Here is a 130,567-nt window from a genome sequence, read left to right on the forward strand (position 1 = left end):
ATGTTGGTTAGAGTGATGTGAGAGGCATAGGCCTTTCATGCTGGAAATTGGTGCCATGTTTTAACCTTTTTTGTTTTATTTTACCTTCCCTCGCCTCAGTTTCAATTTAGGTTGTGTGACCTTATGGCTTCTCTGCACAGATTAACTTCTGGATGTTTCAAGGGCCCCCATGCAGGTGAGATGAATGTTTTAAGGTAAACTGGCTGAATTAATGTTTGGGACAATGACTGTGCATGTTAGTAAGGGGTGCCTTGGGACTTCTAAACCTCTTCTGATACTCATTCACTTCCCTGAACAAAGAATCTGGTAAAGAACCCCTCACAATAAGTAATGGGAGTGGGTGGTGATAAATTGTAGTGTTGGTTAATCAATGGTGATGCCCCGAGTTATATGACTGATCTCATAGACCTACCAACCAGAAACACAATTAGAACATCACGAACATACCTAAATCTTCACTACTCTAGCTGCAAGGGTCTCAAGTACAAATCAATTTACGGATCCAGCTTCTCCTATATAAGCACGCAACTATGGAACGCATTACCGAAAGCCATAAAGACAACACAGGATCACCTCAATTTCCAGAAATCACTGAAGACCGATCTGTTCGAAAAGGCATACACTACTGATCCAACTTAAGTAACTGACCTCAGCAACACGACGGAGCCATAACCTGCAATGAACAATATATCAATCTTGATTCTCTAATGTTCTGTAACGACATCACTCTGTATTTGTTTAATCACCGGAGGTGGCTAACACCTCACGGTACTATGTACGCCACATTGAGCCTGCAAAGAGGTGGGAAAATGTGGGGTACAAATGCAACAAATAAATAAATAAAAACAGCACATGTGGCATAACACTACATGATAATGGATTTTCTACATAAACAGTACTCATCATGAATGTAACCAGGTGCATTACATTGCTGTGCATTTTACTGTTTTGGCAGATTTAGACCATGGCTGGCTGTGATTTCACCAACACAAAGGAATATAATGCATGGACCTTCAGTGCTAAAATGTCTAGCAATGCAATTGGAGGTTGAAAAGATATATAAATGCTGTTTTCTATTTTGTGTCCAATCACGTGGGATAGGCACTATAGCTCTCACTAAGGGTCAAGAAAGCATATGGAATGTGTCACGATTTGTTTGTCCCCCTTAGAAGCTGTAGCGAGGTCATGTCCCTCTCTTTTATTCCAAGTAACATATGTATGAGGTGTCCTGCTATTGTCCTAGTATTTGGGCCCAAAATCTGAACCACTATCTGACTTAGGAGGGTTAAGGAAGCTAAGCAGCATATTTTATGTGTGCTTTAATTAGCAAAAGATGGTGCCACATAGTCATGTGTGTGTGTGTGTGGGGGGGGGGGGGGGGGGGTGCCATGAAGCTATCCCATGTCCTAACATGGATGATGAGCTAGAGTAGCAGGACTGTGGGAAATGTGTCACTACTGTTGGAATGTAATTGTATTTTACATGCATTGCCTGTCACCTATTATTTCTCTGTGATTACTCTGTGACCTCTGATGTGAATTACTTAGAGAGGTCACACACCTATGCAACTTCCTGTGGGGGTTTAGACACAGCACATGCAGCACATGGAGCACATGGAGCTCATGATCTCTCCTAACCTGAGAGGATCTATGGTGGTGTGAGCATCCATTACCATCTAAGCACATGGAAGGAGCTGATAATACAAATGTATAGTAATATGTATATATAAGCCTGTCTGATTATAATCTAACTACAAACTGTGAGTAAACAGATGTTTTGTTACTTCAACTTTAAAGTGACTCAGCAGTGAATTATTCAGGGGTGAATGAGAGAGAGATGAAGAAAGAAATTAACATTTCTAAAGCTGAAGCTGTGTGTACTAAAATCTGCTAATTATTTACTACAAATAATCCAACAAAAGGGTTACGGGCCCAGGGCCAGGAATTGAAAAAGAAGAGAAATATTACCAGGCAGAAAAAAAGGCCACATTTTTCTCTTAAGTTTTAAAGGAAAGATTCAGTCTGTCTCTCTCTCCCCCCACACAGCAGACAGAAGGCTAAGAAAATGGCTGAGGGAAGAAATTCACCATTGTTCTATTCTCTCAAGGTGCCTAAATTAACTGAGTTTAATTATCAGCAGTGGGAACTAAGATTCATATGTCTCCTTCGAGCAAAAGGATTATATATATGCTTAGATCAAGACAGAACAGCTGAAAATATGGCTGAATGGGACAATGCAAACTATTATGTGAAGTGCATGCTTTTGGAAGCTCTCTCAGAGAAACAAGCCATATTAGTGGAGGGAAAAGATACACCAAAGGACATTTTATATAAACTGAGAACTATGTATGCAACTACATATGCAAAGCAGCAACCAATTTGGTTGGCAGAGTTGAATGAAACCAAATTAAGGGATAAAAGTAAATGTAATGATCACATTATGCATCTTATGTCTTCATTTCAAAAGCTAGAACTTTCTGGAATTCCCATGTGTGATGCATTGAAAAGAGCATTTCTTTTTACCTCACTATCAAAGAAGTTTGATGTTTTTAGGTCTGTAAATGAGGCCATTGAAGGGCAATCTTTTGAACAGACAACATCAAAACTAAGGCAGGAATGCATAATAAATGATTCTGAGGAGATGTGTTCTCAAAGCAAGTCAGAGAGAAATGAAACAAATTTCTTGGCAAAGAACAGAGGAAGGCGGAGCTATGGGAAAACTCCACCCAAGGGCAAGCTGATTTGCTACTCATGTGGAAAGGAGGGACATGTATCTAAATGGTGTAAGGAAACACAAAACACTCCCTCTAGCTCACCTAAGCCAATAGAACTAAAGAATTTTCAAACCAGGAAATGTATGAAGGACAAAGATAAACACAAGGGCTTTCTAATGGCAGAAAAATCTTTGACTATGGTAAATAATAATTCAAATGAAAGTACTTGGATTTTGGATTCAGGGAGCACATGCCATTTAACCAATTGTAAGGATTTCTTTCAGGAAATGTGTCCAGAGGAAGGTATTCTTAAAACTGCAAACGCAGGGACTGCTCAGATCCAAGCAAAAGGAATTGGATTCTTAAAATGCAAAGTGTCTAATGAAGTTAAAGAAATTCCTGTAAGTGATGTCTTGTATATTCCCCAAGCAGTTTGCAATATGCTTAGTGTATCTACATTAGATAAGAAGGGTTTTGTGATTCATTTTGAAAACAGTAAGTGCACAATCTCTAAAAATGATGAAGTGTATGCTGAAGCTTTTATGCATAATGATGTTTATAAGCTGAACATTTCAGGTGAAGCCTCACATATGGCGCAAGTAAGGAAGAATGATGGTAAATGTAGTCTGGAAATCTGGCACCGCCGCCTGGGACATCGTGATTCTAAGGTGATCCAGGATCTTTACAGTAAGCAACTAGCCACCGGCATTCAGATAAGTGCAGATACTAGTAAAATGGAGAAATGCATAGACTGTGTTACTCAAAAAGGTGTGAGACCCTCATTTCCTGCATACACAGGAAATAGGAGTAATAAAGTGCTGGACTTAATACACAGTGACTTATGTGGACCGTTTAATATCCCATCATTGGGAAATAACAGATTTGTGCTAATATTCTTGGATGATTTCTCTAGATATTGTGTGGCCTATTTGCTGAAAGAAAAAAGTCAAGTCACAGACATGCTGAAGAAATACGTAGCCATGGTGAGCAATAAATTTGAAAGAAAACCAAAGGTTCTTCAGACCGACAATGGTGGTGAGTTCACTTCACAAAGCATGCGCACATTTCTAGAACAAGAAGGCATTCAGCATATCACAACAGTAGCTTACACACCAGAGCAAAATTCTGTTGCAGAGAGAAAATTTAGGTCACTTGTGGAAATGACCAGATGTATGCTGTCAGATAGCAATCTCCCTAAAAGACTATGGGGGGAAGCCATTCTCACAGCAGTGTACCTACAAAACAGAATGCCAACTAAAGGCGCTGAGCGCACACCACATGAGACATGGCATGGTAGGAAGCCAAACCTTTCACACATAAGAACATTTGGAAGTACAGCATATGCTCATATACCAAAGCAAAGAAGGCATAAGCTGGATTCCACAACAGAAAGGGGCATTTTAGTTGGCTATACTCCAGGACACAAAGGATATAGAATTTTGAATCTGAAAACTGGCATTGTTGGCATAAGACATGTTACATATTTTGATGAAAACAAAAGGGTTGATAAAGGCTGGATTATCCCAGATGAGCCTTATCATCCAGAATATGAAACTAGAACCATAATAGACATGCCAGTGTATATAAATGCCATACCAAGGCAGATGTCTGAAAGTAACTCATCTGTATCTAACGAGGAACAGGCAGAGGAAGCAGACACAGAAAGGATCATTGAAGAAGACAGTACAGTTGGAGAAGGGGAATCAATTGGAGAAGAACTCTCAGATTTAGAGGATGCGGAAAGGTCGGACCAACCTGTTGTCAGACGCTCATCCAGGGAAAACAAAGGTGTTCCACCCCCAAGACTGTCTTACCTAACAAAGTCAGCAGAAGCTCAAGAGCCCTTAACATGGGATGAGATTGAGAAAATGTCAGCAGAAGAAGCTGCTGAATGGCATAAAGCTGCACAAGAAGAAATTGATGCATTGGATAAAAATAATACTTGGATTCTTACAAAATTACCTCCTGGCAAGAAAGCTATAGGATGCAAATGGGTATTCAAGTTAAAAAGGAATGCACAAGGAAAAGTGGAAAGGTATAAAGCCAGATTAGTCGCAAAGGGATATCTTCAAAAATATGGAGAAGATTTTGATGAAGTGTTTGCACCTGTAGTGAAACACACGACAATCAGAACACTTCTGAGCATTGCAGTCTCAAAAGGCATGCAAGTCAACCACATTGATGTGAAACAGCGTTTCTTCACGGAGATATAACTGAAGACTTGTACATGGAACAACCAACAGGTTTCATAAATACAAAACAAAGACAGCTAGTGTGTAAATTAAACAAAGGTCTTTATGGATTAAAGCAAAGTGCAAATGTTGGAATGATAAATTGCATGAAATATTGACAAATTTAGGATTTAAGCAAGGTGAAGCAGATAAATGCTTGTACACTAGGTGCACAAATGGACAATATGCATACATTTTAGCTTTTGTTGATGATCTGCTCATTGCAAGCAAAAGTGAGCAAGAGTACAAGGACATTGTAAAGTGTTTAAACCTCAATGTTGAGATAAAAGAACTTGGTAATGTGTCATACTATCTTGGTATAGAAATTGAGAAACAAAATGATGGTTCTTATCTTCTAAGCCAGAAGCAGAAAATAAATGAGCTTATTGAAAGTTTAGGTATGCAAGATGCCCAAGTTGTAAGCACTCCCATGATCACTGATTTTCTGAAGGATGAAACAGTAAGAGAACCTTTACCAGATAACATACAATATAGATCAGCCATAGGTAAGCTTTTATATCTAGCTACCACATACAGGGCTGATATAGCAAATGCAGTAGGAATTTTGAGCAGAAAGGTCAGCTCACCTACCAAATCAGATTGGACTGCAGTTAAAAGGATGGTAAGGTATTTAAAGGGTACCATTGATTGTAAATTAAAGATTTCAGCCAATAGTAATCCAAAACTAATATGTTACTGTGATTCAGATTGGGCAGGGGATCATTCTGATTATAAATCCACAAGTGGATATGTGTTTATGTATGGAAATGTACAAATTTCATGGGCCAGTCATAAACAAAGTATTGTGAGTCTGTCTTCTACAGAAGCTGAATACGTGGCCGTATCGGAAGCGTGCAGAGAACTGATGTGGATTGAAAAACTTTTGCTGGATTTCGGAATAGCTGAACAGAGACCAATCCAGATAATGGAAGATAATCAGAGCTGCATCCGACTGTCACAGAATGACAAGGTTCAGTCACGCACCAAGCACATCGCAACGAAATACCACAACGTGCGAGAGTTGGCGAAAGAAGGGGTCATCAGTCTACACTATTGTCACACCAGTGAGATGACAGCTGACATCATGACCAAACCGTTACCCAGAGAACATTTTGTGAATCTGCGTATAAAGCTTGGACTTTGTATGAATAAATAATTGCATGACAGTTATGCATGAGAAGGGGTTTGTTGGAATGTAATTGTATTTTACATGCATTGCCTGTCACCTATTATTTCTCTGTGATTACTCTGTGACCTCTGATGTGAATTACTTAGAGAGGTCACACACCTATGCAACTTCCTGTGGGGGTTTAGACACAGCACATGCAGCACATGGAGCACATGGAGCTCATGATCTCTCCTAACCTGAGAGGATCTATGGTGGTGTGAGCATCCATTACCATCTAAGCACATGGAAGGAGCTGATAATACAAATGTATAGTAATATGTATATATAAGCCTGTCTGATTATAATCTAACTACAAACTGTGAGTAAACAGATGTTTTGTTACTTCAACTTTAAAGTGACTCAGCAGTGAATTATTCAGGGGTGAATGAGAGAGAGATGAAGAAAGAAATTAACATTTCTAAAGCTGAAGCTGTGTGTACTAAAATCTGCTAATTATTTACTACAAATAATCAACAACTACTGATTCCAAACACTATTTCTATGGAATAGGATGCCCCCCCCCCCCCCCCCCCCAATAATGTGTGTGAAAGATGGCTATTCACCTTATAGGTGTGAGTAACTCACTCTTCCTCATCACCTGCTTCTCCTCAGTGTTAGTCATTTACACCATCCCCTACTGGCAAAACATCAGGTACAGGAGTGGCATACAGCTTAATTCTCACATAATACTATTATGGCCTGAGGCCATGTGGTCACCTTTTAGCACTATACTGATAACGGTGTTGCAGACTTCTTTAACTGTGAGGCATTGTTTCAATATAGGGGTACTTCCATTTTGCAGAAATGTAGGTGAGAGGTGTGTATTTGTAACAAATGTCTCACCTATGTACATTTATAGATCTGCTAAGAAGGAAGGTGAGTTGCTTGATGTAGCATCACTACCATCTGCATGCCTCTAGAAAAGATCTGCCATAGGTGGTCTGATCTCACCAGCAGCAGCTGTTAAGTAATTGCCAATGGAACTGTTAATTGGAGTGATTAACATGTGCTAAGAGTTGACATGTGATGTCTTCCACTCCTTATTTAAGGCTCCTAGCAGAGCTGTGTAATAAAGGTTACATTGAACTGTGTGTAACATCCTTGAATTGCCTCCTCGAGCAAGGGCCTTTTTTCACCCCATGTGAGAAATCCTCACTTTGTGCTTTATTAAAGCACCATGGAGTGAATTCTCTATGAGAAAATCAGTGACACATCTACTCTGCTAATGTCTAGAGGGGTGAGTTTGTTCTCTAAGATTCAAGAAGTTGCCTACTAGTGTAGTATCTTTCTAGAGTTTAGTTTTCTAATAAACGTAATGTGAGCTTGGTGTAGGGACTAGCAGACGTGGCCACAGTTCCATCTTAACACCACAGCTGGCATAAGCCCATTGTAATATTAGCTTCCACAGGTGTGTAGATAAGAATCAGGAGCTCTTAATTAAGCTTTCTTGTTCTTTAGGGTTTCTGGCTATGCCTTGTGTTCTCCTCAAGAGCACATTCAGTTTGTTGTAAAGGATTGCACCAGCAGGTCTTATAGGGTAGAGGATGACCCCTATCCCTATATAGTAACATTATCTTGACACCAGAGTGTCTCAAGCCTGTCCTGATGGTCTACCTGGACAGTTAGATCTCCAGGATACACCCTAGGAATCTACGTATCATTATAAATATTTACATGACTTAAATGTTGGGCAGAATATCAGTAAACACCAGATTTTATTTATATAGAAGGGAGCGTCCAATCAGACTCTCATATATATGCTCTACTTCAATCTATTTCTTTTCACCAATATATAGTTTAGCTCTAGAATCCCCTGAATCAGGAAGCCATAATATATTTTTTTAGGATCAGTCAGATCAGCGTACCCTCCCCTAATAAGGCTAAATGAGCCTAGCATATGTCAGCAAAGGGGTGTAACGCAATCCTCATCAATCCTTAAGAATACTTCCTTTAACATTTTCCAATCTCTTTCTTTTTTTCAAATATGTTTAAGCTTAATAGCTTTCCAAGTTATTATACATAACAGTTTCTCACTATATCAAAATACTTAGCTTTTAGCTTCAGCTACAGCTTTACATTTATACATGCAAAATTGGAGACCAGATGTCAACATAGTGGTGGCAGTAAGGTACACAGTGCTCCATCCACCTCATCCCAAACTGACTGGCTCACATGGACAGGATTAGGGCAGAGCCTGTGCTCTGGAGATATTAATAACCTTTCCATATCATCAAGCTGATCAATCCATAGACTGGTGGGTTGTGTCCATCTACCAGCAGGTGGAGATAGAGAGCAAACTTTTGCCTCCATATATGTGGTCATGTGCTGCCGGAAACTCCTCAGTATGTTCTCTATCTCAGCAGGTGGTGGTCACACACAGCAGCAGCTCTGGCTAGGCCTCCAAGCCTAATTTTTAGGTTTTGTTGAGTGCCTGGGGTTGAGGGCTCTTTTGAGCAAGTGCAAACCTGGTGGTGCCAGGTCCCTCCTTTTCTCCCCCCTCCCGCTGGCTCCGTTAAAAAAAAAAAAAAAATTTGAACGTCCTTAAAGGCGTTTATTTCGACGTTTATTTAAGCGTCTATTGCAGCTACTCACTGGGACACCAGGTCGTTACAACTCGGAGCGGACAGCAGGTAATTTTTACCTTTTTATAGCGGGCAGGGGGTTCCCCGATTCTTCTCCTCGTGGCATATGGCGTCGGAGGGCGAGGGCGCAAAGGGTCGCTCCCCGGGTCGCTTGAGCGCTTCTAGAGGGGATGCGGGGGTCTTAAAGCCTGATTCGCCCTTGTTGGGTGACAGTTTCGTGACCGATGAATGTCCCGGTCCTTCCTCCGGCGTGGCGGTTTTTCCCGCCATAAACGCCCATCCCCCGCTCCTCGCCTCCGCCATCTTGGCCGGCTACGCGGCTCGGACGGCTTCTTCTTGGGCCGCCCTTGAGGTTGGAGACATTAATGCCATGAACGCCCTTAATTTGGGCGACGGCACAGAAGCGGCTAAAGTTAAGAGCCGTTCTTCCCGCGCGGCTCCTTCGCGGAGTTTCGCGCCGGACGCCATTTTGGATGCGCAGCATGTCTCTCCCCCGCTATTGCGAGCGCCGGTTGAGGGTGCGTCTAGGGCTGTTGCCCAGGCTGCGGAAGTGCACAGTCTGGGGGGTTTCTCCCCCGAGTTTGGTTTGCTGCTGCATCAGGCCTTCCTCATGCACAACGCTGCCCCTGCTCCCTCGTCTGGTAAAGAGGTTGAGGTTCCCAGAGGTAAACGCCCTCGGGTTGATTCCCAGGCCTTGGAGGAATTTGTCTCCTCCGATGTAGATGAGGGCAGCGTGTCTGAGGTCTCCCAACGGTCCTTTGCGGATTCCTTGGAGGAGACGGATCCCCGCTCGGATGGAGCGGATGACCCCTCTGCAGCGCGGCTTTTTAGCCCAGAGGATTTGCCCAACCTGTTGTTACAGGCCATGGACACTTTGAAGATTTCCTCTCCGGAGGACGTCTCTCCCTCAGCCCCTGTTGGCTCTGCCATTATGCTGGGGACGAAGCGCCCGCCTAGAACCTTCCACGTGCATGATGCCATGCACACCTTAATTTCGGCTCAATGGGATGTCCCAGAAGCGAGCCTTAAAGTGGCTAGGGCTATGTCCCGCCTCTATCCTTTGGCTGTGAGTGAACGTGAGGCCTATCTGTGGCCTACCGTGGATTCTTTAATCACTGCGGTGCCTAAGAAAACGGCGTTGCCGGTGGAAGGTGGCACGGCCCTAAAGGACGCCCAAGACAGAAGATTGGAGGCGGCCTTAAGGTCGTCCTTTGAGGCGGCTGCTTTAAGTTTGCAGGCCTCAGTTTGCGGCTCCTATGTGGCCAGGGCATGCCTGACTATGGTGCAGCGGGCTTCCCCCTCGGATCATTCCTTGAGGGCTGATTGGCCGGCCCTGGAATCGGGCTTAGCCTATTTGGCAGACTTGCTGTATGATGTCTTGAGGGCCTCAGCGAAAGGCATGGCTCAGACAATCTCTGCGCGGCGGTGGCTTTGGCTGAAACATTGGTCTGCTGACCACGCCTCTAAATCCCGCCTGGCTAGGTTGCCTTTTAAAGGCAAGCTGCTCTTTGGGGTCGAGCTGGACAAAATCGTGACCGATCTCGGCACGTCTAAGGGCAAGAAATTACCAGAGGTCAGGGCTCGGGCTAGTACTCGTCCCGGTACCTCCAGAGGACGGTTGCAGGAAGCCCGTCGGTACCGCCCGGGCAAGTCGGGTTCCTCTGCCCCCTCTTCCTTCAAGAGGAATTTCTCCCCCAAGCAGCATTCCTTTCGCAGAGACCGCCGTCCCGGAGGTGCTCCCTCCGGTCCTCCCCCAGGGTCTCGTACCCAATGACGGGGTCTTGGTCCATGCCCCAGTGCAGATTGGAGGACGGCTGTCCTCGTTTCTGGGCGAGTGGACCACAATAACTTCAGACGCGTGGGTGCTGGAAGTCATCAGAGACGGCTACAAACTAGAGTTCTGCCGACCCTTAAAAGACGGGTTTGTACTCTCTCCCTGCAAGTCTCCGGTCAAAGCTGTGGCAGTGCAGCAGACTTTGGACAATCTGATCCGCCTGGGCGCGGTCATTCCGGTGCCAGAAAGTCAGCTTGGCAAGGGACGTTACTCCATTTACTTTGTGGTACCAAAGAAAGGAGGTTCTGTCCGGCCTGTCCTCGACCTCAAAGGGGTCAATCGGGCCTTGAAAGTGCGGCACTTTCGCATGGAGACTCTCCGCTCTGTTATAGCGGCAGTGAAGGCAGGAGAGTTCCTGGCATCCTTGGACATCAAGGAAGCGTACCTGCATATTCCCATCTGGCCTCCTCATCAACGCTTTCTGCGTTTTGCAGTCCTGGGACGACACTTCCAGTTCAGAGCCCTCCCTTTCGGGTTGGCTACTGCTCCGCGGACCTTTTCCAAAGTAATGGTGGTCATCGCGGCCTTCCTACGAAAGGAAGGGGTACAAGTCCATCCTTATCTGGACGACTGGTTGATCCGAGCCCCCTCTTATGCAGAGTGCGGCAAAGCTGTGGACCGGGTAGTTGCTCTTTTGAGCTCCCTGGGATGGATCATCAACTGGGAGAAGAGCCAGCTGCGCCCGACTCAGTCCCTGGAGTACCTGGGAGTTCGATTCGACACCCAAGTGGGCAGAGTGTTCCTGCCAGACAATCGGATTGTCAAACTTCAGGCTCAGGTGGACCAGTTCCTAGTAGCCTCTCCCCTTCGGGCTTGGGACTATGTGCAGCTGTTGGGCTCTATGACGGCCACGATGGAAGTTGTGCCCTGGGCCAGGGCTCATATGAGACCACTTCAACACTCTTTGCTGCAGCGCTGGACTCCGATGTCGGAGGATTATGCTGTGCGCCTTCCCTTGGACCCAGCAGTGCGCAAGGCGCTGAGCTGGTGGATGCAGACAGACAAGTTGTCTGCGGGAATGCCTCTGGTGACCCCAGAGTGGATTGTCGTCACGACGGACGCCTCGTTGTCGGGCTGGGGAGCCCACTGCTTGGGAAGGACAGCGCAGGGGCTCTGGTCTCCTGCAGAGGCAAAGTGGTCTATCAACCTCCTGGAACTCAGAGCCATTCGGTTGGCGCTTTTGGAGTTCATCCCGGTACTGGTGTTGAAGCCTGTACGGGTCCTGTCGGACAATGCCACGGCTGTGGCCTATGTCAACCGCCAGGGAGGTACCAAGAGCGCCCCTCTAGCCAAGGAGGCTATGAATCTTTGCTAGTGGGCGGAAGCGAACCTGGAGCAGCTTTCAGCGGCCCACATTGCCGGAGTCATGAATGTCAAGGCGGACTTTCTCAGTCGCCATACCTTGGAGCCCGGAGAGTGGCAGCTATCTGCTCAGGCGTTCTTGGACATCACGAAGCGCTGGGGCCAGCCGAGCCTAGATCTGATGGCGTCAACGGCCAATTGCCAAGTGCCGCGCTTTTTCAGCAGAGGACGGGACCCTTGATCCCTGGGAGTAGATGCTCTTCTCCAACAGTGGCCGACACAAGAGGTTCTCTATGTGTTCCCGCCCTGGCCCATGTTGGGCAGGGTGCTAGACCGGGTGGCAAAGCATCCCGGCAGGGTAATCCTGGTGGGTCCGGATTGGCCCAGGCGTCCCTGGTATGCGGACTTGATCAGGCTCTCAGTCGACGATCCTCTGCGGCTGCCAGTGGAGCAGGGCCTGTTACATCAGGGTCCCGTGGTGATGGAGGATCCCTCCCCCTTTGGTCTTACGGCCTGGCTATTGAGCGGCAGCGTCTGAGGAAGCAGGGCTTCTCAGACAAGGTCATCGCCACTATGCTGAGAGCGAGGAAGCGCTCTACTTCTACTGCTTATGCCAGGGTTTGGCGTATCTTTGCAGCGTGGTGTGAAGCAGGCTCACTTTCTCCCTTCACTGCTCCAATTTCTTCAGTGTTGGCGTTCCTGCAAGAAGGTCTGGAGAAAGGCCTGTCGCTCAGTTCCCTTAAAGTCCAGGTAGTGGCTCTGGCTTGCTTCAGGGGCCGCCTGAAGGGTGCTTCCCTGGCTTCGCAGCCAGATGTGGTGCACTTTCTCAAGGGAGTTAATCACCTGCGCCCTCCTCTGCACTCAGTGGTGCCTGCGTGGAATCTCAACCTGGTTCTAAGAGCATTGCAGAAGCCGCCTTTTGAACCCTTGTCGAGGGCATCTCTGAAAGACCTGACGTTGAAAGCAGTCTTTTTGGTGGCTATCACTTCAGCCAGAAGAGTTTCCGAGCTCCAGGCGCTCTCATGTCGAGAGCCTTTTCTGCAGTTCACTGAGGCAGGAGTGACTATTCGCACAGTGCCTTCCTTCCTGCCCAAGATTGTTTCTCGCTTCCATGTGAATCAGCAGCTCTGTCTCCCTTCCTTTCGTAGGGAGGACTACCCAGAGGAGTACTCTGCTCTTAAATATCTGGATGTGAGACGAGTCATCATCAGATACTTGGAAGTGACCAATGATTTCCGGAAATCGGATCATCTGTTTGTCCTGTTTGCAGGTCCTCGTAAGGGTCTGCAGGCTGCTAAGCCTACAGTGGCAAGATGGGTCAAGGAAGCCATTGCAGCGGCTTATGTGGCCGCGGGGAAGGTGCCGCCTATCCAGCTGAAGGCTCACTCCACGAGAGCTCAGGCGGCCTCGATGGCAGAGGCCGGATCCGTCTCCTTGGAAGAGATATGCAAGGCGGCAACTTGGGCTTCGGCTCATACATTCTCCAAGCATTACCGTTTGACTGTGGCTGCACGGGCGGAGGCCCGGTTTGGAGCTTCAGTGTTGAGGTCAGGGATTTCAATGTCCCGCCCTGGGTGAGTACTGCTTCGGTACATCCCACCAGTCTATGGATTGATCAGCTTGATGATATGGAAGGTAAAATTATGTATAATCATACCTGATAATTTTCTTTCCATTAATCATAGCTGATCAATCCATAGCCCCTCCCAGATATCTGTACTGTTTTTATTCTGGTTGCATTTCAGGTTCAAGTTTAGTCTTCAGTTACTTCAGAAAGACTTCGTGTTCAAGTTTTTTTTCACTTGGATTCTTCAAGAGTTAAGACGAGTTTGTGTTACAGTGAGCTGCTGCATTCCTCTCCCCTCCGTTTTACGGGGCTGGATTGAGACTTAATATTCTGCCGGCACTCCCTCCCGCTTCGTGCGGCTGTAGGGCAGCTTTGTACCCCTCCCGCTTCGGCGGTGTTAGGGTCAGTCAGCTCCTCCCGCGGTTGCGGTTGCAGGATAAGCCAGATCCCCCCGCATCGGCGGGTGTGGTGTCCCTCCCCCGCTCCGCGGGGATGAGCTGGACGGATTCCCCTCCCCCACTTGTGTGGGGATGAGCTGGGTTATTTCCCCTCCCCCGTTTCGGCGGTGGTGAGCTGGGCAGAGTGTTCCTTCGTGGGTGTAATTCTCTAAGTGCTGAGTCCTGCGGATGGAGCTTTGATATCGACATACTGAGGAGTTTCCGGCAGCACATGACCACATATAGGGAGGCAAAAGTTTGCTCTCTATCTCCACCTGCTGGTAGATGGACACAACCCACCAGTCTATGGATTGATCAGCTATGATTAATGGAAAGAAAATTATCAGGTATGATTATACATAATTTTACCTTCAGCATCATTCAGTAGTGAATAATAAATGTGGATCTCTCTTCCCATGTGCTTGGTATTTGATAGATTGCTAAAGGAATGTCCCTAACTCAGCCACAATGATTGGGGTAGGCTGAAGGTCAAAGGTCAGGACCTACATGCAATGGCCTATGTGGCTTACTGAACAAATGACCATGTTTCCAGTGTTTGGATGCAAAGCCTTGCTCAATGAATGGGGCTGCTTCATGGTGAGGGTGATATATCCTTATGCAGCAAACCATCAAGGTCTCATATGCACACAAATGTCTGGCATTTGAGTCTACACAATATCTGAGCTATGAGATAAAAAAAACAAAATAAAGGCACAACAACCAAAACACTTGCACCCCTCCCTGGTGGGGAGGGAATAGAAAGATACGGATTGACCTCTTGGTGGTCTTGGCAGCTGACTGTAGCTGCTGCTGTGCAACACCTGTATTGTAGAACCACAGCATCACCACTGGTGATGTGTCCTCTACACAATGAAGATCACAGCAACCCTCCAGCTAGCATTACAGTGACTGTGGAGCTAGGTGAGATATGGATGGTTGACCATCAATAAGTCATGGATGATTGTCCTCACTGTCTGCTGTGATCACTGGCAGAGTGGCAATGCCCTGAGCCCCTGCGCAAGGAGTGTCATAGTCACCCCTCCACACTCCCGTTTTTCTCCCTCCATTCCCCTTACAGCAAATGCATGCATCTTGAGTCAGGCTCAGTATCAGTACACAATAGCCACTGTGCACACATGTGAGGACACATAAATAGTGCAATCACCTTTGGTACATGCACATTCCAAGATGATGTCCTGAGGCCAAGCTTCCAAAGTAGCAGCTGCTTGTTGAACATTGTGGAGATTAAAATGCATCTTCAGGAAAACTGTAAGGGAGCTCAGGAGGAGACTGATGCAGTAAATGGGGGAGGGGGGTCCAAAATGCTTCTATTCCACTTTTTCATATCTGCAGAGGTAGCCTTGGGCATTGAACCCACAAAGTTTGGATAATAAAGCAGATGACTTTAACCCCTAGGCTACCAGAAGATATAGCTGTGTGATTGTTTCCCACACCTTACCAGGCCCTCACTAAAACATTACAAAGCTCTACATATGGAGCTGTGGTGCCATTGTGTTGAAAGCTTCAAACATTTGGTTACCATGATAGGGCCAGACAAGCTCATCAGTTCTGACAGCAGAACAGCTTCATGTTGTGGTTCTGGATTACAGACTGCAGAGCTGGATGTCTCACATAGGCACTGTGTTGTTGTGACCATGAAATGGAGTTCAGAAACATTCTGCCTGTGGACTCAGATTATTCCCACATGCCAGTACAATGGAGGTTGATAGAGTGTACACATGCCTGCTGGCCCCACACCTCCAGGAATTATGACAGCAGTCAGGCATTAGCAAACACATAGTATTCCTATAGAACACTTCCACTGGACACCCTGGAAATCATGGTTTGTGGTGAAAGTGCCTCAAATAATACAGAATTTTATGTAACAGCCACAATATGCATGCAGTGCAAAGGAATAGTATGTTGGCTTTTTGGAAACACTTATCTGAAGAGACTCCTTGACTGCAGGCATCCTACTATCTGTCTTAACACATTAGCACTGTCAGTTGAGATAAAAGTGGTAGTATTTGCATTGTTTGAACAGAATAACAGTAAGGAATCCACTCCCCACCTGTTCAAAGATGGCATGACTACTTAAAGGACAGCACAGGCCCTATTGCCATTCCATCCATGTTGACAGCTCACTTCTCTTCACCTTGCCTGGGTGCGGCTAGGATGCCCTCTTCAACTATGCGTGGGTGTTGTACATTGGTTTTCAACTACCCAACCACAGCAGACCCTCTCCATACATTGAGACTTAAGCACACATATGCATAGTTCCTGCCAGGGTGGAGTGGAACATGCATGCTAGCCATGTATGCATTCCCGGAGATCTGTAGGCCATTGCAAGATGTAGTGCATTAACATCCTGGGGTATTATAGGACATGGCATAGGAATTCCAAGAGGCATGTTCCTCAACAGGCATTCACATTGTGCAGCCACACAAAAACTGGTCATTGAGGCCAAGTGGGAAACCATTGTCACATGCTGATCTAAGCACCGCACACCTGTGATTGGAACAGTCACCACATGATGTGAAGGGCAGACTGGTAAAGGTGGCCTGCTAGCCTAATGGTTAATACAGCACATTTTGGTCCAGATAATGTTTGTTTGATTCCCACCTTTACTCCTTGTGGTGTTGGCCAGCTCACATATGGTATATTTTGTATTTGACCACATCATGTAATACTGTCGTCCTGATGTTAGACACGCATTATTGGTTAGCACATGTTTATGACGTATGTGTGAGCGTACATGATGTCACTCTCATGTGGCCACAGATGTGATTGAAGGAGCCACAGTGCTGTGGGTTTTTTTTTTTTGTTGCCTGAATGGGCTAATGTGTGAGTATTGTGGATCTCTTCTGTTGTGTTGCCTCAAGTATAAAGGTGAAGGTGGGTGCGCTTCACATATATCCTCTTAATTATCTGTTTCATGACTCTCACCTATGTTGTGTTACTACTGTGTTGTTGCCCTTATAAGATGTTAGGTAGATGTTTAGGCTTCTAGTCACTAGTCTGTGACGTGCAAGGGAGTGTGTTGTGTGTGACATTTTGGAGTGTTTGGTTCAATAGATCACACCATGGTGGGTGTCAAGCCTCTTAAGACTTGTTTAACTTTAAAGCCTCAATATCTTGACATATAACCTTGGCACACCAATACACACCTGAAGTCTCTATTATTTTCTGAAGTTTATTTTATTGAATAAATCACAGTTAATTTACTCACAGTCAGATATTCAGAAGTGTTGGCACAGAGACTCCGTAATTATGAGAGCTGTTTCAGTGTTTGGAGGTAGAAATCTGAAGAGAGGCAGCTTTATTGCAGAGGTGAGAAATAGTTGAACAGATAGAAGAGGCTCAGGCTGGGTGACTGGCGAGTGCGATATCTCCTTAGGAAGATGCATTCAAGGTAAAAAAAAAAACAAGTTCATCCCAGGGAGTTTTAGCAGGACAAGTGCTGTCTGAAGCAAGACAGAGAATGCCTCATGGAGACAGAGACAGGGAGGTCAAGAAGGATCACACAAGCCCAGGGAGGAGGGGTAAAGACCAATCGGGACAGAGCCTGCCACCAGGTGGCAAGGGTGGTCCTAGATGACAGCCCTCGATTGAAGGGAAAGGTTGTACCTGGCTGACCTCTCAGGACAGCGATAGTAAGAATGACCAGGAAATGATAGCAGGTAGACAAATGAGCCAAGCTTGGCTGAGAAAGAGAAGAAATCTAGGCAGCAGCACAACCAATGGTAATAGTTCTTATTCAGACAGGCAAGTGTGGCTGCATTGCCTATGAACTCTCCGAGGACAAGCAGGTTGATATTATTACATATAGGGTTGTCGTCCGCGACGGCCCAGGAGACGGAGAACATGCAAAGCAAAAAATCAAAGAGACTTCTAGAACGCAGCGTCGTGCGGGAATAACACACCGCACATGCGTGAGTGACTTCCCGCCCACGATGCGAATATGCTACCTCAGTTTCTTCTTATCCGCGATCGGGGAAAGTTGTTTTTTTTTGTACCTTCCCTTTTTTTCTGCTCAGGGGAACCTCTTCCTTCATACCTCGCTACCCAATATAAAAAAAAAACCCCAAACCTTTCACTTATTTTATTAGTTTTTCTCCCTGTTAAAGTTTCCTTTATTTTTCGACGCGGCCGCCTTAGGCTGCTTGGTCGGGCTCTTTTTTCTTTTTGTTGTGCCCCTTTTTGGCATCATCGAGCCGTTAATTTCACTGCCGCCGTTTTTCCATCCATGTCATCGAGGACACCTAGCAGCTTCAAGCGTTGTACTTGGTGCGACCGGACCATCTCTGGGACTGACCCCCATGCGTGGTGTCTTCAGTGCCTGGGTCCCGACCATCTACCAGCAGCCTGTAAGTTGTGTAATTTGATGAAGAAGCGGACTCAGGTGGCTCGAGAGGCTCAATGTCCGATCGGTCCGGTCCTTCGACGTCGGCATCGACATCGGTACCGAGGTCGGTGGTGTCGACGTTGAGGGAGGCATCGACATCAAGAGTACATCAAGAGTTCAGATAATGGCTGCCGAAAGACCACAACGCGCTGGGAGCAGCGAGGCATCGAGCGGGTCTCCACCTGTCTCGAGGCCTACTGCTATGCAGGCCCACCAACGGGAATCAGGAACAGTGGCACTCTGCGCACAAAACACCAGAGCATGCGCTGTAGGTACATCCTGCATGGTTTTAAAGGCGCTTAGAGTATGTCATGTGCATATCCCTAGCCATTCCACTTCCTTATTCAATCCCAGCAGGGCTGTTTTCCATTCAAAAATTAAGCGTTGTTCTTTAGAAAACATCTTTTGCAGTATCTTACCCCCACAGCTGTTATAAGTATTGATTGAACTGGTCTCTTTGAGAATGAATGATAAGAAGGATATTTCATTATCATAATGATTTGGATGTGACAATTATTATAACCATAAATTACAGCAATGCTCTAAGTGTTAGTACCCTCCTATCACTATCCTTTTCCCCTTTACACATGGAATTTCAATCCACAGTGATTCCAAGAAGTGTTTTGTTTCCTGCAGAATTTTCAATCTATTTGATTCAAAGTTCTCGTTGATATACAATTTATTTATTTATTTGTTACATTTGTATCCCACATTTTACCACCCTTTTGCAAGGCTCTCATTAATATACAATGCTACCCCTCCACCAATTCAATTCACCCTATCACTACAATATAATTTGTACCCCGGTATGACAGTGTCCCACTGGTTATCCTCCTTCCACCAAGTCTCAGAGAGTGGAGGAGTGGCCTAGTGTTTAGGGTGGTGGACTTTGGTCATGGGGGAACTGAGTTCGATTCCCACTTCAGGCACAGGCAGCTCCTGGTGACTCTGGGCAAGTCACTTAACCCTCCATTGCCCCAGGTACAAATAAGTACCTGTATAAAATACGTAAGCCGCATTGAGCCTGCCATGAGTGGGAAAGCGTAGGGTACAAATGTAACAAAAAAAATGCCTATTATATCTAATTTTTAATTTAGTGTAATATATTCTAACTCTCCCATCTTATTTCTTAGGCTCCTGGCATTCGCATATAGACATTTCAAACTATATTTGCTGTTCCTAGTTACATCATGCTTAGTACTTGACAGTATCAATTTAAAATCTTTTGTCTGATTTTTATTTAAGGACACCTGATCTACTACGGTCTCTTTTGCAACCTCACTATCAGGATACCCCATCTTCCCTGCTTTGGAGATATCTTTGAAAGACACCTTATCCCGAACCATGCGCTTTTGAGCGACTGTCGGCCTTCCCTCCGTTTCTAGTTTAAAAGCTACTCTATCTCCTTTTTAAATGCTGATGCCAGCAGCCTGGTCCCACCCTGGTTAAGGTGGAGCCCATCCTTTCGGAATAGGCTCCCCCTTCCCCAGAATGTTGCCCAGTTCCTAACAAATCTAAAGCCCTCCTCCCTGCACCATTGTCTCATCCACGCATTGAGACTCCGGAGCTCTGCCTGTCTCTTGGAACCTGCGCTTGGAACGGGTAGCTACCCTAGAGGATCTGGATTTGAGCTTTCTACCTAAGAGCCTAAATTTGGCTTCCAGAACCTCTCTCCCACATTTTCCTGTGTCATTGGTGCCCACATGTACCAAGACAGCCGGCTCCTCCCCAGCACTATCTAAAATCCTATCTAGGTGACGCGTGAGATCCGCTACCTTCGCACCAGGCAGGCAAGTCACCAGGCAATCCTCACGTCCACCCAGCTATCTACATGCCTAATGATCGAATCACCAACTACAACAGCTGTCCTAGCCTTTCCCTCCCAGGCAGCACTTGGAGCCGTATCCTCAGTCCGAGAGGATAGTACATCCGCTGGTAGGCAGGTCCTGGCTACAGGAGTACTTCCTACTTCATCTGGGTGATGCTCTCCTTCTAGGAGGCCTCCCTCCTCCAAGGTAGCACAGGGGCTACCAGACTGGAGGTGGGACTTCTCTACAACATCCCTGAGGGTCTCCTCGATGTACCTCTCTGTCTCCCTCAGCTCCACCAAGTCTGCTACTCTAGCCTCAAGAGAACGGACACGTTCTCTGAGAGCTAGGAGCTCTTTGCATCGGCCACACACATATGACATCTCACCAACTGGGAGATAATCATACATGACACTCAATGCAAAAGACTGGATAGCACCCCTCTCGCTGCTGGACTGCTGACTCCATCTTAGTGTTTTGCCTTGGCTGAATTCCAGGGACATGATATTAAAGGTAGGATTTGCATATCACTCTCTGAACTGCCCTCATCATGTTGCAGCAACCTGTTTCATGCTTCTTTCCACTACAAAGGCTGAACATACTTGATACACCCTAAGCCAGTGATGGCGAACCTATGGCACTTGTGCCAGAGAGGGCACGCAGAGCCCTCTCCCTTGGCACGCGCGCCATCGCCATCACTGGTCCGCCCACTCTCCCTCCCAGTTCGGCCTTCCTCCTGCCCTCCCTCCAACCGAACGAGCAACAGGCCGCCCGCCCGTCCTCCCTCCCTCCCAGCACCAGGAACCCCCCTCCTCCTAAAATTTAAAAAGCGTACCTCACAGTCGGGGTTAAGGCGGCGTGCGTCCGTAGCGGCAGCGAAGCGCGTGTGCTTCGCTTGACGCGCCTTCGGCCTTCCCTGTCTCTCAAGCTTGAGAGACAGGGAAGGCCGAAGGCGCGTCGAGCGAAGCACACGCGCTTCGCTGCCGCTACGGACGCACGCCGCCTTAACCCCGACTGTGAGCCAAGGAGGTACACTTTTTAAATTTTAGGAGGAGGGGGGGTTCCTTGTGCTGGGAGGGAGGGTGGGAGGGAGGCAGGCCTGGTGTTGGGTGCTGGGTGGGAGGGAGGCCTGATGGTGGGTGCTGGGTGGGAGACCTGATGGTGGGTGCTGGGTGGGAGGGAGGCCTGGTGCTGGGTGCTGCCAGGTGCTGGGAGGGAGGGTGGCTGGACATTTGTGGCTGGAGGGGAGAGGATGGTTGCTGGACATGGATGGAGGGCAAGAAATGGAGAAAAGTAAAGAAATCAATGGAAAGGAAGCCCTGGAAACGGAGTTAAGAGAACAGATAGAGAGCAGCAGAATCAGCGACTAGAACCAATATGGATAGAAAAACAAAATCACCAGACAACAAAGGTAGGAAAAATCATTTTATTTTCATTTTAGTGTTTGGAATATGTCGAATTGGAGAATTTATATCTGCTGTCTTATTTTGCACTGGGTATACTGGAGCTGTAACAGCTTACAGAAATGATTTATAATGGAAGAAAATCATGTTATTTTTTTCTCCTATACTAGTATAATATTTTCAATGATGTCTGTTTATATGCGCCATGGCTGGTGTAAGGGGTGTGGCTATCATAGGGGTGGAGTCATATGTGGTGACCCCGCCCATAATGAGTACCGGCACTTTGCGATAAATAAATCGATTTTGGGTTGCTGTTTGGGCACTCGGTCTCTAAAAGGTTCGCCATCACTGCCCTAAGCAATGACAGACATGACCATCACCTTTTGGCCAAACACCTCCAATGAGAGAGTTTCCCTGTACTCCTCAAATGTACACTCAGATGCAGCTTTCCCTGTGGAGTTTTAGTAACTGCTCTGTTTCTAGGTAGCAACTATGAACAATATAGATATATTTGACATTACCACATTTAGCAGACTCCCTGCCTACAATGGTTTCTCTTTACATGGGGAATACATCACACACATGATGAAAGGTAGCCTTGATCCAGGCTTGCAAACAGCATTTCAGGACACACAAGGGAAACATCACCTCCTACAATACATTGGCCATAGTTTGACACAGAACCATCTTCAGAATCACAAAGGGGATCCACTGCAGGACGCTGGGCTCAGTGGATCCTTGGTCTTTTCCCAGTGTGGCATTACTTATGTACTTATGCAGAGCAGAAAGGGAGGGGTAATGGAGGGAGACAGGTGAGGTCACCATGATAGCAAGGATAACACGGGGGGGGGGGGGGGGGAGAGAGAGAGAGACAAGCCACATACAGACTGAGGGTTGACAAATATCATACCCTAATCCCCTGATAACAGCAGTGACACACATCCTCAGCATCTGCTCTGTGGCTAGAAGCACCATAGTTACCAGGAAACCAGCAATGGACTGACCATTTGGGCAAACGGACAGTGCCTGAGGAGGACCCAGAGGCTCTGCCTAGTTATCCTTTCCTCCTACTGTTGCTGCCGCCACACACTATAGCCACTCTGGTGGTCTAGTGGCTGCCGTTGCACACTACAGCCACCCTGGGCCCCTGGTGGGCAGCAGCACGCTCAGCAGCAGCATGGAAGAAGGTGGGAAAGGGGAGTCAGAGGGACATGCTGGGCATGAGCAGGGTAGAAGGGGAGATTGGGGGACATGCTGGACATGGAGGAAGGTGGTAATGGAGATTAGAGGGACACACTGGGCAAGGAAGAAGGGAATGGGAGACCATGGTGACATTCTGGATACAGAGGAAGGTGGGAGGAGAGATTGGGGAGAAGGAAAGTGGGAATGGAGATGGGGAACAAGCTGGATATGGTGGGCGTTTGAGGGGGCATGCTAGGCATGGAGGGGGTGAAAAGGGAGATCAGGGGGACATGGTGAAAGCGGAGACCATGGGACGTACTGAGCATGGAGGAATGTGGGAGGAGAAAGGGAGATTAGGGTGACATGCTGGGCACAGATGAGTAAAGGTGGAAGAAAAAATAAGTGGGTGGTGCTGGAGAGGAGGGAAGCTGGAAAGAGATCATGGAAATGCTGGATAGGAAGGAAGGTGGAAGGGAAAACCAGGAAGAAATTATTATTATTATTTATTGCACTTGTATCCCACATTTTCCCATCAATTTGCAGGCTCAATGTGGCTTACAAAGACCTGTTCTGGCATCGCCATACCAGGTTAAATAATCCAATTGGTGTTATAAAGAAGTTAATGAAGACAGGATTTGTTCAAGCAGTTGTAGAAAAATAACATTCTGAGTTAAGTTGGATAGGTGTTGTGTTATAGTTAGTTAAGGGTTCTCTTGGTAGGCTTTGTTAAAGAGGTAAGTCTTCAGGGATTTGCGGAAGTTGGTTAATTAGTTGATCGTTCTCAGGTGAGTTGGAAGTGAATTCCATAGCTGCGTACTCATATAAGAAAAGCTGGTCACGTGTGTTAGTTTGTATTTTAGCCCTTTACAGCTGGGGAAGTGAAGGTTAAGAAAGGTGCGGGAAGATCTCTTAGCATTTCTGGGTGGTAGGTCCACGAGGTCCAGCATGTAAGTCGGGGCATCTCCGTAGATGATTTTATGAACAATCATGCAGATCTTGAATGTGATATGTTCTTTAAGTGGGAGCCAGTATAATTTCTTTCTTAGGGGTTTTGCACTTTCATATTTTGTTTTCCCAAATACGAATCTGGCTGCGGGTATTTTGGGCTGTTTGAAGTTTTTTGATTGTCTGTTCTTTACAGCCGGCATAGAGTGCATTGCAATAGTCCAGGTGACTTAGTACCATTGATTGTACCAGGTTTTCAAAAAGTGGCTCTTGAGAAGAAAGGTTTTACTCTTTTGAGTTTCCAAATAGAATGGAACATTTTCTTAGTTGTATTCATCACGTGATTTTCAAGTGTGAGGTTTCGGTCAATGGTGACTCCCAGAATTTTCAAACTGTTTGAAACGGGGAGGGAAAAGTTTGGCGTATTTATGGTGGTAAATTTATTTGTATTGTGTTGTGAGGTTATTATAAGGCATTGTGTTTTTTTTCTGCGTTTTTAGTTGAAATGTGTCCGCCCAGGAGTGCATGATTTGGAAGCTTTGGTTGATTTCGTTGGTGATTTCCTTTAGGTCATGTTTGAATGGGATGTAGATCGTGACATCGTCTGCATATATGCATGGGTTGAGCTTTTGATTATCTAATAGCTTGGCTAGGGGTGTCATCATTAGGTTGAAGAGGGTTGGTGAAAGGGGGGATCCTTGGGGAACACCGCATTCAGGTGTCCATGGGACTGATATCTCTGCGTTAGTTGTTACTTGGTATGATCTTGTTGTTAGGAATCCTCTAAACCAATTAAGAACGTTACCCTCCAACTCCGAAATATTCCAGGATGTGTAATAATATTCCATGGTTGACCATATCGAAGGCACTGGACATGTCAAATTGTAGGAGAAGGATGTTATTGCCGGTTGCGATTGTTTGTTTAAATTTATTCATTAAAGTGACTAGTACTGTTTCTGTACTGTAATTCGATCAAAATCCTGATTGAGATTCATGTAGAATTGAGTGTTTATTTAGGTGGTTGGTGAGTTGTTTCGTCACTACGCCTTCCAGAAATTTGGTTATCAGCGGGATAGATGCTACTGGGCGATAGTTGGTCAAGCATTTGTACTTTTCTTTGCGTCTTTATGTAGATATTGAGTTCTGGCTAACTATTGTTATCATATTTAATGTTTTCTTGAAAGCACATGAGTTCTGCCAATTATGTTTAATGTTTATTGAAAGTACATAATGAAGAAATGATATCATAGCTAATGCTCTCTTGGAAGTACATAATGGACTCTCAGGGCAGGAATTGATAGCATTATCATATTAAATGAAGTAATTTGTACTAAATGGAATGACAACATGCTTAGGGCTAAGGATGATTGAATCTCTGGAAACCTGGCCAGTTCCTGGGGATGCATTAAGAAACTGTCACTCCTTAGCTACACATCAGCCTTATTCAATTGAATTAAGGGTGGCCAAGCGGAGGTTTTCAGAACGGGAGCAGACGTGCTACTCAGGCCCTTTGTGCCCGCTGAGACTTTCTGCCTGGCTGCAATCCAAGCCTCCCCAGCCACTGATGGAGATGTTGTCAACTCAAGCGGTAGCGTATGGTTTACTTACTTGAATAAAGTTTATGTAATAACCTTTGACCGCCTCGGAGTGGAGGAGTAGCCTAGTGGTTAGTGCAGTGGACTTTGATCCTGGGGAACTGAGTTCGATTCCCACTGCAGCTCCTTGTGACTCTGGGCAAGTCACTTAACCCTCCATTGCCCCTGGTAAAAAGTAAGTACCTGAATTATGTAAACTGCTTTGAATGTAGTTGCAAAAACCTCACAAAGGCGGTATATCAAGTCCCATTTCCCTTTCCCTATAGTCTATGTCTGACAGAGATATACTCAAAAGAACCTAAAGCAGAACATTTGGTACCAGAAGTGGGGCATATCATTGTCAGCATATACAGGGTTTCAGTGTATTGTAGGAAAAAGGAACAAGAGAAGTCTTCTAATATGACCTTGCTTGCTCCAATTCAGATTCCGGGATGGGATGCAGTCCCATACTGGATGATAGCAATAGAGTGGTCCTGTTGTGCTGGTTTATGTGAACCTTGGGGTGTAGTATTAAAAGATGCTGAGCCAAAAGAGCTACTAGACTGTTTGCAGAAAGTGCCAGTAGAGAGAGGAAAGGAAGTTAATGCCGTAGGAAGGTGAGGCTGGATCTTGCTGCATGACTACAGAAAAATGCATGAAAAATTGGCAAAACAGGCTCAACAAATAACTGAGTTACAAAGTGGGTTTACATTAGCATAGACACAGCTGAAAGTTATGTATGATAAATTAGAATGCACACAAACTTGTGCAGAAAAAGCTGTTGTGAAAATTGCTCATTATAAGCAAATGAAAATAATGTAGCAAATGCATTTTTTACCAATACAATTTCTGAAGAAAATAAAGATCAGTTCACTTTTAGCTGGATAGGGCGTCAGTGGACGTTCACTAGGTTGCCACAGGGATATATTCATAGCCCTACTATTTGTCATAAAATTGTAGCTGAGCATTTAGATAAAATTGCATGCAGTAATGTTCAAGTTTCACATTATATTGATGACATTTTAATACAGGGCTCATCACAAGAGGAAGTGGGAAATGCCTTAAATCAGATTGTTGAACATCTAAAACAAAAAGGGTGGGAGATTAATGCGGACAAAATACAGCAGCCCGCTGATACTTGTAAATTTGGGGGGATTCAATGGCATAAAGGACATAGAGAAATTTTACTCAAAGCTAAAGAGAAAATGTTGGCACTCCCCACTCCCACCACTAAGCAGGAGACACAATGCTTCATTGGGTTATTTGGATTCTGGAGAAATCATAGACCTCATTTAAGTCAGATTCTAGCACCATTACATGAAATGCCCAGTCAATGTCATTTGTATACTGATTCTTGGTCAGTAGCCAATGGACTAGTGGTACAGATGCCCACTTGGCACAGAAACAATTAGCAAATTCACTCTCAAGATGTTTGAGGCAAAGAAGTGTGGCAGGATGTATTTGTGGACACCCATACCCCTACTGATTCATTAGAGCGTCTGTATAATTCTATTGCAGATGGTATGCTACCATTGATACCCCCACTACGCATGCCTGTGCGATCCCAACCATGGATGATCCCAACTTGGCGGATCTTCAGGGCATGGCTCAGTGGGTGCATCAAAAATGTGGACATATGGGCGAGAAGGCAACCCATTGGTGGGCTCAATTAAAAGGTATTAAAACTGTTATTTTGTGGTCCAATCTATCAGCATTTAAGTAAGCAACATTTACAAGTAAGTACTACTGGACAACTGGTTTGCGTTGTTACCTGGTCAAATTTGGCAAATTGATTGTGAATATATTTGTACTGCGGTGGATACATATTCTGGTTATCTGTTGGCACACCCTTGCAAACGTGCGAACCAATATAGTACTCTTAAAACAATACAATTACTCATTTTGTATTACGATGTTCCTTTACAAATTCAAAGTGATAATGGTTCACATTTTGCTGGTAAATTGGTGCAGGCGTTTGCTGCAGATAATAATGTTGAATGGATATTTCATATACCATATTATTATGGTGTTCCTTTACTATTGTCCCAATAGGGTTGGGTATTACCTTACCACCGGGACATGTTGGTCACATCACTCCTTGCTCATCTTTGGCTTTGTGAGGCTTACAAATTATGGGTGGTATTATTGATGCTGATTATTAAGGGGAAATTAAAGTTTTGTTATTCATTCCAGTTCAATGCTGGTGATTGTGTTGCTCAATTGCTTGTTTCCCATTTGGACAGGAGCCTTTACTACTTTTTCTGATCCCCCCCCACACCCCACACACACACACTGTGCTTACAAGTCGTGGCACAGCCGGGTTTGGTTCCACTGGCTTAGCAGATGGTGCTAAATTGTGGCTTCAACAGCCTACTGGTCCTCCTGTCCCTGCTGATCTTATTGCCAGTGTAACTGATAATGTAGTTGTCGTCATGCAACCAGGACATGAGAAATGGGAATATGTGCCACGAGAGCGATGTTACGCCCGAGAATTAGTCACAGAATGAGTTACCATTTTCAAGAATGAGTAACCCTTTTCTTAGCAAGAAATGACTGCTGGTGTAATAATTGCAGTTATTCTATTTGGTTTGGCTGTCGGAGGTACCCTATTCCGGTGGGACCTTGTTCGTGACGTACGCGCTACTCATCTGTTGGCGCATGGACAAAATGTTTGGGAAGATCTGGCTCGTGATGTGTTTAATACCTCATATTTTTGTCTTGCTAACATGAAAGCTACATCAGACTGATTGCGGACATGTCTGATTGCAGTTCCGATGCCTACATTTCTTTTAAGAACTCTATTTGCTGTCACACATAAGGACTTTGATGTTTAATTTATCTGATCACTCAGAGTATGGCTAAACATATTGATGATTTAAATGAATTAGTACAACATGTACAGGAAAATGTTAATACCTCTTCTTCCCATCATGTATATCTTTAACTGCAGAAAGTGTCTCCAACCTCCTCCCCCCCTCCCCACATCATGTAAAACATCTCAACTTCCTTTGTAACTCCCCCACCCCCACATTAGCTGGCATGTCTGTGCTTGCTCTTTTCTAACATTTTCCAACTTATTCACTCTCTCTCTCTTCCCTTAGACCCTCTCCGTCTCTCTCCCCCTCGGCAGCAGCTTCCCCTCTCCCCATTCCTAACAATCATAACATTTCACTCCCATTCCTGCCACGAGAATTGCTGCATCCTGTAAGCACTAGCAGCCATCAAAACAAAGCACTACTCCAGTCCTGGAGCAAATGGTGATGGGATTCAAACAGGCATGAAATAAACAAAGCAGTTCCCTATATAGCAAAACATAAAAGGGGGAAAGGGGAAACCTGCAGATACAACCCTGGCTTTTCTAGCCAGACTGAATACATTATGCTTTATCTACAATCATTTACTATGTTCTCATTGGATCTGCTCTGGTGCAGGTTTAATTGCCCATCTGCTAAACCCAGCCACAGTATTCCACAGATGTTGAGTAGAGTCTGCTCTACTCAATAACATTTCTTTAGAGTGACTCCCGTTTATTAGCCCACAGTTTATAAACAAGTCCACCTGTTTATAAATAAGCCTCCTATGTGCCACAATATCAAAGGCTTTGCTAAAATCCTACCCAGCATGCTCCCTTGAATTAACTGGTATTTAACATAATTGCCCTCCAGTTAAAAAAAAAAGTGGGGGCAGGGTGGGCTACCATAGGTCTTGTGAGCTACTGGACTCAAGGTACACTATTTTTCCTTTCAATTTTCCCAGCATTTAGATTAACTGGCCTCTTAGCACTTTTCTGAAGGATGCTCTTTGCCCTGTGTCAGTTTTATGCAGCCCTGCCCGTCACCAGAGGTTAAATAAATCCATCATAGATCTACCTCAGACTCCATCAGTAGATATATTGCATCTACTCTCATAGCTCTAGCTACTTAATAGTTTTGTTTACTGCATATAGACTCTTTTTTTTTTTTTTTGTAACTTAGAACAGCATCTACTCCAAGATGCAGGAATTGTTTTCTAGTGTGCCTGTTTACAAAAATGTTTGAGCATCTGGTAGCACTATATCAATAATAATAGATGTATTCCTACCAGTGTTCAGTAGTCCTTCATCCCTTGTTTAATAATATTCATAAATATACATGCCTGCTTTTTCCTTATTTCTATACATTCTTCCTTTTCTCTCACTTTTACAATGACATCTCTAGGTTAAAGATTTTTTTTTTTTTTTTAAAGGTTCGACTAGCATTTTGGAAATAGAAATGTATAGGGTAAACACCCTTCTAAAACAGCTGGAACTGTATTATACAATTAGGAACAGGTTATGCAGCTTAGAAGGTTACTGATGTGAAAAGGTCACCTGGGGAGGAACGGCAGATTTGTCTTTCCTTCTCCACCCTCACAAACCTCTGTGCTCCTCTGCTACAAGCTAGGAATGAAGTGACTCAGCGAATGATACATACCTGTAGCAGGTGTTCTCCAAGGACAGCAGGCTGATTGGTTCTCACGACTGGGTTGACGTCCACGGCAGCCCCCATAAACCGGAACAAAACTTTGCGGGCGGTCCCGCACGCAGGGCACGCACATGCGCGGCCGTCTTCCCGCCCTGTGCGCAACTGTTCCCGCTCAGTTGAATGACAAGCAAAGGAATGAGGAAAAATCAACTCCCAAAGGGGAGGAGGGAGGGTAGGTGAGAACAATCAGCCTGCTGTCCTCGGAGAACACCTGCTACAGGTATGTATCATTCGCTTTCTCCGAGGACAAGCAGGCTGCTTGTTCTCACGACTGGGGTATCCCTAGCTCTCAGGCTCACTCAAAACAAGAACCCCAGGTCAATTTAACCTCGCAACGGCGAGGGCATAACAGAAATTGACCTACGAAGAACAACTAACTGAGAGTGCAGCCTGAACAGAACAAAATCGGGTCCTGGAGGGTGGAGTTGGATTCAAACCCCAAACAGATTCTGCAGCACCGACTGCCCGAACTGACTGTCGCATCGGGTATCCTGCTGGAGGCAGTAATGTGATGTGAATGTGTGGACAGATGACCACGTCGCAGCCTTGCAAATCTCTTCAATAGTGGCTGACTTCAAGTGGGCCACTGACTCTGCCATGGCTCTAACACTATGAGCCGTGACATGACCCTCAAGAGCCAGCCCAGCCTGGGCGTAAGTGAAGGAAATGCAATCTGCTAGCCAATTGGAGATGGTGCGTTTCCCGACAGCGACCCCTTTCCTATTGGGGTCGAAAGAAATAAACAATTGGGCGGACTGTCTGTGGGGCTGTGTCCGCTCCAAATAGAAGGCCAACGCTCGCTTGCAGTCCAATATGTGCAACTGACGTTCAGCAGGGCGGGTATGTGGTCTGGGAAAGAATGTTGGCAAGACAATTGACTGGTTAAGATGGAACTCCGACACCACCTTTGGCAGGAACTTAGGGTGAGTGCGGAGTACTACTCTGTTATGATGAAATTTGGTATAAGGAGCATGAGCTACCAGGGCTTGAAGCTCACTGACTCTACGAGCTGAAGTAACTGCCACCAAGAAAATGACCTTCCAGGTCAAGTACTTCAGCTGGCACGAATTTAGTGGCTCAAAGGAGGTTTCATCAGCTGGGTGAGGACGACGTTGAGATCCCATGACACTGCAGGAGGCTTGACAGGGGGCTTTGACAAAAGCAAGCCTCTCATGAATCGAACGACTAAAGGCTCTCCAGAGATGGCTTTACCCTCTACACGATAATGGTAAGCACTAATTGCACTAAGGTGATTCATTACTGAGTTGGTCTTGAGGCCAGACTCTGATAAGTGCAGAAGGTATTCAAGCAGGTTCTGTGAAGGACAAGAACGAGGTTCTAGGGCCTTGCTCTCACACCAAACGACAAACCTCCTCCACTTGAAAAAGTAACTCTTTTTATTGGAATCCTTTCTAGAGGCAAGCAAGACACGGGAGACACCCTCAGACAAACCCAACGAAGCAAACTCTACGCCCTCAACATCCAGGCCGTGAGAGCCAGAGACTGAAGGTTGGGGTGCAGAAGCGCTCCGTCGTTCTGCGACATGAGAGTCGGAAAACACTCCAATCTCCACGGTTCTTCGGAAGACAACTCCAGAAGTAGAGGGAACCAGATGTGGCGGGGCCAAAAAGGCGCTATCAGAATCATGGTGCCGTGGTCTTGCTTGAGCTTCAGTAAGGTCTTCCCCACCAAAAGTATGGGAGGATAAGCATACAGGAGGCCGGTCCCCCAATGGAGGAGAAAGGCATCCGACGCTAGTCTGCCGTGTGCCTGTAGTCTGGAACAGAACAGAGGCAGTTTGTGGTTGGCCTGAGAGGCGAAAAGGTCTACCGAGGGCGTGCCCCACTCTCGGAAGATCTTGCGTACCACTCTGGAATGGAGCGACCACTCGTGCGGTTGCATGACTCTGCTCAGTCTGTCGGCCAGACTGTTGTTTATGCCTGCCAGATATGTGGCTTTGAGAAGCATGCGGAACTGGCAGGCCCAACGCCACATCCCGACGGCTTCCTGACACAGGGGGGCGAGATCCGGTGCCCCCCTGCTTGTTGGTGTAATACATTGCAACCTGATTGTCTGTCCGAATTTGGATGATTTGGCAGGACAGCCGATCTCTGAAGGCCTTCAGTGTGTTCCAGACCGCTCGGAGCTCCAGGAGGTTGATCTGAAGATCTTGTTCCTGGAGGGACCACAGCCCTGGGTGTGGAGCCCATCGACATGAGCTCCCCACCCCAGGCGAGATGCATCCGTCGTCAGCACCTTCGTGGGCTGCGGAATTTGGAATGGACTCCCAGAGTCAAATTGGTCCGAATGGTCCACCAGTGCAGCGAATTGCGGCAATGGAGAGACAAGCGGATGACATTTCTAGATTCCCGGTAGCTTGACAGCACTGGGAAGCTAGGGTCCATTGAGCAGGTCTCATGTAAAGGCGAGCCATGGGAGTCACATGAACCGTGGAGGCCATATGACCCAGGAGTCTCAACATCTGCAGAGCTGTGACTTGCTGGGACGCTCTGGTCTGGGAAGCCAGGGACAGAAGGTTGTGGGCTCTCGCTTCGGGAAGAAAGGCCTGAGCCGTCTGTGAATTCAGCAGAGCTCCTATGAATTCCAGAGATTGGACTGGCTGGAGATGGGACTTTGGGTAATTTATCACAAACCCCAGCAGCTCCAGGAGGTGAATAGTGCACTGCATGGACCGGAGAGCCCCTGCCTCCGAGGTGTTCTTGACCAGCCAATCGTCAAGATACAGGAACACGTGCACTCCCAGCTTGCGTAGATACGCCGCGACCACCACGAGGCACTTCGTGAACACTCGTGGGGCAGAGGCGAGCCCAAAGGGCAGCACACAATACTGAAAGTGCCGTGTCCCCAGACGGAATCTGAGATACTGTCTGTGAGCTGGCAGTATCGGGATGTGAGTGTAAGCGTCCTTTAAATCCAGGGAATATAGCCAATCGTCTTTCTGAATCATTGGTAGAAGGGTGCCCAAGGAAAGCATCCTGAACTTCTCTTTGACCAGGTATTTGTTCAAGCTTCTCAGGTCTAGGATTGGGCGCATCCCCCCTGTTTTCTTTTCCACAAGGAAGTACCTGGAATAGAATCCCTGCCCTTCCTGCCCGGGTGGTACGGGCTCGACCGCATTGGCGCTGAGAAGGGCGGAGAATTCCTCTGCAAGTACCTGCTTGTGATGGGAGCTGAAGGATTGGGCTCCCGGTGGGCAATTTGATGGAGTGGAGGCCAAATTCAGGGTGTATCCGCACCGCACTATTTGAGAACCCACTGGTCGGAGGTTATCAGAGGCCACCTTTGGTGAAAAACTTTCAACCTCCCCCGACCGGCAGGTCGTCCGGTACGGACACTTTGATGGCGGCTATGTTCCCAGGGATCCGTCAAAAGCCCGTCCCCGGCTTTTGCTGTGGAGGTGCAGGGGGTGCTTGGGCGCACGCTGTTGACGGGAAAGAGCGCGCTGGGACTGTCCCTGTGCCTGAGGAGGACTTCGGGCGGGCTGGGTGTACCTGCGCTTGTTGTAGGCGTAGGGCGCAGCCTGCCTGGCCCGGGAAAAACGTCCACCTGCTGAGGTGGATGCTGAAGGCGCCCGGTGGGAGAGCTTGTCGAGAGCGATTTCCCGCTGGTGTAGTTGGTCCACAAACTGCTCGACCTTCTCGCCAAAGATGTTATCCCCCCCGGCAAGGGACATCCGCCAGTCGTTGCTGGGTGCGGTTGTCCAGGTCAGAGGCACGCAGCCAGGAGAGTCTGCGCATCACTATACCTTGGGCCGCAGCTCGAGATGCCACATCACAGGTGTCATAGATACCCCTGGACAGGAACTTTCTGCACGCCTTCAGCTGCCTGACCACCTCCTGAAAGGGCCTGGACTGCTCCGGAGGGAGCTTGTCGACCAGGTCCGCTAGTTGCTTCACATTGTTCCGCATGTGAATGCTCGTGTAGAGCTGGTATGACTGGATGTGGGTCACGAGCATGGAAGATTGGTAGGCCTTCCTCCCAAACGAGTCCAGAGTGCGAGACTCCCGCCCCAGGGGCGCCGAGGCGGTATCCCTCGAACTCCGTGCTCTCTTGAGAGCAGAGTCCACGACCGCCGAGTCATGAGGCAATTGGGGCCGCATCAACTCTGGGTCAGAGTGGATCCTGTATTGGGACTCCGCTTTCTTGGGGATGGTGGGGTTAGATAAGGGCTTCAGCCAGTTCCGAAGCAGTGTCTCTTTGAGGACATTGTGCAACGGCACCGTGGAAGACTCTCTAGGTGGTGATGGATAGTCGAGGACCTCGAGCATCTCAGCCCTCGGCTCATCCACAGAGACCACGGAGAAGGGAATGCAAATAGACATGTCCCTGATGAAGGAGGCAAAGGAGAGGCTCTCAGGAGGCGAGAGCTTCCTCTCCGGTGAAGGAGTGGGGTCGGAGGGAAGGCCCTCAGACTCCTCTGAGGAGAAATATCTGGGGTCCTCCTCCTCCCCCCACGAGGCCTCTTCCTCAGTGTCGGAGATGAGCTCTTGCAGCTCAGATCTGAACCGGGCCTGTCTCGACTGCGAGGAACCATGTCCTCGATGATGGCGTCCAGCGGTGGACTCCCGCGCCGGCGGGGACGAAGCTCCCTCCATCGACGTCGACGGGGATTCCACCTGCGTGGCGGTCGACACCGGTGCCGCAAGCGGCGTCGGTGTCGGAGGCCTCGGCATCGGGCTAGAGCACACCGGTGCCTCCATCAACGGCGCCGGTGTCGGCAAAACCTGGCGCATCAGCCCTTCCAGAATCCCTGGAAGGATGGCTCGGAAGCACTCGTCAAGGCCCGCTGTCGGGAAAAGCAGGGGGGCCGGTGTGGGTGTTGCTGCCGGAAGCTGCTCGGGTCCAGGAGACGGTACCGAAGCACCCATGGACTGACGCAGCGACACCTCTTCGACCGAGGGGGAACGCTCCTCTCGGCACTGCCGCTTCCTCGGCGTCGAATCATCTCTGGAGGCGCCGGAGCTGGTAGTCCCGTGCGCTGTGGGTGACCGATGGACGGTGCTTTTTGGTTTTCTTTCGGTGCCCGTCATCGGCGCTCGGGCGGTAGAGATGAAGAGGAGGTAGAACCCCCTCGGCCTCGAGGGATCGGGTCTGACAGGTTTCGGTCCCCGATGGCCCTGGTGGAGGGAGTGGCCGGGGCCGATAGCCCTGCGCGGCTGCTCACTCCCACCGTCAGACCGGCGGGCCAACGGTACTGTACTCCTGTGGGTTGGTGCCAGGGTCGGTGCCGATTTTGTCGACATCGGTACCGAAGATCTGGCCATCGACACCGATGCCGTCGACGTTGAGGGGCCGGCGCAAGTTCCAAAAAGACGGTCCCGAAGAACTTGCCTCGCCATCTGTGTCCGCTTCCGCAAGCCGAGACACAAGGTGCACATCTTGGTATTATGCTCTGGCCCAAGGCACTGGAGGCACCAAGCATGGGTATCGGTTTTCCGAGATCTGCTGGCCGCACCGACCACACTTCTGAATCCGCTTGGACCTTCGAGGACATCGACGGAAAAATCGCTTCGGCGAAGTCAAAGTCGTCGATGGTGGCGGTGAAAAGCACACCCGAAAAAAGAAAACAACCGCGCGGCCACAAGGCCGCAACGAGGCAACCCCGCGGCTAAAGACGACAAGGGGACAACTTTTTTTTTTTTTTTTTTTACAGAAGAAAGAAAGAATACGCGAACGCGTTCATAAAGAGAAAAAACTCGCGGCTAGGCCGCAATCCGGTTTCCGGGGCTGACAGAGAGAGAGACGGTAACACGTCTCTCTCCAGCGCGGAATAGAAAAAACTGAGCGGGAACGGTTCGCGCACGGGTGGGAAGACGGCCGCACATGCGTGGTGGGCATGCCCTGCGTGCGGGACCGCCGCGAAGTTTTGTTCCGGTTGGGGGGGGGGCTGCCGTGGACGTCAACCCAGTTGTGAGAACAAGCGCCTGCTTGTCCTCGGAGAATCATACTGTACATAACAGGTCCCATCCAAACATCAGAAACCAGCACCACAAAATCTCAGCTTCTTTTCTGGCAGGAAGGCAAGAATTTCAATTTGCTGGGCTGTATGGCTTCTATTACTATATTTTTTTCTGTACCATTGCTATCTCCTTACAACATTGGTAACTGAAAACTAAACATTTTAAAACAAAACAAAAATAATTCAGTCCAATACATGTGTATCTAAACACTGTGGTTCTTCTCACCTGCTGCCTCAAAAGGTTTATTATCACAGTGAAAATCCAATCATAGAAATAACAAGAAGCTGAAAGACTTCACCATAAATGTCAGGTTCAAAAAAAGAAGTGGGGACAGTGGTTTCTATGATAGGGTATGACCAAGGTCTCTTTACAAATGTTACAGGTTCCACCCTGACGGTGCAAAGCACACACGTGCTCTCACAAACAGACTAGAATCCCTAAGACAGCAGCAAATCATCCTCAAATGGAGCTTTAGGCTTAGCTCCAGTAGGGTAATAGCCGAGATGCTCATTTACATATAAGAAACAAAAGAGAATAGACTGTGTATGCACATTCTCTGCTTTACACCATTACACTCAGGTTGAAAACTGAAGGGTATACAATTATAAAATACAGCATGAAAATCATTTGCCCTCGACACATACTTTCTTCCTTTTGACTAAATAGTTTTGTGCTGGTTAATTTGTTTTCCTCTAGAGCAGTTGTGTTCAAGCTTGATTACAACATAATTTGGTGAACTGTAGAAACCATTTTCCCCACTTTTTTCTTTGAATAATGACAATCCTGAAAGACTGAGAATCATCAAATACAGCACCATAAACTATGTAAGCTTCAGAGGTGTAAAGCATAAAGCTGCAAAGAGCGAGGCAGCAAAGAAGTGGGGGAAACAGTTATTTCATTAGAGCCACAGCAGGTCCCTGTGTGGGAAGGAGAGGAAAATCCAGTGCTATTATCACGCTAGATTAGAGTTGCTGATTGATATTCAATTACAGAAAAGTTGATACAGCAGATCTTATGAAATGGCATTTCTGCTTTGTTCTTCAGTTTATTCAGACAAAATGCAAGCAGTTCTCGACTGCCTTCTACAAGTCAGTGAACATCCTACTGTGAAGGTCTGAAACCCTGAAACTGCCAGGTATGCTCAGTAAGCACAAACTCAGTATGGACCTCAGAAAATGACATTTCTCCTGTAGCATAGTAGGTGACACAGCAAACTATACCTTATATATTTATTTATTTGGGTTTTTTTTTTTTTTGTTTTATTATTTTCTTAAAGTTCACTGATCACCACAAAATCCTGCAAATGCAACTAAGGAGAGAACAGAAGTCAACCAAGAACTTGGAGCTCCAAGACACCATTAGGCAGTTTCAGTCACTGTACAGGAGCGCTCATGTCATGGCATAGCCTCTCCACGGGACACATTCAACCCTCATATTAACCGCTGCACAATCACAGCATTAAGCAGGTTGGCTTCCTTCAGCGTCTGGCTCTCATCTGACAATTCTTTGCTGGGAAAGGTGGTCATGAGAATGAAGCTAGTGGCTGCCATGGCTGGTCGAGCATCCACAATGAAGAGACGAATATCACGAATCCTGCGCAAAGCATGGTAAGAAGCATGGCAAGCGAAGACAATGGAAGGAGAGACAGATGTTATTTTCCTGTGCTGCTGGAGACTTGTCTGATTCTTCTTAAGAAAACATTCATAGTACACCATGCTTCTAAAGGGCAGAAGGCACTAGTAACACACACTGAACCCTGTGGCAGCTCCCTGCTAATGACATGCTTCTTTTAAGTGCCATGCCTCCAGTGTACTCCCTTTCTAATGGGCACTTGGTCCCACAGTGCACTCAATTAAGTAATGCAATCCCCTTCTAATGGACGTGCTGGATGATATGGCCTTGGTACCTGTGAGTGTGGTTGAATCTCTGGACCAGCCTGCTGCCATCAGCAAGACGGATCTGGATATTGGTGACAGGTTCACTCTCTCTGACAGAAACAGAAGAGCTGGCTTTGGCTTCATTCTCTGCCTGCTGTGATGGAGAACTGGTGCCGATCACCTGTGGAGCCGTGCTGAGAAGAAAAACAAGAAAGAGGTCACAAAGAACAGCAATTTAAAGAACCCAAGAACCTCCCACCCCTGCCAGCAACACATTCAAGGGAAGCTGACCTGACAATGAAGCCTAGATCCCGACGCCACCCTCACACATTTTTCCCTCCCCCAAACCACCTCTCTCATGCAAATTCTGCTCCCACACACACCACACCCTCACCTGCCTAGTTTCTGCCCCTCTCCGGTAAAAGCCTTGAAGACACCCTTAGCTTTCATAAACTCTTCATCTCTATGGTCTTCCATGTCCAGACTGACCTGCCCTCCTTGTGCCAATCTGCGCAATTCTGACGGTACCTCACTGCAAAAAAAAAAAAAAAAAAAGATGTCACAGAGTGAGAAACCAACTGTTAGGAGGAAACAAGTTGCCCCTTCCACCATACTACCCCACCACCCAACTGCTCCTATTAGGATCCCCCTCCTTCATACCCTCTGCGGATGGACTCTAGAAACTGAGCGTTGGCTGGGTCCTGATAGCTCTGCAGCTCTCCATTGTCCAAGCTAAATCCATTCTTCCATAGTTTGAGCACCACATGAACCTACAAGAGAAAGGATGCAGAAGAGTCAGTCTAGAAGGCCAACACACTTTGGATAACAAAAAACTGTTCACTCTAGAGTTTAACAGCCACCAAGTTTGCCAACATTCCTGATCGAGCCACCCCCATCGGCACATGAAGTAGCAGACTACTTCGCCAACAAAATAATTCAAATACGTTTTGATATTTTCAAAGTTCCCCTAGCAGGGTCACAGACCTCAAGCTCATACAGATGCCCTGAAACAGACACATGCTTTAAGCATGAAGCCAAAGGAGACCAAAGCTGGTCATCTTTACAACTGCTGTAGCAGAACACAGTAGAATCTCTTCTATGGAAATGCTCAAAGCTCACAATGCATCCTCAACACGTGCCCTAATTCTCTACTCTCGTCAATTCCAACGGAAGTACTTCAACGGCTGAAAGAATAACAACAGGCTTTTAGAGTCAGGTACCCTCCCTCCAGACATGGGCAAAATCATCCTTACTCCCCTGGTTAAAGACCCAGGCCTAGACGCTTCCTTGGCTGCTAACTTCCGCCCAGTGGCCAGCATACCCCTCTTCACAAAAATGTTAGAATGTTAGTAGGCAATTCTCTGCATACTTAGAACAATTCTCCACTTTACATCGATCACAACAAGGGTTCAGAAGTTCACACAGTACAAAATTCCTGTGCTCACCCTAACCACTTTTGTTAAACGCCACCTGTGCAGGGGTAAGCAAGTGGCACTTCTCTAGTTAGATATCTCAACAGCCTTCGACACGGTAGACAATGCTTTGCTGCTCGAGCAGCTGGATCAGATTGGCATCTCAGGGTCTGTCCTCACATGGTTCAGTGCATTCTTAAAAAACAGGAGCATTTGGTAAAACAAAATCAACTACTATCTCATGACTGGTCAACCAGGCTGTGGGGTTCCACAGGGCTCCCCGCTCTCCCCAATTCTATTTAACTTTTTCATGTCCTCCCTAGGTTAGATCTTCCTAAGGTTGAACGAACTCCTGTCTTATGAAGATGACATACTGCAGCTCCCAATCGTCTCACCCATTCATGATTTTACCCAGACAGTAACAGCTGGGGTGGAAGGTATCCAGAAATGGGCCCTAACAAACAAATTAAAGCTGAATATGATGACCAAAATCCTATGGTTCTGCAACCCTGGGGTCAATGTCTCAACTTTAATCACACAGCATGACAACAGAACACTCACAGTAGAACCTGAAGCAAAAGTACTTGGAGTAATTCTGGATTTGTCACTGTCACACTCATCTCACATCAACCTCTTATGGAAGAAAACACTATTTAAAATGAGACAGCTACATCTAATGAGATTGCTCTTTGATGAGAAAGTGTTCACATTGCTGGTCCAAGTGCTGATTTTGCTACATCTTGACTACTGCAACATCTTATTTTTTGGCATTGTCTCAGTACCTAAAGAAACTCCAGATAATAAAAAACAGCGCTGTAAGATTGATCTTCAGACTGAACAGATACAGCAATGAGTCACCATATCTGGCTATTCTACCCTGGGGCTCCCCTTAGTAGAAAGAATCAAATTTAAAGCTGCTTGCTTAATCTACCACATTCCATATATGTCAACTCATCCAGCCTGCTGATTAATATATCATTACGCCTTCTCGATTCAAGCGCCTAAGAAATCAACTGTTCCTCTCATCCCTGTCGTTTCAGAGATGTAGATTTTTAATTCACTTTTCCCGGACTTCCGGTGGAGCCGGGCGGCAAAATGGCAGCGCTGCCGTGAGCTCCGTCGCGCCACGAATGAAGCCCCGACTTTGACGGACCAGACCCTCTCCAACGAACCACCACAGGCTGATGAAAGGCAAGGGCATAAGAAACGTGCGCCGGGACGAGCCCTGAGGTCGAAGGCAGCAGCGAGAAAGCTGTAAAAAACGGCGCGATCCATAGCGCAAAATGGCAGCCTAAGGCGGGAAACGGAAGCGGCGGCGGCGGCGGCAACGGGCAGACTGGTGAGCCGCTTAGCAGGCAATCGGACGGGAAAGGGGGTGAAGCAGAATGAGGAGGAATTGAACCCGGGGGTGCATGAAAGGAGAGAATAGGAGCAATTAAAAGAACATCACGATCCACTCAGAGCCGGTACAGAGGAGACTCCAGGAGTAGCGGCAAACAGCTACCATGCAAATACAGCTCTAAGACACATCAAGGCCACGACTTCCCGGGATAAAAGGCTGCTAAAGCGGATGGCACTTTAAAGAGAGCGGTTTTCCTAAGTGTTAGCAAAGTGGAGAGTGGTGCAGGTAACAAGCGCCCAGAGAACAGCGGAAGCCTCTTTCTGGTACTCCAGGTTTGCTGTAGGCTTTAGCCTATTAGTACAAGGACAGATTTAAGGGAAGCCCTACACAAATAAGAACTGTACCAAGGAATTTATATGGGCTGAGACTTTCCAGATACTTTGATCAATATTCACAATTGCACCCGCAGTCAGGATAAGAAGTGGCGGAGGACGTCCCTAATTTTTGCATGGAGCAGTACCTGAAGCCTATGCCCTCTGGAACCACGCGCAGGGGAATTAAGTTTGATAAGGAAAAAACATCTCCACCTAAATCCAGTCACAAAATGGCGGATCAGAAACAAACAGGTGTAGGAGAATTTACAGAAAAGCAACTCGCCCAGATTACAGCGGCGGTGAGCGCGGCCCTCAGCCCAAGATTTGATCTACTGGCGGGGCAGATGAAAAACATGGAGTCTTCAATTGCAGACACTGAGAAGAGAGTGGATGATGCTGAAAACCGGATCTCAGCAGTAGAGGATTCAGGATCACAGCACTTACAGGAAATAGCGCGTTTACAGGAGCAGCTTAAGTTGCAGCAGGACAAATTAGAAGATATGGAAAACCGGGCACGCAGGTGCAACTTGAGACTTGTTGGACTACCAGAGAAAATACCGGAGAAGTCACTGGGTCCTCTTCTAGAAAAGTGGCTGAAAAAAGAACTGGCTTTATCTGATAGCTATGGAGAGCTGTGCATAGAGAGAGCACACAGGCTTGGACGCTGGCAGCAGGGTATGCAACGCCCCAGAATTGTCATCATTAAAGTACATAATTATTTGCACAAAGAAGAGATCATCCGAGGCTTCAGAATAAAGCGAGATTCCCTTACATATGAGGGGTCCTCGATAAAAATTTTTCAAGACTACTCGGCAGGAGTTCAAGAACAAAGGAGGCGATTCCATCCAATATGCGCAGCGTTAGCCAATAAAAATATGAGATTTATGCTGATATATCCAGCCACTTTGAAGATACAGCATGGGAACCAGTGGCATTCCTTTCAGAAGGTCCAAGATGCGCAACAGTTCGTGGATGCAGAATTGAAAGTCCCAGACCCTTGAGAACGGATGCGGTCTAGAGGAACAAGTGCCAAAGCAGCAAACCTCCCTGAAAGGAGGTTAAGGGACTGGTAAATGCAAATGTAGTAGCAATGTTTAAGATTTAATGTTACTGTTCAGGTTTAAAGTTGCACTGTTTAAGATATTTTTGGTTAGAATGTTAGATTGATTCAATGCTGCATGAGATGTAAGTGTGATCCAGAAATCAGATTTCATCTTGCACAAAGAATGAACGCAAAAAGGGGGGAGGAGTAGGAATAAAATAAAGGGGGGAATGGTCACGTTAGGGGCTTCAAGTAGGTGATAGAAGTCAATAAGTGTTAGGGTCAAGGCGGGAAGGGGGGGGAGGGGGGGAGGGTGTGACGAGACAGCAGAAGGAAAGCAGAGCACAGGGACACCACAGAGGGCAACCAGAGGAGAAGGAAGGACTTTTTCAACTAAGAAACGCATTAGACGTTAGAGACACAAACAAGAACTTACTTAATCCACACTTAGTGAAGCCCGATGCTGGAGCTGGAACGATTATATACTTAATGCGGCGGCTGGGGAAGGGCTGGGACCCAGCCGCCGAACGATATAAAATAACCAGGAGTAGATGCAATATTATTGTATGTACCACATTGTAAATTAATAACTTGGAATGTGGGGGGTATCACAACCCAAGCAAGAGAAAAAAGATTTTAAAACATTTAAAACATTTAAATGCTGATGTTGTGTGTATGCAGGAAACAAAATATCAGATTTGGAACATGAAAAACTCCAACAAAGTTGGGTCGGGCAGGTGCTTTATGCCTCAGCGGAAGGGAGGAAGGGTGGGGTAGCGATATGTTTTCATAAACGTTTAGCCTATTCAGTAAAAAAGGAATTACAAGACCCCGCAGGACGGTATCTTTTGGTTAAATTATGGCTATAAGGGAGGGAATTATATATATTAAACATATATGCCCCTACGCCACCGGAGAGGTCATTCTTTCCTAACTTATTGAGGCAAATGACACCATATCAAGGTAAAGATCTGATTGTAGTGGGAGATATGAACTGTTTGATGGACCCCGGGTTAGACTGCACAGGGGCAAGAGGTCACGCTCACACAGGTCACAAGGTAGGGAAAATGTTGAAGGAATTTGGGCACTCTCTCTCTGTGGTAGATGTCTGGAGGAATTTACACCCAGAGACCAGGGAGTACTCACACAGATCGAGGGCTCATGGAACATGGGGAAGGATAGACTATATATTTATATCAGAGGCCCTGTTTCAGCATGTCATCAACTCCAAAATAGAGGAGATATTAATTTCTGACCATAGTCCAGTCTGGATCGAACTAGATAACCCCTGTAGTTCTGCGACGACCAGACGTTGGAGATTCCCGAGTTACTTAGCTAATGATAAATCATTTCAGAAATTTTTAAAGGCACGATGGGAGGAGTACACACATTTCAATAAAGCCCACCAATCAAACCCCCAATTATTTTGGTGCACAGGAAAGGCCGTTTTGCGGGGAGATTTGATTGCATACGTTGCGGCTAGACGGAAGAGGTCTGCGCGTAGTCTTGTTAGTTTAAACAAACAACTGACGAGGGCAAGGCGCCAACATCTGGCGCAACCAACAGAAGTTAATAAAGACAAATACTTAGCCATACAAGCCTCCATCAATTCAATGTTACACGAGAATTTACTTAGAAATCAGACCTTTCAAAAATATAAGTTTAACAGATTTGGCAACAGGGCAGGGGGTCTCCTAGCAAGGATGGTTAAAAGGAGGGGCGGCAACCGGACGATTCCAGTAATTCGGGATAGTAAGGGGAATATAACTAATAAGTTAGATGAAATACTTAGAACCCTACAAGAGCATTTTACACATTTATATAAGAAGGACCAATCAGGGGGGAGACGGGAAATAACAGAGTTATTACGGAAGGCCTGTATGCCACAATTTGGAGAGGAAGAGATAGCTTTGCTAGATTCCCCGATACAGCCAAAGGAGTTGCAAGCCGCGATTAAGGGGTTAAAGTCCTACTCAGCACCTGGGGTAGATGGATATTCAGGAGAGTTCTATAAAATTATGCAACACTCCCTGATAGGCCCTCTATTTGCATATCATCAAGCGGTTATTCTGGATGGGAAGTTCCCACTGCATGAGAACACTGCGTGTATATCCTTATTGTTAAAACCTGGGAAAGCAGCGGAAGAGCCGGAGTCATACAGACCTATATCATTAATCAATGTGGATATTAAATTATTGGCAAAGATTCTGGCCGAGCGTTTTAAAAAGCACCTCCCCAACATCATTGGGCCAGCGCAGGTAGGGCTTGTACCAGGGAGACAGTCAGTACTGCATGTAAGGAGAGCTCTATTGTCTATGGCCCAGTGTAGATATCAGAAAATCCCTGGGATAGTAGTCAGCTTAGATGCTGCTAAAGCATTCGATAGGGTCAGTTGGGACTTCCTGTTTGAATTACTGAAGTGGATGAAATTGCCCGCAGGGATTATGCGGGCAGTACAGGCCCTCTACACTGATATGAATGCACAGGTAGTGGTTAACGGCGAGACAACGGCAAGATTTTCTGTGGGAAGAGGGACACGTCAGGGTTGTCCCCTCTCACCATTGTTATTCGATCTGACACTGGAACCGCTGCTTAGGCTACTAAACTTGGAAACCGGGATAAGCGGAGTGCGTTTGGGAGATCAGGAGGCGAGAGTCCTAGCATACGCGGATGACATCCTTATGTTGCTTACTGACCCCCAGCGATCATTAAAAACTGCGTTGGAGGTGATTCGGGAATATGGCAATTTGTCAGGGTTCTCCCTGAACTATGATAAATCGGGAGCAATGCCCCTTGACGAAACTGTTAAAGCAAAATGGCAGGGGGAGTTCCCCATCACATGGGTAGGCTCTAAATTGAAGTATTTAGGGGTGATGATTTCCAATAACAATGTTTCACTGTACAGGGATAATGTTGACCCCCTCATGGACATGACTAAATGTAAATTGACCATGTGGCAAGAGTTACCACTTACAATTTGGGGACGAATTGCACTTTTCAACATGATGATAGCTCCCAAATGGCTCTATATATTTCAGCAACTACCCCTCTTTTTAAAATCTAAAGACGACAAAAAACTCATTAAAATAATACAGGGGTACTTGTGGCAAGGGAAAAAACCTAGATTAACATATGAGCAACTCACAACACCACGGGATGTGGGAGGAATGGGTCTTTTGAATATTAAGTTCCTGACGGTTGCCTGCTCTATGAGACATATCAATGACTGGTACCGGGGGACTTCGGATTTCTCTGTGACATTCGTGGAGATTTCCAGGATCCCCGGGATACATTTCAGTTCATTGCTGCATACCGGGGCTGCCTTGCCTGCGGATGTATTTAAAATGCATCCGCTGTTGCGAGCGCTAAGGGAGACCTGGAGATGGATATGTAGGAGACGCCACTTCTCGCCCCGGGTATCCCCTTGGCTGTCGATCCGTAATAATCCGGCTTTTCCACCAGGTCAAGGGAGCGGAATCTTTAGCAAATGGGAAAAACAGGGAATGGTGTACTTAGCACATATTGTGACAGAAGAAGGGAAAATGTACTCCTACCCTGACCTTCAACAAAAGTATAAGATTTCGGGGGGCAATCACTTTGCATACTACCAATTAAAACATTATTTGGCCTCTTTAGAGTGGACAGATCTAACGGAGGATGTGGTGGAGGTCCTGTCAGAGGATTTCACCCTAGGAGCCCAGCTTTCTGTTCCCTTAAAGTTTCATCATCAGCAGCTTAAAGATTCAACGGCAGAGCTAGATTACACAGGACTGGCACAGGGGTGGTCACGGGATTTAGAATGTGAGATTTCTCCCAAAGTTTGTAAAAAGTACCTACAATCCTTATACAGACAAAGGTTGTCAATACCGCAGAGAGAGAGGTTATATAAGTGGCTCCTAAGAACCCACATATCTCCGAGTAGAGCATTTAAGGCTGAATTTGTGGAAAATGGGAATTGTCCGAAATGCAAACATGAAATGGCCTCACTGGGACATATGTTCTGGAGCTGCAAACATGCAGAAAGGTTTTGGCAACGGGTGGGGCGCGAGGTAGATCGGATTTGGCAATGCACCTTTATTAGAGATCCCCAAATACTATTTAATAACTTTCGATACACAGTAGCACCTCCTGAGGGGCTCAAGGCGTTTTTACGCATGGGAGTGTACTATGGCATTAATTCAATTTTGCAGTTTTGGAGAGACAAGGAGGAGCCTCCCCTACAGGTGTGGCGGGCTCAAATGCTTAAGCAAATGCGAGTTGACCGGTGTGGAGTCAGAGAGATAGATAGTATACCAGGCCAACGGTTCAGGGCGCAGTGGGAACCAATGTGGGAGACCTTGACCCCTAGAGGGAGGAGTTATTTACTAAACTTTTAGAACTGCTAACGCATTACAATGAACCTGTGGTTTTTAGGGGAGGAGAGGGCAGAATATGAGATTAATGTGAAACTCCATTTAATATAGACAGTGATAGGTACTTAGCTCCTTAAAGCAGGCTAAAGGATTACCAAAGAGGGGTCGGGAAAGACATATGTGACAAGACGGCCTCCCCATAATTCAAATGATGGGTGGGTTCATTTGGATACACACACACTGGGTTAGAGAACATGAAGGCCTCGGGCTCTGTAGCTTAAACCTGTTTCTCTCGGATATAAGGTGGATAGATTGGGAAAGGTGTCAGACTCTGGGCAAAGAAAAGGGAAGGGGGTGGGAAGGACGAAGGGGAAAAGGGGGGGGGGGATTTGACAAGGAACTCACTGGAGAAGGTAGGAGGATTACACAGGAATACAGCACTTGCCCTATAAAATTTTGTAGTTATAAATGCTTGCGCTAATTGCGGAATGGAGGAGAGCTATCAGAGGTTCAGGCTCTTTGTCTATTCAGACAGTTGATGTCAGCAGAAATGTATGACAGGGTGAGTCTATGCATGCAACAATTTAAATACCTGATCAATTTGGCAAGGGCGGGGGGTGGGGGGGGTGGGAAAGGATGTAAGGAATAATAGACAATATAAATGACAGGATCACTATTAAGGTAGCAGTCAGCTAGTTGGAAGCTGAATGGATGCAATTTATAATTGTTGAATAGTTTCATGTTATGTAACCAAAGGACTGTTGATCCCCAATATGATAGAAGAAGGGAGTAATTTCCTAGAGAGGGAAGGGCAGTGGAGGGCCAGAAGGGGAGAAAAAGGGGGCATATGATGACTACTGTACTAGCCAATCTCTGTTTAGTTTGTTAAATGTTATGCTAATTGATTTATGTACAACGTACTAGTTGCCTGTCTACCTGATTTTGTCATCAATAAAAAAACTATTAAACATAATTCACTTTTCCCAGTTTTAGAGATTTCTCTATGGAACTCACTTCCCATCGCTACTAGAACCGATAGCAAATACCTCAACTTTAGGAAGAAATTAAAAACCTTATTATTCCCTAAGCCTACCACATGACTAGCTGCCATAGCATGACTCACAAAACCACTGGCTTTTGTATATTTTAGGGTGTATTTACCCCTTCTAATATACGAAGAAATAAATCACCCCAAGGCTGTGAATGAGGAAACAGATACTTTTATTTCTAAACCACCAAGTATAATTATAATTAGCCATTGCTCAGTAAGTGCAGTTTACAGAACACCATTTGTGATGAGAAGTACAACTCAATTTTATTTACCAGGTACAAATCAAATCAGTAGTTATTTGAGACTCCAAAGAATATACAAGCAACATGTACAATCAATTGATTATGGGAATATAATACCCCAGCTACACATAGGTGTTTTTCTGGGTCTGAGTCTTTAATACCAAAGCCATTTAGTGGATATAAAAGACTCAAAGCTACGTATGAGAAAGCAATTGGATTACTTGCCAATTCAGTTACAGCTCATTGGTTTCTCATAGGAGAGGGCAGCTTGGCTGTCTCTCTGGCTTGAAATAGGAAGTACACTCATTTTTATAAGTCCATTCAGGATACAGATAATATGACAGTAAGCACACCTGATTGGATCTATGTTAATGTTAATGATAGGCAATTTATTTGTTCTCGTCTATATGCCGTTTTGCATCCTTGCTCTGCCTGAATGCCATGTAAGGTCACAATGATAGGTAAAGTTCATATTCTTATTGATCTAACTATTGACCAGCTCATATTCTAACTGACCTAATTATTACTATATGCCTAATGCACGCTCATGCTGTTCTAATTAGTGCTGCAGCAAAACAGAACTAGCTTGCTCTGCTTGAGGACATTTGCTTTTAATGCCTGATTACAACTGTTTCTAAGTGCATTGCATTATAAACATGAACACTAACAAGCTACTGATAATAATATACCTCATTCCCATAATCTACCAGGCATGGACAACCCCCAACATCAACAACAACCCAACCACAATTCACCAACTCTATGTACAACCTACTAACAACTCACCAGACCAAAAATACAATAACTAACCTAAAGAAACCCCCCCCCACATACGAACACCACCAACAGAAAGAGAAAAAGAAAAACAACAACGACAAATTCAACCGCCAAGGAAACAGACAATTAATAAAAATAAACACATCTAACCTCCCTACAGAACCATACCGCTCAATCCGAATAGGATACATCAACGCTAGATCAGCAGTAAGCAACTCAGTAGACATACTAGACTGAATCACCACAGAGAAGGTAAAATTATGTATCATACCTGATAATTTTCTTTCCATTAATCATAGCTGATCAATCCATAGACTGGTGGGTTGTGTCCATCTACCAGCAGGTGGAGATAGAGAGCAAAGCTTTTGCCTCCCTATATGTGGTCATGTGCTGCCGGAAACTCCTCAGTATGTCGATATCAAAGCTCCATCCGCAGGACTCAGCACTTAGAGAATTACACCCACAAAGGGACACTCTGCCCAGCTCACCACCGCCGAAACGGGGGAGGGGAATTAACCCAGCTCATCCCCACACAAGTGGGGGAGGGGAATCTGTCCAGCTCATCCCCGCGGAGCGGGGGAGGGACACCACCCCGCCGATGCGGGGGGATCTGGCTTATCCTGCAACCGCAACCGCGGGAGGAGCTGACTGACCCTAACACCGCCGAAGCGGGAGGGGTACAAAGCTGCCCTACAGCCACACGAAGCGGGAGGGAGCGCCGGCAGAATTTAGGTCTCAATCCAGCCCTGTAAAACGGAGGGGAGAAGAATGCAGCAGCTCACTGTAACACAAACTCGTCTCAACTCTTGAAGAATCCAATTGAAAAAACTTGAACACGAAGTCCTCCTGAACAGGAACTGAAGACTAAACTTGAACCTGAAATGCAACCAGAATATAACCAGTACAGATATCTGGGAGGGGCTATGGATTGATCAGCTATGATTAATGGAAAGAAATATCAGGTATGATACATAATTTACCTTCCATATCATCATGCTGATCAATCCATAGACTGGTGTGGATGTACCGAAGCATACTCACCCGGGGCGGACATTGAACGCAACACTGAAGCTCCAAAACGGGCCTCCGCCTGAGCAGCCACAGTCAAGCGGTAATGCCTGGAGAAGGTATGGGCCGATGCCCAAGTTGCCGCCTTGCAAATCTCTTCCAAGGAGACGGACCCGGCCTCTGCCATACGAGGCCGCCTGAGCTCTAGTGGAGTGAGCCTTCAGACGGATAGGCGGCACCTTCCCCGCGGCCCACATAAGCCGCTGCAATGGCTTCCTTGACCCATCTTTGCCACTGTAGGCTTAGCAGCCCGCAGACCCTTACGAGGACCTGCAAACAGGACAAACAGTGATCGACTTCCGGAAATCATTGGTCACTTCCAAGTATCTGATGATGACTTGTCTCACATCTAGATATTTGAGAGCAGAGTACTCCTCTGGGTAGTCCTCCCTACGAAAGGATGGGAGACAGAGCTGCTGATTCACATGGAAGCGAGAAACAATCTTGGGCAGGAAGGAAGGCACTGTGCGAATAGACACTCCTGCCTCAGTGAACTGCAGAAAAGGCTCTCAACATGATAGGGCCTGGAGCTCGGAAACTCTTCTGGCTGAAGTGATAGCCACGAAAAAGACTGCTTTCAACGTCAGGTCTTTCAGAGATGCCCTCGACAAGGGTTCAAAAGGCGGCTTCTGCAAGGCTCTTAGCACCAGGTTGAGATTCCACGCAGGCACCACTGAGTGCAGAGGAGGGCGCAGGTGATTAACTCCCTTGAGAAAACATACCACATCTGGCTGCGAAGCCAGGGAAGCACCCTTCGGCGGCTCCTGAAGCAAGCCAGAGCCGCTACCTGGACTTTAAGGGAACTGAGCGACAGGCCTTTCTCCAGACCTTCTTGCATGAACGCCAACACTGAAGAGATTGGAGCAGTGAAGGGAGAAAGTGAGCCGGCTTCACACCACGCTGCAAAGGTACGCCAAACCCTGGCGTAAGCAGTAGAAGTAGCCATCCCATGGCTTTTCCTACCATCTCTATGCTGATGACTCCCAAATCTACCTTTCTACCCCTGATATCTCACCTTGCATCCAAACCAAAGTTTCAGCGTGCTTGTCTGACATTGCTGCCTGGATGTCTCAACGCCACCTGAAATTAAATATGACCAAAACTGAGCTTCTCATTTCCCCCCCCCAAACCCACCTCCCCGCTCCCCCCGTTTCTATTTCTGTTGATGGCTCTCTCATTCTCCCTGTCTCCTCAGCTTCGAAACCTTGGGGTCATCTTGACTCTTCTCCTCTCCTTCTCTGCTCATATCCAGTAGACCGCCAAGACCTGTCGTTTCTTTCTTTACAACATCCGTAAATCCGGCCCCTTTCTTTCCGAGCACTCTACCAAAACCCTCATCCACACCCTTGTCACCTCTCGTCTAGACTACTGCAATCGGCTTCTTGCTGGCCTCCACTTAGTCACCTCTCCCCCTCTCCAGTCGGTTCAAACTCTGCTGCCCGTCTCATCTTCCGCCAGGGGTCGCTTTACTCATACTACCCCTCTCCTCAAGACCCTTCACTGGCTCCCTATCCGTTTTTCCGCATCCTGTTCAAACTTCTTCTACTAACCTATAAATGTACTCACTCTGCTGCTCCCAGTATCTCTTACAAACACTCGTCTTCCCTACACCCCCTTCCCGTGCACTCCGCTCCATGGATAAATCCTTCTTATCTGTTCCCTTCTCCACTACTGCCAACTCCAGACTTCGCGCCTTCTGTCTCGCTGCCACCCTACGCCTGGAATAAACTTCCTGAGCCCCCTACGTCTTGCCCTATCCTTGGCCACCTTTAAATCTAGACTGAAAGCCCACCTCTTTAACATTGCTTTTGACCTCGTAACCACTTGTAACCACTCGCCTCCACCTACCCCTCCTCTCTTCCTTCCCGTTCACATTAATTGATTTGATTTGCTTACTTTATTTATTTTTTGTCTATTAGATTGTAAGCTCTTTGAGCAGGGACTGTCTTCTTCTATGTTTGTGCAGCGCTGCGTATGCCTTGTAGCGCTATAGAAATGCTAAATAGTAGTAGTAGTAGTAGTAGAGTGCTTCCTCGCTCTCAGCATAGTGGCGATGACCTTGTCTGAGAAGCCCTTCTTCCTCAGACACTGCCGCTCAATAGCCAGGCCGTAAGACCAAAGGGGGAGGGATCCTCCATCACCACGGGACCCTGATGCAACAGGCCCTGCTCCACTGGCAGTCGCAGAGGGTCGTCCACTGAGAGCCTGATCAAGTCCGCATACCAGGGACGTCTGGGCCAGTCCGGACCCACCAGGCTTATCCGGCCCGGATGCTTTGCCACCCGGTCTAGCACCCTGCCCAACATGGGCCAGGGCGGGAACACATAGAGAAGCTCCTGTGTTGGCCACTGTTGGAGAAGAGCATCTACTCCCAGAGATCGAGGGTCCCGTCCTCTGCTGAAAAAGCGCGGCACTTGACAATTGGCCGATGACGCCATCAGATCTAGGCTCGGCTGGCCCCAGCGCTTCGTGATGTCCAAGAACGCCTGAGCCAATAACTGCCACTCTCCGGGATCCAAGGTATGGCGACTGAGAAAGTCCACCTTGACATTCATGACTCCGGCAATGTGGGCCGCTGACAGCTGTTCCAGGTTCGCTTCCGCCCACTGGCATAGATTCATGGCCTTCTTGGCTAGAGGGGCGCTCTTGGTACCTCCCTGGTGGTTGACATAGGCCACAGCCGTGGCATTGTCCGACAGGACCTGTACTGGCTTCAACGCCAGTACCGGGAGGAACTCCAAAAGCGCCAACCGAATGGCTCTGAGTTCCAGGAGGTTGATAGACCACTTTGCCTCTGCAGGAGACCAGAGCCCCTGCGCTGTCCTTCCCAAGCAGTGGGCTCCCCAGCTCGTCAAAGAGGCGTCCGTCGTGACGACAATCCACTCCGGGGTCACAAGAGGCATTCCTGCAGGACAACTTGTCTGTCTTCAGCCACCAGCTCAGCGCCTTGTGCACTGCTGGCTCCAAGGGAAGGCGCACAGCATAATCCTCCGACACTGGAGTCCAGCGCTGCAGCAGAGAGTGTTGTAGTGGTCTCATATGAGCCCTGGCCTAGGGCACTACTTCCATCGTGGCCGTCATAGAGCCCAACAGCTGCACATAGTCCCAAGCCCGAAGAGGAGAGGCCTACTAGAACTGGTCCACCTGAGCCTGAAGCTTGACAATCCGATTGTCTGGCAGGAAACTCTGCCCACTTGGGTGTCGAATTGAACTCCTAGATACTCCAAGGACTGAGTCGGGCGCAGCTGGCTTTTCTCCCAGTTGATGATCCACCCCAGGGAGCTCAAAAGAGCAATCACCCGGTCCACAGCTTTGCCGCACTCTGCATAAGAGGGGGCTCGGATCAACCAGTCGTCCAGATAAGGATGGACTTGTACTCCTTCCTTTCGCAGGAAGGTCGCGATGACCACCATTACTTTGGAGAAGGTCCGCGGAGCAGTAGCCAACCCGAATGGGAGGGCTCTGAACTGGAAGTGTCGGCCCAGTACTGCAAAACGCAGAAAGCGTTGATGAGGCCAGATGGGAATATGCAAATACGCTTCCTTGATGTCCAAGGATGCCAGGAACTCCCCTGCCTTCACTGCCACTATAACAGAGCGGAGAGTCTCCATGCGAGTGCCGAACTTTCAAGGCCCGATTGACCCCTTTGAGGTCGAGGATAGGCCGTACAGAACCTCCTTTCTTTGGTACCACAAAGTAAATGGAGTAACGTCCCCTTGCCAAGCTGAATTTCTGGCACCGGAACGACCGACCCAGGCAGATCAGATTGTCCAAAGTCTGCTGCACTGCCACAGGCTTTGACCGGGAGACTTGCAGGGAGAGAGTACAAACCCGTCTCTTAAGGGTCGGCAGAACTCTAGCTTGTAGCCGTCTCTGATGACTTCCAGCACCCAAGCGTCTGAAGTTACCCTGGTCCACTCGCCCAGAAACGAGGACAGGCGTCCTCCAATCTGCACTGGGCCATGGACCAGGGCCCCCGTCATTGGGTACGAGACCCTGGGGAGGACCGGAGGGCGCACCTCCGGGACGGCGGTCTCTGCGAAAGGAATGCTGCTTGGGGAGAAGTTCCTTTTGAAGGAAGAGGGGGCAGAGGAGCCCGACTTGCCCGGGCGGTACCGACGGGCTTCCTGAAACCGTCCTCTGGAGTTACCGGGGCGAGCACTGGCCCGAGCTGACCTCTGGTAACCTCTTGCCCTTAGACGTGCCGAGAACGGTCACAATTTTGTCCAGCTCGACCCCAAAGAGCAGCTTGCCTTTATTTTATTTTATTTTTTTTTCATTTTCACATTTTTACAAGCATTACTACTTGAATAGGTAAACAGTTAAGAAATGGTCACATAATTAGGCAAAGTAAAAGAGGAAAATATTACAAACTTATATTAGACCACCAAATTGGAGGGGCTAAGAGCCGTTATCTTAGGAGAAAGAAATTTAGTAAGTTATATCACAAGATTGAAATAAAGCAATAGCAGATTAAACAAACCCCAAATATATATATAATCTCCCCACATCCTAATCTTAGGGCAAAACATAACGGTTTAGATTCAAAAAGCATTATAATAGTTTTTTCTGTAGAATAAATTGTTTTAAGTGTTCGGGTTCAAAGAAAACATATTTTACCCCTAAATATTTAATGTTGCATTTACAAGGATAGTTCAAGTGGAATGAGGCTCCTAAGACAAAATTTCAACACGAAGTGCTAAAAAGTCTTTTTCTTCTATTTTGAGTTAGTTTAGTGACATCTGGGAATACCCAGATTTTCCCCCCATAAAATGGGGTTTGCAAGTTCTTCAAAGCCATCTTTCTAACGGATTCTAAATCTTGAGGAAATATGAATGAAACCAGCAAGGTTTGCCGGTCGGTTATATCAGTTAACGAAGTTTCTAATAAGTCTGATACATTTAAATTCTGTTGTTCCAACTCTTGTAGTGATTTCTTTGTAGGAAGATAATAAATTTTATTCACCGGAGGTATATTTTCAAAGGTAAATTTCAAATTTTCCATCAGATACCTTTTAAAAATTTCTAATGGGGAATATATAGAAGTCCGTGGGAAATTCAAAAATCGTAAATTTAACCTCCTATTATGATTTTCAAAATGTTCCAACTTTTTATGTATCAGCGTGTTATCTTGTATTAATTTTACTGAAATTTCCTTCAATTTAGAAGTTTCATTAGACAAATTTTGAATCTTTTCAGTTACCTCTTCTTTCATAGAGGAAAATGCAGAAGTTAATTCATTTACTTTACCCAAAAGCGGTTCAATCTTGCTAGTTGATTCCATCACCGTCTGTAGAGTCTCCATTATTGCCTCAAGAGTCACCGCCGGCGAGGAGACAAAAGATTTTCCTGGCCTCTGTGCCATCTGACTCTCAGCCTTTGCTGTAATACAGGCCTCAGCTGTATCTTCGAAGTGGGGACCCGGTAGTAGCTCTCCTCTCTCGTTTCCACGATTAGGGGCTACTCGCCCATCATCGAAGTCAGCTGGTTGCGGTAGTGGTGGGCGCACCGGGGGGGACAATGAAACGTCCTGCCCCTGGAGCTCAGCCTCTCCTCGGGCGTCCAGCTCAGCAGGGCTTCCCGGCGTCGTAACAGGGGTTCTCGCAAGGAATCCTTGGATAGAAAGCTGCGTCGGAGTCGAAGTTCGAACCGGCAGGGTTCCGGTTCTCAAAACCCCTTTCCTCTTGGTATGCGGCATCAGCGAAAAGGAATTAGGTAAAATTTTTAGTAGAAAATTCAACCAGGAGGTATGGGTTTAACACAGCACTATCCAACGGCTCTCTCGTGGAGTGGTGTTACTGCCGCCATCTTGCTCCGCCCTCAGCAGCTTGCCTTTAAAAGGTAACTTAGCCAGGCGGGACTTAGAGGCGTGGTCAGCAGACCAATGCTTCAGCCAAAGCCACCGCCGCGCAGAGACTGTCTGAGCCATACCTTTAGCCGAGGCTCTCAAGACATCATACAGCAAGTCTGCCAAATAAGCCAAGCCCGATTCCAGGGCCGGCCAATCAGCCCTCAAGGAAGGATCCGAGGGGGAAGCCCGCTGCACAATCGTCAGGCACGCCCTGGCCACATAGGAGACGCAAACTGAGGCCTGCAAACTTAAAGCAGCCGCCTCGAAGGACGACCTTAAGGCCGCCTCCAATCTTCTGTCTTGGGCGTCCTTTAGGGCTGTGCCACCTTCCACCGGCAACGCCGTTTCTTAGTCACCGCAGTGATTAAAGAATCCACGGTAGGCCAAAGAAAGGCCTCCCGTTCACTTTCAGGCAGAGGATAGAGGCGGGACATAGCCCTAGCCACTTTGAGGCTCGCTTCCGGGACATCCCATTGAGCCGAAATCAAGGTGTGCATGGCATCATGCACGTGGAAGGTTGTAGGCGGGCGCTTCGTCCCCAGCATAATGGCGGAGCCAACAGGGGCTGAGGGAGAGATGTCCTCCGGAGAGGAAATCTTCAAAATGCTCATGGCCTGCACTAACAGGTTGGGCAAGTCCTCTGAGCGAAAAATCCGCGCTGCAGAGGGGTCATCCGCTCCATCCGAGCGGGAATCCGTCTCCTCCAAGGAATCCCCAAAGAACCGTTGGGAGAACCCAGATACGCTGCCCTCATCTACATCAGAGGAGACAGAGTCCTCTAAGGCCTGGAAATCCACCCGAGGGCGTTTACTTCCGGGGGCCTCACCCCCTTTATTGGACAAGGGAGCCGAGGCAGCGTTTTGCATAAGGAAGGCCTGATGCAGCAGCAAAATGAACTCGGGGGAGAAACCCCCCAGACTGTGCACTTCAGCAGCCTGGGCCACAGCCCTAGACGCACCCTCAACCGGCGCTCACAAGAGCGGGGGAGAAACATGCTGCGCATCCAAAATGGCGTCCGGCGCTTAACTTTGGCCGCTTTTTTGCCGTCGCCCAAATCAAGGGCGGCCATAGAATTAACGTCTCCCACCTCAAGGGCGGCCCAAGAAGAAGCCGTCCGAGCAGAGTGGCCGGCCAAGATGGCGGAGGCGAGCAGCGGGGGATGGGCGTTTATGGCGGGAAAAACCGCCGCACCGGAGGAAGAACCGGGACACTGACCGGTCTCCAAACTGACACCCAACAAGGGCGAATCAGACTTTAAGACCCCCGCATCCCCGCTAGAAGCACACACGCGGTCCGGGGAGCGATTCTTTGCGCCCTCGCCCTCCGACGCCATAGGCCACGTGGAGACCGATCGGGGAACCCCCTGCCCGCTACAAAAAGGTAAAAATTACCTGCTTCTCGCTCCGAGTTGTAACGACCTGGTGTCCCAGTGAGTAGCTGCAATAAACGTTGAAATAAACGTTGAAATAAACGCCCTTAAGGACGTCCAAAAATTTTTTTTTTTTTCAACGGAGCCAGCGGGATGGGGGAGAAAAGGAGGGACCTGGCACCACCAGGTTTGCACTTGCTCAAGAAGAGCCCTCAACCCCAGGTACTCAACAAAACCTAAAAATTAGGCTTGGAGACCTAGCCAGAGCTGCTGCTGTGTGTGACCACCACCTGCTGAGATAGAGAACATACTGGGGAGTTTCCGGCAGCACATGACCACATATAGGGAGGCAAAAGCTTTGCTCTCTATCTCCACCTGCTGGTAGATGGACACAACCCACCAGTCTATGGATTGATCAGCATGATGATATGGAATCTAGACCTTTTATTCATCACGGAAACATGGTTCCACAGCCCTACAGACCCCGCCATCATAGACACATGCCCTCCAGAATACAAAATCACCCACTGGACAAGAAATGGAAAAAGAGGTGGCGGAATAGTCATAATTTACAAATCCGAGTTCACCATCACAACAACTGGTGAATCCACCTCACCACAACTCGAGATCGCCTCAACAAGAATCACTCATCCGAACCTACAAGGACACTTCAGCGCAATCCTATTCTACAGACCACCAGGAAAATGGAAAGACTCCCAAACGCAACTCATGGATTTCATCTCGAACACACGTCTCTGCCTCAAACATCCTCATAATAGGAGATATCAACCTACACCTCGAAGACGACACCTCAACAGGCACACAAGAATGCAAAGAATTCTTAAAACTCTGGGATTTACACGCACCTAATACTCAACCAACACACGTAAAGGGACACACACTAGACATCATTACACACAAATTCGACTCAGACTCAACTCTCCTACTTACAGACACAAGATGGACACCCACACCATGGACAGATCACCATAAAGCATATGTCTCCCTCCACTGGCGAAAAACACACAAAAACGCAGTCAACAAACATGAACAAACAACATACACCACGAGAGGAAAAATAGACCCCATAACATTCTGCCAACAGGTCTACCAAAATGAATGGTCAACAAATACAGACTCCATTCAATTCCTCCAAGAATGGGATGACATATGCAAAACAACATTAGATAAAATTGCCCCAATCCTAACCAGAACATCACGTAGGAAAAAATCAACTCCATGGTTCACCGAAGAGCTGAAAAAACTCAAAACACAAGTCAGAAAGCTAGAACGCGCATGGAACAAAAAAAAAAAAGATGAACACACACTGAATGCCTGGAAATCACTTCGGAGGAAATACAAATATACCATAAAACAGACTAAAAGACTACACTACAAAACAATGATTGGACCAAACTACAAAGACACACACAAACTCTTCTACCTTGTAAATAAATTGCTAGACACCACACCAGTTACAAACAATAGCAGTGATACACCAGGGGTCAACGACCTCGCGAAATACTTCAAGGAAAAAATTATACAATTACGACTTGAAATACCCACCAGCCCTATTGAATATGCCACACTCCTAAACTGTCTAGACCCAGAAGACGGAATATAACCAGCAGACAGGATCTGGACCGAATTCGAATTACTGCCAGAGGACCTCATCTCTAAAACGCTCAAAAGATTTGCCAAATCCCATTGCAAACTAGATATCTGCCCAAACAACCTCATGAAATCAGCTCCTCAACAATTCATAATAGACCTAATGAACCACGTGAATTTCATGCTACAAAACGGACTTTTCCCAAAGGAAAAGTTTTACTCACCCCAATACCCAAAGACACAAAGAAAAAAACAAGCGAAATAACTAACTACAGACCAGTAGCATCTATTCCACTAATAACCAAAATAACCGAAGGGATAGTAACCAAACAACTCACAAATTATCTCAACAAGTTCTCAATACTGAATGATGCCCAATCAGGATTCCGGTCAAATCACAGCACAGAAACAGTACTAATTACCCTAATGACCAAATTCAAACAAATGATTGCTACCGGCACCAACATACTCCTCTTACAATTTGACATGTCAAGTGCCTTTGACATGGTTGACCACGGAATCCTATTACACATACTTGAATATTTTGGCATCAGAGGCAATGTCCTAAACTGGTTCAAGGGGTTCCTAACCTTGCGCTCATATCAAGTCACATCAAATTCAACTACGTCTGCTGCATGGACACCTGAATGTGGAGTACCGCAGGGATCCCCCCTCTCGCCAACTATTTTCAACCTAATGATGATCCCCTTGGCAAAACTTCTATCAAATCATAACCTTAACCCTTACATATATGCAGATGATGTAACGATATATATTCCTTTCAAACAAGACATTAACGAAATCTCCAACGAAATCAACCAAAGTCCACACATCATGAATACCTGGGCAGATGCATTCCGATTGAAACTGAATGCAGAAAAAACTCAATGCCTCATCCTTACCTCCCAATACAACACAAATAAATTTACCGCTATTAACACACCTAAACTAAATCTGCCAATCTCTGAAACTTTAAAAATCCTTGGAGTCACTATCAACCGCCACCTAACACTTGAGACTCACGCGAACAACACAACCAAAAAGATGTTCTACTCCATGTGGAAACTGAAAAGAATAAGACCATTCTTTCCAAGATCTGTCTTCCGCAGCCTAGTACAATCACTCGTACTCAGTCACCTGGACTACTGTAACTCACTATACACAGGCTGCAAAGAACAAATACTGAGGAAACTTCAAACAGCCCAGAATACAGCAGCCAGACTCATCTTCGGAAAACCAAAATACGAAAGTGCAAAACCCTTACGTGAGAAACTACACTGGCTCCCACTCAAGGAACGTATCACCTTTAAAGTATGCACCTTAGTTCAAAAAATTATTCACGGTGAAGCCCCTGCATACATGTCTGATTTAATAGACCTGCCACCCAGAAACGCTAAAAGATCATCCCGAACTTTCCTCAATCTCCACTTCCCTAAGTGCAAAGGCATAAATACAAAGTACTACATGCATCAACCTTCTCTTATATGAGCACACAACTCTGGAATACACTACCACGCAACCTGAAAACGATCTACGAATTAACCGATTTCCACAAACGATTGAAGACTTGTCTCTTTGAGAAAATTTATTGCAAGGATCACATGAAGTCCATACACACCAATAAAAATGCATCAATACACTCTCTTCTGAATTCTCTTACCCCGTATTTTCACCACACTTAAAACTCCACCCACATATAAAATTGATATACCCTAATGTTCTCTTGCTATTGTTCTATCGCCCTATCTTTTCCCCATTGTAACATTCCATTGTTTCTACGCCCCTAACGATGTTTTGACTTGACTTTGTCTTCCCATAACTCCTCACAATGTAACCCATAATCGTACTGTAACACATTGTATTTCCATCATTCAAAATGTATTGTAAGCCACACTGAGCCCGCAAATAGGTAGGAAATGTGGGATACAAATGCAATAAAATAAAAAAATAAATAAGTGTCTAATAAACTTGAAACAAAGCTTGCAGCTGGCTAAGTCTGTGGGAATCAAATTCCCCAGTCAGATATTTGGCTGTCCCACTCTGCTATTATAGCAATGAAAAGAACAAGCTACTAAGAAAGAAATTCCTAAAGGAGGGGGGAGCACAGCAGCTTGTACTCACATCCTGAGCAGAATGCTGCCTCCTTTCTGCCTCTACATATGCAGACTCTTCCTCTGGTGCTGCCCCCAGACGGTATCCGCCACCAGTAAATGGCTGGGAAAGGAACAGACAAAATTACAGTTAAATGGAATGCATGCAGCACACTGCAGGTTCCTAGTCTCAAGATGGCTGTTCACGTGCAGGGATTTCAGTCCTCCTCCTAGACTTCTAGAGCTGTATTTCAACTGGAGGAAACTGGGTTCTCTGCTGAAGCAAGACGAGAATTTTTCAGCACTGCTAATGTATCAACAAGGAAACAAACACATATGCAGCTGTCACACCACTGGGGTTCTGGGCTCAGTCTTACCATGGCTCTACTGCTCTCGCCAGAGCTCTTTGATGTCCGATCCACCGCTACAGCTCCATGTTCTTTGGCCCCTTTAAATAAATCCTCTACCAACTCATTGGGACTTTTCTTTCTAGGGGGCCCAACAATCTGTTGTCCGCTTCTCTCAGAGCCCCCAGCATAAAACCTGCACAGAAAGAACACAGGAATACCACAGCTCTGTCAGTTTTTTTCCTCATAAAACTTAGAAAGATTCCCAAGTCACTGACCAGAGCCACAAAACAGACAAAGATCTCCCCAACACTACAAAATGAAAGCAGAGAGAAGCAGAAGCAACAACGGCATTGATAATGAATAAACCTCACGGTACTATGTAAGCCACATTGAGCCTGCACATAGGTGGGAAAATGTGGGGTACAAATGCAACAAACAAACTAATAAATAAATAAATCATTCATACAAAAATACTCAAAATGGGCAAGGACGTCACCAATGACACAAATCACAGCCAGAAGGCCCAAAGGAAACCCACAGACTTCAAGGGTTACCAGCAGGTGGCTCTTAAAGGCCTAATAAATCTGAAGTCCGATTAGTGTATAATCAAAAAATAGAGCCTGCCATGGGTGGGAGGGCGTGGGGTACAAATGTAACAAAATAATAATCAATTTTTCACTCTTTCAAAAAGTACAAAGACCAGGGGACACTCAATGAAATTACATGGAAATCCTTTTAAAACAAATAGGAGAAATATTTTTTCACTCCAAGAATAGTTAAGCTCTGGAACTCGCTCCTGGAGGATGTGGTAACAGCAGTTAGCGTATCTGAGTTTTAAAAAGGGTTGGACAATTCCTGGATGAAAAGTCTGTAGTCTGTTATTGAGATGAACATGGGGGAAGCCACTGTTTGCCCTGGGATTGGTAGCATGGAATGTTGCTACTAATTGGATTTCTGCCAGGTACTTGCGACCTGGATTGGCCACTGCTGGAAGCAGGATACTGGGCTAGATGGTCCCAAAAAACAACAAGGCAAGCGATCTGCAAAATCCAATATGGAAAAAGAAGCCAGCAGATCAATATAACATCAGAAAGATTTTATTGAAGATACCGCATGTATTGAATTATAATAAATAAAACAACAAATTTAAAATATAAAAACAACATACTTAACATATAAAACTAAACATGAATAAGTATGTGGTATACATAGAAAGGACCACTTAATACAAATAAATAAATCATCCCATCACAAAAAACGCATTATATGTATTTAAAAATTGTATATATATATACAAGTATGTATACGATTCCCAACATATATATAATATATACAATTTTTAAATACATATAATGCGTTTTTTGTGATGGGATGATTTATTTATTTGTATTAAGTGGTCCTTTCTATGTATACCACATACTTATTTATTCATGTTTAGATTTTATATACATGTATGTATAACATTCTATTATCATTTTATAGCTTATACGTTATCTATTTGCTCATGAATATATGAGAAATTATGGTGGTATGTTGTTTTTATATGTTAAGTATGTTGTTTTTATATTTTAAATTTGATGTTTTATTTATTATAATTCAATCTGTTTGTTTATTGTAGCCCCTGACGCAGCCCTTGGTGGGCGAAACACGGCCTGTGTTGGGCAATTTGTTTACATGCGGTATCTTTAATAAAATCTTTCTGATGTTATATTGATCTGCTGGCTTCTTTTTCCATACTGGGCTAGATGGACCATTGGTCTGAACCACTATGGCTATTCTTATGTTCTTACGTCTAAGTGCCCCAATGTCATACACTTAGCACCAATTCTATGACTATCTTGGCACCATGATTACATTATATAATACTACCATTATGTTGGCATTGGCATGGTTGTGTTTAAGTGTCTTATACCATGTCAAATGGCAGGTGTAAGGTGGCAATGCCTGTGTGCCAAACAATATGCATAGATAGTTTATACAATATTATAAACATGTCTATGCACCACCCACATATATGCCCCCCTCGCAGTTATACACTATGAGCCCAATATTCAGCCGGAAGTGGGCAGCACTTTTGCTGTCCATCACTGGCATTAAACCTGAATATCCAATGTTGGACCATTTCCGGTGACCAGCATTGAATATGCAGGTTTTTTTTTAACAGCTAAAAAGTTAACTGGTTAAGCCGATATTCAGCACTATCTGTCTGTCCTACCCTTATCCCTTATTTGTCCTGTCTGTCTGTCCTGATTTAGATTGTAAGCTCTTTTGAGCAGGGACTGTCTTTTCTTCATGTTCAATTTTGAAGCGCTGCGTACGACTGGTAGCGCTATAGAAATGATTTGTAATAGTAGTAGTTCTATTCGTGTATAAAAGCAAGCTATTTAACTGACCTTTGCCCTTCATCCTCATCCTCTTCTTCTTCTTGAGCATGGATCAGGTCTCTGAAGGAAGTTACTCTGTGACCACTGACAGCATAAGCAGAGAGTGAAAAATAAAGCAAGCATTAGAAAGAAATCACTTTAGTCCTTGCAGTACAATAAAAGTATGTATGACAATAGCAATGTGAACCTTGTAGCATTTCAATATTGTACATGTCCTAATTCTTTTCAACATTTTTATTACTAACCGCAGAAAAATCTGCAGGTTTGCTGCTGATACAGATTGCCTTGTAAGAGTCTCACACTTATGTACATTTTTCACATACCACTGTCTAAAAAAATACAATTGCACTGAGAAATTAGTTCTAACTTGGGACTAAAGAAAATTAGCAGGTAAGAAGTAAGAACTAATTTCTCCTTCGTTAGCATCACCAATAGATCAGTCCAGTCTTCTGGGACGTATCAAAGCAGTCCTCAAGTAGGGTGGGAACTAGATAGGTAATTATGACCAAAGCCTATCTTGGATAAAAGCACTATACCGTACTCCCCCAATTTCATTTATGGAAATATTTCATCTCTTCTTAATTTACATAGAGGCACACATCAAGGATGTCTACTTTCTCCCTTATTATTTGTAATAGAAATAGAACCCCTAGCAACAACCATTAGAAATTCAGATATCATCAGTGGTATGCTGGAGCCAGCTTGATAAAGCTGGTTGTTAAATTTTGTAAGATCTTGTGAGACGGTTGTTCTGGCACGGCGAGCCGACTCCAGTAAATGAGGTAAGCATGGCAGGAAGGCGCCACAGGCCATGCTTACCCCGCTTAGCTCACCTCCCACAGCCCTCATTTGCCTGCGCCTGCCCCACGCCACCTGGGGGGGGGGGGGGTGGGTTAAATCTTTACCTCCGTCGCAGCGGCCGCATCATTGAAAGCCCTGCCAGTCTCTAGCTTTCCCTTGGTGAGTTCGTTCCCTCAGAGTCCCGCCCTCACAGAAAGAGGAAACATCAGAAGAAGGCGGGACTCTGAGGGAACGACTCACCAAGGGAAGGCTAGAGACGGGCAGGGCTTTTAATGACGCAGTCGCTTCGATGGAGGTAATAAAAAAAGATTTAAACCATGCAGGGTGGCACTGTGGCAGGAAGAAAAAGGGGGCTGTTGGGGGGAGAAGAGGGTGGGCAGGTGTATATGAATGGGAGGGGAGGATGGAGGCGAATCGCTGGACATGGATGGGAGCGGGAGGGCAGGGAAGAGAGGAGAATTGCTGGGTATGGATGGACGGAGGGGGGAAGGGGAGAGAAGAGAATTGCTGGGTATGAATGGACAGAGGGGGGCAGGGGAGAGAAGAGAATTGCTGGGTATGGATGGACGGAGGGGGGGCAGGGGAGAGAAGAGAATTGCTGGGTATGGATGGACGGAGGGAGGCAGGGGAGAGAAGAGAATTGCTGGGTATGGATGGACGGAGGGGGGCAGGGGAGAGGAGAGAATTGCTGGGTATGGATGGACGGAGGGGGGCAGGGGAGAGGAGAGAATTGCTGGGTATGGATGGACGGAGGGGGGCAGGGGAGAGGAGAGAATTGCTGGGTATGGATGGACGGAGGGGGGCAGGGGAGGAGAGAATTGCTGGGTATGGATGGACGGAGGGGGGCAGGGGAGAGGAGAGAATTGCTGGGTATGGATGGACGGAGGGGGGCAGAGGAGAATTGCTGGGTATGGATGAACGGAGGGGGGCAGGGGAGAGAAGAGAATTGCTGGATATGGAGGGAAGGAGAGTTGCTGGACATGGGTGGATGGAGGGAAGGGCAGGGGAGAGGAGGGTTGCAGGACACGGGTAGATGGAGGGGAGGGTTGCTGGACACGGGTGGATGGAGGGGAGGGCAGGGGAGAGGAGGGTTGCTGGACACGGGTGGATGGAGGGGAGGGCAGGGGAGAGAGGAGCGCGTTGCTGGACACGGGTGGGTGGATGGAGGGGAGGGCAGGGCAGGGGAGAGAGGAGCGCGTTGCTGGACATGGGTGGATGGAGGGGAGGGCAGGGGAGAGAGGAGGGTTGCTGGACACGGGTGGATGGAGGGGAGGGCAGGGGAGAGAGGAGAATTGCTGGACGGATGGAGGGGAGGGCAGGGGAGAGAGGAGAATTGCTGGACATGGATGGAGGAGATGGCAGGGAAGACAGGAAGGAAAATGCACATGGATGGAGGGGAGAGAAGAAATGCTGGGCATGGATGGAGGGGGGGGGGAAGAGACAGGAAGGAGATGAAATGAGGGAAAAGGAAGAGAGGAGAAAAACTGCACATGGATGGAGAAAATAGGCAGAGAAGCTGGATCCACTGGACAGTCAAGTCTGCGGAGGACCCTGAGTTTACTTGTGGATGTAGGGCAAGATATGAAGAAGAAAGGAGGAAAGTAAAAAAATAAATGGAAAGGAAGCCCTGGAAACGGAGTTAAGAGGATAGACAGCAGCAGAATCGGATACTAGGCCAGTCACTAGACAAACAAAGGTAGAAAAAATAATTTTGTTTTCACTTTAGTGTTTGGACTATGTCCACTTTGAGAATCAGGTGCTGAACGTTAAAAGTTTATATTTAGGGGGTCATGTGATGGTTTGAGGAAGGAAGTCGTGTCTTTCTTCTCTCTGGGGCTCCCCTTCCTTCAATCCCCGAGTAACGAGTGAAAATCGAACGAAAACATTCCGAAATTGAATGCTCATCTGCTGCCTCTAAATGGATTCTTTTGTTATAAAAGAGACCCGAGCGTCAGCGCTGAAATCAGGAAAAAAAGCGCCGAGAAACAGCGTGGATTGGGGGAAGCCAAGATGGCGCCTGACCCGAGCTCGGAAACCCCGCCGAGATTTCACCCGCTGCAAGTACAGCAAATTACAGAAGCGGTGAAAGCGGCTTTACAGCCGGAGCTAACAAAGCTATCTGAACAAATAGCGGGTGTGGAATCGCTGCTAGGAGAAACAACTAGACGAACGGGGGAACTTGAAGTACGAGTGTCTGAGCTGGAGGACTCGAGCAGGGACAGGGAAACTTCCTTGCAGGACCTACAGAAAATGCTGCGAACTCAAGCGAAACATCTGGACGACCTGGAAAATAGATCTCGGAGGTCTAACCTCCGTCTGATCGGGATTCCGGAATCAGTGTCAGATCGTGCCTTACCTACTCAGTTGGAGAATTGGTTGAAATCAGAGTTCGCGCTCTCGGACAGCGCTGGCCCGCTATGCCTGGAGAGAGCGCATCGCCTGGGTAGGAAAACCGGAGGAGGCAACAGGCCGAGAGTGGTCATAATTAAGGTACATAATTTCCTGCACAAGGAGGAAATCTTGAGAGGGGCTCGTTCCAAATGGGTCTCATTGTCATTTGATGGAGCAGCTGTAAAAATTTTTCTGGATTATTCTGCGGCCCTGCAAGAACGCAGGAAGGCGTTCGGCCCGGTGTGCCGTCATTTGGCAGTGAAAAATCAAAGATTTATGTTACTATACCCAGCCCAGCTCAAAGTGCTGGAAGAGGGAGGCTGGAAGATGTACTACTCGCCGGAAGAGGCTCAGGGCCTGCTGCGGGAAAATCCCCCCTCTCCCCCTGGACAAAATGGCTGATGGAACTTACAGGAAGAGGATCATGGTGGAGCCTGTTAGTAGGCACAAGTTGCACTTGGGCTGTTGGTAAATGGTACACCCAGTTGATATCTGTTATGTTATACTGTCATCTTAAAACAGCACGTTTGGGGGTTGTTGTATGATATGAGTAAATTGTAACTTAATGTAAGGAAAGAGGAATGGATGACAAAGGAATGAGTGAGGGGGTGGGGGAGGGGGACCCCTGCCATTGACAGACCGGCGCTCTTCTAGTAGATGTTGCGAAAGAAGAGGGCATGGGTAGTATGGGGGGGGGGGGAATTAGGGGAGGGGGAGGGCACGGGAGGGAGGAAGATGGGGGAAGGGGGGGATTAAAGAACATCAGAGGGTTGTGGGTCATGGACACGCCATAGGGTTAATGGTTAAGACAGAGGGAGACTCAGGTGGAGCTGGGCGCCTGGGTTACCCGTACTTTACTATAGTATTGTACTTTTGGAAACCACCCCATTTATGAAGGGGGGGGGCGCCCGGACTAGATTTATAACTTGGAACGTAGGAGGCATAACATCTCCAATTAAGAGGGCAAAGATTTTACAAGCTTTAAAAAGACATCGTGCTGATGTGGCTTGCATTCAAGAGACGAGATTGTCACGGGAGGAACTACAAAAGTTGAAGCGTGCTTGGGTAGGAGAGGTATTTGGGGCACAGGCTGAGGGCAGGCGAAGTGGGGTAGCAATCCTAATTCGAAGGGGTGCGGTAGCTAAAGCAAAATTGGTGGGTAGTGACCCTGAGGGGAGGTATGTGGTGGTGCATCTCTGGCTCCATCATATTGAATATTTGGTTGTGGCGCTATACGGCCCAAACCAGCATGGGAGACCCTTTTATGACCATTTGCTCCAGATGTGTCTTCCGCATAGATCATTGCCACTGCTTCTAATGGGAGACTTTAACTTAGTAGCTGATGCCACAATAGACAGCTCCTCTTCTGGGAGGGCGACCCGGAGGGGCCCAGAATCAAGGATTTTATCTCAATTTATGCAGGCTCTTGAAGTGGTGGATTCTTGGCGTATCTTACATTCAGGGGAACGGGACTATACCCACCTTTCGAGGGCACATGGGACATTCTCCCGATTGGACTATATACTGGTAGATCGACGGGTATTTCCATTTGTGAGTGCAGTGGAGATCGGCCCGGAGGAAAATTCAGATGACTCTATGGTTTGGCTGGATTTAGAAGACCAAGACCCAGGGATTGGGGGAAGAGGGTGGAGATTTCCCTCATATCTTGCTAATGACCCAACGTTTAAACAACATCTGTTAGAGAGTTGGGGGGAATATTTAAGATTCAATGGAAGGCATAAGGATGACCCCATATTGTTCTGGCAGGCAGCGAAAGCAGTCATACGGGGCGCAGTGATTGCATTCACGGTGAAACGTGAACGTAGAATTACAGGGGCGATCTTTAATCTAGAACGCAACTTGGGGAGAGCTAGACGCCGGTTTGCCGCGACCCCAACGAACCATAACCGGGAACAGATGAAAATAGCCCAAATAGCTTTAAACTCACTACTACATGAAAAAGCTTCTAGAGCCTTAGTGACCAGGAAGTTCCGTTTCCAGAGATTCGGGAATAAGTCAGGAGCAATGTTAGCAAGGGTAGTTAAGTCCTGGGGTGGACCAAGAGTGATAGTGGCGGTGAAAGATCGGGCAGGGCACATCCAGAATGGGAGGGAGAGAGTGCAACAGGTGTTTCAGCAATTTTACAGTGATCTGTATAAAAAGCAACCCTCACCATCCCTAGCAACCATAACAGACTATCTGAGAGAAGCTGGGATGCCGGAATTGACGGCATTGGAAGTGGAGGAACTAAATAGCCCCATTACAGGGAAGGAGCTGCAGGGAATCATTAGGTCACTCCCCTCAAACTCAGCTCCAGGCCCAGACGGGTTCACTAGTGAATTTTATAAAATTCTAAGTCCGCATATAGTAGGTCCCCTACATTCATACCTGGAAGAGGTAGTAACTCAGGGACAATTTCCAGCTTATGCTAATGAAGCATTAATAACACTATTGCTTAAGCCAGGGAAACCTGAAAATCAAGCTGGCTCTTACAGACCGATCTCACTAATCAATGTGGATGTAAAAATTTTTGCAAAATTGTTGGCTAATAGATTGCAAGAACACCTACCTAGACTTATTGGTCAAGAACAAGTGGGATTTGTCCGTAACAGACATTCAGGAACCAACGTGAGGCGGTTGTTATTAGCCCTAGCTCAGACCCAGCGTTCAGGCTGTGAAACGATGTTGGTCAGCCTGGACGCTGAAAAAGCATTTGATAAGGTGGGTTGGGATTATATGTTTGAGGTACTACAATTTGTAGGCATGAGAGGCTGGGCATTGAGGGCTATCAGATCGCTATATTCTAACACTAAAGCAGCCGTGCTGATTAACGGAGGCAGAACACAGCAAACAACTATAGCGAGAGGGACCAGGCAGGGATGCCCCCTGTCCCCACTCCTCTTTGTGCTTTCCATTGAGCCACTGATCAGAAATATCCAGCGGGGAGAAGGGGTGGCAGGGGTGTCAGTGGGGGGAGATCGGGTAAAGACATTTGCCTTTGCAGATGACCTGCTGATCATATCCACATCCCCGAGTGTGGCCTTGCCAGCCCTCTTGGAGGAGACAGAACGATTTAGTGTTATATCAGGATTTCAAATCAATCGGGAAAAATTGCAAATGATGAGATTACATGACCATTTAGATGGCCCCGGCCCAAATGATTTTTCGCTGCGGAAGGCGGGGACGGAGATGAAGTATCTAGGTACTTTAATTCCTAGGACATTAAGCTTTCTGTATGAGGTAAATATTAAAAAATTGCTGAGGGACACAGCTAGAAAATTGGAGCAGTGGCAGGGTCTTCCTGTTTCTCTCTTGGGGCGTATCGCGCTTTACAACATGATGGTTATCCCCTGCTGGTCATATGTGTTCCAAACTCTACCTTTACACTTCACTAATAGGGATGAAAGACGACTGAATGGAATGTTAAGGAAATTCCTGTGGCGGGGAAGGAAACCTAGATTCCCTTTGGACAAAATGTATGTACCAAAAGAGTATGGAGGGATGGGCTTACAAAGTGTGCGACACTTGGCGGTTGCAAATGCTATGAGACATGTAACAGACTGGTTTCGTAACTCCACAGACTTCTCAGCCACTGCTATGGAATTGAGCTTATTTGAACCTATTCATTTTATCAGCTGTCTCCATGGGAGTGGGGGGGGGGGGCCTCTCCATATGTTGAGCATCTCTAATATTCTGCCACAGGCGCAGAAGGCATGGAACTGGATCTGCAGATTACACCACTTTTCGACAAAGGTCACCCCAATGCTACCATTGTGTGGGAATCCTGAGTTTCCCCCTGGAATGATATACAATGTCTTCAAACAATGGAGAGAGCGGGGCATAATTTACCTCCAACAGATTTTAACCCGGGAGGGAAAGCTGCAATCGTTTCAGGAATTACAAGAAAGAGGTCTATTTCACCCTAAAGACTATTTTCACTACTGGCAGTTACTGCATTACACGAGGAGTCTACCTTGGGAATCTTTAGCGGAAGATGTGCAAGAGGAATTGCCAGCGGTGTATGCTTTGGGATCGCAGCAAAAAGTTCCATTGAGATTCCATCTCCGCCACATTAAAGATACAATTGCAGAACCGGATTTTGGTAAATATGCGGAGGCTTGGAGCAGAGATTTGCTGGTAGAGATTTCCTCGGGTTTGCTTAAAGAACATGTGTTAGCACTGCATAGAACGTCTCCCCTAGCGGACCTTTGGGAACTACAATATCGCTTTGTTTTTCGGATGCATATGCCACCCCGACGAGCATTCTATGTGGGGGCCTCTCCAGATGGGATGTGCCCCAAGTGCCATGCTGAAGGGGCGACCTTGGGACATATGTATTGGGCCTGCCCAAAAATACAGAGCTTCTGGACTACTCTACTTCTACAAGTTTCTGCTTTGTGGAGAACTAAGTGGTTTAGTTCACCGCTCCTGCTGTTTGGGAAACCCTGCTTACGAGCTCCAAGGCCGAAAGGTCTTATAAACTTTGTACGGCGAGCTACTCTGATTGCAAAAAAGTCCATTTTAGCAGCTTGGCTATCACCAGAAGGCCCATCACTCCAAAGTTGGCGAGTGCAGATGGTACAACTATTGCGAACTGAGCGTATGATGGTAAAAGAAGGTGACATGCGTGAGTTTGATAAATTTCGTTTGAGATGGGGCCCGTTTTTGGACTCTTTGCCCCCAAGAGCGAAAAGCTCCCTTTTGAACATTTGACTGATAAAATAACCCAGGACGTTGTCCCATTGACCAATATCTAGAGCTTTGGAAGGGAAGGGGAGGGTAGAGGGGTGGGGATAGGTGACAATGTGTGGACTTGGGGGGGGGGGGGGGATCTCGGGGTGCCATCAGAACCCAGGCTCCTTGGGATCTGCCCTCCTGGTTGTTGATTAGTGTTATAATTGAAGAGGGGGGAGGTGGGATATAAAATGGAAAACGAATTGATGACAATGGCTCTAGGAACACATGGGGAAAACAATTTTCTGTTTCATGTGATTTACATTTAAATGTTTCTTATTTAATTGTATTGGATCTCTCTGATGGTCATCAATAAAAATTTTTGAAACATAAACGAATTAAAAAAAAAAAAAAAAAAAGTTTATATTTATTTATTTGTGGCATTTTATCCCACGTTAAACATGAATTAGATTGGAACCTGGGAGCATTTAATTTTTTTTCCTAGAGAGAGTAATGCATTGCCCCCCCCCCCCCCCCGGCTCTCTCCCTGGCTATAGCCAGCTCTGCAATTTTGGGGGGAGAGCAGAGGTGGACTGGGGAGAGAGCCTGTTAAACATTTACCAGCACACCACTGGATATCATCCATAGGATAACAGCCAGGTGAAAAACATTCCATAGCACTATATACAGATGACACTAGATTTGATTTTATTTTTTACAAGATTTAAATCAATCCTTACCTTGCCTATTAACATTATTAAGGGAATATGGACAAATGTCTGGTTATACAGTAAATTTTATAAAAATTGAGATAATACCTTGTGGTCTTGACTGATAAAACTAGAGAAATCTTGGAAAAACACCTCATTCCAAACTACTATCTTTCAGACATGGAGTTATAATCTCCTGTAATCTATCCATGTTAGTCTCCTTTATGATAAATTACTGAAAAGTCAAAATGGACCTTAAAAAGTGGCAAGACTCTACAATGTCATGGTTGGGAAGGATAAACACCTTAAAAGGATAATTTTTCCTAAATTCTTATATCTCTACACCAATCTACCTATCTCTGCCAAGATTTATTTTTAAAGACTAACCCCCTGTTTACAAAGCTGTGCAGCAATGCCAACACAGGCCATTCAAAGTTAATGGGCTGTGTCAGCATTAGTGCACTGGCAGTTGCTAGTGCGGCTTTGTAAACAGGGTGGTAAGTACTTACTTGCTTTTCGGAAACATTTGAAATTTTCATTATTTAGGATATACTTGGAATTGAAATGCTAATCTTTTATTTAGTTAGCTTATTTTGCCTCTTCAATATAAGGAGGATAGGCAAATATTCTACTGTTAGGAAACTTCTGAAATCTCTTTTTTTTATTAGAACACAAGCCGTTGAGCCCATTAAAACAGGCAAGAAAGCGGTCGGAGCAACGCCGGGTGCAGCCGAACCCCCGCCCAGGAAAGCCGCTCCGGGGGATGGTGGCAGAGGAAAGCACCCGGGTCACAGCAGCGGCGGCAGCAGCTCATCATACCTGTCAGAGACGGAGTGCGCCTTGGAGCTGCTGTTGGACGATCCCTGCCTGCCCGGTGCTCGCCGGTCAACGTCGGAACTCGGAAGACATTTGTGACGTGCCGCGCATGGGCAGAACAGCTGCACTGTTCTGCGCATGCACGGCACGTTGGTCACTCTTCATTTATATAGTAGGATATTTGGAAATGTCAGTTGTTCATCTCTATTATTTTTACAGAATGACTATATATTCTTGTAATTTAGAAGGGATATTTATTTACTGTTACTTCCCATGCATGGTCAGTCTCTTTTGATGGAATCCACACTGAACTTAATGACATGTTGTGGAATATAACACTACTTGTATTTGTAATTTTTCTAACTTATCTGGCAAGGTAAAAAAGACAGTCAAATACGATACAGGTGCTTTCCCAAAGTCAATGGGTGGTCTAAGAATCCCACATTTAGAATTATATTATTGGTCAGCATAATTTTTGCCCCTCTTATACCAAAGGAAGGGATATTTAATTTAGATACTATATTACTAAATAAGTGTTCAGATCATCCTTTCCTCAATCCTCTATTATGAGCTTTTACCACATATTTTAACCCAAATATCTCAAGATTCCTAACTCCACTTATTCCCATTTCAGCTAAAAAATTAGTCAAAGAAATGGGCCAACATATATTAAAACAACTAAGATCCGGAGAATTGATATTATTCGATATTTTCTAATCAAAACAGTACTGAACCAAAAATATATTGAAAAACGTATTGGTTCTACCCTTTCCTTTTATCAGTATTTTTTAAAATACATTATAAGCATTTAGCCCACATAACTTGGGAAGGAAGTGAAATAAAATTTTATCAGTATTTTCAACTGAGAAATTCTTTCTTGCAAAAAATCAAATAAACACAACATATTAAGATCTGCAACTAACTAGAAAACAACACTTTTTGGGAAGTTACACTAAAAGAAAATGATCTCTCAATTAAATGGAATTTTATATAAACACTGAAACACTATCATAGTGCATAACTATATGTCCACTTGGGAAAAGAGCATACACAAAAATAAGGATGATTCCTTCTGGGGAAATATGTGGCAATTTTCTTTTAAATATTCTATATCACTAAGTAGAACAAATACTCAATATAATAGGAATGGCCATGTCTGCAGCAGTCATAGAGCCATGTATGTACTGTCAATAACATATCTTTGGGGGGTGGGATAGGGTCAGTGGCAGCACATACCTGGCTCTATAACAAGGGGGTCAGTCCTTGATCCCTCCAGTGGTCCTCTAGTCAGTTAGGGCACCTTTTGTGTCTTTTTCATGACTGAACAGATCTAACTAAAAACAACTTGACTTGGACACTTTTTAAAAATTTTTTCATTACGGCTGAAAAACGTTCAAATTCTGGGTCTGCCCTGATCCCAAGGACAAGCAGTGGCTTTCCTCAATATCAGACTATGGACTTTTCCTCCAGGAACTTGTCCAAACCTTTTTTTAACCTCAGATACACTGTCAATACCACATCCTCTGGCAACGAGTTCCACAGCTTAACTATTCGTCAAGTGAAAAAATATTTCCTCCTGTTTGTTTTAAAAGTAGTATCGTGTGTGTGTGTGTGGAGGGGTGTCACATGATGCAGAGCCAGGGAGTAGGTGTTGGTGGAGCGAGCTCCCGTACCTTTCTAGCTAAAACTCCCTTCCGAGAATCTCTACCCACTCTGAATTTGCTCATACAGGTAGGGTACCCATTCCTGATTCCGTTTTACAGAATCCCCCGACAAGATCAGACTCACAGGCCGTTGACAGAAACAAAGATGGCGGATGATGATTCGGTGGGCCCAGCTATGATTAGCTCCGCCTGGGCGACAGAAGTAGCTATGGAGATTCAGGCACTCTTGGAATCCTCTTTTGACCAGAAATTACAGAAGATTGCTGACAAACTAGATTTAGTCAACACCAAGTTATATAGCCAAAAAAGCAGCACTTGGAGCCTTCAAAATTGGGACACAGATCCTTTAATTGCATAACTTGTACATGAATCTTTCCCTCAATGACCCAACACAAGCCGTGTTTCAGCGCAAAGTGCCTGTGTTAAAGGTCAATTGGGTTTTTCTTATACGATTGTAGAAAAAACAGCACAATTGGAGCAAGACGGTCCTTCACACTCTGGATGACTTTTTGAGTTACATCCACAGTGTGAAGGACTGTCTTGCTCCAATTGTGAGGAGTGAGACAGAACGTTCAGCCTGCACTGTGCGGGGACAGATTTCCATTGCTGTGCATCAAACGTTTTAGCTGTTTTTTTTCTACAATTGTTGAAGAAAAATCTAACTGACCCGACGCAGATGCCCCGAAACAGTTGGGTCATTAAGGAAAGATTGGTGTTCAAGTTATATGATTAAAGGATCTGTGTCCCAATTTTGAAGGCTCCTAGTGCTTCTTTTTGGCTATTTGGACTTTGTTCTGTACTTTGGACCCTCTCTATGTGTTGGTTTGTCAACACCAAGTTAGAGTCACTTCAGCACGATCTCCAAACTTAACAGCAGCAGCTGTCAGATGTGGAGGACTCTTTTCACATGCATGAGTCTCAGCAACAGCCCACACAGGCTACAAAAGCCAAGCTAGAGGAGAAGCTAGACAACCTAGAGAACAGGTCACGTCGAGCTAACCTCTGTTTGAAACACAGAAACATGACGACAGATGAGGGCCAAATGGCCTATCCAGTTTACCCATCCTCAGTAACCACCAACTCCTCCTTCTCCTAAGAGATCCCATGTGCCTGTCCCACGCTTTTTACGTTTCAACGATTTTTATTGAAAAAAATACATAAATACTGAATGCATCAGCGCTTCCATGAAAATATAGACCAAACTTGTATTCATTAATGCCTAATTGTAGTAAGCTGTTTTCAAGTTTTGACATTTTATATCCCTTACCCCCCCCCCTTCTGTTTATGTTAAAAAGTTTTCTTCTGTGGGGACTTATAATAATATAAAATATATATTGTCCCAAACAGCTATATATATTTTGCTAATCAATCTGATTAGCAAAATATATATAGCTGTTTGGGACAATATGCATTTGATATCCTAGAAATAAGCAGTGGATTTTCCCCAAGTCCATCTTAATAATGGCTTATGGACTTTTCTTTTTTGGAAGTTATCCAAACCTTTTTTAAACCCCCTAAACTAACTGCTTTTACCACATTCTCTGGCAACGAATTCCAGAGTTTACTTATACCCTGAGTGAAGAAATATTTTCTCCTATTTGTTTTAAATTTACTACTTTGTAGCTTCATTGCATGCCCCCCAAGTCCTAGTATTTTTGGAAAGAGTAAAAAAGCGATTGTCTACCCATTCCATTCCACTCATTATTTTATAGACCTCTATCATATCTCCCCTCAACCGTCTTTTCTCCAAGCTGAAGAGCCTTAGCCGCTTCAGCCTTTACTCATAGGGAAATATTCCCATCCCCTTTATCATTTTTGCTGCCCTTCTCTGTACCTTTTTTAATTCCACTATATCTTTTTTGAGATGCGGCGACCAGAATTGAACACAATATTAGAGGTGTGGTCACACCATGCAGCGACAGAGGCATTATAACATCCTCATTTTTGTTTTCCATTCCTTTTCTAATAATACCTAACATTCTATTTGCTTTCTTAGCTGCCACCGCACAGAGCAGAGGGTTTCAATGTATCATCAACGCCGCCGCCTAGATCCCTTTCCTGATCGGTGACTCCTAACGTGGAACCTTGCATTAAGTAGCTATAATTCAGATTCCTCTTTCCCACATGCATCACTTTGCACTTGCTCACATTAAACATCATCTGCCAGACGCCCAGCCTCCTAGTCTCATAAGGTCCTCTTGTAATTTTTCACAATCCTTTCGCGATTTAACAACTTTGAATAACTTTGTGTCATCAGCAAATTTAATTACTTCACTAGTTACTCCCACCTCTAGATCATTTTTTTTTAATTTCTGTTTATTATTGTCAGCAACACATCAACAGTTACAAATACAAACTCCGACATGAGTGCACGTCAATCCACTTACTGATGTACATGGAATCAACTTAAGTCTAACAAAACTTATATACTGCACAAATACACATCGTTGCGTACATAAACCGGCTGACCTTTTAAAGAAATACCCCCCATTCACCACATTCACCTCTCAAACTTTCACATACTCCATCTTCCCCACTGATCTCCTTGTTCCCCCCATCCCACCCCTCCCCCCCCTCTCTTGAAAATCCTATTCATCTTGAGACACACACTCAGTCAAAAACCTGTGCCAAATATTGGCATATTGTGTGCATTCCACTTTATGGGACCTCCTATACAACATACTTTCATAAGCCCTCCCACCAAGCCGTAGGGGTGAACTTGGACCTCCCACTAATCCCTTCATGCATCAACCTCATCAGTGCCGCCATGTTATACATATGTATATCTGGTAGATTTAGACTCCCCTGCTCCTTGTTTAAAATGAGCACCTGATGTCCTATCCTAGACCCCTTGTGCCTCCAAATGAAAGCCCTTATTACCGATCTGAACACGCGTTCCTCCTTCCGTTTAATCCAGATAGGCATAACCTGCAATTGGTATAATAGTTTAGGAAGAAAAATCATTTTAGCCAGCGCCACCCGGCCTAGCAAGGAGATCGGAAGGTCCATCCACCTTAAGCACACTTGTTTGATTTTATCTATTTGCGCCAGAATATTTCTCCTATACACCTCTTCCTGATTCGTGCTTAGATATATACCCAAGTACCTCATATAACTCTTCACCGGAGGAATAGCCAACCCCCCCAGAGCCAGGTGTAAAAAGATCACCCGACAAGGGAAGGAGTTCTGATTTATCACAATTAACTCGAAATCCTGATATGCCCCCAAAATCTCTTACCAAGGACAAGGCCACTTCCAAATGTTTTGGCGCATCCGCTAAGTACAGCAGTATATCACCTGCAAATAAATTAATGCGAACCTCCCACTCACCCACCTGGAGCCCTTTCAACCACTGATTCTGCCTTATTTTAAGCGCTAACGGCTCTATAGCCAACAAAAATAACAATGGGGACATTGGGCACCCTTGTCTTGTACCTCTTTGCAATTGAAAACTCTCCGTTAAATTATTGTTGACTAATAGCCTGGCTTGTGGCCCGTCGTACAAAGCTTTAATCCACTCAAGGAACCTTCCCTGAACCCCAAACTGTTCCAGAACCCAGAAAAGGTACTGCCACGAAATACTATCAAACGCCTTCTCCATATCCAAACCCACAATAGCCTCTGCTCTCTCTCTCTCCCCCTGTACGTATGTATTGCTGCCAAAGCCTGGATGATATTCATAGAGGCGTATCTACCTGGAACAAAGCCTACTTGGTCCTCATGGATTACACCAGGCAGGAAATTATTCATCCGCCTTGCCAGAATGGCGGCCAAGATCTTAATATCCTGATTGAGCAGGGAAATTGGCCTGTAGGACCCCACCTGTTCCGGATTCTTCCCCTGCTTGGGTAGCAGTATTATATGCGCAAGGTTCTGATGAAGGTGACCCCCTCCCCCTGTCAGGCTATTGTACATATCTGCCAGCGGCTTCGCTACCTCCTCCATCAAGATTTTATAGTACTCAGGACCATAACCCATCTGGGCCTGGCGTCTTTGTCAACTTTAATGCTTTTATGCCCAAGCAAACTTCATCAGGAGATATTATATTACTCATACTTTGAACCTGGGCCATCGTAAACTTTGGCAGCTGCAAATCCTGAAAAAAATGCCTCTCTCTTTTCTAGATCCAACTCCCGCTGCTTATATAGGGATTGATAGTAGGCAACAAACTGGGATTATATTTGCTGCTCCTCAGTGTATCTGGGGGGCAGACTCAAGAAAAATGTCAGGAAGTATTTTTTCACGGAGAGAGTAGTGGATGCTTGGAATGCCCTCCCGCGGGAGGTGGTGGAAATGAAAACGGTAACGGAATTCAAACATGCGTGGGATAAGCATAAAGGAATCCTGTGCCGAAGGAATGGATCCTCAGGAGCTTAGTCAAGATCAGGAGGCGGGGCTGGTGGTTGGGAGGCGGGGATAGGGCTAGGCTGACTTATACGGTCTGTGCCAGAGCCGGTGGTGGGAAGCGGGACTGGTGGTTGGGAGGCGGGGATAGTGCTGGACAGACTTGTACGGTCTGTGCCAGAGCCGGTGGTTGGGAGGCAGGGCTGGTGGTTGGGAGGTGAAGATAGTGCTGGGCAGACTTATACGGTCTGTGCCTGTGCCAGAGCCGGTGGTTGGGAGGTGGGGCTGGTGGTTGGGAGGCGGGGATAGTGCTGGGCAGACTTATACGGTCTGTGCCCTGAAGAGCACAGGTACAAATCAAAGTAGGGTATACACAAAAAGCAGCAAATATGAGTTATCTTGTTGGGCAGACTGGATGGACCGTGCAGGTCTTTTTCTGCCGTCATCTACTATGTTACTATGTTTCCCAGACTCATCCTTAATGTGAGTAATTACTTGCCTTTTCCTATGAGGGCGCACTAAATTTGCCCGCTTTACTCCCCCATTTAATCTCTGATAGTATATATCCCTTTCAGCCCTGCTTGTCAGCAGCTGATCTAGCCTCTGCCTCAGCACCATCATAGCATCCTTAGAGGACTTATCCAACCTATATATATGCTGCCTACGCAAAGATTGGTACTCTGTGGAAAGATATACTACTACTACTATTTAACATTTCTAAAGCGCTAATAGGGTTACGCAGCGCTGTACAATTTAACATAGGACAGTCCCTGCTCAAAGAGCTTACAATCTAAAGGACAAATGTACAGTCAGTCAAGTAGGGGCAGTCAAATTGGGCCAGTCTAGATTTCCTGAAAGGTATAAAGGTTAGATGCCGAAAGCAACATTGAAGAGGTGGGCTTTGAGTAAGGATTTGAAGATGGGTAGGGAGGGGGCTTGGCGTAAGGGCTCAGGAAGTTTATTCCAAGCATAGGGTGAGGCGAGGCAGAATGGGCGGAGCCTGGAGTTGGCAGTGGTGGAGAAGGGTACTGAGAGGAGGGATTTATCCTGTGAGCGGAGGTTTCGGGCGAGAACGTAAGGGGAAATGAGGGTAGAGAGGTAATGAGGGGCAGCAGACTGAGTGCATTTGTAAGTAAGAAGGAGAAGCTTGAACTGTATGCGGTATTTGATCGGAAGCCAGTGAAGTGACCTGAGGAGAGGGGTGATATGAGTATATCGGTTCAGGTGGAATATAAGACGTGCAGCAGAGTTCTGAAAGGAAAAAGGGGGGATAGATGGTTAAGTGGGAGGCCAGTGAGTAGGTTGCAGTAGTCAAGGCGAGAGGTAATGAGAGCGTGGATGAGAGTTCGGGTGGTGTGCTCAGAGAGGAAGGGGTGAATTTTGCTGATGTTAAAGAGGAAGAAGCGGGGGACTTCCGGTGGAGGCATGGAGCGGTGAAGACGTGAGACAGAACTGCTCCGGGGCGCATATCTAAATCTGCGCTCGTAGAATCGTGCACCCACCCAAAAATCGAAATATAAACAAGCGAAGGCATATTGCACATAAATTGGCTGTTGGTGGCGGCTGAAGCGACGCGGATGGCTGCGAAAACAGCCCGCAAAGAACTAAAAGAAAAAGCCCGAGCCACGGAGAACAAAGTGGCGGACAGGGCCGCGCCAGCATCACCATCGCCCGGTACATCGTGGGCTGCAGAAATCACGGAAGAGGTGAGGGCAGCAGTGGAGCAAGCGGTGGGCAATAAGCTGCAATTTATATTGCACAAACTAGAAGGGCTGACTGAGAGGCACACGCAATTGTTTACTGAACTTCAGGAGGTGCAGCGTAGAGTTGGGCAGGTGGAGGAGGATATACAAAAGGTCTCAGAGGAACAACTGAGAATGCAGGCGCGACTTGCGGAGGTGGAGGCAAAGCTCGACGATCTTGAAAATCGTTCGTGACGGAACAATCTGCGCCTTGTGGGGCTGCCTGAAACCCTGCCTGAGCGGAATCTCTGCGTATTCCTGGAAAAATGGCTACCGGAGGCGCTTAGCAACGAGGAACTGGCGACAGCATTACGGGTGGAAAGAGCGCACAGACTCGGCCAGAGGAGGGAGGATACAGGAAGACCCTGAGTGGTGATCTTTAGGATCTTGAACTATGCCCACAAAATGCTTATCTTACAAGAACTGCGTGCAGGCAAGCAATTGGAATATAAAAGCAAAAAAATCCTCTGTTTTCAAGATTATTCCACTGCAGTGTGTGCTGCGCGAAAAGGCTTTGCACCGCTGTTCCCCCAACGTTTTGGGCTCAAGTACAGATTCAGTCTCCTCTACCCAGCTAAGCTCAAACTGCTGGAAAATGGCCAAGCAGTCTACTTTGAGAAAGTGGAAGAAGCAACTAAGTATGTAGACCGAATGCTGGCCAAAGAGCGTGAGGGCTGAGAACAAGAGGGAGCTCTATCAAGGAGAGAAGAGACTACACTGAGTATCGCTTACAAGTTAACAGCCTCAGTGGAGATGGACTGGTCCATACAAGTGCAAGTTACTGACATGTTCGGGTTACAGGAGTATCGTTATGCAAGTTATAATTGAGTTTGACTGGCTCATATCAGGAAATACCGCGAGATGAGCCGCTGCCCACTCCTGTTGTTTGTGTTTTGAGAGTTTACAGTTGGCCCAGTTGTTAAAAGCATTAAGGACACTTGGCACAGCAGACAGCCAATGGCAGAGACTAGTGGCCATAAAGGTTGTAGACAGTGATTGTTTGGATCTCCACTGAGGATTTATTACGTGCCAAGTTCAAGCAAAGCGGATAAATGTGGCTGTTCGGGCTAGAAGACATGGAATTCTCAGGACTACAGCCTGCCAAATGATTACTGGCACAGTGAGGGGCTGGCACAGCTGTTAGCCTGAGGAGAACTGAGGGTGCTCACAATGGACATGAACAGAAGGGACATTTTCGTTGGTCTTGTTTTAACACAAGAGGTTTGGTGAGAAATAAGTTCTGGTGACGGGTTGGGTGGGTGGGGATAGCCACAGATACATGAGGCGCCCTAGCCTTGGAAAACAGGAAGTTATGCCAATAGGCAAGGGACGACAGATGGTGGGTATAGAGGGGGAAGGGGATACGGGGGAAGGGAAGGGGAAATCCCTGTATGCATGGAATTGGAAAGGGAGAAGTATGAAGGAAAACCTAGGGGCGGCCCAAAGGAGAGTGAAGGAGGAATCCTTAGAGACGGAGAGGGCGGAGGCTGGGACGCTCTCTCTGTGTATAAGAAAGAAGAGTGTAAATAAAGCCTTACAAGTAAGACACAGAACAGAGAGAGGTGTGACATGACAACTTTGCAATGCATAACATGGAATGTTGGGGGCATCCACTCGCCGATTAAGAGGCAAAAAATCCTGAAAGTGTTGAATGATAAAAAAAAGTGTTCATAGCGTTCTTGCAGGAAACGCATCTTACAAGGGATGAACATGAGAAGTTGAAAACCTGGTGGGTGGGGGAGCTATACGATGCGCCAGCAGTTGGAAAAAAGGGAGGAGTGGTGATATAGATAAGGAAAAACTTGAATGTAGAGGTCAAGAAGGTGGTGGCTGATAGAGGGGGGAGATTTGTTATAGCCTCAGTGGTTGTGGAGAGACAGCCACTCCTGCTATGCAATATATATGCTCCCAATACCTATGATAGGAAGTTTGTTACTCAAATCACACGCAAAATCCATATCTTGGGTGACATTCCCTTAGTGGTAGGAGGAGATCTGAATGATGTATTAGACCCGACTTGGGATAGGTCCCACCCAACTGGGAGGGATCTGGCCAGAAGGGAGAGAGGTAACTCTAGAATTTGTGACATGTTAGAACTGGTGGATGTATGGAGAATATTGCACCCGGTAGACAAAGATTTTACACATCTCTCCAGAGCACACCAAACGCTGTCTAGAATAGACTATATATGGATCTCCAGAGAGTTACTAACAAACGTGGAGGAGGCACAGATAGGCCCCATAACGATTTCTGATCATGCTTGGGTGAGAGTCCAGATTAAAGTAGGAGAGGGAGGATTTCAGCTAGGGTCATGGCGTTTTCCAACCTATCTTTACCGCGACCCCCAGTTCTTTCCCTTCCTGGTGGAGAAATGGAGAGATTATAGCAGTAACAATGAACATAGGATAGATCCTGTGCTCTATTGGGAAGCGGCGAAGGCGGTACTTCGGGGAGATATAATATCCTATCTAGATTTTAAAAAACGGGTCAGAAATAGGGAGGTGATGAGGCTGGAAAGACAGGTAGTAGCGTTATGGAAGAAATATGGGGTACATCATGAACTGAGACTTAAAAGACAGTTATTGGAGGCACAACAGGCCCTCAATGAACTTTTACATGAGCAAATGCAGAAAACGAACATATATTACAAGTACAAGCTATATAGGTTTGCTAATAAAAGTGGTAGATTTCTAGCTCAGATCGCCCACAGGCAACTCAGTGCCAAAAAAATACTCGCAATGGAGGATAACACGGGAACACGGGTAAATACAGATGAAAGTATAGTCAAAATATTGGGGGACTTTTTTGGCCGCCTATATGCAAAACAAAAAGACCTAGTGAGACTTATCTTCATAGTGTGGACCTGCCACAGATTTCAGAAGAGGATGCAGAGGTATTAAATGCTCCTATTACAGAAGAGAAGGTAGACCTAGTAATTAAATGGAGCAAATTGGGGAAGGCACCGGGGCTGGACGGCCTGCGGAATGAATTTTACAAGCTCCTTAATAGTGAGATCAGCCCCGTATTGACCGCAGTGTTTAATGACAACATACAACAAGGACAACTGCCTAGGCACCTAAATAGAGCACAAATTAGCGTACTGCCGAAACCAGGTAAGCCAGCTGATAAACCAGACTCGTATAGGCCGATCTCGTTGCTGAACACTGAATTAAAACTCTTAGCAAAGATACTGGCAAATCGGCTAGCCAGATTTTTACCATCTTTAATTATAGATTCACAAGTGGGGTTTACGTGTGGGAGGGTAATAGCTAAGAATATGCATCGCCCTGGAGAAAATAAGACATGATAGGAGCAAAGCTCTGCTTATTAGTTTCGATGCCGAAAAGGCATTTGACCGAGTTGATTGGAATTATTTGTTTGCAGTGTTGAAGGCCTATGGGATCACAGGTTTATATGTGAGGGCAGTCAGAACTTTGTATACAGACCCGCAGGCTCAGATATTCGCCAATGGTCTACGGTCTGACTGGTTCCTGATAAAGAGAGGCACGAGACAAGGATGTCCACTATCGCCATTACTTTTCATATTGGCGTTGGACCCCCTCCTCAGAGAAATCCAACATAATACAGATAGTCAGGGAGTCACGATACGCGACCATAGCTTTAAAACAACAGCCTTCGCAGATGATCTGTTGGTATTAATCACTGATCCCAAACGATCTCTGCCACATCTCATGGAAAGTTTAAAGGAATATGGGGACTACTCAGGGTTCAGATTGAACCTCCTGAAATCTGAAGCGCTAGCTAGCAATGCAGAACTAGAGGGGGAGTGGGGAGATAGATTCCCTATAAGGTGGGCAAGGGGTTCCTTTAGGTATCTGGGAATACAGCACCCTATGGATACCAGACAAATTTATGACTTGAATATCGCCAAGTTGCTAAAGGATACTCAGGAACAATTATACCGTTGGTCTGGGCTACCTGTGTCACTTATGGGTCGGATACAACTATTTTGAATGATAATATTCCCGCACTGGCTTTATGTACTGCAAGCGTTACCGTTGCGCCTGGGAAGGCAAGAGTTGGTAGCATTGCAAAGATTAGTAGTGAAGTATTGCTGGGCTGGTAGAAAACCTAGGATGAAGTGGCAATACCTAATAGGGAATTGGAGGCAGGGAGGGTTAGGCATTCCAGATATGAGGACATATAATCAGGTGTGCCTATTGAGGCATTTGAGGGATTGGGTCCTTGATACAAACACCTACACGGATGTGGATCTAGAAAGGGCATACTTTCATCCCTGGCACCTGAATTACTTAATCCATGTTAGGAAAAAAGGACAACTACCTGAAAAAGTTAGAGATAGCATGTTGCTGGGGCCGCTATGGCACATGTGGCGGGAATTGGTACAAAGATGGGGTCAGGATCCAACAGCTAGCAGACTACTACCTCTTGTTGGGAATAAGGACTTCACACCGGGCAGTGATAATGCAGTGTTTCGCACACTTCAAGGCCAAGGGGTGGAGTTATTGGGTAGTTTTCTCAAGGATGATAACACTGTGATTTCCATAGCTGACTTTCAACGTTAAGTGTTCAGGGGGGCCATTGGGGATATTGGCTTACCACCAGCTCGCCCACTACATACATAGTATCCCAAAGGGAGGACTAACTCATAGATTTGAGATTAAGTTGAGGGAGTTCTTGGAAGGGGATGCGTTGGGACAGGTCTCCTTATCTTGGTTTTTTAGAGAGCTAGAGAAAGGGCTACCGGAGAGGCGGGTGACTGAGGTGGCGATGAAGTGGAAAACTGAAATTCATAGGACTATCTCTGAACACCATTTACAACACTCATTGAGGGGCATGCAGAAGGTGATACATAGTGCAGAGTTGCAAGAGTGCCAATATAGAATACTACATAGGGCTTACCTCTCTCCCAGAAGGGCATTTCATGCACGGGTGACAGAGACGGATGAATGCCTAAAATGTGGGCAGGGAGGTGCTAATCTAACACACTGTATATGGCAATGTAAGACCATAAAGGCATTCTGGGGGAGAATAGGCAAATTCGTAAGGGAGGTCCATAGGCTCCCTGGTTCTTATTACATTTGAAAGAATGCTGCTGAGTGTGCCTGAACAATGGGATGCAGGGACCCAGGGAGAAAGAGTGTTCCTGAGCAAATCTTGTATAGTGGGGAAAAAATGTATTATGAATCACTGGATACTGGACACACACCCCTCTTACTGGTACTGGCGGAATAAGATGCACCAACTGATGTTATGGGACGCGAGAGGGGCGAGAGTGACACCAAAACGGCAAGTGAGGTTTTTGACGGTTTGGGGACAATACATAAATATGATTTCACCGAAAGCAAGAAGCCAAGTGCTCAATGGGTTGCCATGGGGAAATGGAGAGGATAGGTTGAGATAAGGCTGAACCATGCCAACAGGGAGGGGGGGCGGGGGGGGGGGGGGGGGGAGAGGGGGAGAAGCATAAGATTTGGCCAATAAGATTGAGACTAAGGTATGGTTGGTGATAAGGGGCTGTAATAGGACCGTCGAATCATCAGAATGCTATATTAAGGGAATGAAAAGGGGGGGGGGGGGGGTAGGGAGGGGAGAAAAGTGATTGCTGATAATTCAGTTCATGTTATTGCAATGTTGATAGCATTATTATAGGAAATGTTGTGCAACTGGATTATGTGTTGTATTATTTTGGAGTATATTCAATAAAAATGTTTGAAACTAAAAAAAAAAAAAAGAGGAAGAAGCGACAGGTCTTGGCTGTCTGCTGGATATGCGCAGAGAAGGAGAGGGAGGAGTCGAAGATGACTCCGAGGTTGCGGGCGGATGAGACGGGGAGGATGAGGGTGTTATCAACTGAGATCGAGAGCGGTGGAAGAGAAGTGGGTTTTGGTGGAAAGACGATAAGCTCGGTCTTGGTCTTGGCCATGTTCAGTTTCAGGTGGCGGTTGGACATCCATGCAGCAATGTCGGATAAGCAGGCCGATACCTTGGCCTGGGTCTCCGCGGTGGTGTCTGGTGTGGAGAGATACAGCTGGGTGTCATCAGCATAAAGATGATACTGGAAACCATGAGATGAGATCAGTGAGCCCAGGGAAGAGGTGTAGATTGAAAAAAGAAGGGGTCCAAGGATAGATCCCTGAGGAACTCCAACAGAGAGCGGGATGGGGGTGGAGGAAGATCCATGAGAGTGTACTCTGAATGTGTGGTGGGAGAGATAGGAGGAGAACCAGGAGAGGACAGAGCCCTGGAACCCAAATGAGGCCAGTGTGGCAACAAGTAAATCATGATTAACAGTGTCAAAAGCGGCGGATATATCGAGGATGAGGATGGAGTAGTGGCCTCTGGATTTGGCAAGGAACAGGTCATTACAGACTTTAGAGAGTGCTGTTTCTGTCGAGTGTAGAGGGCGAAAACCGGATTGAACGGATCGAGGATGGCCTGAGAGGAGAGAAAATCAAGGCAGCGGCTGTGAACGGCGCGCTCAAGTATTTTGGAGAGGAAGGGTAGGAGGGAGATGGGGCGGTAGTTGGAGGGACAGGTAGGGTCAAGTGATGTTTTTTTGAGGAGAGGTGTGACTACGGCGTGCTTGAAGGTGTCAGGGACAGTTGCAGTGGAGAGAGAGAGGTTGAGGATATGACAGATGGAGGGGGTGACAGTATGAGAGATGGTGTTAAGTAAGTTGGTGGGGATGGGATCAGAGGAACAAGTGGTACATTTCGAGGAGGAAAGAAGGCGGACGGTTTCCTCCTCGGTGATATCAGGAAAGGAGGAGAAAGAGGCCAGGGTTGGTTGGTTGAGGGAGAGGGTTGAAGGGTTAAGAGGAGGAGGTGGCTTGGTAGCAATTCCGCCTCCAACTTTTTCTTCTTGCCCGATGTATAGGCCAGTATATGACCCCTTAACACTGCCTTAGAGGCCTCCCAAAAAATTTCAGAGCCCACTTCTGGGGTTTCATTATTCACCTGATATTCCCCCCATTTCTCTCACAAAAAGGTACGAAATTCAGTGTCTTCATACAGCGATGGCGAAAATTTCTACACCTTTTCCACCTGCTCTGCCTTGTATGTAATAGCAAATGATACTGCTGAATGGTCTAATACAGTATTATCAATGATCCAGACTTCCCTGGCCTTTGATATTAATAATTGTGAGATAAGGAAATAATCCAATCTGGAATAAGTATTATGAGGATGTGAATAAAACGTAAATTCTACATCATGAGGATGCATCAGCCTCCATATATCCACCACTCCCAACTGATTTAACTAGAAAATTTACTCCCCTACTTTCAGCAGCCTTCCCCCTTGATCTGATAGGTTTGCAGTCAACAGTCGAATCAGCGCACACATTTAAATCCCCCCCCCCCCCCCCGAACCATTTGATACTCTGTATGCAAACTCAGCTTGGACACTATGTCAGCGAAAAACTGATGTTTGTAAATAGTCGGGCCATAGAGGTTACAAAAGCCTAGTTTACGGCCCCATAACTCACATAATATTATGACAAATCGCCCATTTCTATCATGGATTATTTTATGTATATTAACTGGTAATTGTTTGTGTAACAATATGGCCACCCCCCTCTGTCTACCATTATAAGATGAACTAATCACTTCTCCCACCCATCCTCTCTTTAGCTTCCTGGAGGAATGCGATGTTGGCTTTTTCAGCCTTCAACCATGCCAGTATTTTAGTGCGCTTTACAGGTGAATGAATTCCATCCACATTCAAGGAGATAAATTTTAAATTAACCATAGTCTCGCATCACTTCTCTAATACACAGAACTTGTGTCCTTTCAGTCCCGCAGGCCTCCCAGCACAGCCTGAAACCATAACATTTCCAACAGAGCATCAGACCCGTGTCTCATAACCTTCGGATATACCTTTGGCCTCCCCCCATCCCCTCCTTATCACCCCTCCCCCTACCCCCCCCAACCACCCTCACTCTCACTCACACCCACAAACATACTCACTCCCCTGCGTACCGTCCCCTACTCCCCCCTCACTCCCTCCTCCCCATCCCCGCCCCCTCTCGCAGTCCCTCCCTCCTTCCCTCCCCCCCTTCAGAAAGACCTTCCATCCTTCTCCTACCTCTCGCCTAACCAGAGACATCTCCCTGTAGTCCTCCCACTCTCCCAACAATATACAATGAGGCTTGCCATAATAAATCCTAACATGTGTACATTTATCACTAACACAGAGCTTGTCTTGATTTAACATTCTACTTAGCCTGGTATTTAACCATTCATAATGCCCAAAACGTACTATATGAACCCTTTATTTACCTTGACATGTTTCCCTCCATGTCCCATTAGCACCCCGCTGACTGCTTTAAACCCCCAAGTCCTCAGACTAGCATAAAGGTCCATTGTCTCCGTCACTGGTGCAATTTCCCGCTGCAAACTTGTAAGATCTTCTCCCTCCACTCTGCATATTGATCACTCGTAGTTAAGATCATACGCCCTTCCGATTCTCTCTCTCCCCCCAGTTATATTAATTTTATCCAAGAAAACCTTCACCTCTGCTACTTCATTAAAGAGCGACACCCGATCTTCATACCACACTCTCAGCTTGGCGGGACAGAGCAGAGCAAACCTGATTCCCTTTTTATACAATGCCGTGCATGTGGGTGCCATGGCCTTGCAGAGTGCTGCTACTCTCGCCGAATAGTCATTAAATAGTAGCACCCGATGCCCCTCATATTCCAGTGGGCCTTGGAGCGGTAAGCTTTAAGTATGAGTTCCTTCGTGTGCCAATTAGTATAATGAGCTATCGCCGTTCTCGGCAATCCTGTGCGCTCGATCACAACACACTCCATGTTGACCCCCTTCAATGTTCAGATGCTCAGGCAACCAGGAATCAAAGAAGGAATACAGGCTCTTATCTGCCACAGCCTCCAGTAAACCAACAACTCGGAGGTTGTTTCGTCGAGCCCGATTTTCTTGTTCTTCCAACCTGTCTCTCAAGTCTTCCGTTTCTTTCTGCAGCAACGCCACTTGTGCCGCCATCTTCCGCGCTTCCTCCTCTCCAGCTGCAACATGTTGTTCCACTTCCAGTATTTAAATGGCTTGCAGATCAAACTTGCCATTTATTTCGTCCACTGCCAACTGCAACTTTACCAGCCTTTCCTCCAGCGCTTCTGAAACGGAGCGGGAGATCTCCATTGCCCAGTCAGTGGCTCCTCCCGGTGTCACACTCTGCGCTGGTAGTTGCTCTAACAGAAAGAGTATCTATCACGATGTTACAGGAGGCACATCAGGATGAGGTTGAACAAGCTAAGCTTAAAAGGTAGTGTGTGGGTTCTTTTTTAGCATCTCCGGCTTTCAACAGTTGTTCATATAGAAATCAAACAAAATAAAACAAGGAAAAGAAAATAAGATGATACCTTTTTTATTGGACATAACTTAATACATTTCTTGATTAGCTTTCGAAGGTTGCCCTTCTTCGTCAGATCGGAAATAAGCAAATGTGCTAGCTGACAGTGTATATAAGTGAAAACATTCAAGCATTACTATGACAGTCTGACAGGGTGGGAGGATGGGGGTGGGTAGGAGGTATGCATGGGGACATCAAAGCATATCATTGATATTCTAACAGGATGGGTGTGGATAGGTGAGGGGTGGGGAGATCAACAGAGACATACAGCTTTATGGTTTATAATGGGCTAGGAACCCCAGATCCTTGTTAAGTCCTTTCTGTTGGGTGTTAAAATATTCAATCATTCTGACTTCAAAGGTCATACGTTCTTGTATGGTTTTAAAGTTACCTTTCAGGATTCTCACTGTGAAGTCACTGGTACAGTGTCCTGGTCCTGTAAAATGTTGACCAACAGGTGTGGGAGCCCTACTGGCACCAGCATTGTTCATGTGATTTCTATGTAAATTGAATCTTGTCTTAAGCATCTGGCCTGTTTCTCCAATATAGCATCCTTCGTTACATTTTTTACACTGAATGATATATACCACATTGGAAGATGAGCAAATGAAAGATCCCTTTATGTTGAATATCTTTCCTTTGTGGATGACTTTGGGGTCCTGTGAAATATTTTGGCATAGTTTGCAACTGGATAAATTACAGGGAAGTGTGCCCTTCTGTTCCTTTTCAGTCTGTGATGGAAGTTTACTTCTGATTAGCTTTTGTTTTAAGTTGGGTGGCTGTCGGAAGGCCAGTACTGGTGGGGATGGGAATATCTCTTTCAGTAATTCATCCTCCTGGAGTATAGGTTGTAGATCTCTTATGATTTTCCTCAGTTTTTCCAGCTCTGGATTGTATGTCACTACAAGTGGGATTCTGTCTGTGGATTTTTTCTCCTTGTACTGTAGCAGATTCTCCCTGGGTGTTTTGAGGGAGGAGGCAATATTCTTGGAGATTATTTTGGGGTTGTAGCCTTTCTGTTTGAAGGATGCACTCAGGCTTTTAAGGTGTCTGTCTCTGTCCCCTGGGTCAGAGCAGATACGGTGGTATCTTGTGGCTTGGCTGCAAATGATGGATCTTTTTGTATGTGAAGGATGGAAGCTGGAGTTGTGGAGGTAGCTGCATCTGTCTGTGGGTTTCTTGTATATAGATGTTTGTATACAGCCATCACTGATTGAGACCGTGGTGTCCAAAAAATTGACTTTTTCTGGGGAGTAGTCAATTTTGAATCTGATTGTAGGATGGTATGTATTGAAGGCAGAATAAAATTGTTTCAGAGTTTCTTCACCCTCCGTCCAAATCATAAAAATGTCCGATGTACCAGTAGTATTTTAGAGGTTTGGTCTGGTGTGTATTCAGAAATGTCTCTTCCAGCTCAGCCATAAAAAGGTTGGCATATTGGGGTGCTGTCCTGGTGCCCATTATTTGTAGATAGATATCATTGTTAAAGCGGAATTAGTTGTGAGCTAAAATGAATTTGATTAATTTTGTAATAGTTTCTGGTGAGTATTGATGGTCCAGTGTGGATTTTTTTAGGAGTCTTCCACATGCAGCCAAGCCATCCGCATGTGGAATGTTGCTGTATAGTGATTCTACATCCATCGTGACCAGAAGGGTGTTAGGTGGTAGTTGCTTGATATTTTTCAATTGTTTTCAGTTGTTCATAAACACTTGGCAGTAGTTGTTCATAAAACAGTGACTGCAGCAGATAGCCATTATGTGCTGGCCCATTTCACAGTAGGAAACAAGAACTAATTATATGTAATATCTATGCACCTAATGTCTACAACAAAAACTTTTTGCTACCATCATTCGAAAAATATCCACATTCAATTATCATCCAATTATCTTGAGTGGAGATTTCAATGCTATTCATGATTCTACCTTGGACAAATCCTCTCCATTGCCCCGGGAGAGACCACACTAAGGGCATACCATTATTACTAGCAAGCTCTTGATCTTCTAGACATTTGCAGAGTTTTACATCCCTAAGATAAGGATTATACCCACCCGTCCTGTGCGCATGGCACTCAAAATCGAGAATTCACTACCTATTGACGTCCCAGTTGCTTCTCAGCAATCCGTTCTGAAGCTACAGATGCATTCCAAGTCTCTGATCATGCCCCAGTGAGGCTTTACTTAGAGGTTTTCAATAAGACTCGAGGACCTCCCCCCCCCCACCTTTGGCAATTTCCTCTTGATCTTTATGTTGATTCAAGTTTCAGGACTTCCTGATTGCAAAGTGGAAAGATTATGATTCCTGAACTCTCAACATCGAATGGCTCCAATTTTATTTTGGGACACTGCCAAAGCAATGCTACAAGAGTGGGGGGGGTGGGGGGGATCATAACTTATGTAGCTCATAAATGAAGGGATAGCGATAGGGAGATTCTACGGTTAGAATGCTTAATTTGCCACCAGCATAAAATCTATGGAGGAACACCTTCTCCAACTAAGAACAATTGCTTTCTTCTCAATCTTTTCTAAATACCTTGCTTCATCAACGTCAGGTTAAATCCCAATGGTACTGCAAATATAAATTATAATGTTATGGTAATAAAGAAGGAGCACTCTTAGCCAAATTGTCCAAGAGATGGGAGGGGAACAGACAAGTACAGAATTTGCAGAAAGTTTCAGGGAAACTGGTTAAGGAAGACAGATTGTAGCTACCTTTCAGAACTTCTCTGCATCCCTTTATAGCTCAGCAGATACTCCAGGCCTTGAAAGTGAACCCTATTTAGAGAGCCTAGACCTCCCTTCTCTTTCTGACGAATCTTTACACATCTTAAAAAGACCTATCTCAGACGATGAAATTAAGTTGGTGATTCATCAGAATCTTACACATAAAGCCCCAGGCCCTGATGGGTTTTGGGCTGAGTTTTATAAAATCTTATAAGACTATGTGGCGACACCTTTAAAAGATATGTTTAGCATGATCATATCAGAGAAAGGTTTGCCAGAATCGCTTGCGCTGGCTCAAACTGTGGTGCTCCCAAAACTGGGTAAGGATCATTCTTTACTGGAATCCTACTGTCCAATTTCTCTGCTAAATTATGAAACGAAGCTAATGACAAAGATTCTGGCTAATCATTTGGTTCTATTGCTGCCTAAGCTGATAAGTACATAAGTATTGCCACACTGGAACAGACCAAAGGTCCATCAAGCCCAGTATCCTGTTTCCAACAGTGGCCAATCCAGCACACAAATACTTTGCAAGTTCCCAGAAAAGCGCAATACATTTTATGATGTTTATCCCAGAAATACGCAGTAGATTTTCCCAAGTTCATTTCAATAATGGTCTATGGACTTTTCCTTTAGGAAGCCGTCCAAACCTTTTTAAACCCCGCTAACCGCCTTTACCACATTCTCTGACAACGAATTCAAGCATAATTGCACTTTGAGTGAAGAAACATTTTCTCAGATTCGTATTAAATTTACTACTTTGTAGCTTCATCACATGCCCCCTGGTATTTTTGGAAAGAGTAAACAAACGATTCACGTCTACCCGTTCCACTCCACTCATTATTTTATAGACCTCTATCATATCTCCCCTCAGTCGTGTCTTCTCCAAGCTGAAGAGCCCTAGACACTTCAGCCTTTCCTCAGAGGGAAGTTGTCCCATCCCCTTTATCATTTTCGTCGCCCTTCTCTGTACCTTTTCTAATTCCACTGTATCTTTTTTGAGATGAGACGACCAGAATTGAACACAATAATCAAGGTGCGGTCGCACCATGGACCGATACAAAGGCACTATAATGTCCTCACTTTTGTTTTCCATTCCTTTACTAATAATACCTAACACTATTTGCTTTCTTTGCTGCCGCGGCACACTGAGCAAAGCATTTCAACGTATCATCAACGACGCCGAGATCCCTTTCTTGGTCGGTGACTCCTAACATGGGACGTTGCATTACGTAGCTATAGTTTGGGTTCCTCTTTCTCACATGCATCACTTTGCACTTGCTCACATTAAACGTCATCTGCCATTTAGATGCCCAGTCTCCCAGTCTCGTAAGGTCCTCTTGTAATTTTTCACAATCCACTCGCGATTTAACAACTTTGAATAACTTCTGTCATCAACAAATTTAATTACCTCTCTAGTTACTCCCATTTCTAGGTCATTTATAAATATGTTAAAAATCAGCAGTCCCAAGATAGTTAGAGGGGCAAGGGGGGGGGGGACACAACTGGTACCTGTAATTACACGAAAAGAGTCAAGAGCGAATCTCGGTCTCCCAACCACACTATGTACACTCCTGGGGGGAGGCTGGGCCCCCAGGGGGGAAATCCAGATAATATCTCTGATAGTATCCCCGAAATTGAGGAGACATTAGCCGCTCTGGAATAAGGGTCTTGTCGTGGAATGTCTCGGGCATTACATCGCCAGTGAAGCGATGTAAGATCCTGTCCCAGATACAGCGACACAACATAGATTTTGCATGTTTGCAAGAAACAAAACTATCCGACACCGAACATGGGAAACTTTGTCAGCAGTGGGTGGGTGAAAGCCACTTCTCCTCTTCGGGCAACAGGAAGAGCGGGGTTGTAATACTAGTGCGTAAAGGGTTACCTTGCACAACCAACCTAATTTATAAAGATACAGAGGGACGCATAGTGTTAATACGGGTTAACTACCAAGGTCAGAGTTTTTATCTGTGCGCAATATATGCTCCAAATTCCTACAGCTCCGGATTTTTTCAGTCACTAATAGCACTAGGGCTGCAACACACTGATGCCCCCTGGGTGTGGGTGGGAGACTTCAATCAAGTACAAGACCCAGCCCCAGATAGATCGTCGCCCACAGCTATCCCAGGGGTGGGGAAGGGGAAGGGGATTTCTGCACTCTGTAAACACCTACACCTAATTGATCCATGGCGCTCTCTCCACCCTACCACAAAAGATTATACCCATCAGTCAAAAGCTCACCAAACTTGGTCCAGAATTGACTACATTTTAATATCACAATCTTGGTTTTTCAAAGTCCAGAAGGCCGATATTGGCCCCATGGAAATCTCAGACCACAACATGATTTGGGTAGAGCTTGATTTAAGGGAGGGAGGGAAGGAGGGAGGGTAAACAACCAATTGAGATTCCCCGCTTATCTATATAGAGACAAACAATTATTAGAACACCTACAGGAAAAATGGAAATTGTATGAAGATACGAATCAGGCCTCGTGTGACTCACCAGTATTATTCTGGGAGGCCTCCAAGGCGCTCATGAGAGGGGAAGTGATAGCCTTTCAAAGTGCTAGGAAAAAACGACTGGCGGTGGGTATTTTGTGACTAGAGACAGATTACATGAAAGCAAAGAGAAAATATCTAAAATGCCCCACACCAGTTAACAGGGACTCAATGTCAGCGGCTTTAGTAGCATTAAACTCCCTTATCCATGAGCGTGCTATGAATCAGTTGGTGGCCCGGCGTTTGAACTTTCAATGCTTTGGGAATAAATCGGGCAAACTGCTAGCAAGGGTGGCTAAATCACATACTTCCCAGAGATTTATCCCAGTGATAACGAGCCCCAAGGGGGACAAGTTCACCAAGCTACAAGATATAGTAAATACATTCCGGGAGCACTTTATAGAAACATACAGCTCCAAAGACAGGGTTCAGGGCCCCCCGGACCCGGGACTATTTGGAAGATGCAAAAATGCCCCAACTAACAGAAACAGCTCGCCAAGCATTGCTAGCGCCACTTCAAGCGCAAGAGGTACTCAAAGTAATAAAAGCCCTACAGCTGGGCTCAGCTCCAGGGCTAGATGGTTTCTCCAATGAGTACTATAAGATGATAACTCCTCAGTTGTGCAGGGCCTTGGTAGATTACTTTGAGGCAGTAGTGACTAGGGGGTTCTTCCCACCAAGGGAGAACGAGGCATTGATAACATTAATCCCTAAACCGGGCAAACCCAAAGACCAGGTAGATTCCTATAGACCCATCTCCCTTATTAACGTAGATATTAAGATCTTGTCCCGAGTGCTGGCAAACAGACTGATGATTCATATTCCAGATTTGATAGGAGAACACCAAGTGGGGTTTGTTAAAGGACAACAGGCGGTACGGCAGGTACGGAAAGCCATTCTGGCGGTGGCCTACGGACAAGTTACGGGAGACCCACTATTATTAGTCAGCCTAGACGCAGCCAAAGCGTTTGATAAAGTCAATGGGGACTACCTGTTTCAAGTGCTCGAGTATATTGGGCTGAGTGGCTGGTTCTTAAAAGCAATTCAGAAGCTCTATTGCAACAACACTGCACAAATACTGGTTAATGGTACTAGATTACCATTAACAGAAAACAGCTAATCTCCATAGTCTTTTCCACTTAGTTTTAAAAGCTTTGCACCACAGCATTAACAGATAGAATCTAACAGCCACTGCAGTAATTTGGCGTTCCCAGAAGGGGGAAGGTCTGCTTTGTTTAAGAAATGGGAAAACTGTGGTATTAAATATTTGTTTCAAGTGGTGTCTGAGACAGGGATCATTAAGCCCTTTCGGGAATTGTGTGAAGAGTTTGGGTTTGGGCAGAAAGACTATTTCCAATACATGCAGCTTGGACATTATGTTAGAACATTACCTGCAACAGACCTTACGCAACAAATCTGGGACTCCATGAACGATCTCCTGGCCCTGGAAGCCCAATTAAAGCTGCCACTTCGCTATTTTCACCACCACCTCAGAGATCTACAGGGGACCTTAGACTACACACACGTGTCGCAACAGTGGCACCAAGAGCTGAGGTGGAAACCCAACCCCGAACAGATAAAACTGTGCCTGACGGGTGTGCACCAGGTGACAGAGAACGTGGCATGGCAGGAAATGCAATATAAATTTATTTCGCGGCTCTACATTTCGCCACACAGGGCTTTTAAAGTGACCCTGAGAACCACAGATTGCCCAAAATGTAGACAAACGGGAGCCTCTTTAGGCCATATGTTTTGGTTCTGCGCAGTGGTACTTCCCTTCTGGATAAAACTGGGGCACCAAGTATCCCAAATGTGAAAGGTACAATGGCATCCAACACCGGGTCAACTCTTTGATGTGTATAACATCCGTGGCAAACCACCAGAGGGACTGAGAGCATTTCTGAAAAGAGCGACCTTGATGGGTAAAAGAACAATTACGCAGTTGTGGCTACAACCAGAACCGCCTGGAGTACCACAATGGAGAGGAGCTATGATGCAATGTTGCATGTTGGAAAAGAAGAGAGTGGGAGACCTGGCTTCAAAGGGAGACCAATTCTGCAAAACATGGTTACCGATTTGAGACACTCTCACGCCAGTTACAAGAAGCAGGATCTTGAATTGCTAACAGGACCAGTAGGGGAGGGTAGAGGGAGGGGGTTAGAGAGAGAGGGGGGAGGATAGGGGGGAGCGGGAATAAAACGAAAATTGTTGATGCTTATGTGTGATGCTTAACACAAGATTTATAACATATATGTTGAAATGTTGAATGATGTATTGTGGTTTTTGAGTCACCAATAAAAATTGTTAAAGGAAAAATCAGCGGTCCAACACAGACCCCTGGGGAACCCCACTATCTACCCTTCTCCATTGAGAATACCGACCATTTAACCCTACTCTCTGTTTTCTATCCTTTAACCAGTTTTTATGTTTAACACTTTTTTTTATTAAGAATAGTACATCGTTATAGACTGTCACAGCAATGTCAAATATATATCGTCTCTACTTACATTCAGTAAACAAACACTGGATATTGTTTTCAGATTTTTACAGTTTTCTCCCCCCCCCCCCCCAACTCTTTTCCAAATCTGCTGAACTATTAAACACATAACTTTCCAACCCCTTCCCCTCCTCCAGAACTAGGAGATCAATTCTCCAAGAAAAAGATGCATTTTCAACCAACAATTCCTTCTATCAAGGTATCTACTCTGTACCCGCCATCTATCCTGTCTAACCAGCATCTTTGGTATTTATGTTTAAACAGTTTTATTAAGAACTCAACACAGCATGCAAGCTCTTTTATCGCAATATAAACAACAGATATGTACCATGTAAAGCCATATATAAATGTACATTCATTCTCAAATTTTGCGTTTCCTTACCAATATGTTAACCCTCCCTTTACCCCCCCCCCCATATGAAAATCAACCCTGTTGCTCCAAACCATGCTACCTTAACTCTTAGCCCCCCCCCCCCCCCCAAACCTTCCAAGAAAAACCTACCACCCTCCCAACCGGATGCAATGCCCCTCTCGGAATTCCCCCCAAACTCTACCTGCTCCATGGGAGCCCATTAAGAACCTGGCTGCGCACCCAAGGTGATATTATATTCAAATAAGCTTCCCAGATTGCAAGAAACTTCCGCTGCCTCCCAGGAGACACTCGTGCTCCCCTTGCTTCCCAATTCATTAAGTCATGCAATTTATTCCTCCAATGCCAGAAGGAGGGAGGGCGATCCTGAGCCCAACAAAAAAGAATGCATTTCCACCCCAATATACAAGATTTCCCAAAAAACAACTTCTCTCCCCTTGTCCCCTTCTTGCCACAAGCTTGGCACACTAACTATAGCCTTCTCAAACGAAAGCCCAAATGTTTTCCCTACCACTGTCTGAAGGAAGCGAGCTATTGCCGACTAGAACAACAAGATTGGCCTGCACTGCCACATACCATGAAAAAACGTTGCCTCCTCCCTCTTACACTTATTACAACAAGGCATTTCCAATACACCAGCATGAAAAGCCTGCCTTTGAGAAAAGTATGCCCTATGTATTGTCCTAAAATGACATTCTTGTAGTTCCGCACTCTGTACAAGAACACCACTCTGAAGAGAGGACTGTAACAATTTTGGTGAAATCGCCTTTCCCACCTCTCTGCTCCACCTATCTGCTACCACCTGTAGGTCCCTCTGTTGAGCTCTCTTACATAACTCCCCATGAAACCACAAAATCGATACTTGGCCCTCTGCATCTCCTTCTAAAAGCTCACGCAGCTACCGATCGAACCGTGGATGTAAACTTCCCTGTGGCAGCGAGTACACATAATGAGAGAGTTGATAATAAGCAAAGACTGCGGCCTGCCCCTGTACACACTGGTCCAAGAACTCCTGCAGTGAGATTAAGGTCCCGTCTCCTGTGGTTACATTTGCTAGAGTAGTAACCCCCTTCTCTTTCAAAAAATGAAAAACCCTATTCTCTCCGCCCGGTGTGAAATCTACATTCCCTTGTAGTGGCAACCACCCACTGCTAACAGGGCACTGATCCCATAATGGGAGTATCGCCCTCCAGAGAAACCATAGGGGACATAGCAAAACACTCCCTCGCAGCCTCTCCAGTATATTCCCCCGAGAAGTATGAAGTACCGAGTTCACATGCCATGGACTAAAGTAAGCCTGTTCCAACCCCACATCTGTATACATAGTGGATCCCAGTAACCAGTCCTTCAAATGCCGAAGCAAACGAGCTTGGTTGTATTTCCGAAGATCCGGAAACCCCAACCCTCCCCATTTTTGAGCTCCCATCACAAACTGCCACCTCATTTTTGCTTTCCGGCCTCCCCAACAAAATCGTGACACCATTCTTTGACGTGATGACAAGTCCCTACGCGTTAACCAGATAGGCAATATTTGTAACACAAACAACCACCTCGGAAAAATAATCATTCTGAAAAGATGCAACCGTCCTAAGAAAGACACTGGCAGAGTAGACCATAGCGATAACTGTTCCTTCGTCTCTCTGAACAATTTGGCGATGTTACTTTTATATAGAAGCGAAGTATCCATAGGAAGTTGTATACCCAAGTATTTGAACGACTCCCGTGCCCACCTCAAGGGAAACCCTTCCCACCATAAGCGTCGCAATAAGTATGAATTCGCCAAAGCTTCTGACTTGGTAAGATTCAATTGAAACCCTGAAAAGTCCCCATATTCTGTTAAGCTTTCCATGAGATTCGGTAGCGAAGATCTGGGCTCCTTTATTAACAACAGTAAATCATCTGTAAACACTGCAGATTTAAAGATGGAATTCCTTATCCTCACCCCTCTAATATCCGGCTTAAGTTGAATTTCCCACAGAAGAGGGTCTAGTGTTAGAACAAAAAGCAAAGGCGACAAAGGGCATCCCTGCCTAGTTCTCCTCCATATTGGGAATAAGTCCGCGCCTTTGGGTCTGTGTACAGAGCCTGCACTGCTTTAGCAAACCAACCCTTTATACCATACGCCTCCAATACCCCAAACATAATTCCCCATTCCACCCTATCAAACGCTTTTTCTGCATCAAAACTTAATAATGCCTGTTCCTTCTCCTCACAAAGTGTCTCCAACGTGGCTAGAATCCTTCTCATATTCTTCACAAACACTCTCCCCCTTGTAAATCCTAGTTGTGGCTCTGCTACCAATGAAGGGAGTATTCTCACTAAACGAATAGCCAGAATTTTGGCCAAAACTTTTACCTCTGTGTTAAGTAGTGAGATTGGCCGATATGATTCAGGGCGACTCACTGGTTTACCTGGCTGAAGAACTATAATTTGGGCCCTATTAAGATGTTGTGGCAATTGCCCCTTTTGAATAAGACTACTGAAAACATCCTTTAACAGCGGGCTCACCTCCTCTTGTAACAGCTTGTAAAACTCGCTACGTATCCCATCCGGCCCTGGAGCCTTCCCCAGCGAACTCTGCTTAATTACTCACTCCACCTCCTCCACAGCAATAGGCTCATTCAGCAATGCTAGCTCTGAGTCCGTTACCCTAGGTAGATCCATACTAGAAAGATAGACCTCACTGGCTATTGGAGGTGGGGACTGCGGCTCATATAATTTAGGAAAAAACTCTGAAAGAATCTTATTTATAACCTTATCCTCATGTTTCCTCACCCCTCTCGAATCTACAAACGTGGAGATTTTATGACATCCCGAACTACTATGAGCAAGCCGTGCTAGTAACCTGCCCCCCTTATTAGCAAATCTGTAAAGTTGATATCTAAAGTATGCCCAAGACTTCTTCGCCTTTCTATGCAACAGCTCGTACAGAGCTTGCTGAGTTTCCAACAACTGCCTTTTGACATTTTGGGAGTGGTCTACCAAAAAAATGAAAAAATGTTTCATGCCATGTGGAGGCTTCGGCGCATAAGATACTTCCTTACTAGAGATTTGTTCCGCACACTTGTCCACTGGCTCCTAAGAGAACGACGCTTTGCACATGCCGAACCCTTGCGTTTCAAATTACACTGGCTGCCTGTACAGGAGCGCATTGCCTTTAAGCTCTGCTCCTTGACCCATAAAATCATCTATGGGCTTGCCCCGGAGTATATGCACCCCTTGATCGACCTCCCGCTCAGGAACGCCAATCCTGCTGCTCGTTCTTACCTTCATCTGCACTTCCCAAACTGTAAGGGTGTCAAGTACAAGAAGATCTTCGCTATTGGAGCCCTAAGCACTGGAATGCTCTCCCGCAACACCTCAAAACCATGCCCTCTTTAAGAAGTTGTTGAAGACCTACTTCTTTGCCAAGACCTACCCCTCACTTTATACCGCTGACTGATACACCCCTCCTGTCCCTTACCCTGCTAGTTCACCCTGTTAGATGCTTTCCCCCATGCTTACTCCTTGTATACTTTTCTAAGCTTCCTATACTGTAATTTTATTTCATGTTTTGTAAGCCACATTGTGCCTGCATGAGTGGGAAAATGTGGGATATAAGCGAACAATAAATAAATAAATACTGTCTCCGAAGCGAGGTCACTCGCCATTCCAAGCAAAGTACTTCCCTACGCCTCACCTTCCTCTGGAAGCTAACATAGGAGATAATTTCTCCCCTGAGAACCGCTTTAGCCGCCTCCCAGAATAATGTCGGATTTGATCTATGACCTTCATTAGATTTTTTATATTGCTGCCATTTAGATGCCAAAAAAGGGGAAAAGTGACTATCCCTATAAAGAAACGGTGGAAACTTCCTCTATAGATGAAGAGGCTCTGCCCTGTAGTCCTAATTCCACCCATGATCTGAAATCATTATCGGGCCTATTCTAACCTCTTCCACCTGAGTCAAAAGCTCCCCAGAGAGCAACAGATAGTCTATTCTAGACATTGTGGAGTGTACTCTGGATACATGTGTATAATTCCTTTCCAATGGGTTAAGAGTCCTCCACACATCTACTAAACCCGATGCTGAGTTCAGAAGACTCACCCCTCTCTCCTTTCTAGCCAATTCCCTGTCTGTGGGCTTCGATCTATCCAAAGATGGATCTGCTACATCATTTAGGTCTCCACCCAGTATTATGGGTGACTCACCCAAGTCTAATAGCATTCAAATAACCCTTTTGAAAAATTCTCTCAAAAACATTTGGCGCATAAAGATTACACAACAAAAGAAGTTGACGTTCCAGTACCTCCGAAGCCAAAACATACCTGCCTTCCGGATCTACTATGACCTTCCTGGTTTCCAACTGCAGCCCCTTCGTGACCAGGATCACCACACCCCCCCCCCCCCCTCCTTCCCACTATCGGAGCTTCAAAAAAATTTCCAACCCACCACTTCTTTAATTTTAGATGTTCCCCAGTTGACAGATGTGTCTCCTGGAGAAAAGCAACCAAGGTCCCCCTGTCCCTTAGAACTTTTAACAATTTTTGTCTTTTAATTGGCGAATGGATACCACCTACATTCCAAGTAGTAAATTTTAACCCCGGCATTTACCCAATTCCCATGCGCTCCCATGGAACCGTATTATAACATACAATCATCCCGTTTAGAAAGAAGCCGAAGGAGTGTCCCAGCCTCCACTCCCCCGAACTAGAAAATGACCATCAATTTTACTGTTGACTAAGTCCAACCTATCACTACTACGGAGCACTGCACCCACTCACTCACTCCCCCCTCCCAACTCCCTTTCCCTCCCTCCCCCCCCCAAACCCTCTCCCCTTCCCTAGAATCCCATCTTCTTCGGCCTTCTTCCGGATCCTTCCCCTCCTGGGCTTAGAGCCACCCAAAGATAAGAAATCTTTCCCCCCAAACCTTCCTCCCGAGAATAACCCAGTACAGCCACGCCCTTGACTCCATAACCATGAGTCTCTAACATCATAGACTCTTACCGACTTACATTCCCACATTCATTCTCCCAACCAAGATTAGTAACTTATTCCATCCTTTATGATTGCACTTGTTAAAAAAAAAAAAAAGGGGGGGGGTGGGGGAACCTCCCCTTAGTCCCCTCCCTCATTCAAACACCCCACACATCCATCCACCCAACAGATGCAAACATTCCAGTTATTATGCAGTCTTATTAAGTAATCACCAAGTGTCCACATAAGTCCACTACTCCCGATGGAGACACCATGTTTCTGCTCAATGGACCTTCGACACGTCACAGCTGACAATCAACTCCAGCATGTTCTCTCATTAGATGGTCTTCGCTCTCCACCGTTTAATGGGACTCTATACATACCCTGCAAAGACGTAAATGCTAACCTGCTGTAACCATGACGTCCTTGGTATCCTCCTGGCAGTGGCTACTTTATAAGCACTCCTTGTGCTCTAGACATTTGATAGTACTATTTGCCAACATTGCTTGTAATCTAATGACGGCGTTAATCTCGACACTTAAACCCCAACTTCTCCACAGTTCATGCTTGTTCCGAATTTTTCTCTTCCAACTTGTCCACATAGCTTCTTGCCTCCTCCACCCGATCAAAGAAAAGTACCTGTCCTTTGTCCAATACACGTAATCTCGCTGGGTACAGAAGACTAAATCGACATTGCTTCTCGAATAGCCTAGAACATACTGCACAAAGGCTCTGCGAGCCGCTGACACTTTTGTGGAATAATCTTGAAAACACAGCACACGCTGGTTCTAATACTTTAGTTGTTTGCCCCCTCACAGTGCCTGTAGGATCCTCATCTTATGGGCATAATTAAGCACTCTCAGTATAGTAACTCTAGGGCGATCTCCTCCCGCTTGACGCTGACTCAGCCGATGGGCCCTTTCCACTTTAAAGTCTCCTGCCATTTCCAGTAAGGCTGCAGCCTCTGGCATCCAATCCTCCAAAAATGTTCGCAAGTCCTTCTCCAAAAGAGACTCTGGAAGACTTCCTAGCCGTAAATTATTCCTGCGGGAACGATTTTCTATGTCTTCAATTTTCTCCTCTAATTCCAATAGCCGTTTTGAAAGCTTCAGCTGCTCATCCGATATCTGATTCATCTCCTCCTCCAACCGCCCTATTCACTGCTGTATCGTTTGCACATCAGCTACTACCCTGTTTCCCCGAAAGTAAGACATTCCCCTGAAAATAAGACCTAGTAGAGGTTTTTCTGAATTGGTAGATATAAGGCCTCCCCCGAAAGTAAGACCTAGCAAATTTTTCTTTGAAAGCAGGGCCGCCGAGAGCCGGACAAGGCCACCCCCGGGCCGCCCCCCACCCGAGGTCACCGAGCGCCCCCCTCCATCGCTCCCAGAACTAACCTTAAACGCCTCCTTTCACCTTAGCAGCAAGCAGCAGCAGGGCAGACCTTCCTTCCGTGCCCCACCCTCGCGGACGTTACGTCAGGCGAGGGCAGGACACGGAAGGAAGGAGTGGCCTGCCCTGCTGCTGCTTGCTGCTAAGGTGAAAGGAGGCGTTTAAGGTTAGTTCCGGGAGCGACGGAGGGCGGGCGGGCCAACCCCGATCCAACCCAGATGTTTCCCCGAAAAATAAGACAGCCCCTGAAAATAAGACCTAGCGCATTTTTGGGGGCAAAAATTAATATAAGACAGTGTCTTATTTTCGGGGAAACACGGTATTGCCACATATCGTTCCTCCATTCCATCTAATTTATCGAGAATCTTCTGAATTTTAGAGTCCATTGTTTGTTCCACAGCCGCTCGTACCTCTGAAATTATCTCTGCGGCCCACTGTGAGCTCGGTGTTGGCGGCAAACTTTTCTCCGTCATCTTGGACTCTGCTGGCCTTCCCTTCTCCCGAGTCTCTTTTCTTGCCGACTCTGTAGCCATTCTTGCTGAAACTACTCAGCTTGTTGACTCAACGTTGATCAGCGCTCTCCGGGGAGATTTTATACTCTTTGTTTGGAAAGATTAATTACTGTGCTCGTCTGCAGGCTATTCGGGTGCTCCGGAGCAGCAACACTCCACCTCCTTACTCCTCCACAGCCCAACCGGAAGTCCCTTTAACCAGTTTTTAATCCACAATAGAACACTACCTCCTATCCCATGACTCTCCAATTTCCTCTGGAATCTTTCATGAGGTATTTTGTCAAACACCTTTTGAATATCCAGATACACAATATCAACCGGCTCGCCTTTATCCACGTTTGTTCACGACTTCAAAGAAATGTAACAGATTAGTGAGGCAAGATTTCCCTTCACTAAATCCATGCTGGCTTTGTCACATTAATCTATGCTTTTGAATATGCTCTGTAATTTTGTTCTTTATAATAGTCTCTACCATTTTGCCCGGCACTGTAAGGCTCACCGGTCTATAATTTCCCGGATCCCCTCTGGAACCTTTTTAAAATATCGGCGTTACATGGGCTACCCTCCAATCTTCCGGTACTACGCTCTATTTTAAAGATAATTTACATATAGCAGACCCACAGGTGGGATTTGTTCGGGAAAGAACAGCTAAAATTCTTCATAAGATTTTGGTTTCTCTGGAAATGGCACTAAAGGAGAATTTCTCTTTTAATTAGTTAGATGTTGAAAAAGCATTCAATTGAGTCTCATGGACTTATCTTTGCTGTTCTGAAAAAATACGGATTGGGAGATTTTTTTTTTTTTTAATTGAGACAGTGGAAGCTCTTTACAACTCTCCAAGGGAAGGAGGTGGGGTGAATGGACTGCTTTCAGACCCATTTATAATTTCTTGTGGAACCCAGCAGGGCTGCCTCTTTGCTCACTTTTATTTATTCTAGCTTTAGATCCTTTAATTAGAGAACTCAAAGCTAACCTGGATATTCAAGGTGTTCATACAGGGTGTCAGACCTTTAAAACTGCAGCATTTGCAGATGATTTGCTAGTGCATTTGACTAATCCTGAGCAGTCCTTACAGACATTAATGAAGAGTTTTCATGAATATGGGAATTTTTCGAGTTTCAAATTAAAGTTAGAGAAACCAGAACTTTACTGTTCCAGGTGGAATCCAGAAATAATTAAGACTCCTTTCTCTTACGCTGGGCAATGGGGTCATTTACATACTTGGCGACTGAACTGACAATGGACATTTCCAATTCTCTCCCTCTCTTTGATGGGAAGGATTGCTTTGATCAGAATGACATTGCTCCCCAGATGGTTGTACGTTATGCAGACTCTCCCCCTCTGGTTTTTAAAAAAGGATCTTCAACTCCTTATGTAAAGCTTGGGGCATGGGGAAAAACCTAAGTTAAGTTTTTAATTTCTAGTAAGGAACTAGAGGGTGGGTGGATTGGGTTTGCCTAATTTCCAGTTACACAATTGTGCCTGCTTCTTGAGGCATCTCGGGGCTGGTTTGAATTGAAAGACTATACTTCCCTATCATCTGGAAAAAGAATTGTCACTTGGCATTTTAACTTTTTACTGCATGTTCCCTATGAAACTCTTCCATTCTTTGTTAAACATTTTACATTATTGATGCCCCTTTGGGGTATCTCGTTTGCTTTTGACACATTGTTGATTTTATTGCACAGAATATGGAATACGGAACCAGTTTTTACAGAATCATTGCATTTTCATTACCTACTGAACACTTGGCCAGAATGTACTTTTAACCGAACAGTCTAAAAGCCTAAACTACAATAGGAAAAAGTTTAGAAACTACTATAGGAAAGGATAGGGATTGTGCAATGATCTATGATGATGACAGATTCTTCCAAAATGGGTGTGAGTTTAGCTGCACCCATCACAAGAATCTCTCTCCAGTTGGGCAGTTTCACTCCGAAGGGCAGAGGCTAGACATGTCCTTGTCTGCAAACTACCACCCAGTAGCCAGAATACCTCTCTTCACAGAAATACTGGAATCCATCGTTAGCAAGCAGTTCTCCCATTACTTAGATAGTTCTCCATACTACACCAATCTCAATTCGGTTTCAGATCCTCACACAGCACAGAAACCTTACTTCTCACCCTCACCACATACATTAAAGCAACATCTCTGCAAGGGTGACCAGGTAGCACTACTTCAATTCGATATCTCGGCGGCCTTCGATGCAGCTGATCATGTACTGCTACTAGAGCGACTGGATCAAATAGGCATCTCTGGTCCTGTGCTAAGATGTTTCAGTCAATTCCTTGCTAACAGAAGGTTCCCAGAACGTGGAGTCCCTCAAGGTTCCCCGCTGTCCCCAATACTGTTTAATTTCTTTATGTCCTCACTGAGCTCAATCTACCTGGGGCTGGGTGAGCTTCTCATATCCTATGCCGACGACATCCTGCTTCTCATCCCATTACCCCCCCTCCCATCCTGATTTTACCCACTTTAACTGCAGGGATAAATGCAATCCAGAATTGGGCCCTAATAAACAAACTGAAGTTGAACGCGCAAAAAACAAAGATCCTTTGGTTCCATAACTCAGGACTCATGACACCATCCTCTGTAACAGTTGGGAACGACAAAACATTGGGAGTTGAGTCAGCGAGGGTGCTAGGGGTCATTCTAGACTACTCGTTAACATTTTCTGCCCACACATCTCATGTTTGGAAGAAAACACTATTCAAAATGAGACAGCTATGACTTGCTCGTGCGTTCTTTGACCAGTAGTCCTTCGCAAGTCTGGTCCAATCACTGATCCCCCCACAGACTACTGCAATAACCCATCCTATCCTTGGCATTAAGATTCAATATATGAAGAAACTGCAGCTAATTCAGAACACCATGGCAAGATTGATTTCAAACTAAACAGATACAGAAGTGTCTCCTTGTTATCTGATTAAATTGCACTGGCTCCCCATATCCAAACCAATCACGTTCAAAGTGACCTGTAGTCTTTCAGATCCTACACGGCCTCACTTTGAGCATATTGACGGATATATCTTCACTTTGCCTGGCTTGATCTAAAAGAATGAAAGACCAACTGTTCTTATCTCGGTATGGAAAGGATATTGGATTTCAGAAGAACTTTAACTCACTATTCCCTGTAGCAGGAACATCGCTTTGGAACTCCCTTCCCATTCCTATAAGGTCCAATAACTACCTCAGCTTTAGGAAGTAACTAAAAACCTTCCTAGTCTCAAAGAACAATATGTAATATACATTCTTTGTCATGTCAACGCTTATTCCCACAGCCCCACCACCTTTCCCTTGATAACCTTCCTCTTAACCACCCCAGAAGTCACATAATCTCAAACTGTATATCTTCATGTAAGCTAAATTGATGTGAACTACACTGAACCCTTGGATGGGGATATTAGCAGTATATAAGACCTGATTTGATTTGTGAGAGGTGGAAGATTTGGGATGAAGCATCACTCTCTTCTTGCAGGCTGGAAGGAGGCTAAGATCACTGCGCTGGAGATATTGCCATCACCACACAGCTGCTGAAAAGCACTACATTCTACAGGCGCTACAGCTGCCATCTTAGGGACTACTACTACTAACAATTTCTACAGCGCTACTAGACATATGCAGCGCTGTACACATTATATGCAGGTACTTTCTCTATCCCTAGAGGGCTCACAATCTAAGTTTTGGTACCTGAGGCAATGGAGGGATAAGTGACTTGCCCAGAGTCACAAGGAGCTGCAGTGGGAATCGAACCCAGTTCCCCAGGATCAAAGTAAATCTTATTTCTCCCTCCCTTTAAGCAGGCCATACTACTACTACTATTTAACATTTCTAGAGCGCTACTAGGGTTACGCAGCACTGTACAAAATAAACAAAGAAGGACGGTCCCTGCTCAAAGGAGCTTACAATCTAAAGAACGAAATGTCAAGTTGGGGCAGTCTAGATTTCCTGGGTAGAGGTGTAGAAGTTAGGTGCCGAAGGCGACATTGAAGAGGTGGGCTTTAAGCAGAGATTTGAAGATGGGCAGGGAGGGGGCCTGGCGTATGGGCTCGGGGAGTCTGTTCCACGCGTGGGATGAGGCGAGGCAGAAAGGGCGGAGCCTGGAGTTGGCGGTGGTGGAGAAGGGTACTGAAAGGAGGGATTTGTCTTGAGAGCGGAGGTTACGGGTAGGAACGTAAGGGGAGATGAGGGTTGAGAGGTAAGGAGGGGCTGCAGATCGAGTACATTTGTAGGTTAGTAGCAGAAGCTTGAATTGAATGTGGTACCTGATCGGAAGCCAATGAAGTGACTTGAGGAGAGGGGTGATATGAGTGTATCGGTTCAGGCGGAAGATAAGACGTGCAGCAGAGTTCTGAACAGACTGAAGGGGGGATAGGTGGCTAAGTGGGAGACCAGTGAGGAGTAGGTTGCAGTAGTCATGGCGAGAGGTAACGAGAGAGTGGATGAGGGTGGTGTGCTCAGAGAGGAAAGGGCAGATTTTGCTAATGTTATAGAAGAAGAAGCGACAAGTCTTGGCTATCTGCTGGATATGCACAGAGAAGGAGCGGAGGAGTCCTCGGTCAGGGTCATGCAACCAGCTATTCTCTGAAACATGCAATCATGGCCCTTGAGAGTGGCCCCAAGATGTTGCTTTTGAGCTCCACCCACCCCCATTCCCAAGTAGCCCCAGCTGGTTGAGGAGGCAAAGACCCAGCCCAGGAACTGAACTCCGTCTGTATGATAGTGGGTAGCATTTGTGTTGAGATACCAAGCTCAATTTTTTTTTTTTTTTGGTGGGGAAGGTAGGAATGGAGAAGGGGGCCCAACAATTTCCTTTTGTGTCTTTGGGCTTCCAGCAGCTTTAGAACTGGAGCAGGGTTCAATGCCATACATCTTCATTTACAAGTATCAGAGGATTTGTCCATTTTATATACCCTGCCAACAAACTTTGCTTAGTCATTGCAGCAAAAGTCATTGGCTGAGGCTCCATCAGGAATCCTCCAATCATAAACCCAAACTTAGCCATTAAGAATCACTGCTACACAATAAGTAATATTCCAGCTCCCCTGCTGCTACAGCATCCCCAGCCAATCCAAGGAATGGAAGACCTTCCCCAAGAATTGAACTCAAGTCCTCCATACAATGGTGCAGAGCAAAGCTACTGAGCCACCAAGTCTTGTCTGTATGCATCTATCTTGGAAAGTGTGAATCCTCAGACAATAGAATGTCCTGTGACAGAGCCTCAGAGGAGTGCATGAAAGTCCCTGGAACAGAGTATGTCCTGTGACACCCCCAACACAATCTGGCACTTATCAAAATTTACCCACATTAAAACGTATGAAAATAAAACAAATAAAATAAAGCATATGGAGGGGGAGGGAAGCAATTTTTTACACTGTCATCTCTCTCGCTGATTGTTGCTTGAGGGGCTACAAGAGCTTAGGTTCCCCTAGCTTTTGGTTTCATCAGATGTTGCTTATGGGAGAGGCAACGGGATGATTTATGGAGAGGATAATAATTGTGATAAGGGGATGATCATTTATGGGTTGGTTAGGGATGGTGGGGGGTTAGGGACAGGATCTAAGGGATTAAAATACTTAAAAAAAAAAAAAACTTTTGATGACAGACTTTCTTATAATGTATGGTTTGATGTTTTAACATTTGTACGTTTCTGTGGTTAATGTGATTGCTTTTGACTTGTCATCAATAAAATTGTTAAACAAAGTATATGCTGAATGGAGCTCAGCTCTGGAAAGCTAGTCACAGATGAAGTTAGTTCAAGAAAAACAATCGTACAACCATTTGTGGACTCTTATTTCTACATATTAAAGTGGATTAATGTCACAGCCACAATCTGCCCCAGGTTAAAGTGAATTTTTTAGTGCCATTTGACTGTATGGATCCCACTGGCTCATGCAAATATGTGACTAACAAGTCTGAGCAACTCCTACTCACCTCGGTCCAGTACCACGGGAACCAGAACTGGGATGTTGCTGTGGTATGGTGATCAGATCATCATCGCCACCATCCTCATAGAAACTGGCAAGTGCTAGCTGTAGGATAAAACAACACATAAGGAGAGCCCAAGACAAGTTCATTATCTCTATCACATCCATGGAAATGGGGGCACACCACAGCTGCCTACTTCTCATGGGTGGAAAACGTGTCTCTCTCTGTCAAAGCAGGAAAGGAAACCCTGTGTATGTAGTTCAATGGAGAGGCAGTATGTGTCTCTCCTCCCTTCCCCTCAGTGATGGAAGATGGACAGTGTTTAAGTGTTTCTTTCTCACTCTTACTGGGGGGGGGGGGGGTGCAGCATGTGCTTCTCTCTCATTGGAAGTGTGTATTTTTCATTCTTTGTGTGAGGTTATATATGTATTTTTCTCTGTTTCTTGCAGGGAATAGTGTGTGTGCCTGGATAATGTTTATATTTCTATCTAGGGAATTCGGGTAATATATGTTCTCTCTCGGGGTTGGGGAAATGAGTGTGTGTTTCTACCTAGAGAAAGGGGTGTGGGTGTGTTGGATGGGGTCCTCTCCCTCGCTCTCTGACTGGGGGATGTGGCTAGTATGAGTGTGTTCCTCCGTGTGGAAAGAGGTTCTCTCAAGGAGTGGGGGGGATGTGTGTATGTGTGTGTGTTGGGGGATGCTTGTATGTCTCTCCGTCTGGTGAGAGAATCTGTTAAGTACGGCCGGTCCCGGGAAGATTTGACATTTCCCTCCCGTGCTAAAACAGGTCGATCTATTCAGTTACCTGGAGATCCCAACCCGCGGACTCCAAGAAAAACCGGGCCCGCTCCTCCTCCACCCCGGTCACCACCACGAACTCCCTCAACGCATTCTGCGGCTCCGCCATCTTTCGTCCGTGCGCAGCGGAGGCGCTCCGGCAGGCAACAAGGTTGGCACTTCTGCTTCCGGTATCACTGTCCTAACCGCATCCGGCGGGAAACAAGCACGGTAGCCTAGCTTTCGGTGTCATATGCTGACCTTACCCGTCGGGATACAAAAAAGAAATCGCAGATTTTGTTGGTAATCGTTTTATTACATTTTTTTTCAATATAAAGAACAAACAACATTAACAGATAATCAACTTTGGTGGAAGAAAAAAGAATTACTTACCTGCAGGGGTGTGCTGGTAAATTTTTAACAACAGGCTCTTTCTCCGGATGTAGCCAGCTCTGCAGTTGGAAGGGCCAGGGGTGGCCCGGGGGAGAGCAACACTTGCCTCTCTCTTCTCCCTCCCTTCGTGCGGGCACGCTAGGCATACCTTTGCTGGCAGCCAATAAATGGACTGCCACCACTCCCAACATCTTGCTCTGACCAGCATGCTGGAACTTCTCTCACATGCTCCAGAAGTCCCAGCCTGCTGCCCAGAGCTGGAAACAAGGAGCAGGGAGAGGCAGTATTCTATTTACTTGGCTTGCAGGGCTCAGCATCCCCACCAGCAAAGTAAAAGATAATTCAGCAGGGGGCCCAAGCCCACATTTTGGGAGCCAGTTGTTAAAGAAGCCATGGAGGGCCCTGCTTTAACAACCGGCTCCCAAAATTCTTAAAAACTTAACAACCGGCTCTTGCGAGCCTGTGAGAGCCAGCTCCAGCACACCACTGCTTACCTGTAATGGTAGTTCTCCATGGACAGAAGATCTCATTGCCACACAACTGAAGTGATGTTACCATGACGTTGCTGACCCGGCCTTTTTAAAGCTCAGAAAGCTCTGCTACATGTTCCTACTTCCTAGACTGCCCTAGTGTACTCACTATACTGCTTTCTTTCCGCCGTGTCAGGGTCATAGGAGCCAACTTTTCAAAATCATTGGCGGTGCTAAGCCCAGTGTAAATAACCCCTCCCTGGACACATACAAGGAATTTTCTCAATATTGGGGGTGCTCAAGCACCCACAGAGTCGGCTCCAATGGTCAGGGATAGTCAACTCTTACATCCTTTAGATTCTCTCTGTCCCAATTTGGTTTCTGGATACAAAAAAAACAAAGATCAACGCTATGTTAAACAGGCTATCAGCACAATAAGATCAAGCACTTAAAAAAAATACTTGTACTCCAATTCTCATGATATAAATTAATAAGTCTCTTAATATTTTTGTTAAAAGAGTACCCTCAGAAAAGGCAATGTGATTGATTTTGCCCGGTGGCATAGCACATCTTTCATAGGGCTAACTCTTAATCACAAGTGTAAGTGCTATTGCCTAAATCAAAAAGTGCTAACAAATAATATAGTGCTCAATGTTGAAAAATGTGAACTTATCTTTTAGACGTTTTTTTTCCAAAGAATTTTGTGTAAAAATGCTGCACTTGCTCATTTGATGAAAACTGCTCAATTTGCTTGGTCCATAGCATCTGGCCTGAATCGAGGCATCAGATGGCTTTAACCCAAGTCCCTGAGGAAATCGTTGAAACCCGCAGAGTCGGGCGTTATCAGGGGAAGCCGATGGGGCAGTCACATATTGTGACTGGGAAGCAAGTTGGACTTATTAATTTATATCATGAGTATCGGAGTACAAGTATTTTTTTTAAGTGCTTGACCTTATTGTGCTGTTAGCCTGTTTAACATAGCATAGATCTTTGTTTTTTTTGTATCCAGTATATAATTTTTACCAAGGATAGTGGGGTGTCTTTTTGTATTATTCCAATTTGGTTTCTGACTTTAATCTTAAATTGACTCAGTTGGCATCCTGGTTTAGCAGTAATAGGCTTACTCTTAATCCTGATAAATCAAAATGCATTTTATTTTCAAATTCACCAAATACTGGTTTAGCACAACCTCTTATTCTTTCATCAGTACCAGTTCCCTAACATTCTACTGTAAAGGTACTGGGAGTAACTCTGGATGAGACACTATCTTTTCAATCATAGATTAATGTAATTTGCAGGTGTTTTTTTTCCATCTAAAACATATTAGATCAATTAAAACTTTGGTTTATCCTCACACATTAAACATCTTGATTCATTCCTTTGTTATATCCCAGCTCGATTATTGTAATGCTTTATACAATGGTCTTAATTATAAAGATAACAGACATTTACAACTTGTGCAAAATACTGCCATAAAACGAATTACTGGTTCAAAAAAATTTGATCATGTATCTCCACTCCTTAGGGAAGCACATTGGCTTCCAATACCGCATAGAATTACTTATAAAACAATGATTTTGGTTCATAAAATTAAAGTTTCTGGCGAACCTCATTATCTTTCTCACCTCCTAACTCCTTATGTCCGCACACGATCATTACAACAAATGAGTCAATACCTCATGATTGTTCCATCTTTCCGGGAAATTTTCCATGAGCATACTCAATCTGCTATCTTTTTAGTCCAAGGTCTGAAAAACTGGAATAAACTTCCACAATCGCTGAGGAAACATACGAAGCTTCAGGATTTCAAAACAAATTTGAAAACATTCCTTTTCCGGGACGCCTATGGATAGAGCTGTTGTGTAACATATACAGATCTTTTTTTTTTTCTTTTTTCCAGAGATAGGTCTGGAATGCAGCATACCTTTCCCTTGTACCTTCTCCTAATATCCTATCAATACTGTAGTTCCGTTCTTATCCTTCTTGTGTCTGGTCTTTGTTTACTCCCCTTTAGATTTTTCTTTTTTAGCATGTAAGCTACCTAGATGTGACTGGCGATGGTCGGGGTAGTAAACCCATAATAAACTTGAACATCAATATATAGCATGGCACCAAAAGTGCTCTGGATGCCATTATGAGCCAGCTCTTGACCTGCCAGCGCCAACGCCTGGGATCAAGGATGGTCAGTTGAATTGTCCACCATAATAGTAGATGTAGCAGACCGAGGCTTGTTAGGGAGATTAGCAGCAACAGAGCCTTTCTTTTTGATAGAGTCTGAAACTGGTGTGTTATCTGAAGAAGACAGTCTAATTCACTTGTTTGCGGTGACTGAATGTGTGGGTCACAATTAAAAGATTTTTCTGGTTTAAGACCCTCTGGTAAAGTAAATTCAAAACTGATTATACGAGGAGAAAACTGAAACGATAAAAGAAACTAAAAGAAAAAACTAAGAGTAGAGGAAAAAAATTCTTGAAGGGACTGAATGGCTATACGGGTCTTGTCGCAACTGAAGATAAAATAAAACTGAGGTGGGAAGAGAGCTGGCTTTATTTATGGTACAGAATGTATGGTAGGTACAATATGGCATGAGCTCTATTAGAGCCTTCTGAGCTTTAAAAAGGCTGGTCAGCAATGTCACCGTGAAGTCACTTCAGCTGTGTGGCTATGAGATCTAAAGTTCAGGGAGAACGTGTAGTATGCAACAGAGATCATGATGTCAGATTGTTTAGTAGGTCAATGAAAAGAACAGGAGTGACAATAAAGAGGATGTATCTCACCTGAACCCCTTCCTCCCCAAAACAAAACAGGTTGACGTGAATTTCTTAACACTCAGAAAAAGAAAAATAACAAAGAGTGGCCCATCCGAAAGTTGGAGATTTACCACCGCTATGCTGAAAGCCTGTGAGAGGGTTTTTTTTTTTTATTGTGGGCCTCATCCATGTCTAAAACCAGTTCTACCAGAGTTTCCAAGTCCATTTGACACTTCTTTTTTTCCCTCTGCGCCCCTTTTCCGTCCTATCCATCAACTCTCCTCTATGTCCCTCTCTCTATCCTCCTCCCATGTTCCTCATCTGCTTTCTTAGTGTCCCTGTCCCTGCCTCCCTCCCCCATGTTTCCAGCATTGCACCTCTATGTCCCTGTCCCTAGGCTCTCTCCATACTCAGCATCTTTCCTCTGTGTCCCTTTCTGGTCCCTTGTCTAGTGAATCTCCTCTTTCCTCCCCTCCTATTGCACTCCCCCCCCCTCCGGGCCAACATCTCTCCCTCTGTTTTCCCTGCCTACCCTTGCAGTCTAGCATGTTTCTCTCTCTTTCTCCCTCCATTGGTCCAGTGCCTCTCACTTGGTCTCTCTTTCTCTCTTTTTCTTCCACTCCCCACTTCCCCCACCATGGGTCTGGGATCTGTCCCCCTCTACAGTCTGGTTTCTCACTCTCTTCCCCTCCTTCCCCTCCCCCCAGTCCATCAAATTCCCCCCTTCAGCATCTGGTCTGTTATCTCCCTTCCCCCCTGTAGATCTGGCATCTCTCCCTCCTTCTCTGTCTCTTCCTCTCTCCCTTCACCCCATCCTGCGGGTCTGGCAGCTCTCTCTTTCCCCCCTCTCCCGATTACTGGTCTGGCATCTGTTCTCCCCCTGTCCTGTCCTCAAAAACCAGCAAGTCGCGGGCAGTGTTAAAGACATGCTGCTGCTTCCAGCTACCACAGTCCTTCTCTCTGCTTGATCTTGCACACAGGAAGTTGCATCAAAAAAGGCAGGACAAAGCAGAAGGAAGAACTGGGGCAGTCAGAAGCAGCAGTGCATCTTTAGCGCTACCCATGACTTGCAGGTTTTTGAGGACTGTGGTGGGAGGGGAGAGAGGAGGAAATACTACTGGAGTCAGAGGGGAGGTGTTACGTTCCTCACCTGGTTCCAGGCCTGCGCAGCCGATTCGCCGGCGGGGTGCGGTCTGGCAGAGATAGCTGGCTATTTTGGATGTGGTTTCTACAGGATTGGTCTTTCTGTTTCCTATTTCTGGCAGCCATCATCTTGGTTGGATCAAGGACAGCAGCCATCTTGGCTAGCTCAGGAGGGGGCAGCCATCTTGTATACGAGAACAGGAAGGAAGCCCATATTTGGGCGTTGTGCTACTCTGCTGATGGGGGCAGCCATCTTGGATCAGCTGCTCATGCTTGAGCCTAATTCCTTCCCTACTTAAGGCACTGCCTCCAGCCTAGGGTTACCATATGGCTCCAGAAAAAGGAGGACGGATTGAGCCAGCCGGGTTTTACTTCCATTGCTTTCAATGGAAGTAATTGAGCCAGCCGGGTTTTGCTTTCATTGCTTTCAATGGAAGTAATTGAGCCAGCCGGGTTTTACTTCCATTGCATTCAATGGAAAACAATGGAAGTAAAACCCGCCTGGCTCAATCCGTCCTTTTTCTGGAGCCATATGGTAACCCTACTCCAGCCCTTCGTTGCTTCGGCTGCTGCATAGGGGTCGTGGTCCACATCCGTGTTCCTTGTCGGTTCCTGTTTCCAGTATTTTCGGTGTCCAGACCTTGGCTTGTTTCCTGACCACGCATTGTGTTGCTGCCTGCCTCTGACCCTGGACTGTGTTTTGACTATTCTCAGCTCGACTGTTTTCCTGGCTCTTGGACTGTGTCTGTTGGCTACCTGTCTGGTCGGTGGTCCTGCAACCCCGCCAGTTCCGAAAGTCCTGCCGGCCGCTTGAACCCAGGGGCTGAACTCCTAGGGAATAGTGGCTAAGTGCAAGTGAAGCTAGGGGTTGTCTGGCTGCCTGACCAAGTGCGGTGCACTCCATCTTCGCCGTGCTGAGTTGGGGCACAAGGGCTCACATCCCCAGTCATAACAGGAGGGGAGGGGAGGAAGATGGAGAACTGCCAGACCATGGGGGTAGGGAGCCTAGAGCGGCAAAACACTGGCCAGCTGGCAACCCTAGCCAGTGAGCAGGAAGCCAAGGCATAAGATCAGTCCCCCTTAAGCATGTGAGCTGGAGAAGGGCCCGAATGTGTGTGATTTGGCATGTCCGTGAAATCAACTTAGAGAAGTAAAAATTACCTTTCTAGGAATCTAATATAAGGTGCCTACAGGCCGTGAAATTGATTTGTTTTCACTCTCAGTGTATATGCTAATTTTGTTTTTAATTTGCAAAATATTTTATTGAATTTTTATAATATGGTGGAAAAAATATGATGAAATCAGAACATCCAGTTGTATGTATTACAGTCACAAACGTAGTCGTGTATAAATTTATGTACAAATATATATTTTGGTTTAATAAAACATAACTAACCAACTAACAAAATCTGCTGGTAAAATTTGTATTATGGTCTTACCATGATTGCGCTTGAGCCAGCGGAGTCTAGCGGCAAAGTCTTCCACCTCTGCACGCTTGTCTCCTGGGGTGCACAGGTGCGCCGCAGCTCCGTAGGTCTGAGCTGATGGGACATCAAAGAGGGGGCACACCTGAGCACATCTGGGCATCATCGGGGCCTGAGCGCTCTTAAGGAAGCTCAGCCCTGCTCATAGTACCTTCTCAACAAGTTTGGTTCCTGCTTGCCTTATTCCTTGTTCGTGGTTCCTGTTAAGCCTTGCTCCTTATTCCTGGACCCAGTTCCTGCTAAAGCCTTGCTCCTGGTTCCTGCTAAACCTTGTTCTTGGTTCCTGCCAGAGCCAAGCCTTGTTTCTGGTTCCTGCCAGAGCTGAGCCTTGTTCCTGTTTCCTGCCTAAGCCAAGCATTGTTCCTGGTTCCTGCCAGAGCCGAGCCTTGTTCCTGGTTCCTGCCAAAGCCGAGCCTTGTTCCTGGTTCTTGCCAAAGCTGAGCCTTGTCCCTGGTACTCACCAGAACCTTGTTCCTGAGTTTCTGCCTGGCCTGGTCTCAGAGTTCTGGCCAGTTTCCTGCTTATGCCTCTCTTCATGAGCCTTGGAGGTAATCTGTCTGTTGGTCCAAGGGCTCACCACACCAAAACACAACAGTCTGCCCAATATGAGAGGTCCCTGGGTAATGTATCGCCTTCAAGATTCTGTTTCAAATAATACCAAGATTCTCATGATAAAAAAATTATCAAAGCAAAAGTAATCTATTGATGTTGTAACATTTTTTGAGTTTGACCATCTAATATTGCAAATTTAAAAATAAAGGGGCCCTTTATCTAAGCCGCATTAGGCAGTAGAATGTGCTTACCACGCACCAAAAAGCACTGCTGTGGGATGTGCTGAGGCATCCCATGGTAGTGTGCTGATTAGTGTGCGCTAATCCCACGCTAAAACGTAGTTTTTATTTTTTGGCATGGAAGGCATATCTGTGGGCGGAGAGTAGGCAAGCCCTGTGTTAATCAGGCACCACAGGTACATTGCCATGTACTGCCCAATTAGCGCGGGAGCCCTTACTGCCTAGTAAATAGGTGGCGGTAAGGGTTCACGTGGTAATGTCTATGCGCTAATTGGGAAATTAGTATGTAGCCATTACAGGAAAATGTATCACTGTGACCATTTTACCGCTGTGCCAAAAGTGGCTGCAGTGCACGGTAAACCCATGAGCTACAAACAGCACTGACCATTTTTGAGCGTAGCTTAGTAAAAGGGCCCTAAAGCTTGCATTTAGAAATTATAATACAATTTCAAATAAAGGGGGTCTTTTACTAAAAATTAGCTCATGTTATCTGCCACAGAGCCCATTTTATTCCTATGGGCCCTGCTGCAGATAAACATGCACTAATCTTTAGTAAAAGACCCCTAAAGTTTGCACTTAAAAATGATAATGGATAATTTTTTAATGAAAGGGTTCCATATTTCCTCAAACTTTTTGATGTTATCCTATATAATAATTCTCACCTCCAACGTTCTAATGTGCCTGGTACCGTGGCTCCCTCGGAGGTGGTCTGCTAGGCAGTTTAGAATGCACTGACGTCAGTGATGTCACTGACAGCTGATTCCAAGGCAAGGGGAGGAGTAGGGAAACACGCGGAGCGTGTTTCCCTACTCCTCCCCCTGCCTGGGAAACAGCTGTCAGTGCCCCCCCCTCGGCGCAAAACCCAAGCCCCTGCCCTGCAAAACCGTGAGCCAGGCAGGGGGAGGAGTAGGGAAACACACAGAGCATGTTTCCCTACTCCCCCTGCCTACCAATCAGCTCTCAGTGCCCACCCCCTCGGTGCAACACCCAAGCCCCTCCGCCCCTGCGCAGCACCCAAGCCCCTACCCCCCCTCGATGCATCACCCAAGACCCTCCCCCCGGCGCATTACCAAAGCCCCTACCCCCCCCCCCCTCTCGGGCACATCAACTCCCTCGCCACCCGCAGCCGCCAATACTAACGCTGTCCGGCCGCTGCTGCTTCTCCTGCGGAGCAGCAGCAGCCGGTACAAAAAGAAAAAAGCCAAAAAAAGATGTTTAACCTGAAACTCGGCTCCATAGACAGCCATCTGGCATTGGCTGTCGTCACTGCAGCCGCTCCTCCTCTCCCCTCCACGTCACTGCCCCTGCAGGAAGACCCCGGAGGAGCGCAGCGACGTCAGAGGGGAGAGGAGGAGCAGCTGCAGAGATGACAGCCAATGCCAGATGGCTGTCTACGGAGCCGTGTTTCAGGTTTAAAATCTTTTTTTGGCTTTTTTTCTTTTGTACCGGCTGCTGCTGCTCAACAGGAGATGCAGCAGCGGCCGGACAGCGTTAGTATTGGCGGCTGCGGGTGGCGAGGGGGTTGATGTGCCCGAGGGGGGGTAGGGGAGGGTCGCTGGACATGGGTGGCTGCAGGGGGAGAGGAGGGTCGCTGGACAAGGATGGCTGCAGGGGGGGGCAGGGAAGAGGGAGGTGGGGAGGGGGTCCTGAGACCAGATGGGTGGCTGCAGGGGAGGGCAGGGGAGACAGAAGGGACGCTGCTGGGCGGCAGGGGGAGAGGAGGGTCACTGGACATGGGTGGCTGCAGGGGGGGCAGGGGAGAGAGGTGGGTTGCTGGACATGGGTGGCTATGGGGGGGGCAAGGGGAAAGGAGGGTCGCTGGACATGGGTAGCTGCAGGGGGAGAGGAAGGTTGCTGGACATGGGTGGCTGCAGGAGGGTAGGGGGAGAGGAGAGTCGCTGGACATGGGTGGCTGCAGGGGGAGCAGGGGAGAGAGGAGGGCTGCTGCACATGCGTGGCTGCAGGGGCAGAGGAGGGTTGGTGGGGAGGGGGTCCTGAGACCAGATGGGTGGCTGCAAGGGGGGCAGGGGAGACAGGAAGGACGCTGCAGGGGGGGGGATTACCTTGCTAGCACCTGTTTCATTGCCTACCGAAATGGGCCTTTTATACTAGTCTTTTAATAAATATGTCTGGGGGGTTTTCTATTTTAAATGTATACTATATTTGTAAACCATTCATTTTGTGTGCGTGCCCATCCACATTTCCAGTGTTTTGCTATATATGTTAAATTTTCCATTGTATATCCTTGTGATACTTTATTTTTAATCACTCTATAAGGGTCATCGCATGGGTTTCCTGCACATTGCGGCCACATTTAGCGTGGCAGTAAAATGGCTGCAGTCATTTTTTTGTAATGGCCACACACTAATTTCCCCATTAGTGCATAGCCATTACTGCCAGGAGCACTTACTGCCACCTATTTAGCAGGTGGTAAGGGCTCCTGCACTAATTGGGTAGCACATGGTAATGTGCCCATGCTACCCAATTAGCGCAGGCACGCCTACTTTACGCCCCAGACATACATCCCAGGGAAAAAATATATATATTTTTTACTGTAGAAGTAGCACATGCTGCCATAGAATGCCTCAGTGCGTCCTGTGGCAGGTCCCTTTTACCACTCAGTAGGCCCACTTTAGGCCTACTATTACTTAGTAAAAGAGCCCCTGAGTCAGCAAATAGAGCTATCTGTCCAGTGTTTAGCAAGAAAACAAGTGTTCTTTGAAAATTGTCTTTTTTTGGAAGCAATGTATACTACAACATTATTTTTTCAGGCAATTTGGTCAGCTCGAGTTTAATATACTTTTCTAATACACAGCAGAGTGTGTTTGTGCTAGTTTGCATTGACCGCTGCTTGTTATACTTTGAGTTATGTTTTTTTTATGGCTGTTGTTTTTTTTTTTTAATTTACAAAGGGACCTTTTTACTAAGGCACTGTAGGTGGTTAACACGTGAATTAGTGCGTGTTAATGGCTACTGCAGGGTCATGGTAGTTGTAGACATGTTAAAATAGGTATTAGTGTGGCAATTCCCATTCTAATGCCTAACACATCAATGGGCAGAGAAATGGGCATGTTGTAGGTGTGGTTAAACATGAGTGTCAGCACTTGGAGAAAGCAGTGCACAGCACTTCGCAATGTGTTTTTTACTGCAGATGTCTTTAATGCCATGAAAAATGCAGGCGGTAATGGAATTTAGGGTGCACCAACGGGTTGTGAAATAGCATCCAGTAATGATACATAGGGTTGTCATCAACTTTTAGACCCACCTACATACACCTTTCAGCTAATAAAAGGTCAGCACTATTCTATAATGGATAGAAGGATGGTGTGGTTTTCACCAGTGTTCGTTTGTAGTGACAGTGACACAGAGCGAAAGCTATGAAGAGGCATCATTTACATATTAATATTTGGTGCCTTTTTAAATGGCTCCCTGATTACGTCTCTTCTTTCTTGTGGCTCCAGTGTCACTGCAATTCTGAATGTACACACAGCTGAGGACATTATGCCCAGTAAGTTCATTTCACATTCTATATTATTGATTGTAGCAACATATGTTAAAGTTTTTAGTCTATTTGAATGTTTTTATGGCCCATATTATGTTACAGATAGATTATATCCAACACTTCAGCGGGCTCCTTTTTTAGCCTAATTATTAGTTGGTATAGATATGTGCAATATCGTTTTTAAGGAAGTATTGAGGTTTTTTTTAAAGCTTTTGGGTCACTTATTTATTTATGCATGCATAACATGCATTTATTTATGCGTGACATGCAATTGTATACAACTGTGTGGTGAAAGAAAAAAAAAACCAACAACTTAGTTTACCTTGAGAGCTGTCTGAGCTAAGCTGAGCATTTTCAGACTTGGTTTGATTGTAAAGTGATGTTACCTGTGTCCTGCTCTTAATAGCTTCCTGATAAACTGCTGACTCTACCTCTTTCTATTCTAGCCTATTAAAAAAAAAAAAAGACCTGTCTTTTCACTTGCAGAGGGTTTGACCTCTAAAAGCTTCTAATCTGTCTTCATCCTATTGCCTATAACTTTTATTGTTCTTGCATTGTGATTTCATATTTTGATACTGGTATTGTCTTAAAGGTGCTTTCATAGGAACTGTGTTTTGAACCTGTGCCAAGTGAATTATGTGCTCATTTTCAAAACAGAAAAATGTCTAAAAAGTGGCATAAAGCAGCATTTGGACGTTTTTCTCACAGAAACATCAAAATCAGTAATTTTGAAACCTATTTTTAGATGTTTTTCTTTGAAGTCCATCAGAAGTACGTCCAAATCTCAAGGGGGCGTATCAGAGGTGTGTTCAGGTGGGGACAAGGGCGTTCCTAAGACTTAGATGTTTTTCAGCTATAACAGTAGTGGGTTTTGGGTGGGTCTTGGGGGGCTCAGCACACAAAGTAAGGGAGCAATGGTGAGATGTGTGCCTGGGAGCATGCTATGAAGTCCACTGCAGTGCCCCCTAGGGTGCCCTATTGCTGTGCTGGGATGTCAGGTGGACCAGTCTATTAAAAATGCTGGCTCCTCCTACATCCCAATGGCTTGAATTTGTGCATTTTGCACTTGGATATTTTGTTTTAGAAAATAGACCAAAAAAAACAAAACATGCAGATCACAAAACGTTGTTCGCAACTGTATTTTTGAAAACAAAAGATAGACGTTTTTCTCTTTGAAAAATGACCTTTCCTATTTGGATATGGTACGTTTTTCACAAAAAGTCCAAAGTTTATTATTTATTTATTAGTAGCATTTGTATCCCACATTTTCCCACCAATTTGCAGGCTCAATGTGGCTTACATTTGCCGTAATGGCAGTTGCCATTTCCGGGTAGTAGAATTACAGATGGTGTTGCGTTAAGGTGCATACATACATGATAATATATTGTACGTGGAACATAACATATATAGAACATATCATGATATATATATATATATACACTATGTGCATGCATACATGGTAAAGAAGAATAAATTATGGTATTGCATGAAGGTTCCTGAGTGATAGATTGGATTGTAACATACGTTAGGTCATCAAATATAGAGAGACCCTATTCAACATAAGGTTAAAGTGGTATTGCTTGATCATTAATATCAAAGAGGTTAATCAGTCATGTGATAAGAGTTTGTTTTTGTCTAGAATGTGTATAGTGTTATTATTTAGTATTTAAGATGGATGTTTATGGTATGCCTTCTTGAAAAGATCTGTTTTCAGTAGCCTTCGGAAGACGGGTATGTCTGGCGTTGTTTTTATGGCCTTCGGTAGTGCATTCCATAGCTGCGAGCTGATGTATGAGAAACTGGTCGCGTATGTGGATTTATATTTTAGTCCTTTACAGTTGGGATAATGGAGATTGAGGAATGTGCGTGATGATCTTTTTGCATTTCTAATAGGCAAGTCTATAAGGTCTGACATATAGGTCAGAGCTTCTCCGTGAATGATTTTGTGGACCAGGGTGCAGACTTTGAACGCAATTCGTTCTTTTAGCGGGAGCCAGTGTCGTTTCTCTTAGGGGTTTGGCGCTTTTGTATTTCGCTTTCCCAAATATGAGTCTGGCTGCTGTGTTTTGAACGGTTTGAAGCTTCTTGATGATTTGTTCTTTGCATCCAACGTAGATGGCATTGCAATAGTCTAGATGACTAAGCACCATTGATTGTACTAGGGCTGCGGAATACTTCCCTTGGGAAGAAAGGTTTGATTCTTTTAAGTTTCCACATTGAGTAGAACATTTTCTTTGCTGTATTTTTCGCATGGTCTTCGAATGTGAGATTTTGGTCAATTGTGACTCCCAGAATTTTCAGGCTGTCTGAAACCAGAAGGGTGTAATCTGGGGTGATTATGGCATTGGGTTTGTTTGAATGCTGCCGCTCGGGATAAGATCAAACTTGCTTTAAACCACCTTCAGCTTCCATCGCATGATCTCCTATTGTCAGATCAAGTATCCATGTTTAACAGGTCTTTAACTGTCATCCTTGATTCTGCTGTGCTGTTAAAACACCAGCTTTTTGTTCTTCATAGTCATCTGCACCCTGGTACCATTCTGGCCTCCACCTCCTTAAATGATGCCTGCGCAGCGAGGAGATGAGGTGGCATAAAATCTGCAGCGCTGATGCACACGACCGCTTCAAACTTAGATACGCCGAATATCTCGCTGCACTCCATAATGCTAAGACAGTTTTATTACAAAGCAATTAGATTTGCTATTATCAAACCGCAGAAGCTATTTCAAATCTTCAAAACTATTTCCCTGCCCGACCTTCCTTCTTCTCTTTCAGTTCTTTACTTCTGTTGACTTGGTCGCCTCTGCCTGGCAGAGCAAAATTGATAACCTCAGGAGCACCATGAATTCTACACCCTCCCCTCCCCCTTGGTTACAGATAATCGAGCTGTGGTTCCCACTGCAGTCTGGCACACTTTCAATTCTCCTACCATCCAGGATTTGTTTGATCTATGGCTGTCCATCCACCTCGCTTCTTCACCAGCTAATCCCTTGGCCCACTAAGCTGGTAAGGCAGTTTATTCTTGTTCCAATGCCTCATATTCATTCTTCGATTATCCAGAGCCTTGATACTGGCATAGTCCTTTCATGTTGGAAATGCATTATCATTACTCCCATCCTTAATCTAACCTTTGACCCTTCCTGTCTCAAACTTGTGATCTTGGGCAAGTCACTTAACCCTCCATTGCCTCAGGTACAAACTTAGATTGTGAGCCCTCCTGGGAGAGAGAAATATCCAGTGTACCTGAATGTAACTCACCTTGAGCTACTACTGGAAAAGGTGTGAGCAAAATCTAAATAAATAAAAATATATTGTGAGGACAGGATGAGACATTGTGTTATTTCTGCGTTTAGCTTTAGTTGGAATGTGTCCGCCCATGAGTTCATTATTTGGAGGCTGTGTGCGATTTCATTTGTGATTTTGGTTATGTCTTGTTTGAATGGGATGTATATCGAGACATCGTCTGCATAGATGTACGGGTTGAATCCCTGGTTGGATAGCGATTTGGCTAAAGGTGTCATCATTTAGTTAAAAAGAGTTGGTGATAGCGGTGATCCTTGTGGTACTCCGCATTCAGGTTTCCATGTTGTTGACGTTTTTGAGTTTGAAATCACTTGATAGGTTCTTGCTGAAGCCTTTAAATCATCTTAGTACGTTTCCTCCGATCCCGAAGTAGTCTAGGATGTTCAAGAGTATTTGGTGGCTGACCATGTCGAACGCACTGGACATATCGAATTGTAGGAGTAGCACATTGTTTCCAGTTGCAATTAATTGTTTAAATTTGGTTATGAGAGTGGTTATCACTGTTTCAGTGCTATGGTTGGATCGAAATCCTGACTGTGATTCATGTAGTATTGTAGAGAGGTGTGGTAGCCGTGTTAGTCCACTCTTAAAGGTTATCAATAGAAATCAAACAAAATAAAACATGGAAAAGAAAATAAGATACCTTTTTTATTGGACATAACTTAATACATTTCTTGATTAGCTTTTGAAGGTTGCCCTCCTTCGTCAGATCGGAAATAAGCAAATGTGGTCTTTTTTCTGATTTGCTTATTTCCGATCTGACAAAGAAGGGCAACCTTCGAAAGCTAATCAAGAAATGTATTAAGTTATGTCCAATAAAAAAGGTATCATCTTATTTTCTTTTCCATGTTTTATTTTGTTTGATTTCTATTGATAACATGCAGTATTGTGAATTTGTTTAGGTAATTGGTGAGTTGTTTGGTTACCATACTTTCCATTAGTTTTACTATCAGGGGGATGGATGCTACTGGTCGATAGTTGGTTGTGTCATTTAATTTTTTCTTTAAGTCTTTGGGTATGGGAGTAAGTAATATATTTCCTTTGTCCTTGGGGAAGAGTCCGTGTTGTAGCATGTAGTTCAGGTGTGATGTAAGGTCTATTATGAAGCGTTTGGGGGCGAACCTTATTAGGCTGCTGGGGCATATATCCAGTTTGGAGTGGGTTTTGGAGAATTTGTTGAGTGCTTGAGTTATGGTTTCTTCGGTTAGCAGATCAAAGTTATTCCAGAAGATTCTATCTGCTGGGTATTCATCGGGAGTAGGACTTAGATGTCATATTGAAAATGCCCCTCTATATCCAATTTGGTTACATAGAATCTGGTGACTCTGGAGAACTGTGTTTTGAACGTGTGCCAAGTGACTTAATCCAATCAATTTGGTTACATAGAATCTGATGACTCTGGTGTCTGTCTTAAAGGTGCATTCATTAGAATTGTGTTTTGAATCTTCAGTGACAGAGACTTAATTCAATCAATTTGGTTACATAGCATCTGGTGACTCATAGACTGTTTCCTCTGAGGAGGGCAATTGTATACAGCTGGGTGGTGTTAATATATGGCCTAGCTTTGGATCTACCACTGGAATAGTGGGAGCCAAAGCTATGAAGCCTAAAATAAATGAAGAAGTACCGACTAGGCCAAATAACAAGTACATGATTTAATATTTCAGAATCTGTAAAAAGCAGGTCTGAACAAAGAGTCCTGACACAAACTGGTACAACTGTCACTTTAAATCAGATGAACAAAATGGAGTCTATTAGTTTTGTATAGAAGGCTACAGAGGTTATACAGGGTTCTTAAGATGGTGTGAAAAGTATTGCGACACAGACAGATGTGGAACTGTTATCTCAAAGCTTCTCAAAACATGCTGATAAGACTGCATGGGAAAGTATCATCTCAGAAATTGAGAGCTAGGTATCTCACCATTGACTTCTATGGAGAGTTTGTGTATAAAAGAGGGGACAATTTGCCATAGCTTTGGTATCCGCCCCAACGCTTATCTCAGACGGCGAAGCTCTGTCCGGTTGTACCCAGAATCTATCTGCTGAATGTACCTGATTAAAGTCTGATGTCTGTATTTGTACCAACTTGAAGACTTGTCTTTGGGTAAGAAATAAAATGTATCTATCTATTTAAACCTATCTCTGTCTTTATTCTATCTTCTCTTTACCTTACATTTAGCTTACAAGGCAAATCACATACACTCACTCTCTGGAGAAACTTAGACAGAATTTTAATAGGCATTATCTGGGAACATAAATGGCCCAGAGTATACCTAGATCTAGGAAGACAGAAAGCAGTAGTTATGGGAATTAGAATTCTATTACCGCCCCTAATGCAAACCCAGAGCAGACCTCCTTGTGATTGGGTGACAATGGAGGTTGGAGAAACCACACAGAACCTGTTATGTGAAATAGGTATCTTTAGTCCCCCGTGTGATCTGGAGTCAGAAAGAGGTCCAAGAGGGGGCAATTAAAACAGTGGTAAAAGTGAAAAACAGAACTTAGTTTACCTTGAGAGCTATCTGAGCTAAACTGGGCATTTTCAGATTTGGTTTGATTGTAAACTGATGTTACATGTGTCCTGCTCTTAATATCTTCCTGATAAAGTGCTACCTCTTTCTATTCTAGCCTTAAAAAAAAAAAAAGACCTGTCTTTTTACTTGCAGAGGGTCTGACTCTATAGAATCACCCACCCACCTCTAAGTGAACTCTCTTTATATAGGATAATCAAGGGACAAATATCTTCATTACACCATAATTGGTCAATCCTACTCCTTGTTATCCCCTATCATAGTTCACCTTTTCACACTTGTGAATCACATCAATATGACCTTCATTCAGTGCAATACATGTTCTGCTTTAACCTAAGGCAAACTATCTGGAACCTTAGAGTTTGTCCTATCTGTCTTCAAATATCAGCTTTGAAAGATGAGATCAACAAACTCAAGAATGAATTAGCTACAATTAAAGAAACATCCAGGATTACTCAATTCCCAGTCAACTTACCACCAGCACTGCCACAGAGAATGAAACAGAGGAATAGATGGATCACAGTAGGCTCTGGTAGACTAAGATCCGTGACACAGAAGCACTGATCCTCCTAACCTTTGCCCCTGTCAAATTCTTTTGCTGTGTTGCATCATTATGATGCTGAAAAAAGAAGTACTGTGATGGAACCAGAGGCAATGAAAGTAGCACAACCCAAGAAATATCCCCCAAACAATGACAGATTGGTGAAAAGCAGAAAATTCTTACTGCTCGGAGACTCCATTATCAGAGGCATTAACTTAGGAACACAGTTCAAGGGTTAGAACCTAGTGAAATGCCTTCCAGGATCTTCAGCTACCAGATATACAGACCAAATACTAAAAGTGATCTGAGAAGAGAGCAAGGCTTCAAATAGTGATGTTGTAATTCGCCTGGGGACAAATGACCTGGCCAACAATAGCAAGTTTACTGCACAGAGAGCATTCCAGAAGCTTGGGGAGGGACTGAAATCTTTTGTTCAGACTGTGGCTTTTTCTGAAGTAATTCCTACATGGGGGAAGAGAGAGGAAAGACTACGCAAAACAGTGGTGTTTCTTGGTGTAAAGAAGAAGGTTTTAGATACATAGGAGCATGGGGAAATATGTGGAAAAATAACAGGTTGTACTGTAATGATGGGCTACATCTTTCTGTGATGGGAAAAAGGATCCTTGCAGAGAAATTCAGACAGTATGTTTCTAGACATTTAGAGGGTGGGTGTGACAAAAGGAAACAAGGGAATTTAGAAAGTCACCCCCAGAATAAACATGATGGCAGAGGGAAAGCTCATCTAAATATAGAAAACGACATAAACTTACTAAGCACATGGAAAGCAATGAGCACAAATGCTCATAGTCTAAGTAAAATGGTTCGACTTGCAAGCCCTAATGTTTGAAGAAAACTTGGATATTGTTGCTATTACAGAGACGTGGTTCAATGATTTCCATGAATGAGTTGTGACCATACCGGGCTATAATCTTTTTAGGAAGGATAGAGAGGGCCAAAGAGGTGGAGGAGTGGCGCTGTATGTGAGAGACAATCTCAGAGCGGCTGACATGCGGGGAACCTGGGGAAAGGAAGAAGCTTTATGGATCGTGGAACCTGTATCCACACAGGGGTTATCTACAGACCTCCGACACAAACGGCGAAGATAGACATGGATCTGATTGTCACACTGGTCAGGAAATCTGTCACACTGGTCAGGAAAAGTGAGCCCTTGGGCCACTGCCAACGAGCAGCAGCAGCAGGCGAATCACCCAAACAGGAGGCAAGGCAGAACAGACTGGTACCACCAGAACTGGAACAGCCGTAGTCCACAAGCCAAGCAGAGTCTTACTGACAGGCAGCAAAGCAGAAGGGAAACCAGGAACCAAACAGAATCTATAGGTTGGCGGCAATCAGTAGTAAACCAGGAATCAAGCAGGGACTTGGGCAGGCAGCAAACAGGAGAACAAGCCAGGAATCAAGCAGGATCTTGGGCAGGCAGCAGACAGTAGAATAAACCAGGAAAACAAGCAGGGTCAAGCTGACAAAGAAAGCTTTCAGGAAAGCAAAAGGGCAGACGATCTGCAAACTCCAAGATGGAAACTATACAAAGCAGATAGTTGATAAACCAAAATATGTTTTATTAACGTAAACCAATTAAAATATGCATACAATAGCCCGACACAGGCCGTGTTTCGCCCAACTGGGCTGCTTCAGGGGCTATACAGTAATTCTCCACTACCAAAATGGAGATATGCTGATGAGAGCAAATATATAGTCGATATCCTGAAAAAAACGGCTCATCCAGAGATGCAAAAACAATTGGTTACTGACATGAGATCGAGCAGACAGCCTCTTATCTCCAATTGCGCAAGTTGGGCGAAACACGGCCTGTGTCGGGCTATTGCATGCATATTTTAATTGGTTTACATTAATAAAACATATTTTGGTTTATCAACAATCTGCTTTGTATAGTTTCCACCAAAGAAAGCTTTCAGGGCAGGAACCGCAACAGACCAACAGGGACATGAACACAACTCAAGACCTCTGTTGCCAAGGCAAAGTAGAAAATTTCCAGGTGGTTCATAAAGGCAACATACAAGGGAGGTCACCAGGTAAGGGTGCTGCTTAGTTCCAAAAATCCCAAGACAGTCTGGAAGGCTGGAAAATCCGGACCTGACCTGCATGACTTCTGGAACATGGGAAACAGCAAACAGACAGTCCATCGCAGCCACTAGGTCTAACCACCAGGTGGCGAGATGCATGAGAGCATGAAACGAAACATGGGCACAATCGTGACACTGATAGAAGATATTCAAAGGATTGGTATGAAAGGGGAGATGTTACTGTTGGGAGATTTCAACTTGTCTGATGTGTATTGGAACATCCCATCTGCAGAATGAAGGAAGTAGGAAGATTGTGAACGCCTGTCAAAGTGCCTTGCTCAGACAAATGGTGACGGAACCCATGAGGGAAGGGTCATTGCTGGATCTAGTGCTCACGAATGGAGAAAGTGTTTCCAATATCCGGGTGGGTGCCTACCTATGTAATAGTAATCATCACAAAATATGGTTTGATATAAGGGCAAAGGTAGAGTGTGGACGCACAAAACTCAAAGTACTGGATTTTGATAAAATGGGGGAATACCTGAAGAAGGAAGGTGTAGGAGAAGTGGAAAATCAGTGGTCAAAGCAAAATGCTGCTATAAATATGGCAACTGATCTTTACACAAGGAATGTATAGAA

General features: G+C 45.6%; 1 protein-coding gene across 1 annotated transcript; it reads right to left on the reverse strand.

The window, feature by feature from the left end:
- Positions 1-35,833: 35,833 nt before the first annotated feature.
- On the reverse strand, positions 35,834-111,207 carry NSFL1C (NSFL1 cofactor). The gene is made up of 9 exons (XM_030211618.1): positions 111,007-111,207; positions 110,208-110,305; positions 62,835-62,909; positions 60,469-60,634; positions 60,123-60,215; positions 38,172-38,281; positions 37,906-38,043; positions 37,541-37,705; positions 35,834-37,227 (listed from the first exon to the last, which is right to left on the reverse strand). Exons 1-9 carry the CDS (start codon positions 111,106-111,108, stop codon positions 37,065-37,067), a joined length of 1,110 nt encoding a protein of 369 aa, XP_030067478.1. The 5' UTR covers positions 111,109-111,207; the 3' UTR covers positions 35,834-37,064.
- Between the last annotated feature and the right edge of the window lie 19,360 nt (positions 111,208-130,567).

Source organism: Microcaecilia unicolor, chromosome 8 (genome assembly GCF_901765095.1).
Source record: "Microcaecilia unicolor chromosome 8, aMicUni1.1, whole genome shotgun sequence".
In the NCBI taxonomy this organism is placed as follows: domain Eukaryota; kingdom Metazoa; phylum Chordata; class Amphibia; order Gymnophiona; family Siphonopidae; genus Microcaecilia; species Microcaecilia unicolor.

What these genes read in the sequence shown, in the direction of transcription:
- NSFL1C (XM_030211618.1), bottom strand. Translation starts at nt 111,108, where the DNA reads ATGGCGGAGCCGCAGAATGCGTTGAGGGAGTTCGTGGTGGTGACCGGG. An exon ending in TCCCGTGGTACTGGACCGAG is followed by an intron (nt 62,910 to 110,207) that starts GTGAGTAGGAGT and finishes TTATGCTGTCAG; the next exon opens with TGGTCACAGAGTAACTTCCT. An exon ending in CTAGAGTCCATCCGCAGAGG is followed by an intron (nt 38,044 to 38,171) that starts GTATGAAGGAGG and finishes TTTTTTTTGCAG; the next exon opens with TGAGGTACCGTCAGAATTGC.